General features: G+C 49.7%; 3 protein-coding genes across 3 annotated transcripts in view; all 3 read left to right on the top strand.

Moving 5' to 3' along the window:
* The first annotated feature begins 7,385 nt into the window (after positions 1 to 7,385).
* On the top strand, positions 7,386 to 79,089 carry LOC133357576 (long-chain-fatty-acid--CoA ligase 4-like). Its single transcript, XM_061575564.1, is given in 18 exon segments — positions 7,386 to 7,582; positions 23,595 to 23,719; positions 33,840 to 34,152; positions 37,359 to 37,543; positions 39,221 to 39,379; positions 39,381 to 39,399; positions 43,607 to 43,716; positions 45,224 to 45,368; positions 46,259 to 46,409; positions 46,867 to 46,990; positions 48,530 to 48,601; positions 50,553 to 50,692; positions 51,643 to 51,815; positions 53,102 to 53,176; positions 57,630 to 57,821; positions 59,523 to 59,637; positions 59,887 to 60,044; positions 78,752 to 79,089. Coding segments are annotated over 16 exon segments (2,145 nt in total). The 5' UTR covers positions 7,386 to 7,582; positions 23,595 to 23,719; positions 33,840 to 33,983; the 3' UTR covers positions 78,910 to 79,089.
* A 15,941-nt stretch (positions 79,090 to 95,030) lies between these two features.
* LOC133357574 (potassium voltage-gated channel subfamily E member 4-like) lies at positions 95,031 to 101,506 on the top strand. Its single transcript, XM_061575561.1, has 2 exons — positions 95,031 to 95,834; positions 99,674 to 101,506. Exon 2 carries the CDS (start codon positions 99,688 to 99,690, stop codon positions 100,186 to 100,188), a length of 501 nt encoding a protein of 166 aa, XP_061431545.1. The 5' UTR covers positions 95,031 to 95,834; positions 99,674 to 99,687; the 3' UTR covers positions 100,189 to 101,506.
* Positions 101,507 to 108,876: 7,370 nt separating this feature from the next.
* Positions 108,877 to 111,915, top strand: part of LOC133357423 (ras-related protein Rab-20-like) — a 3,472-nt gene continuing 433 nt past the window's right edge. Inside the window, exons 1-2 of the mRNA XM_061575349.1 lie at positions 108,877 to 109,173; positions 111,065 to 111,915. The exon at positions 111,065 to 111,915 is cut by the window's right edge and continues 433 nt beyond it. Coding sequence (XP_061431333.1) covers positions 108,999 to 109,173; positions 111,065 to 111,615 — 726 coding nt within the window. The 5' untranslated portion in view covers positions 108,877 to 108,998 and the 3' untranslated portion in view covers positions 111,616 to 111,915. The remainder of the gene's footprint in view (positions 109,174 to 111,064) is intronic.

Below are 111,915 nucleotides of genomic sequence, written 5' to 3'. Positions count from 1 at the left end.
GTTCGAGCCTGTGGTCGTGGGGATTTTTCTCCGGGTTTTCCTTCCACATGTAAAGAATATGCGTTTAGAGTATTGGGATGCTGTAAATATCCACGTGATAAGCCACTTGGTTGAGCTGTCAGCTGTGGCCAAGTCGCTTCTGACAAAGAGCTACGTAGCTCAGCGGTCCTTGCACCTGGTAGAATAAAACAAAGTTTATTTTTAGCTTCCATGCGTTTAAGATTATAGAGTCACAGTGATGAGATGACTAAGAGCTCTCTGGGAGTAACAGCAAAGCACACGAACGAGACGCGCAGAGTAAACTCGTGAAGTAAATGTTCAACTTTCCTGGAACGTGGTCTCGTGATTATTATCGTAGAATCCACCAAGCTGCCTCATCCGCCAAAACGCATCCGACGCCCCCCCCCCCCCACGGTTCTCAACCGGGGGACCGCGGACCTCTGGGAGCATCCACGTGGCAATGTCCCAGGGGGCACGTGAGGTGATTGATAAATGTATGGAATTATATCACACGTGAGAGTCATTGGGAAATACTCATGTTTGATTAATCTGCCAAAGTAAAATAACTACGATGACATTTGAGCCCATAACTACTACGATATAAAATACCTGTATAAACTCATTGATCGTAAACAATGCGCGTGACAGTTACTGGCGAATTAGGATATATTCTTTGGTTCTTTCGGTAAAGTCACGTATAAAGAAAAAATAATAAATTAAATAATAGCATACAATTTTTTCTTTATACGTGACTTTACCGAAAGAACCAAAGAATAATTCCTGCAGTCACGAAAGCTCCAAAGTTAAGATTGAATTAGGATATCTCATAACATGGACAATTATTTAAAATATCGATGTTCATTCTTCGTACATGCATTTCTCAGAACCACGTTGGGTCAGGCAAGGGGGTTACTACTGGGTTAAAACAAAATTCATCTGGTCCAACACCATGTGAGACTCGGCTCTAAGAAAAGCTGTCTCAGGTGTGGACCAATCGATTTCAAGGACAGTGCATACATGATCAGAGTTGTGTTTTTTGTTTGCATTCCTACGCAGGTATTGTGGTCAATGCAAACATGACTCCTTGTAAAAATGGTGTCAGTTTTGTTGCCAGATAAAAGGGTAAAAAAACAATTATCATATTTTGCTACTGGCAAAGGAGGTTCCAATGGGGTCAACTAAGGTTGTAGCACAGTCGCCAAACCAAAAGGTTGAGAACCACTCCTCTCCCACGTCAACAACAGCCCAACGCGCACTCGTCCCAGCACTCACCAGGACGCGCCCATTCGTGGTGGCTCACTGGCCCCACGTCTCTGCTGGGGCTTCCCGGCCTCTGGTCGCAGAACTATTCCCCAGGTCCCTCCAGTTGCCTCTCTCGCCGTCACCAGGTGGTGGTGGTGGTGCCACCTGCCCACGCCAGCCCGGCCGAGGCTGCGCGCTCCTCCTCGTGGGGCGCTGCGGGAACTCCGCTGCTGCGCTGCGCACGGACGAAGCTGGCGGCGTCGTTGTCGGTGCGGGGACTCGCTCGCAGTGGCCCCCTTCTCCCTCCTGACTCCAGGCCCTCCTCGTCCCTCTTTGTCTTCCCAATGCAACGATGCCTCATTACTTTTCAGCCACCAAACTTTCTGTCGCCCCCCCCCCCCCCCAGCTACGACCAGGTCTATCCCAACCCTTCCTTACCAATCCCTGTTTTACAGCATCACAACTACACCACCACTTACAATAACCCAATTCTTTATTTCGAATTATCGTCATACTATATACGATATTATAATTGCTGTAAAGCGTCTTCGTAAAGGCGCTATATATACATCTCATTAAGATAAGATTACATATTCCTACGGCGGGAACGATAATCTCAAAAGGCCCACCACAAGGACAACTTCCCACAAGATGTTCACGGGAAGCTGTATGGTCAACCCACTGGCGGATCACAGGGGTTAACTTGACCATACTTTCCCATTCTGGGCAGTGAAGGGTGGTGATAGCGGGTTTCCGCACCTCGGATTAGCACGGTTGGCTACATACGGTGCACAGGAAGTTCACGGAGAGTGACATTTTTTTACGTCATTCAAATAATTTGTTTAATCTCGTGACCACACTTGTTGACAAGCACGAAATTGGTCTTAAGAAGATGAAACCTCATAACAACACGTGGCACTTGTTTTGTATCTTTCGAGGTGACTGGCAATGTACATCGGAGAAAATGCAGGCTCGATCTCGCCTTAACAACAACCGAACAACTTTTTCAATGGTCAGATAAAATACAAGTATTTGCTCGGATAATCAATCTAATCATTTTTAATAACACAATAATCGTTTATAATAAAATGTATTATAGTACATTTCTCATTTGATGTTTTTATTATACACCACATTGTGTTTTAGTATAATGTATACACAGTATAGATGGATAGTTGGGTTGGGCTGGTTTTAAGTTGAGCTGCTCTTCCCAGCACGCGGGCCTCCACCGTTCAATTTAGAATTCGTCTGCCAAGCAATCATCGCCCACTGCCAGCAGAGGGCGATGATCTTAGTATCGCCACAACGCGGCACACGTCAAGTAGAAACTCAACACATGTATCAATGGACAATGACTTTCCATCAAAAACTCACATTCTTCACCGCACATGTAGCAATGAAGAATGTTAGTTGTTAATGTATGTCATTTCTACTGACGATAGCAGATCTCGACATTGAGTTGCTGGCCATATTGATGCCATGATGCGCAAGAACAAAACGACACCCATAGAGGAGTCACCTGCCCAGCTGCCCTAAAGTCGCCGTCTTTAAAGTGGCCGTGAGCGCCTCCTCCCAGCGGGTGGCGGCGTGGCCGAGTGGTTACTTCTGAATGTAACTTTGTAGACATGGATCCGGGTTCGCGCCCGCGTTGCACCACTGGCGCTATCTGCCACCTTTTTATCCCACATTGAGACAGCGTGAGAGGCGTGAGAGGCGAGGCGAGAGAGGCGAGGCCGTGAGAGGGGCGAGAGAATCCCTCCCGGAGCCCGGGACGCGTTGTGCAGTCGCCCCATGGGGGAAGCTCACCCCCCCGCGCCGCGCTCCGCGTGCCGCGAGTCCCTGCGGCCACGAGAGGACGCGACTCTGCCAGGCTGCAGCCGGCGCCTCGGATCATTGGAATTGTGGTGGATTCATGGACGGAGTTTGCGGGGGGCGGGGGCAACGGCCCCGCCAAACTGGACACCATCGTTGATTTATTTTCAGTAGTTTACAATTAAGATTAAATATATATTAATTATATGCACCCGCGATTCCTAATGTGGACAAAGCGAACCCTGACGCCCCCCCCCCCCCCCAAATATAGAAATTCCACCTATGGGTGCAATTATTACGTGTATTTATTTATACATTCTAAATGCGATCTCAAGAGGCTGCACAGGAGACACATATTATTTGATCATTGTATCTATGATGTTTACCACGTGACAATATGCTACTTCACAAGGCGATTCCGGTGCCGTGATGTTAACTTCCTCGCCTGGTATGCAGCAGGTCGAGGATTCGACCCTGACGGACGCCTGCTGATGTTTATTTGGAGTTTCCATGTTCTCCCCGTGGTCGCGTGGATTTTTGTCCAGGTCCTCCGGATTTTCCCTCCACATTTAAAAACATGCGTTTAGATGAATTCGATTATTTGGCGGCTTCACATTTCCACAGCCACTTCATTGAACTATTAATTGTGGCCAAGTCGCTTCTGAAAAGTAATCTAATAGTTCAGTGGGGTTTAGGTTGAGGTGGGCTTGGGTTGAGGTGGTCTTGGGTTGAGCTGGTCTTGGGTTGAGGTGGTTTTGGGTTGAGGTGGTCTTGGGTTGAGCTGGTCTTGGGTTGAGGTGGTCTTGGGTTGAGCTGGTCTTGGGTTGAGCTGGTCTTGGGTTGAGCTGGTCTTGGGTTGAGCTGGTCTTGGGTTGAGTTGGTCTTGGGTTGAGCTGGTCTTGGGTTGAGCTGGTCTTGGGTTGAGCTGGTCTTGGGTTGAGCTGGTCTTGGGTTGAGCTGATTTTTAGGTTATGCTCGCAGCTGAGGAAGTTGAGAGAGCAGCCTTGCAGAAGGCAGCAGTGTCAGTAATTAAGAGAACCACCTCCCAGCACGCGGGACTCCACCGTTCAAGTTTAACGAGGTGATAACCCAAGAAAGCGTGACAGGAGAACATTCGTCTCCCAGGCAATCATCGCCCGCTGCCAGCAGGGGGCGATGATCGATGTATCGCCACAACGCGGCACATACAGAAGAGGAACTCAACACGTTTGTCAATAACGCTGGTAGGGGCAACGTTCTGGGCAATGACCTTCCTTCAAAAACTCACATTCATCGCACATGTAGCAATAAAGAATGTTGTTGATGTATTTATTATTTCTACTGACGATAGCAGACCTTGGCATTGAGTTGCTGACGATATTCTTTGGGTCTTTCGGTAAAGTAACGTAGATAGGTTCAAAGAAAATAACACAAATATATTGATGGCATGATGCTCAAGGACAAAACGACATCCACAGAGGGAGTCACCTGCCCAGATACCCTAAAGTCGCCGTCTTTAAAGTGGCCGTGAGCGCCTCCTCCGAGTGGTTACTTCTGAATGTCACTTTGTGGACATGGATCCGGGTTCGCGCCCGCGTTGTACCGCTGGTGCTATGTGCCACCTTTGTATTTCACATTGAGACATTGAGAGGCGAGAGAGACATTGAGAGGCGAGAGAGACATTGAGAGGCGTGAGAGGCGAGAGAGACATTGAGAGGCGAGAGAGGCGAGAGAGGGGCGAGAGAATCCCTCCCGGAGCCCGGGACGCGTCGCCCCATGCGGGACGCGCCCCGCGGGGCCCTGCGGCCACGAGAGGACGCGGCACTGGCAGCTGGGAAGACTGGAATTGCGGTGCAGTTGCTCTGTGCATTCATTTACACACGATTTCAAGACGGTCCGCAGAAAGTTTGCACGTTCATTTTATAGAGGCAGTTCGTAAGAGATATCTGTGAGTTTATGGATCTCTGTTAATATATGGATCTGCACGTGATATTTGTCTCTACGTTATGGGTCTCTGGATTTATATGGATCTTTGTGAGGCTTTGGGTTTCTGTGAGTCTATTGTTCTCTGAGTCTTGTCTCTATGAGTATATGGTCTCTGTGTGAGTCTATGGTTTCTGTTTGAGTCTCAGGGTCTATGTGAGTCTGTGGGTATGTCTGTTGAATCTATGGGTCTCTGTGTGAGTCTATGGGTCTCTATGAAAGTCTATGGGTCTCTATGAGAGTGGGTCTGTGTGTGAGTCTTGTGGGTCTATGTGTGTGTGTGAGTCTCCGGGTGTGAGTCTATGGGTCTCTGTGTGAGTCTATGGTCTATGTGTGAGTCTATGGGTCTCTGCTGTGTGAGTCTTGTGGGTCTATGTGTGAGTCTATGTGTCTATGTGTGAGTCTATGGGTCTCTGTGTGAGTCTATGGTCTATGTGTGAGTCTATGGGTCTCTGCTGTGTGAGTCTTGTGGTTCTATGTGTGAGTCTATGGGTCTCTGCTGTGTGAGTCTTGTGGGTCTATGTGTGAGTCTATAGGTCTATGTGTGAGTCTATGGTCTATGTGTGAGTCTATGGGTCTATGTGTGAGTCTTGTGGGTCTATGTGTGAGTCTATGTGTGAGTCTTGTGGGTCTATGTGTGAGTCTTGTGGGTCTATGTGTGAGTCTATGTGTGAGTCTTGTGGGTCTCTGTGTGAGTCTATGGGTCTCTGTGTGAGTCTTGTGGGTCTCTGTGTGAGTCTTGTGGGTCTATGTGTGAGTCTATGTGTGAGTCTTGTGGGTCTATGTGTGAGTCTATGGTCTATGTGTGAGTCTATGGGTCTCTGCTGTGTGAGTCTTGTGGGTCTGTGTGAGTCTATGGTCTATGTGTGAGTCTTGTGGGTCTCTATGTGAGTCTTGTGGGTCTCTGTGTGAGTCTATGGGTCTATGTGTGAGTCTTGTGGGTCTATGGCTCTGTGTCCCAGCACGACTGTTATCGAATCACGCGATTCGCATTCGATGCTAATTTGCGGCAAGAGTGAGAGGTGGTCGATGTTCCGCGTGGTTACTCTGACCGCGGGGCCCGCGCCGAGAGGACACCGAGTGGCCAATGTGAGCGAGCTGCGCGATGGGGGACGTCATCTGGCAGCCTGCGACTGGCATCTGGCCTGCGACGTCGTTTCCAGAATCCCTTTCACAATGACGCTTCCCTTATTAAAGACCTCCGACCATCGCCGGTATTGACTACCTGGGAGCACTTGGCCGCGCCGGGCAGCGGGGTGGGGGTGGTTGTCACGAAGCAGAACCAGTTCGTCGACACGAGAATTGGCCTTCTGCTCAACATTTCCACGTTATAAGCCACTGTCATTTGTGGCCACATCGCTTCTTAATAAGAGCTATAGAGTTTAACACGTAGACTTTAATCCATAATAGTTTTTTTGGGGTTAGATCGCGTAAATATATAAATGTGTACTTAAAACCCGCCACCACTCGACACAGCCAACTAGTAAGGGTTGTCACGTTCAAGTTCATGTATTAGGTATAGCCCTGTGAGCCATTCGGCTCTTGAATCGGGTGCAACCGCAACAAACAAAAAACTAAAACATGAACAGGAAAACATCTCAAAGTCAATATGTGACTAAGTGCAAATAGAAAATCCAAGAAAAGACAGCTAAATATTGCAGAAAAAACACTGTACACCAACGCTGTGCAAAAAATCCCAGTGGGATGCAAGTCACGTAAACAGAACGTGCCAATTCGTCACTAGTACAGCACTAACCGGTTGTGTGTTGGAGAGCCAAGCCACGATATTTACAATTCGTCACTAGTACAGCACTAACTAAGGTGTTGTTTGTTGGAGAGCCAAGCCACCACATTTACAATTCGTCACTAGTACAGCACTAAGGTGTTGTGTGGTTTGGAAGAGCCAAGCCACAACATTTACAATTCGCCAGTAATTACGAGCTTCATCAGGCGACAGCCACATTTGTGGAGAGATCTGTCTGTCGCCTGATGAAGCTAGGTGGACTTCTCCACAAACAATATTTAATTGAACAGTTATCAGTATACCGCTCACCACAAAACGTTAGTCGTGACCGGGGATCGAACTCAGGTTCAATAGTGGACGAGCGCAGTGCGTTCATCACTGCGCCACCCGCTCGCCTCCTACCCCACCTCCCTTAGCAACATGGCCGCCCTTGTACCAGCAAGCGCCTGGGTGACGTCACCACCGCCCGCCTCCTACCCCCCACCTCCCTTAGCAACATGGCCGCCCTTGTACGGGCAGCACGCGGGTGACGTCGCCACCGCAGTGCAATCCGCCTATGGCCGTCAGCAAGCGCGTGCCGACCAATCGCGTGGCGGCGTGGCGGTGACATCACGTGGGGGGCTGGGGGTGCGACGCCTGCAAGGGGAGTGACGCGGGTTCGAACCCGGCGCTTGGAATAAATAAAATAAAACAATTGAACGAATTCAAAGCACAAATTCATGATTTGATTTATAACCACAACAGCGGAGAACGCGCGGCATTCGTCAACACCGCCGGCGATTGCGACGTTCGCGTGAGGCGAGCGCCCTTCCGACCGCCAAGGTGGGCTGGGTCTTATTGTCGCGATGCCGCGAATGTATCGGGGGGGGGTCGGCTTGGTCGGCGCGCAGTCGCTAACCCCGCGTGTAGCGGCAGCAGCAGCAGCCTCCACGTCTCTCTCTACTTCACGCACTCGCGCAGTGAACTCTTTGCCGCCGAGAGAATGATTCGTAACGTGGTGTTGCCGTGGTGCCGCTGCTGCTTGTGTCTGTGGTGATGGTGATGAGGCCAGGCGGGCCTACTTTGTCTGTGCGTGCGACCTCGGCATTATTGAGGGATTTCTCTGCCTGAGCGAATGCGGCTTCCTCAGATGGCGAATGGTCTAATTCAGTAATGATCCAGAGTACAGTACGGGGTTCTATACTGCGCTCTGTGCGAGTAAAGCCGCTGGCGGGCTAACGTGCGATCTGTCGAGACGATGCGTGGCCCATCGGGGTGGCATCGACCGCACTTCTCACCCTGCCCCAAGTCGGGGCTGGGTTGAGGGCTGAGGCCCAGGGCTGGTTGAGGTAATTGCCACTGACGTGGTGGTCTGGCGATACAACAACAACGCAGGTCGCCGACTGTGCGGGGCTGCCGTGGTGTCTCATCATCCTCGTGGTGTCTCCTCCTCGTGCTGCTGCTGCGGCTTCATGAGATGACGGCGCTGCGTTGTTTCTGCTGAGAATGGTTGTTCTAACGTAGATTCCCAATGGCTATTCCTCAGACGTCTATAAAGGCCTTCCTTAGACATTTGGCGTCTCCCTGGGGCTTCCGCAGATGGTATCTCTCATTGAACGACGACAAATGGAAGAGCGTTGCACTACGCTACACTACGTGAGGCTTAATAACAAAGGTAACCGCAGACGCTTTGCAGTCTTGACATTGAGTTGCATTACGACTGCGAGGTCTTGATGCGTTGCCATTCATTGTGTGACATACAGTATCACATCAGTGCTCGCCCTTTGGGGTTTCCGCCCCCTGTCATGGAAATGTGGAATTTCCATGACAGAGGCGAGCATTGCCAAATGTTTGGTTTGAGACAGGGAGGCGCGTTGACTATGAGCAGCACATCGAGGTTGCTGGGTTGCCTGTGCGAAAGTAGTTCAACATACAGAGAAGGATAGTGCCTTGTACCAAGCCAGCAGTGCTGAGATGCTGGGTTTAAATGCAGGTTTCATCCACCGACGGTTGAATGTGCTTTGTAAGTGTGGCGAGTTGATGGCCTGTGCCTGGGTCACCGATGAACTGCATTAGAGAACCAGAGCAACAGCAAATTGGTTTTGTAAAGTTGGCTGAATTGAAGCTCGGAGAATGAAGCGGTTCGATTTGAGTTTAATGCCTGAAACTGTTTTATTCAGTGCAAAGAAAAGTTGTGCCCCGAGTGAGGATAGAGCCGTTTTTATGGTTGTAAATAGTTCTGACAGCATCTTCTGGCGCTATCGTCTGATGCAAGGTGGTGCACTGCTCTCCGTGAGAGTTACAGCGAGGGGAGACATGGTCTCATGCCGATGACACAATTGGAATATATGTTTTAAAGTATAAACAGCCCGTGAACACGTTATGCAGACAGAGACTCTTTAGGCAGGTGAGAGTCCACTGATACGCAACTTGCAATATTTGCAGTAAATATAATCAGCAGCATTGATTGCATGCAGTGCAATTCCCGAAACTTAGTCACTAATGAATAAACACGTAAAAGAGACTTTTGTCATGCAAGGCAAAGGTTCCCACAGTGCTGTGTTCCTCTCTCCATCGGCCGAGCGGACGGCGGGACGGTGTTTCATAAACTACTTTCATCAGCAGGATAATTGGGATCCGCGTCTTTTAGTAAGTGTAGTTTGTAAACTGACATGATTAAATAAAGTGATTATTTTATTTGTTCGTATAAAGTGTTTAATACTCTAGCTCACCAGCGCTGCACTGGCATGGACATTTACACGAGGATTGTTTCTGTAATAAATCATCACGCGATCCTATCTGGGTGAGATCTGCATTTGTTTTAACCGATCTCGTTTTTTTGCGGCACAGTGGATATTCATTGTTGTACTTGTGTTGCTGTTAGGGAAAGATTTCACCGGAGTTTAATATTGAAAAACTAAATCTGCTAGTTTCTTCATTCAGACCGAAGGAAGCCTTCTTCATTCAGTGTTTTTGAAGAGAAAAACGTGAAACTGTTGAATGTCTTAAATGTTTTGTACGATGATGTGCAATCGATTTCTTGTAATAGTTTGTCGGTTATTTATACTCATGGTAACTCTAAGTCACCTATTAGACTATATTATCATAATTATACCATTTTTATATATTCTCATGGGTAACTGACAAATCCTTTAAAAGTCAAAAACTCATTTCGATTACAAGTTAAAGTAAGAGTGAAGTTTGGGGCGGTGACGTGGCTCAGTGGTAGACGCTTGTTGTGGAGGTTAATGGCTTGAACCCAGCGCATGTATTAATCATACAATAATGCGTCAGCTGCTTCATTGGGGGCATTAAAGATGCCTTTGAATATATGTAGCAATAATTGCCCCCGATTACAAAACCTTGGCAGGACGCTCTTGAAAACGAGTCATGGGACATAGTGAAGTTTTTCTGGGTAATAAAGTGGAGTAATGATGAAAAAAATCAAAAGACACATTGCATCCCTGGTAATCATATTGAAGAGAGACCCATGATATGCAGCATTTCATCCTTGGGTTCTTGGTAATCCCTTATTGAGCTGGAAACTCCAAATGGAGAAATTGACCTAACATAGCAGGCACTTCCCTTCTTAAAGGTAACGCATTGAAAGGTAAGTGCTCGCCGAGTCTATGACCTCTTCGTCAGCAGAGCTGCCTGGAATGTTTGGCCAGTTCCTTGTAGCAGGCAGCTGAAGGAGCTGAAGCAAATCCATGGGTACCAGGGTCAAGTGAAAGTCGTCAGGGTGTCTCCCTGCTCAATCAGGGATATGCCACCACTGGGTCTTGAGGTACAGGGCTTCCTTGCACACTCATGACGGCTTGCCATGGCTCTGCATGGTTGTACATATGCGTGTGTGTGCGCGCTTTACTCCGAGTTTTAATTCGTGGTATCGTGATAGCAGGTACTCTGTGTTCGTTTATGGGTTGCCCAGTACAGTATTTGTTACAGTAAAACCCTCTGTAAACCAGACTTAAGTCAGAAATTTGGCCAATACAGAAAGATGGGCAAATAAATAAATTATCATATTTTTTCTTCTGGCAAATGAGGTTCCAATGAAATTAACTTCACTTTGTGGTTTACCCAGAAAACCTTCCTGAGTCTCAACAACATTTTCAGGAGGGTCCTTCCAAGTTTTTGAGTGCCGCAGTGGCTAGGAGATGTTAACACCCTTGCCTGGTATACAGGAGGTCGTGGGTTCGATCCCGACCCTGACGCCTGCTGTATATTTGGAGTTTGCATGTTTTCCCGGTGGTCGTGTGTTTTTTTTTCTGGGCCCTCTGGTTTTTCCCTCCACATTTAGAAACATGCGTTTAGAGTATTTGGCTGCTATAAATTTCCACATGATAAGCCACTTCGTTGAGCTATCATTTGTGGCAAGGTTGCTTCTGAAAAAGAGCCATATAGTTGACAAGTGGGCCTTACCTGATAAAAAAAATAGCTTTTGGTTTTTAGTAAAATAGTTTTAGTTTTTACAGTTGGTGGTAATGTTGATGTGTAATCCTAATTGAATAATTTGCAAGTAATTTTTTTAGCATCGGAATGTTTCGCCAATACCAGTTACGTTGTATGTTTTTTTTTATTAATGGCTATACATAAATAGATAAAACCTCTGACTAGAAAACGGTTTGCTTGTCAATTAAGCTGCGTACATTAGGAAAAGGCGTTATATGCACTAGCAATTATAACATGTTGATGTGCTATACTTATCTGTTGTATGGAATTCGGCTGTGCACATGAACACCAACCACTCTCATTAACGTGCTTTGCTAGGACTGCCTCGCTCTCATGCTGTCTCTATTGTGCTCGTCCCTGTTTTGTACATTTATTTTGCATATCTACGGTACTGTCTTCTTAAAAATACCTCCGCAAGCCCGTAAGAGTCAGCCTTTGATTTTGGGGTTTCAACCTTTGCCTGTTTTTTGGGTATTAAGAAGCAGGCTTCCACCTCTGCTTCATGTGGCGTGGATTAAATTGTGATAATGTTTTAAGCATAAATACATATTTCATCACGTTATGAAGTGTTGATTACATTCTCTGCATAGTAAGTATAAACATGTAATTAGGTGATTAATTAACTTTAATTTAATCGTACACGAATGGATTATTATCAGTATACCGGATGTCCCCTACCACCGGAAAGGCTGTCCCCCCCAATTAGTCTGGCTTCGAGAGGTTCCACTGTGTGCATGTGGCACGTGCGTGGAATGGTGGAGGAGGAGTGCAGGCGACCGAGACCACGTTGCAGTGGCACCTGAAGGTCGACGACCAAGGGGAAGGGGGACACCTAGAGCCAGATTTTGAAATACTGCAAAGTTAGATTACGATCTACTATTACTGCACTACTTTTATTTATTTCACCAGGTACGGCGGGCTGAGCTAAGTAGCTCTTTTTCAGAAGCGACCTGGCCACAAGTGATATCGCAACGAAAGTGGCGAATCACATGGAAACTTATAGCGGCCAAATAATCTATAAGCGTGTCGACTCTAAATGTGGAGGGAAAAATCGGAGGATCCGGAGAAAAATCCACACGACTACGGAGAGAGAGGCATGTAAACTCCAAACATACAACAGGCCGCAGGGTTGGGATCGAACCCATGACCTCCTGTATACCAGGCGAGGTAGTTAATGTCTCGCCACCATGGCACCCCAGATTTTGGAGGTTGGATGTTGGCTATGCAATGCTTGCAGGATCTGGCAGAATAAAAGAAACAATGGCGAGTTGCTCTTACATCAGTGTCATTGACTATATGAACCTGTTGATGTTGATTTGACACTGCAATGGTGAGTACTCTGCATTCATCTGTATGTAGTCCAAAGGTCAAGTTGTGTGGGGTTCTGTAGCAGTTCCTGGGCACTAATCTCTGTTAATCTCACCCTGGCCAATGCAGCTCATGAGAAGCCATTAATGCCTCTTCGCATTCCAGAGTGTGGGTATGTTCTGCATGCGATATTCACATCTTAAACTCCATTCATGTATTTGAGCATCTGTGCCAAAACTATGAAATTGATGATGTGGATTAATCGATTACAAATCGGCAGCCGTTTCAAGATGAAAATCCGACCTCTAAAACGCAGGAAGCTCTCCGCAGCACCGCTGCTAGCGTAACTGGTTGATGTTGAGTTACGACAATGATGTCAATTACCGCCCGTCCCAACCTCAGGTCTCGCTAAATACGAATTTTAATGAATTAATTCAAGCAATAATCAATGTATGGATACATGCATTGACTCCGCAATGTGAATTATTGCATCTTGATTTCCAAAATACTGTGGTTTTGTACCTGTAGAAATTAATCTTGGCTGAGACAACAGGACAGGCTGCAGCACAAGCCACTGGAAACGGTGCAATGTGCCAGCCGTGGCGTCCTAGGTCACCGGCTGACAAGCTTGTCGTCGCAGATCATCATGTGTACCGGTCCCCCACGGCACTCTTGGCACTTACACCTATTGATAGTAATGGCGACCCAACTGAGCGGAGCGAGCGTGACGCGCTGCTTGGAATCCACTGACCCGACTCGCTGTAAGCCCCACGTGTCCGCATTAACCTTCACGGTCGCGGGCTGGGTCGGCATGGGGACACGCGGAGGACACTTTGGGTGGCCGCCGTTAAGAGCCGCTCGGTCTCGACTGGGTGAATTCCGTTACTGGGGAGAGCGGGCTAAATGGCCGTGTTTTATTTTTTGGCTGGGATGACCCGCGTTCGTAAACATCGTTCCATGTTATTTTTAAATCAAACTCGTGGAGCATTTGTTTAAATTATCATGTTTATTTTAGGCGGTTTGGAAGAGCCTAGCCAAAGCGATGCAACAGACCGAGTGTAGCCGTTCGGAAGTTGGATGCCTGCAACGGCTGCCCTGGTTATGTCAATGTGGATTTATGAGACAAAATCCAACACCTGACCGGGAGTGGACCTAACCTAACCTGGAAAGCCATAGAGATACAAATATGTATTATTCTGTGCTGTGGAAGATTATGATTGCTAAAATAAAAAATCATGAACATAAACAAAACTAGAAATAAACTTTTAATTTTACCAGGCAAGGCCCACTGTGCTACGTAGATCTTTTTCAGAAGCGACCTGATCACAACTGATAGCTCAACGAAGTAGCTCATCACGTGTAAATTTATAGCAGCCAAATACGTAGTGTCTTATCACATTTCTATTGCTACTGTACCGTGAATTGATTCCTTGGTCCACGTTGAGGACTCGGTCAGCCAGACTGACTCGCTCCATCCCCACTGTATTCGACCACCACCACGGCAGATCACAACACCTCTCTCTGCTTCTTCCTTCAAACTGCTCAACTGATCGTCTCTCTTCCCCAAGTTCTTATAACCTCACCGAATTCAAAAAACGAATGGACTCTTTGTCTATGACACCTTCGTTCATGCTGTTTGTTGCTGGCTGCTTGGCATTGCTCAGCAATTGTAATTTAAATGAAAAGCACCCATGCAATGGTGGAAGGGGCTGTGGTGGCAATCGAGGCCACGGTGCCGGGACTCTTAAGGTGCTCCTCCAATGTTTGAGGGCGCTGTAATACGATAGAAGCGGACTGAAATACAAGCGGCGCTTAGCCAATCAAAGAAAATGAAACGAGGGGGGCGTGCCACTTATACATGACGTGACCAGCTGGATCCAGGAAAGAATCGTTTGCATTAATTACATGTTATGGATTCTGCTCATTGATTTGCCAGCGGAATTTGAAAAATGTAAATGAGAAAATATTATTTATATAGATTTTTTATTAAAATCTCAATTTTGTGCAGCCATTTCCAGCACGCCTCACGCCGCTTCCGCTTTTTCTCTTAAACAACAGTTTTGTAAAGTTTAGCTTCGTTAACGGTGGGTTTCCTTCTTTGCTGTCAAGCTTCTGGTAGAGTTGTGCAGATGCTGTTGTTTTTGACATTGTTACCACTCGATCTGTCTCTCTTCTCGCTGCCAGGTATTCATCTGGATGTTTCTTCTCTCTCGCTCGTGTTCTGCCACTTTATAAACTTGACCTTTTTTTCTCTTGTTGCCTTTTCCGCTTCATCACTCCACCACCTTGTTTCCTTTTGTTGCATCGGTCTTCCTCTGCTCACTCCCACCGTACTACCTGCTGCTTTCAGTATTCCACTCGCCAGGTGTTCCCACATTTCATTCACGCTCCTCCGAGGCCTTATGCTTTTTAAGTTCTTTAAAGCTTGCCTGCAGAAGTTTTCTTTCTCATTGTTTAGTCGCCACCACTTCACCCTACTTCATTTCTTTTGTCTCACCTCCCTGTTCCTAACTTCTGACACTATGCAATCTGCCACAAGTAGTCGATGTTGTCCAGTCACACACTCTCCAGGGATTACTTTGCAGTTCTCCAATCCTTTCAGGTGCTTCCTCCTCACCAAAATAACATCTATCTGGCTCTTCACCTCTACACTCTGGTAGGTCACCAGATGTCCCTCCTGCTTCTGGAAGTAGGTAGTCACCACTGCAAGATCATTCGCCTGGGCCATTCGAAGAATGTCCTCTCCTCCCGCATTCTTACTGCCATATCCACATCCTTCATGGTTCCTTTCATATCCGTCCTTACCTCTTCCCACTCTTCCGTTTAGGTCTGCGCCCATCACCACTGCTTCATCTACCGGTAAGCTCTGAAACTCCTGGTTTAAGCTCTCCCAAAATGCATCCTCTTGCCCACTGCAGCCCATCTGGAGGGCATTCATGCACCACATTTACAACTCCACTGTCCAGTACTAGTCTAACTATGATCAGTCTGTCATTCACTCATCTGACTTCCACCACCTGTGTCTTAATCTCCTCACTCAGCACAGCTCCAACCCCATGTCGCCTTGCTGAGGTTCCATGGTATAACAATTTAAAACCACATCCAATCTCTTTCGCTTTGCTGCCTTTCCATTTTGTTCCCTGGATGCATGTGATGTCGACTTTCCTTCTTAAGCGGTCCGCTTATTCCTGACCTTTTCCTGTCATTGTTCCAATATTGCACGTGGCCAAACTTATCTTCCTCTCGAACAACCTTCTGCTCTTTACGTTTTGTTTCTCCATTTTGATATGTGCGGACAACGTAACTACCCTTTCTAACTACTACCATCCGGGTCTGCACTCCCTGCTGCGGCAGAGTCATTGGGTCCCGAGATTCTTCGCATCCTCTGCCCGCTCGTAGGTTAAGGGGGACTGAGGGCCACTTGTTTGCAACGACTGTCCATGTTCTGGCTTTATGGTTTTACGGCCGGTTGCCACCAGCCGCCAACTGTCCTCCTATCCTGGCTTGGGACAGGCAGAAACAAATTTCCTGCGGAGTTGTTTTGGATCGCAATTAGCGATCTAAAACACAAGACATGCCCCTTTTTGACGTCACGATACCATACATAGCCAAAGACGCCCACTTCCAAGTGTCCGCTTTTATTTAATGCCCCTTTTATCGTATTACAGCGCCACGGTAGCGAGATGTTAACTACATTGCCTGGTATACAGGAGGTCGTGGGTTTGATCCCAACCTTGATGCCTGTATAGTTGGAGCTTGCATGTTCTCTCTGTGGTCACGTTAATTTTTCTCCAAGTCCTTTGGTTTTTCCCTCCAGATTTAAAAACATGCGTTTAGAATATTTGGCTGCTATAAATTTACACGTGCTAAGCCACTTCGTTGAGCTATCATTTGTGGCCAGGTCTCCTATGAAAAAAGAGCTGTATAGCTAAGTGGGCCTTACCTGGTAATTTTTTTTTCTTAGTTTAGTTTTAGTTTTTTTTTAATACAGGGGGAAAAGTGTGACTTGTAATCTAGAGGATGTGAGTTTTGCGTTGGGAGCCGAGAAGCAGATCGAGTACACGTCTTTCACATGGGACAAGGGCTTTATTATGAGCAGGCGAGCGAGCGTCCGTTGAGAAAACACAATATTTGTTTTGGAATGAAATGGGGCACCACCATGCCAAAAGCTGTTCTTTTTGAGTTTGTGTTGTTTTGAAATGAGAATGTTAATGTTACAAAACATGAAAGTGATTTCAGTCACGAAAATAATCCTAAGAAATAGTATAGCCCTTCATGAATCCACTGCTGGATACTAACCTCCCCATACTTCACCGCCCTGGCCACTGCGGGTTGGCGAATGCTGGTGAGTGGGGTCCAGATGTCACTCGCCACTGATTCTAACAACCATGGTTTGGAATCCAAATCCGGTCAGCCAGGTTCACAACGCAGCGCTCTGACCACTGCACCACCGCTCCCCCAATATCATTCACAGGGGATACGTTCATTTTAATGTGGGATTATCTAATCTTGGCAGGTGTCATAGACTTGGTCAGTGAGATGACCAGGAAATGGCAAAGCACAACAGTGCATTCTTGAATGTAGCAGTGTGGAGCTTTGAGTGTTTCCTCGCATATTGAGTGGCTGTTCTCCGGATGCTCCCACATGTCAAATGTTCAAACTTGAAATTGGCCAAACATCACAAAACAGGACTGGCCATAAAAATATAGTTTTGAGACTCAGTGAGGCCTTCCTGGGTGAATTAGAGGTGCATTTGTGCGAATATGTATGTTAGTTCGGGTCATTATGTATGTAACGAATGGGAAGTAGTGGTTTTACTGTGGTTGATGCACGACACTGATCCCAGCGGTCAGGATGGAAATCCTGCCCTCTGCTCGTAATCCAAACGTGGCTCCCTTACATCACCCCTAGACTGACTCGGCCTAAAATAAGCACTCTTTAATGATAAATAAACGTCAGTGTGTTAGACTTATGGTTGACCCAGTGTGAGATGTTGGGAATGGTTTGGTGAAGGCGTAGAGCACATGTCGGGGAGCTTAGAAGTACAGTATAGAAATAGATTTTGTTGCACAACCCTCTCCTGCTTAGCACCTAGGCCCAGGGAGGCCTGAGTAAGGCCTCTGTGCTGTACAGAACGGCCATTGCCCAAAAACATAACCGTCTATATATTTCTCCTTTTTGAGGCAACGTGGGGGGGGGGGGGGGTGGCCCTGCTGCAGGGTGTCTTGAGATGTGCTGCCGGGGAGCCTCGGTATCAACATTCAGTGATGCGCAGTCATATTGATCATCCTTATTTACCGACGAAGCTACACTGCAGAAGAGTACAATTACTTTATTTTAAGAGGGTTCCGCATTGGGTTGCTTGGCTAACTCCATTTTAAGCTCTATTCTGCTTGTGGGAGAAAAGCAGAGTACCAGCAAAACATCCACATATACGCTAGACTAACACTCAAGGGTCTGTATAGATGGGGATGATGAACCTACTTGTTTCACTGCCGTTTTCTGCGACACCACAACTCAGCATGTTTGGGATTTTCTCCTAATCCACATCATCCATCAACACCTGCCTCTAAAGCATCCAATCGCAGGCCACAGCATCCAGCTCCATAAGCCATTGCTTCCTGGCCAGTGTGGGGGAGCATAGAGAGAGATAAACTAAATTATTTTAAATATTATTAGGTAAGGCCCACTGAGCTATGTAACTCTTTTTCAGGAGCGACTTGGCCACAAATGATCGCTCGGTGAAGTGGCGTATCATCATGTGGAAATGTATAGCAGCCAAATACTCTAAACGCGTGATGTTTCTAAATGTGGAAGAAAAACAGGAGGATCTGGAGAAAAATGCACACTCCAAATTTACAGCAGGCGTCAGGGTCTGGATCGAACCTCCCTCGTGTATACCAGGCGAGGAAGTTGACATCTTGCCCCTGTGGCAACCACAGTGGATAGATCGTGAGTAAGGGGGGTGAGAGACCACCGGGTTCATGGAGACGTGACACTGAGGCCGTTCAGGCACAGTTGGTTCAAGCCTGGGCATTGCTATGGCCCTGGTTTAACCTTTGCATGGAAATGTTGCGATCGGTGGTATTGGGATTCACAAGAACAGTCTGCAGCAGTGGAGATAACGACACACAGCGAAGCTCGCAGATAAATTGTATTACGATTCGGAAGGAGCTCTTGTTATCCAGAATGTCTCATATCTGTGACATCGCACTGCCAATTTATGGTGGTTAAGGGGCATTTTGCTGTTTTCTGTATGATTGACATGCAGTGAAATACCCCTTGCAGAGCTTGACTGAATCACGAGCTAGAAGCCTGTTGAAGTGATTCCTATTGGAGGGGCACTGCAGTGTCATCTTTCATGGAAATTCCCCATGAAACTCACAATGCTGTGTTTTCCTTGAATCCTCACTCATTCTCAGAAGGGTCCCAGATTGGAATGTTTGGCCATTTTCTCCTTCAGCAGTTTTTTTGTTTGTATGTGTGTGAGGAAATTAAAGTGTTCAAAGAAACTCATTGTATACGAGGGAGATAACAAGCAGTTGGGCACAGACAAGTCAAAATCCGCTTGCTGTACTGCCGTCACCTGACCACCACATAGCTCGGTGCACGCCGGCACGCCCCCAGTCAGATAGGATGCTTCACCTTCATGACCTGTCTCTGATACTAGAACGATTGGAGTCTGATTCGTGATGAATCTGAGCAGAGTAAATAGCACTCGCGTGCACTCTCGGGCACACCGCTAATCTGCATGCTTAATAACGGGGGTTATGCCGTGAAAAAAATGATTGCAATATCTGGCAGCGGACATTGCCCCAAGCGCTAATCGGTATAATCTTAAGCGCGGTCACGTGATGCCCCACAATGCCCAGCTCTGAAAGAGTGGCACGGTGCGACTTCAGGCTGTTAAGTGAGTCTTTGCTTTGTGTATGTTTTTTATATTATTATTATATTATTAATGCTGCTGCAAAACCAATGGTACATGTGTGTGTTGTGCTTGGTGCGTTGGCTTTGGGGGTCGATGGGCCTTCATCTCGTCTTGTACCTGTGCCCTTCATTTACCCAGGTGAGAGCCGACTGACATTGATGATCTCTTTTACATAGGAGAAGGGTGACCTTTGCTCACAGTGGGTTTCCATTCACGAGTAAGAGAAATAACTACCGCGAGGTGGTGACGCTATATAGTAGGGAGTGAACTTGCCGATTGTTGCAGAGGTGCATGGTTCAAATCTCGGGGCAACGCTGATTAATACTGCAGTATGTAATAACCATAATAATACAATGGGCCATCTGCTTGAATGGTATCGACCCCCTGACCTCATTTGCAAGAGTAGGATATCATTTATCGGAAAAGACAATGGAACGGGAAGGGGAAGAGAGAGAGAGAATGGGGAATGAGAGGACAAGTATGGAAAAGAAACAGGAGCAAAGGGTCAGGAGAGATGAGGATCGGGAGGAGGAAGAGGCTGCATCAGAGAGGGATGAGAGGGAGGAGGAAGATGCTATGTCTGGGCCTCGACGCTGCTGTGGATGGGCAGAGGGGAGGGATTCAGAGTGGGGGTGCGTTGGTGGGTGTGCGTTGTAGCGGTTGTTGCCCAACTGTGAGGGCCAATGGTGGCGGCTGACGGCTGTCGGCTGCCGTACTGCTGCCGTACTGCTGCCGTACTGCGCCGCGACCAACGGAGAGGGGAGGGCGGAAGGTCATTGGGCCTGGATCGGCCACTGCACTGCACGAAGAGACGGGAGAGTTCGTCTGACCAGCCGAAGTACGGTTAAATAACGCCCTGCAACCTGTGCAATGTGGGGAGGCCCGCATCCAGCAGTGGATTTACATTGTACGTTTTACGGTGATCAAATTTGATTTCATTAATGTATGTTTATTGATTGTCATTGAATCATCAAATGACACTGGCATTCAGTATAAAACATAAATAATTTCAGCCGTTTTTGAACCCACTTTTTGCTCGTCATGGGAGTTGTTTGGCCATACTTCACCACGCCGGTCAGTGCAGCCTGGGGGAGCGTCGAGGGACCCCCAGGGTCTGTTGGGATGATCACTGGGGCTGGACGTGGCACTGCTGTTGGGATGATCACTGCTGCTGGCCGTGGCACTGGTGCTGGACGTTGCCTGAAATCGATCTCTGGTCACCGAGTTTACTGCTCCACCTCCCTGACATTCACTCAACTATAATTTATCCCTTATTATATTAGATAGTTAAGTGATCTTACTATTTCAGTGCCCGTCTGTACCTGCTGTACGTTGTGCCACCTTTGCCTGTAAAGCGTGCACAGACTCTACGGAAGCTAATGCACTTGGCTGCCACTCAAAAACTAAAGTTATTTTCGTTTGTTCAAGGTCACAACTCCCGGTTTTATTCATTTGCCTGTTAAACTGAAGCGCCACAAGTTTAAAGACAAGCCCTCACTACTTACTGGTTGCTCAACCTGAGTTGAAAAACGCATTGGAGTCCATACACACGCACATATAGTCAGTCATAGTTTAGGCATACATGCAGAGACCAATGGGTAGGGGTCCTGAGTGAATAGGTGAGTGAGTGAGTAGGTGGTTGAGTAGGTGAAGGGGTAGGTAAATGATTGGGTATGTGCCCCAACAATCTGTTAAGGCTAATAATGGGGGGGGGGGGGGTCTTTGAGCTAAACTGAAGCACTGCGAGTTTAAATATAATTTTCATTATTTACTGGTCACTCGATGGAGTTGAAAAATGAGTTCCGGTCAATACAGAAAGCACATCGTATCGGCATAGACAGAGAAGAGGAATAGGGGATCCTGAGTGAGTGAGTAGATGAGTAGTGGGTGACTGGTAGGGTGCCACTCAATATAGAGGCATATATAAGGCATAGATGAGGAGGAGGAGAAGAAGAGGAGGATTGGGGGGATCCCAAGCAACCAGTTAATGTTAGAAGATTAGAAAGACATTCTCAGCTGTTGACTTTTACACCAAACAGAACGCACTGAGAGGTTGTGACCCCAGGAAACTGAGATTGGACATTTCCAGAAGCATATTGAGTGACACCCTAACATGCGCGCAACAAATTTGCAACTTAACATTTTAATAATTTTTTAGACATTCACAACATTCTTACTCTACCCAGTGAACACAGTAATATATATATTTTGTAAAGAATGCATACATTTCCTTTTAAGGACTTTTCAGTTAGTTATTGCAATAATAGAATAATAATCGGTAGATATAATTGCTACATAATAGTCGGTTGCTCATCCTCGATTGCAAAATCTTGATCGTATCCGGGCAGATGGTGCTGTGCTTTGAACACTCGACTAAACATTGCGATGCTACTGCCAGTTCAATTCGATGCCTTTTGACGATTCATCTGTCCGCTGGGCTCAAGCATATCTCCACTCGGACAGCCATCCGTCTCTCTGTCCATCCCATCTCGGAGAAATTTTTTGAGAGTTTGGCAAGCTCTCGCTTCAACCGACTTTGAACCCGAGGGGTTTTCTTTGCGGTCGGTCTCAGTTTAAGATCGAGCGAGGAATTCCGCGCACGAGTGGCAGCCACACAGCACCTTTCATTTATTGTGCAAAGCCACAGCTTGCGGCCGCTTATCGGTTTAATTTTGTTTCACAGCGTTTACGTACGATTAAGCGAAGCCTATTAAACGCTCTGTACCTTGTTCAGTTATGGAGGGGGGGGGGGGGGATGTCAACTAAGCTGCTTACTGCTCGTTTGTGGCCGACTTTTTCATAACTTCTCTCTGGTAAACGAGAGAGTGAACATTGTCGATAGTGCTTCTCCAGCACGCTCACCGGTGGTGAGATGTTAACTACCTCGCCTGGTATGCAGGAGGTCGTGGGTTCGATCCTGACCCTGAGGCCTGTATATTTGGAGTCTGCATGTCTCTCGCTGCCCGTGGTCGCATGGATTTTTTTCCAGGTTCTCCGTTTTTTCCTTCCACATTTAGAAATGCGTTTAGAGTATTTGACTGATATGAATTTCCATATTATAAGCCACTGCGAATTTTAAGCTAGGTCGCTTCTGAAAAAGAGTGATATAGTTAATTGGGCCTTACCTGGTAAAATATAAATAGTTTATCTAACTTTCAGTGGCCATGACAAACAAAGCCACTGTTCTTTAAGGAACAGGTATTGAGTCTATTTTTACAGTTAAATGCTTTTTTTTTATTTTGTGATGTCGCTGAAGGGCTTTCATCAGTATATCGGGTTCATATGTCCTTAGCATGTTGCGTTGCTTAAAGCATGTAGCCATGAAGGATTTGTTCCTATACCATGTTTAAGTTTTACCTCCGTGCCACAACATGTAGCCCTCTCAATGATCGTTTGCATTGAATCTCTTCACTCTGAAGAAGGATCACTGTCTGGAACTCATTTACTCAATTGGGATTCAAATATAACCCCCCACTATTCTGTCATCGCAACCCCACTATTCTGTGAAAACTCGGCACTGGAACCTCCTGGAAACAGTCGTGAGGCTTCAGTGAGTAAAAGAAGGTAACAACAATAATATAATACACAATCAAATCTAGAAACAATATGTACGCTCTGGATGATGGCGAGCGCTGCTCATCCTATTCGAATGCAAGACAAATATTTCCTGTATAGCCTTAACAGATTAATTCTAGATTTGAAGCTTTCGTGACTGCAAGGATTCATATTCTTAGGTTTTTTCGGTAAAGTCACGTAGGTAAAACATTTAAATTAATAAAAGTAAAATAAAATAAAAATCACGACGTTTCGGAGGCAACACAGGCTTCCGTCTTCAGGTGGAACCGTCACAGCCACGTGAGCTGTATCAAGTAAATGAGAGATTGCAGGAGCTACCACTCCGTTTATATAATGGTTGGAGAAGGGGGGGGTAAGGGCCAAGTGCAGCACACTTTTTATTAACATGGTAAGGTGAGGCTTAAGAGGGTGAGCCTTTGTTATGGAGAGGTACGGTTTGTGACAACCTGTGACAAGGAGAAAACCACTAAACATGGTAAACCTGTAATAGTTGTCTGTCAAATAAGATTTATTTTATTTTACTTTTATTAATTTTAATGTTTTACCTACGTGACTTTACCGAAAAAACCTAAGAATATGAATCCTTAACAGATTGTTGGGACAAGTTCGGTTGGTGAGCACATATGAAGACCGGCACGGGACATGAGGGGTGGGTGGCCAGCACCACGGCCAGCCCCCTTTTTCTCCCCAGTGGCGATGTTGACACACTGCACCAGGTACTCATTTGAGGCTGAATCGAGCTATGGGAGGCTAAGGACCGGTTCAGATAATCGTCATTGGTGGTGGCTATGAGCGGGAATGGAACTCAGATCGCCGGGTTCATAGCGCAGTGCTCTAACCACTACACTGCCTCTCCCCACTTCTATTCAAATCACACACACACACTCACGTGGGTAGCTGCCAAGCCAACATGTGTTTTGCTTGTTTGCAAACATTCCTCTTAGCTCTGGTTGGCGTCTCCAACTTTGGGAACCAGCTTTGATCAGTTACTCGGGTTGAATTGCTTCATCCAGCTCCTTAATGGAGCCCCAGTAACTTAGAATTTGTACCAAAGACATGAAGTGGATGTACTGTTTTGAGCATTAGAACATATTTAGGCATCTAATTTATGTAAATGAGTGACTACAATCTGTCTAAAGCAAAATTGATACTCCCATAGTAAAGTTAGGATCCATTAAGATTCAACGAGAATATTGATGGTGATTGTAATGATAGCCGTGGAGTGTATGTTGTGTTGATGGTGGTGGAGATGCTGATGTTGACACTGTTGATGGGAATGATAATGGAACTGCATGTGCGGTATTGCCGCTGGTGGAGATGGCAATGATTGAGCATTAGATGACGATTGTGATATCGTGTATGTGATACTGACGTTGAATTCATGATGGCCGTAATGTTGGTAATGATAATAATGGTAGTGGTCTGTTTTTGATTGATCGTCATTGTGGAATTGGTAGGTCACATTTCAAGTTTATATTATTGAACCAGGTTAGACTCAAGAGACCAGGTTGAGTCTCATTTGCAAGAGTGACCTGGGGACTTAGTCTGCCAGTATGGAGCAGAGTAATCCCGATTGAGTAATTTGTGGTGTAATCTTCGAATTTGACAAATTTGGACCCTGACACAATGGCCTACCCTTGCGAATGACGTCCGGGAATCTTTAACGTCCACTGTGCAGCAAACGGCGCGTAGTAGTATTATTATTATTGTGGTTATTGCATATAGCTGTGTTAATCGGGGCGGCCGCTAGATTCGAACCGCGAAACTCTGCAACAAGTGGTGAACGAGCTACCGCCAGGCCACGTCACCGCGCTAATGATTATGGTCGTGGTATCGATGGCTGTGTATGTGGTAATGATGGGTTTAATTATGATGGGTTGCGCAACCCTCGGCCTTGCACTTTTGAGCCAGTACTGAAGTGTCAGCATGTGAGAAGATGACCCACAGTGAACTGTAATCATTGCATGTGCATTGCTACGAGTCATTTATGATTGCATGCCCTTGCCAGAATTTTGCAGGGAGCCGCAGGCAGAGGTGACATATAAGAAATATGCCTCAGTTTGGCTGTTAGGTAATAACCCCCTTTTATGCGCATGTTGAGCTGTGTTCGTCTGTGGTTGCAAAAACGTGGTGGAGGTGACGCGTATTTTTTGTATGAATGTTCCTGTAAGAACCGATGTTTTATGGCTGGATTGTTCCCTTGGCTTGATGTCCCAATGCTGGCGCACTGACCCAGAAGCTCCTGAGTTCAAGTCCCGAGCACTGGCTATTTCAGAGAGCCCGATGCTTTGTCAGCATACTGAGCCAGAACATCAACATTCCTGGGTTGCAGCCCCAGTGATGGGTGTCATTTTTGGGCTGTACCTGCAACTGGTTTCCTTTTAAAAGGAATTAATGAACACAATATAACGCCATATTAAAAACTAGGAAAGCCTCTCAATTTCAATATGCTTTTTAAGGAGAGTCCCACACCAGCACGTTTGGCGATTTTCTTTTTTAATGTGGAAGCAAGTTCTTCGGTGACACTACTGCTGCGTCGTTGGCAGTGGCGCTCAAATAACAATAAACTTAACACGTTCGTCAATAACATAGTAACCCAAAAACGTTTATTATCAATAACATGGTGGCCTTCAAAGGGAAACTATACAATAGGTGACGTTTTGCACAATGGCCCTTCTTCATAGCGCACAAATGGAGAAGTCAGAGGGACAGTAGTAAGAGACTGAGACTGTAATTTTACACTTTTACTTTCGATTTATGAGAAAACTGCAGCACGCATTTATATGAGGTGCAGACACTCAAATGTTTGCACAAATTATTTTATGAATCTTCTCGCTGTTCCACCATTCGTTGGGACCGAGTGGGTTTGCAAGTTAAACAAATATCTGCGTGAGCCACCAACCCCGCGCCGGCTCGTAGGCATTTGCCGGAGGACTACTGCAGCGCCACCGCTCCTCCATGTCGCTGCATTGCGAGGGAGATCGATGTGGAGCGGATCGCAATGAGAAGCAGAATAACAAGAAGACTGCCTCCTTTGGAGAACACTCCCGCAGTCCGCATGATCCTGTTGTTTATTTGTTCTGTGCCTGTAAACTTACAAGTCTAGAGACTCGGTGTCTTTCCCATGCTGAAACTAACAACAAAGTTAGCACTGCCATCTTCGTTTTCATCGTTAGCCTTCATCGTGATCTTAACCGGTATTTGTATCATCTTTATGATATCTATCCTCGTAATATTTATCATTATAATCAGAATCATATCGGGGTGCCTGAAAGCTACTTCTGTTCCTTGCCTATATGCACTATCTGGCATAGTGCCCCTAACATTAGGAGGAGAGTAGCAGGTGACCACGACTGGCAAATCCTAGAGTGGGACGTCCGTCATCCGCTACATGGCCATCAGCCAGCACACCGTCGTCTGTCATTGAGAAACAGCTTCTTGTGCTCCACCGTACCACTGACCACATCACCAGAATCTGCTAGAACTTCCCTTTGGGAGAAGTAATGGGGAAAATTCAGTGGCGAAGCCACTGAATGGAGCCGGCGAGGAATCGTCATTTCCAGTGAGGAGCTCTCATCTGGCTCCAATTCCAAATGGCATACATGGCGGAGCCTAAACAGACTGAAAATGGGCTTCTGCAAATGCATCTCTCATGAAATCATGGGGCTTCTGCACAACCGAACAATGTGCTTGTCAGGAGAAGCAAACCATTGATCATCTCCTGAGATGCCCTGCAGCACCACAATGCACTCTTCAAGATTTGGCAAAACACCAGAAGCGGTGGCTTGTTCAGAATATTGGGAAAATACTTAATAGGTTGTACAGGAGACACGAAGAAGAATAGTCATTATCACGTGTCCTCATCATTCTTCATTCTCATGAGCACCTTCATCTTCACCGTTATCTTTATTGTCATAATCATCATCATAATAGTTATCAATACTACCACGACCATCATCATCATCCTCTGTCCTAGGTATCCATCGCACACATCTTGCGAAGCTTCTTTCCCATGGGCATCAAGTAGGTGCCATACCCTGGCTTGCTGGGGAAAGGCAGTACAGCAAAGTGCGGACTGATATCGTCTGTCCCTTCTGCTCTCGGATAGAGTGTTGCCCCCTTGCACACGTGGATTTTCTCGGGGTGCTCCAGTTTCCTCCCACATGTATAAACACTCGTTAGTTGGCTGATAACACCTTAATATATATGTAGAGGATTGCAGAGCTTCGGCAATTGTTGGTAGCGCCGGCTCACCCCGCCTGATTGCTGCCTTTTAGCTCATCTTTGGTTCCACGGCGATTGTGAGATGCAATTTGCATGAACGTTGACACAATATAAAACTAACACATTACATATTCCGCTGCTTTTGTGCCTATTACGTACATATATCCTATTGTTTGGCAAACTTGTTAATTGATTGTGATGTTTCTACTTGATTACATGAAGACAGGACCACAATGCATATTAAAAACTCAAGACCAGAGTCAATAACACTCCTTATAAGGAAAAACATAGGCGACGTTTCCGGCAATGACCCTTCTGCAAAGTGCACGGTACAATTAATCGAAGGGTAATCAGACATGGAGACACTTTCAACGAAGTTATTCGAGCGATTTTCACAAGAGGTTTGCTAAATATTGTACTGTAGATACTATATAAACAGGAAATATTAATCATCTCACATTTGCTGACAAAGTAAGTTTTATATCTAATGGGAGGAGAGAGCAGGCAATGTTAGAATAACTCACTAAAGAAGGCTCCAAAGTTAGGCTCAAGTTAATTCAAGTCAAAGCTAAATTCATGATCATCATTCCCTTAAATATTATTTATCATCATTATCATCATCAGCATCATCCAAATGCCGATGATTGCCTTGGAGTGCTGTGTAAGAATCTTTCATCTGGCAACAACAAGCGGCACTAGTGAATTTGGACTATGGAAAATGTGGGGTTGCTTCATCGCAAACTAAACATGGATCACTTTCTATCCCACAGCATCGCCGTCGTGTGTTTTGGTTGGACAGATGACCAGCAGATAAGCCAAGCCCCATGGCCCCGCTAGGACGAGAAATGCACAGAGTTTGAACCACATGGCTCGGGACAAGCTGCAGTGTGTCGCTGTGGCGTCACGCTGCGTGTTCGTTTATACAGTTTTGTGTATAAACCAGATTTGGGGGGTGGGGGTGGAGGAACAGTGGCGCAGTCGTTTGTGCACTCCGCTAATGGTCACCGCATCGCGCGCTTTCATATGCACTTTTGCGGCCGTCTGGAATGCTCTTTCCGATATTTGGAAGCCACTGGAGCTGTGCACTTTTAAATAATCTGGATTGAATACCCATTTGTTTAAAACCGCTTTTTGTATTTTGTTTGTTTTCCTTCCCCCGCACATCCGATTAGCATGGTTGGCTACGTACGGTACAAAAGAAGTACAACATACGTACATATTGTGAACGCAAGATAAGTTCGAAGGAGGTATCACAGGAGCGCTTCACTCCACTACTCCTGATGCAATTATCTGGTTCAACCACGTCAATGTGGAATTCTGGTTACGTCCCTACGTCCACATCAGCCATCCCAAGAAGGAGGATGGTTTGATTGATCTCTGAACTGGTCCTGTCCTCTTTCCCCCCTTCTCTGTGGTAGCACATGGTCAAACATTCCCCAGAACCGACAGAACCTCATCCAGCAGTGGATTAGGGATGTCCGTTTTATTAAAGTATAAAACAGATGTGCGCACAAACGTTGCAACTTAATGTGGATTGATGTCCAAATGAAAGTGCGATAGTGAATGAGAACATTTAATACAAGAGATAGTAAATAAACAGTTGATTAATAAAAACATTTTTATCATGCTCTCAGTATTGGCATCGAATCTAGCTTGCAACGGTGTGTCATTTCCCATTAATAAATGTGCATGTGAGTGGTACCACTTCAGATTCATAGATTCCCTCTATAATACAATAAAATAATAACGTTTATTTATATATATACTTCTGTCGGTCATGCAAATTGGGTCTCACAATTGCTGAGGAACCGCAGACAAACTGGAAGGCAACCGGGGCGGTGTGTCCGCGCTCCCAAGCTCTACAGTCCTCTATTTGTTAAGATTTTTTCGGCCAATTAATGAGTGTTCATTCATACCGGAGGAAACCAAAAACTTCTGAGTCGATGAATTATCAATGAATTGTTGCTATTTAGGGTCATGATTAATTTAATTAATTCCCAACCCCCGGATTGTATAATCAACATCAAGTCATGACATAAAGTATCCATTAGGACCTCTGGCTGAGCAGCGGTTCATGTTAGATAATGGGCCCACAGAAATAAATGTTCCAGAACTACTTTGGAAATCCACTTTTCAAGCGACATCCAGTAGTCGGCTGAAAGTCTTCACTTGCTCTGCACGTAAAAGCAATGCTCATCCCATAACAGTCAAACCGATATCGTTTTACTTAGCAGAGCTGTAATTTATCAAAAATAAGTGCAGAACCAAATTCAACTTGATGGATGTTTGTGTTCAGTCGTTGGCTGAGACCATCATTGCACTACAATTGAAGAATGCGTTCTTCCCTCCGAGTTTTTTCTCTACATTTAGAATCAATGTGTGTTTAGAGTATTTGTCTGCAATAAACTTCCACGTGATAAGCCACTTCGTTGACCTACCATTTGTGATTGCCAGGTCACTTCTGAAAAAGAGCTACGTACCTGAGTGGGCCTTACTTGATAAAATAAAAAAAATAGTTTAGTTGAATAATGTACTGAATGTAGTAGCTACCGGTGGCTACAGGGGATATATTTTGCCCATTATGTAAAACATTTACTCCTTAGAACATTGCGCATGTAACGATTTGATGCGTGGATCATGAGCTTAAGAATCAACATCAATCGATGAGTCCATGATTCGTATAACAGTGTAGAGTTATGCTGCTGTAGATTATATTGTGTAGGACAATCACCCAATTTGGAAGCAGGTATTTGAGCCTGGATGATGCTTGTTACACGGTTATTATAAATATTGTATTAACCTTGAGTCGCAAGAGCCAGTGACCACATGCCAGCGCTCTAATTGCCTAAATCCCAAATGAGGAAACTTTCCAAAGTTAATAAAATACAGGCCTCAGTGATGTGGGTAAAAAGTCTTGTTTTTTTGTCATCGATGCTGCCATTCACTGGTATAGTTATGCATAACTCTTTGCGATGTATAATGTTTATTTTGGGTTAGGTCGTGTAAATACATTTTTTGTAAACCTTCCTCCACCCGACACTGCCAATCAATAAAAGTGCCACGGGAATGAATCGTGACGAATTTATGACCGCTTCAGCAGCACCATCGCTGTGGTGGAGAATAATCTCGCAACATTTCAAAGAGTGCGACGTTTCGCCGGAGATGACATCCAATGTCATGAGGTTGTTCACCGCAGCTCAGATCTCGAGTCATCTGAGCTGTTAACAACCTACACAGACATACAGGGTGCATAGCCTGCCGGGTAAACGCGTTCCCACCTCATCAGCGGGTGCACCACAGCGCCCTCTATGGGAATGTGGCGCTACTGCTACAAACTTCCCCGATAATATAATTAGGGTTCGGATTAACTAAACAATTTTTTTTATTTTACCAGGTAAGGCCCACTGCTATATAGCTATTTTTCAGAAGCGACCTGGCCACTTCAAAGAAGTGTCTTGTCTTATGTGGAAATTCATAACACCCAAATACTCTAAATGCATGTTGATTCTAAATGTGGAAGGAAAAACCAGAGGACCTGGATAAAAATCCACACAACCACAGGGAGAGAGACACGCAAACTCCAAATATACAGCAGGCGTCAGGGTTAGAATCAAACCCACGACCTCCTGTTTACCAGGCCAGGTAATTAACATCTCGCCACCTTACCCCCAAAAACACTCAGAGCCTCACTTATGTCTGAGTGGACAGTCAGTTTACAGTTACCTCATGCAGGAAAAGTGCATAAGTATTTGGATTTTGTGGATTTTTTTCCCCAGGAACAACAAAAAAACCCTTCCTGTAACTGATATCTTAACCAGTAGTTCGGGCCCCTCTGTTCACCAACCCACACTCGCCAGCTTGGTGACGTATGATCAACAACAATCGCCATTCGCCACTAAGAGGCGGTGACTTCGCTACGGCGCTTGTGCCAGGAAATGTGCACTTTAAGGCCACATGATGTGTCGAATGCCCGAATGCAGGTCACGGAACAGACCCAGATGCCATGCGCTGACTGAGATAGCTGGCCGATGCACCATTTTTGCCCTCTACTGTGCCAACTTGCTGTGTTTTAGCTGCCGGTAGCGCCTCTCGTTGTTGTGAGCATCGCTCCTCTTCCCTGCATTGTTGCTGGAGGGCGACTGCCTCCAACCGCCCAGTAGCGTCCTTCACGAGCCTCCTCCATTGAGGCCGATCTTGACACCGCTGGTACCAGTCATCAGCAAGTCCACTCGGCTCCACATCCTCTTGTACCGCATCAGTCCATCTCTTCTGTCGCCCGTGCTGCTCCCGTTTAGCCCCCTCTATCCAGCCGAACAAAAGCTGTTTGCGCATGCGGTGGCTGGGCATGCGGGCTACATGACCCAGCCAACGCAGCCTTGCCTGCCGGAGAAGCTCACCGATGGGACTTTTTAAAGGATTTGTGAGCTCGTACAATCCAGCCTGGTATGGTCAAACAACCCCCATGACTGACACAGCATGGGGAGGCCTTCATCCAAAGGTTCATTGATAAACGCTCTGAATTGCTGTAATGTCGGGAATTCCATGCTGAGTTAGTGTGTGGGAGGCACGCAGACACTTGCATTGAGTGGGAGGAACACACTGATAATTGATTGAATGCAATAAAAAATTCAAAACATTACGAACTACCACCCCCATACAGTACTATAAAATAACATTCTTTACCTTTTGCGTGGAGAATATATCATACTATATGAGAAAAAAAGTTTTGCCGGCTGATTTGCTGCCTGGCTCCCGCCGCGAGTGCAGCGCGTGCGTGGTGGTGGCGGCATCGTCGTGCACATCAGCGTGATGATGCCATCACCCGCCATCCCACAGCGTTTCGCCGGGTGCCCGTGTGGTGCTGACGTCACGCTTCGCCCCCCCCCTCCCCGTTCACGCTCCACCCTCGGACGTGTGTCCCGAGCGAACGCTTGGGCACTATATGAATATATATTGTCTGCCTATTTATTTGCTTACTTATGTTCTCTGTGACAAAGCTAATGATAATGTTATGTATTACAGAAATAATTTAGCATCGAACGAGGACCTGTATCTAATCGAGTCCTTGCAGCTCAGCGTTGGTTCAAACAAGCCGGACTGCTGGTGAGACATTGTCAAAAGCGGTCCAGACTTTTGCTTGTGCTGAACCAATGCTGCTGAAATTTTTCACTCCCAGAGAGCATCTTTTTGTTACTTATATTTTGTAATTCTAGATTTGAAGCTTTCGTGACTGCAAGGATTCATACTCTTAGGTTTTTTCGGTAAAGTCACGTAGGTAAAAATAAATAATAAAAATTATAGAAATCAAATAATAAATCACGACGTTTCGGAGGCAACACAAGTCTCCGTCATCAGGTGGGGACCGTCACAGCTAAATTTACTGTATCAAGTGAGGCAAAATTCCAATATTTTGTAGTTGGAGGAACAGGTATGTAAAGGGAGACATCTGTTTATTTATTTTGGACTTTAAATCTACTGTATATGTTCAAAAGGGACTTTTCACAATTACAAATTCAACAATTGCAGGTGTGGAGTTGATTCTGCTATACATATCTTGAGTGCAGTCTGCTGGAAAGTGGATGCTAATGGTCTTGTCACATTACCACATATCAGTGCCGTAGCACAAATCCCATCTTCAATAAAGCATCTGCAACTAAATCGTCACAGAAAAGATGGATATTTATGTTTTGGTGTATTGCTCAAACGTATTCGACTCTGGTTGTCTGGTTATATGCAGAATGGCGGACACAAATGTTTATATATATTGGCAGTCGTGTAATGATGAGGATTATGATGACAATCTGAATCTGGTTTGGTGGCACTGTGGTTAGTCGAGCACTTGGCTCAATATAAATGTCCTGAACATCTGTGAAAAAGAGCTTCATAGCGCATCGGATTTCTCCAGGAAAAATTTTGATTCTGATTCTGTGAGTGATTGATGGAATGTACGTATCACTTTGTGGGAAGTCAGTAGTAGTTTCCCTTTGGACAAACTGTCCCCCACCATAGGATTGTGGAATTTCCACCACTGTCTCAGAGTCGTAAGTGACGAGCACTAACCTGTGCTTGTTTGAGACACTTTAGGCCCGGTTCACGTACTGATGAATGTTCCTTTTCATAATTTTTTTGGCAAAACGAGCCATGTCTTCATTACCAACCGATGGAACACATTGCCAAGGTGATGTGGCAAATCGCCAAGATGTGTTTTGTCCAGATGTCAGTCTGCCGCTTTTGACTTTTTAATGCTTTGCAACTGAAGTTGAAAGCGTGTATGCATCAGCTCCGTCTATCCATCCATCCATATTGGGGATTGGGGTGGGGGAGGCCACACTAACTCTTGTAAAGATAATCAGATCGAAACAAAACTACCAAAACTTTGAGATCCAAACCAAAGAGGACCATGTTTGCAAATATGCAACGGCGATTTTCTCTGACAGCTGCCTGATGTCTTCCACGCTATGTTTTAAACACTTCATTAGACAACACGTGCGCACATCCGTGCGTACATATGATTTTTCTTCCTCTTTATAGCAATATGCTGAAATTGAGGATGTTAATACGATTTAGCAAAAATATTAAGTGGTATCAAACTCTTTTTCCCTGACGGTGCAGGACTGAGACGCCATCAACCTGAGTTGAACTCTTGACCAGTGACCCCATCGTCGTCGTCGCCCATCCTCCGGCTGGCTGCCCCTGCTCGCTCGGAAACAGCCCGCCGCTCCCTCCGGGCCACCTGCCCTCCAGCTCGTCCCAGAAATGGACCTGCGACAGGAGCTGCCCTGGCCGCTGGTGCTGCCCCTGCGCGCCCTGCTGTGGGCCGTGTCGGCCATCTCGGCGCTGCCCCGGCTCCTCTTCCCGGACGAGGCCCGGCGGAGGCGCCTGGAGGCCGTGGCACGCCTCAAATCCACGAGCGGCGCCGGGAGAGGTAAGCGGCGTGTGACGCCGTGGGCGCCCGTGTGAGACAGGCCGGATGAGGGCCCCCCCCCCCCCCGTGCCGCATCGATCGTGGGGGTTATTGGAATGTTCGTCGCCACCGCTGTGGCTGGTCGTTGCGGGTTAGTAAAGTGAATTTTGAATTTCGCCCTGGACCTCTCTACCACTGACGTTAGCCAACTCAATAGACGAACAGATAACACTTATCCTTGTATGTATGTTGAACTTATTTCGCACCCTACGTAGCCAACCGTACTAATTGGAGGTTCAGGGGAAGGACAACGAACTGAACACAAAAGGCAGTTTTAAAATGTACGCGCTCTAACACAATGTGTTTGTTTGCGTATGCACAGAAATGGTGTACTTTTGCCTTTGTGTTGTTTGAAACTTATGGTATTCTGGCCTGCACTTATTTTTGTTACGGTGGGTTTGCCGTGTCACTTACGGACCGGTTTCTACATGTCGTGCTGAATGGTTGTGTACATTATAATTGTATTCTTTACATGGAGAGGCAGATATATTTTGGAGACATATCGTTTGCTTATCCATTTTGTTATTTACGTTCTCCATAGCGACGATGCAAATTGATTATTTTTAGGCAACTCTGGTCTCTGGGTTCATGACACAGTGTGCCAACCACAGTGTCACCAAATCCATCTGTGATCCTCTACACTCCTCCATAATATTAATGGTCCTTACACTTCGATTTAAAGCTTTCGTGACTGCAGGGATTCATCTTCTTGGTTCTTTCGGTAAAGTCACGTAGAAGGGAAGTAATAAAATAATAAAAATAAAACATAATAAAATAAAATAATTCTCACGACGTTTCGGCTACAACGCAAGCAGCCGTCTTCAGGTGAAGAATGAGGCAATGCCAAGCTAGGAGCTTATATATAAGCTGCGTTGGAGGTGGAAGAAGAGCACTCTTCTAACACCTCCAACGCAGCTTATATATAAGCTCCTAGCTTGGCATTGTCTCATTCTTCACCTGAAGACGGCTGCTTGCGTTGTAGCCGAAACGTCGTGAGAATTATTTTATTTTATTATGTTTTATTTTTATTATTTTATTACTTCCCTTCTACGTGACTTTACCGAAAGAACCAAGAAGATGGGTCCTTACACTGTTACCCATGTGATCTGTTGATGCTGATTGGCATTGTTATCTTCACAGAAACTTGACAGGTGCATCGAAGCTGTTCTTGGCACATTCGACCCCATGTGGTCTACTGCTGACTGCCCCAACCCCAACAATTGCCCCATATGTACACATAATCGGGAAGAGAAGGTTGTGATGAATGGGGCATGTGTGCAGGATGAAGGAGGATAGGGTCAGCAACTTGGGAGTTCGGGAATAGAATGTGTCAGGAAAGTATCGTAGATGTAATCGTGGAGAGATGGTTGTTTTGGGTGGGACAAGTGCAGGATGGAGGAAGAAGTGGAGGGTTGGTTACCCAGACAGACATCGCTTTGGCGTCCTGAGGTCGGAGACCAACGGGAATATTTCAAGCTGCATGAAATGGTAGTGATGATGAGCTCTGGTATCAACTGTTAAATAATTGTATGATTTATTGGAAGGAACAAAAGAAGATAAGTGGATGTGTGGTGGCATCAATAGCATTGGCTGTGATGACCTCTTGACCTTGTAATCTCCCCTCTACATGAACGGTAGAGTTGGCTTCGTCTGGATAAGAGGCCAAGTTAAAGGACTTGGGAAGTACTTGTTGGGCTTGTCTCTCTAGCTTTCATTCACTGACATCCAGTGATGTTACACAGCTGGTACTGAGATGCCAGTGGGAGAAAGAAGCAAATCATTATAAATGCCAAACGTTCCACGTCTCACATCCTTTGCTTAATCTTCTCTCCCTTGCCCACCACTGTGAATGCTGTTCTTTTACAGCGTCTGCTCGGTAATTGTCATTCAAATCCACACCTGGCCACAAAGGTGGCCAGGTGTGGATTTGAGTGACAACGGTGGCCAGGTGGCCCACGGTCAGGGCACTGACCAGGCACAGCTGAGATACCTGGGTTCAACTCCAGGCAGCCACCCTTCTCAACGGCCTCCGCCTTAGTCATCAATGTATGGAATGTATGTTGAACTTCCTTCGCACCGCACGGAGCCAACCGTGCTAATCGGAGCTGCGGAGGAAGGACAACAAGCTAAACATGCAAGAACAATGACGGCACAAAACAACCGTTTTCAAAAACGTGTTTGGCAAAATTCCACCTCTTGACTGTTATGTGACAATCTCAAAGCAGAGTGTATTGGAAAGTGTAACCTTTTTTGTGTAAAGAATAAAAAAAATGCCAATTGAAGGATGTTTTCAAAAGTCCTGTGAACAATCCCTTGCTCTGCCTTTGTAGAAAACGTGGGCTTGGCATTTCTCTGTGAGATTTCTGAACAAATTAATTCTTCATCTCATGAGATGATGCTGAAAGTGGAATAAATTAAAACTCACCACTTGGGGACCTGCAAGAAAGTTCACTTTGTCAGGGTGTTCACTGTAGATAGGTTGAATGAATTGAGCCTTGAATGCATCGGCACATAAGTGTACAATTGTATTTGTACACGCCTCCGAATCTGATGCAATATACAAATGTTGCATCCACGTGATACATGTGTACGGTATTCACTGTACAGTACAGTGTGTCATACATGTGAACAGTTTTCACCATACAGGGTACTCTACAGTACAGTGTGCTATGCAGTACACCACACAGTACACTGTACTGCATAGGTACACTGTAAACTGTGCTGTACAGTACACTGTAAAAAAACGAATGAGGATTGGATATCTGGCAGCGTGTGTGCAGCTATGCTCGTTATAAGCGGGGGATCGTTCTAAGCACGGTTCGTGATAACGAGTTCATACTGTTTATAAGAAACTAATCTCACGTGCGTATATCGTTGTCCCATCCATCCATGTTTTCTCCAATCCCGTTTCCTCATCACATGGGGGGGGGGTTCCTCACTACTTCATGAGATTTCCGTATGTATTCCTATTCTCACAATGTGATGTCGAAAGTATAAATCGGAAAAAATTACGCGATGCGAAAAACAAAAAAATTAATAATTTAGCAAAAAAATAATTCTAACGCGCACCTCACTTTGTTCCCTACACCATCCATCCGCTTGTCCCGTCCGCCGCCGTCGTCGTTTCCCCGCCGCGGCGCTCTCGGTGTCGACTTGCACGAGGACAGGGGGGCCGTACCGCACCGTCAGCGACTCCAGCGGGCTGCAGAGCACGCTGGCGCCGGGCGTGGACACGTTGGACCGCGTGTTCGAGATGGCCGTGGACCGATTTGCCAGCCACGACTGCCTGGGCACGCGCGTGCTACTGAGCGAGGAGGAGGAGATGCAGCCCAACGGAAAGCTCTTCAAGAAGGTAGTGGCTTGCAGAGGAGAGGTTCGGCAGGGCAGCTCACCGGTCAGAGCGCCTAGTCCAGCGGTCGGGAACCTATGGCTCGCGAGCCATATATGGCTCTTCCGGTGACGGCATATGGCTCCCAGACAATTTTGAGTTGAAAATAAAAATAAAAAATAAAAAAATAAAATCAGTTTGGAACTGATTTTAAAAAAACTTGTAATATTGCTTAATAATACTGTGTCATTTGAAAGTAAACAGAAATTAGTTTTGAAGATAAATTTCATGGGTCACGGGTCCCGTGACCAGAAGTCGCATTAAAAGTAAGACATATTTAATTTATTATACGTTAAAAATACTATATGGCTCTCAATGAAATATATATAAATATTTGGCTTTTATGGCTCTCCCAGTAAAAAAGGTTCCCGACCCCTGGCCTAGTCGGAGCTCGCAGAGAGGTAGAGAGCGGTCTCAGAGGTCGGAGCATTGAGTTGGCGCTTATGGAGGTGTTGACCGGGTGGCTGAGAGGTCAGAGTGCTGAGCTGGCGCTCACAGAGGTGGTAACCGGGTAGCTGAGAGGTCAGAGCACTGAGCCAATCAATGCCACTGAGATCCGAGGTTCGAATTCAGGCAGCTGCCCATGTTATGGCACCGTGGTGGTGAGATGATAACTACCTCGCATAGTATAGAGGAGGTCGTGGGGTCGATCCCGGCCCTGATGCCTGCTTTATATTTGGAGTTTGCGTGTTCTTCCTTTGGTTTTTCCCTACACATTTCGAATCATACATTTAGAGTATTTGGCTGCTATAAATGTCCACATGATAAACCACTTCGTTAAACTATCATTTGTGGCCAGGTCTCTTCTGAAAAATAGCTCTATAACTCAGTGGGACCTTACCTGGTGAAGTAAAAAAACGTATCCACAAAGTCAATTTGTTCTACGCGTTTGGTATCGGTCTTTACTCACCCTGCAACACCAGCATGCGTCACTGGGCGGCAGTGTGAGCCAGGATGCTTTAAGCTCATGGGAACTGCAATTTTTGGTTTAAACTAGGCTACAGTACTAAGTGCAGACCACGCGGGAGACCAGACTTAACATGGTGAACAAGTATTGGCATATGTACTTACTCATAATATTGGTTTTTGGGTCAGATCGCGTTATTTATAAATGTGTCGTAGCCCTCCACCACCCGACACGGCCAAAGAGTAAAACATGTGTCACGTTTTTCAAAGGACAAAATAATTCACTTCTTTAGCCCACCGGTGTGCTGAAGAGAGAATCAACAGCATTTTAAATTTGAGTACGACGTTTCGCTGATAATTACAATCAGCTTCATCAGATGCTATATTGGACAGACGGGACCCGGAGAAAAATTTCACGCAACCACAGTTAGAGAGACATGCAAATTCCAAATATAGAACGGGCGTCAGGGTCGGGATCGAACCCCCATCCTGTTCATCAGGCGAGGTAGTTAACATCTCACCACTGTGCACAGGTGCACCTTCGTCTATGATAAGAAACTACCCGATGGCACGTCCACCCTGGAAACGGGGCTACGGAACCGGGTTGCGGTGTGCAGGTGCTGTGTGGATTGTTACATCGCAGGACCGTGAGAGAGGGGGGGGGGTCATCCAGCTCGATTTATATTCCCGTCGTCTGGGAGCTGTTGGTTGCACCCTCTGCCCTTGGGCCCGCAGGCCATCTTCGGCGACTACGAGTGGATGTCGTTTGAGGGCGTGGACAAGCGGGCCATGAAGCTGGGCAGCGGCCTCGCCGCCTTGGGACAGCAACCCCGCGCCAACATCGCCATCTTCTGTGAGACCCGCGCCGAGTGGGTGGTGAGCGCCATCGCCTGCTTTCAAGTACAACTTCCCCGGTGAGAATTGTCGTTAGCGCACGGCCGCGTGAGCGACGGCACGTGCCGTTCGTGCGTGCACATGGATGCGTGCACATCTTCACGTGCGCTCGCATATGTGAACACGCACAGGTGCGCTCGCGTGACGCGCACGAGTACGCGCGTTACGTACACCCACCCACCTGCATCCGTGCACGCACAACAATGCACGCTCAAATGTGCGTCCACGTACGCGTACGTGTCCGCAGCACTTGCGTCCATGCACCCAAGCACAATTACATGATACAAAGGCAACGATTCCCCTTATAGCCTTTTACAGATTATGTTAGTGAGCACCTATGAAGGCCGACACGGCACACAAGGGGGTGGGTGGCCAACACCACGCCCGGCCACCTTTGTCTTCCCAGTGGCGATGTTTACACACTGTGCTAGGTACTCATTTGAGGCCGAGTCAACCTAGTGGAGGCCCAAGACCGGTTCAGATAATCGTCACGGGTGTTGGCCGTAAGCGGGAATCGAACTAGTGTTGCCGGGTTCATAGTGCAGCGTGCTAACCGCTACACTACACGACGCACGTGTTTACACGCACTCATATTCACCTTCACATGCACGTGCATGCAGTGACAGCACCGCCCAGCTGTGTAAAGATTAATCGAAACAGAATGTTCAAAACAGCTCAACCAGTACCCTCCTGAACAAATTTAGATTTTTTGGCACCAATCCAGAGGGAAGAGGCAGGCGGTCTGAAGGCCGGGCATAAATCCCTGAACAAGTCAGGAAATGTCAAGCACACACGTGGATTCTGTAACGCTTTTGAGCACGCGTTTGTCTTGGCAAGTGTTTAATTAGCAGCACGGAAGCCAACGATGGGTAGCTTTCAGGGCAGAGTGTGTTTGCATTTCAAACTATTACATGCAAATACTTTTGTATTTCTTCGTGGACTTCCATCGGTAAAAAAACTGTTATTTTTCAAGTAACCTCTTTCTATTTTAATAATTAAAGTAAAAGTGGTGCCATGTACGGTCAAAATGACGGCATGTGATGGCACTTTTGGCGGGAAGAACACTTAATGCGACATCACATTTTCACTTCTGCACAGAATAAATAAATACATAAATACAGTAATGCCTTGCCAACCGCGAGGGTTAGGTTCCTGAAAACCCTCGCCGTTGGTAAACTTGAAACCTGATGGGGAAAATAGAGTTAGGGGACCAAGGTCGTGAGTGAACATATGAATCTCATAAGCATTTTTTATGTTCACTAAAATTAACCACAATGCACTACATAAATGGAACGTCAGTGACGTTTAAGAACATGTTTAATTAAGAAAAGTACAGTAAATTAAACTGCATTTACCTTTGATGATGATGAGGCACTTGGATCACCAACGCTTTTGCTCGTACGCTGAGGGGCCATACTTGAAATTTACGTAAAATTAGAAAAAAATGACAAACATGAAAAAATGTATATCAATCTAGTCTGATATGTTTAAGCACAAAAAGGTAATAAGAGAATCACAAATGTTAAATATACAATTATGTTGTGAGACGGAGCGTGAATATGAGCGATGGCAGAGGTAGCAATGTGGAGAAGAGAGAGGAGTGGGTAGCGACAGTCAGCGGTGTCTCCTTGCGTCTCTTCTTGCGAGTCTGCAACACAACATGGCGCACGCCACGCAGCAGCGCAAATTCTGATTTCACAACTCGGCGTGACGACTCTTCATTCGCGTATCACTCAAACCGAGATGTTCACGGGTTGGTCAACAGGTAAACGGAAGTACTTGGGTTAGAGACCTACATCCACGTGTACTCAAATCTCGAGGTTGGTTACTTTGCGGTTGGCGAAGTAGACCATCCACAATGCCCATCTCTAGACCTGATTATTCGGCATTACCATGACATCGGGAGCCCACTCCTGGTACATTGTTAACTCTAACCCAAATACCAAGGAACAGTGTGGTTCCAGTACCAGGTAGTACAGCAAGTAGCTTCCTCACAGAGACTCAGTCGGGATGAGCACCACCCACTTTAGACTTTTTTATTATTATTTTTAGCTTCAATATCACTCTGTATGTGACTCTTTTTTGAAAGACGTGGGGGAGGTTTGTCAGAAAGGAAGTCATTGCTTTAGTGTGATTGCTGTCCCCACTGATGACCTGCTCTTAAAGGAAGTGGGATGCCGGTTGGTATGGGAGGTGGAGGGGAGAGGGTTGCCGGGCGGTAGGAAGTAGTTTTAGTGGAGAGGTGGGGGACGAGTAGGGGAGGGGGTGGGGGGCTAGTTGGGGAGGGGGGCGGCAGGAAGTGGTCTCAAACACAGCTGGCTGTGAGAGCCAGCGAGCGGTGCGTCACAAGCAGGGACGCGAACGCACGCACAGATGCATTCCCACGCACTGCTCGTTTACAGTGCTGGCACGCACGCGCCCAGCGCCCAGTGCGCACGTGTTTACACATCGAAGAGAATAGTTACAACAGCTGCTGCTGCTGCTTCTGCTGCAGTATCCGTTTATTCATCCAGGAAAGCCTCGCTGAAACTAAGCAAACTTTTCAGGAAAGTCTGGCATGGGGTCGTTGTCACTAAGTCTAATGATATTTTCTTCCACGTTTCAGTTGTGTTCATTTGTGGAGCGCCTCAGACCAAATCACTAGGAATGCTCCCGATCTTGTCAATTCTTCGGAAGCTAAGCAGGAGTGAGCCTGGGTGGAGACTGGGTGGGTGACCACCATGTATAACAGGTTTTATGGGCTGAGGGGATTTGTCTTGTGGGCATCAGATAGCGGTGCAGAACAATCCAATGTTGTAATGTAATTCTAAGCTCCTGTGTCTATGCTTTCAACCAACCCGCACAGACCATCTTAGTGGAGTTGTGGTCAAAAAAATCCCAGTGCCTGTGCGTGTGGAGGCCCTCGTCCTGTGGTAGATTATCAAAAGGTTTATCCGTGTACACATCAGAGGCATATATTTTGAATGCTTTCCCGCTGCACAAACGTAGCAATCAAGCGCCGCCTTCAAACAACAGCTCAAGGCTCACCTTTCCTTGCTCACCAATTCCAGCTCGCCTGTTCCCTCTTTTGTCTACCGGCTCTCCTGTTCAGGCTCTCCTGTTCAGGCTCTCCTGTTCCGGCTCTTCTGTTCAGGCTCTTTTGTTCAGGTTCTCCTGTTCAGACTCTCCTGTTCAGGCTCTCCTGTTCCGGCTCTTCTGTTCAGGCTCTTTTGTTCAGGCTCTCCTGTTCAGGCTCTCCTGTTCAGGCTCTCCTGTTCTGGCTCTCCTGTTCAGGCTCTGCTGTTCAGGCTCTCGTGTTCTGGCTCTCCTGTTCCGGCTCTTCTGTTCAGGCTCTTTTGTCTACCGGCTCTCCTGTTCAGGCTCTCCTGTTCAGGCTCTCCTGTTCAGGCTCTTCTGTTCAGGCTCTCCTGTTCAGGCTCTCCTGTTCAGGCTCTCCTGTTCTGGCTCTCCTGTTCAGGCTCTCCTGTTCTGGCTCTCCTGTTCAGGCTTTCCTGTTCAGGCTCTTCTATTCAGACTCTCCTGTTCAGGCTCACCCATCTGGCTCTTCTGTTGACTTGCATCCCACTGGGTTTTTGCACACAGTGTTGGTGTACGATGCTTTTTTTGCAATCGTTTGCTGTCTTTTCTTGGGTTTTCTGTTTGCACATATTCACTTTAAGATGTTTTCTTGTTCATGTTTTTTGTTTGTTGCGGTTGCACCCGATTCAAGAGCCGAATGGCTCACAGGGCTATACCTAATAAATGAACTTGAAAATAAATTAACTTGAACTGTTCAGGCCAGCAATTCGAGGGACTGAACTCTGGCTCCGTGCCTCCCGAGACCTCGTTCGAACAATGCATCTGATTCATGAGATATGTGCACATTAGAAATTGCGTTCATGATTATAGTAATTATCTGCTCATAAAGTTTCATCATCCCTATCTGTATTTTGTCTTTCCCATGATCCTTAAAGACTCTGGATGCTTTCATGCTTGTCTGTGGTTCCTGGCGATTGCCCCAGAATCTGCAGTCCAGTATAAATATTAAGATCTTTTCTGCCAGTTTGAGTGTTTATACGTGAGATGTTGCATGTGCACACATGGATAATGTGTCTCTCGCACTTCCGATTAGCATGCTTGGCCACGTACGGTGCAAAGGAAGTCCAAAATACATACATGCATGTCCGTTGTTGTCATACCTGTGAGGGCTGACCATTGTTGTTGTTTGTTGTTGCCGTTGTTACACAGTGGTGACGCTCTACGCAACGCTGGGCGAGGATGCAATTGCTTACGGCCTCAACGAGTCCGGGGTCACGCACGTCATCACCAGCGCCGACCTGCTCGAAAAGAAACTGCAGGTATTGCCCGTCACCTGGAATACCTTCCAAGTGTCAAGTTGGTTTTGTTTAGTTGGGTGAGAACTCCACAGAGACCAGGACAGTCTCTCATCTGAACTAAAACGAAGCTATCCTTATTGTACCAGCTAAGGCCCCACTGAGCTATGTAGCACTTTTTCAGAAGTGACCTGTCCACAGATGATAGCTTATTGTCTGTAAGTGTATATGTAGAGCAGAGAAATACGCGGTGCCCACAGTTAAGGGGGTGCAACGGAGGTCAAACAGCTGCTATGCTGTGTCCGGAGGTTGGCGCCTAGGAGACGGGAGATGGGGGGTGATGACAAGAGATTAATGTGACAACTGGCGCCGGCCTGGCGGCAGCTTACGTAAAAGCACGTGAGGACTCGGGATGAGCAGGGGGATATAGGCGGGAGTCCGTGTGTGAGCGAGGGGAGTTGTTGTCGCCGGCAACCAAGACATCTCGCCGCTGCCGCTCCAGCCGTCAACGGGACCTCAACCCTCACGCCGTCGCCGGGCGGGAGTTGACTGAACCCCCCGCCCGGGACAGACGGGTGAGCGGGTCTGAGGGAACGTAGGTGAGGGCAGTGGTGGAGATGCTGAGACGCTGTTTGCGGAGACGCTGTGTGCGGAGACGCTGTGTGCGGAGTCGCTGAGAGCAGAGCTGCTCCGTGCAGGATAAGTGAGGTGCAGAATAGATAAGTTAAGTAGATGTGACCGTACAGTTAGTTATAGGAGTGCCTATAACTGGCACAAGAACAGGTGAATAAAGTGTAAGCAGGTGACTTGTTACAACGTGTCGGTGTGAGTAATTTTTGAAGACACTACCAATAGAAGCCAAATACTCTAAACGCATTTTCTTTGGGTCTTTCGGTGAAGTCACATAGATAGGTTCAAAGAAAATACTAAAAAACTACGACGTTTCGATCGCAACACAAGCGTCCGTCATCAGGAAGATTGGGTTGTTTACCTTTAGAAGCTATAACCCCCTCTTCCTGATGACGACCGCTTGTTTCGCGATCGAAACGTCATAGTTTTTTTGTTATTTTTGTTATTTTCTCTCAACCTATCTACGTGACTTTACCGAAAGACCCAAAGAATATGAATTCTTGCAGTCACGAAAGCTTTAAGTAAAGATTTTACTCTAAATGCATGTTTCTAAATGTAGAGGGAAAAACCAGAGGACCTGGATAAAAATCCACACGACCACAGGGAGCACGTGAAAACTCCAAATATACAGCAGGCGTCAGAGTCGGAATCGAACCCACGTCCTCCTGCGCACCAGGCGGAGTAGTTAACATCTCATAGCCACCGCGGCACCTACGCAATTGGGATTACAAGTATAAATATCAAACCTTACTACAAACACTGGCAGGACCCTCCAGACAAAGAGCGAGGCTTTCCTGGGCAAACAAGCAAAATAAGAATTATAAATAATAATAAACCCGCGGAGTGCTTTATCTGCGCGCTGACCGTCACTGACCTCCCCAACTCCGTGGCCGCGTCGCAGGCGATCCTCATGCAGGTGCCGCGCCTGCGCTACGTGGTGCTGGTGGACGGCACGGCGAGCGGCGTTGCCGGGGTCAAACTGCCCCGCGGCATCGAGGTGATGGGCATGAGCGACGTGGAGGAGCTCGGCGATAAACCCCAGCACCGTACGTCACACACACGAGGACGCACCACGTGCACACGTGCACGCACTCACGCTCAACAGCATGGGTACAAAGACACTCGTGCGCACGCAATTCGTAATGGGTTTTTGGGTCGAATCATCATGTGAGTAAAAGCACAATTGATGTGTGGTTACACCCTCTTCCACCTGACACAGTGAAATAAATAGCACTGTCGTGTGATGAACAAACGTGCCAATTTGTTATTGCTTCTGCTCACCGGTGTTTTGGAGAGCAATCCACAACATTTGACATTTCAGAACAACCAGCATCATCAGGCAATTTACAGGATTGTCAAAATGTACTCCAGCCTTCGGCCTTAAATAGGCGGCACGTTTGTTCCGTTAAAACTTCATTCATTTGGCTGTGTGGGGTGGAGAACGGTGTATGACACACATTGGCATTTTACCCACGTGGCAATGAGAACCCCAAAACCACTGATTTCATAATATCAGTCGCGAAGGCCTACGTGTTAAATTACAGATATACATGTGTATACGCTCGCACCGACTGCTAAACCACACGTACATGTAAACACAAGACAAAGACCCCCTCCCCCCGTGCGGGTGGTGAGTGGTGGCACGGCGGTTGACGTACTGCGCTACAAACCCCGCAGCCCGAGTTTAATTCCCGCTCGCGGCCAACACCGACGACGAATATCTGAACCGGTGAGACCGATCTCGCGCGATGAGTAAACGTCTGCATTGGGGGAGACGAAGGCTTGCCGGGCATGGTGCCGGTCACACCACCCCCTTCGTGCTGCGCGCCGACCTCCGTAGGTGTTCGCCTGCAATATCAGTCGCGCCAAGCAGCCTTGTCGTGTGGGTTACGCAGGGAGGCGGGGTGACTGTGTTGCGTTGGGTGTGCGAGCGCAGGGCAGCGCGCGCGCGATCGTCCCGGCCCGCGCGACCTGGCCGTGGTGATGTACACGAGCGGCTCCACCGGCATCCCCAAGGGCGTGCGCATTGCCCACTCCAACCTGGTGGCGGCCATCACCGGCATGTACCTGCGCATCAACGACATCTGGTGAGGCCGGCGCGCCCCGCGGCAGGGGGATTGCGCCCCCCCCCCCCCCCCTGCTGTGTGCCAGTGACGCTACGATGTGTCACATGAGTAACCGGTGTCCACGCAGCTGTAGCAGTGCATGCGAACGTTGCCACGCACGCTCGAAGGTACGCATGCCTGCAGGATCTCAATCGCCACCCGTTGCATCTATGGGACCTTTTAGTCTTGTTCTTCACTCTAACACTGGTGAGACAAGGCCATAGAGGTGTAGGCCATTTGGTTTAAAAGTCGATGCAAACATTATCGGGGGATGTTTGCATGTTTTCCCACGGGTATGTGTGGCAAATGAAGACTTGATGCCTTGCAAATGTTATATTTGTTATTGCCATCAAGGGCAAAGCCTCTTCCTACCACCGGTGGTGGTCTTCATGGCGGGTGGTTGAGCGGCTCTGCTGCCCTGTGCCGTGTCGCCTCGCAGTGGAGATGACACGTATATCGGGTACCTGCCCTTGGCGCACGTGCTGGAGCTGGGCGCCGAGATGGTCTGCCTCTCCCGGGGCTGCCGCATCGGCTACTCGTCGGCGCAGACGCTCACAGACCAGGTAGGAGAACGGCACCAGGTATGGCCGCCGCTGCTGCCTTTGGCACCATAGCGATCGCCGTCTCTGTGTGAGCTTCAACACCGCCGTCGTCGTCCTTGTAGTAATCATCGTCATAACCCAAAGCCTGATCATCACCACCATCTTGAGGGTCATCAGCACCACTACCACCATCATCATCTCCATCGTTGTCTTTAGTTTTTATAGTCATCACCATTGTCTTTACCGTCATCTTTGTTATGGCCTTCATAATCGTCTGACAAGATTGGCCGCATTCAAAGTGGTTCTGTGGTAGGAATGGAGGGACTGAGTTACCCTCTCAACCCTTTCCCGTTCTGAGACATTTGTAAGTTGCAGGGTGGGTGTCCCGTTTGCCGCCGAATCTTCGAACGCACAAGGGGTTGGCATTCATTTTTATTTAGAGAGGCATAGCACCATTGGTTTTAAAGACATTGTACTCACCGCAGGGAAGAGTAGCGACACGACCACCGCACTCTATGATAGCTGGCGCCAAAAACTGTGCCACACCCCCTCTCGTAATGGCCTTGTGGGAGCCTTGGTACCGATAAAGTCATTTTATTTTACCATACGTGTACATCATCGGAACGGAATTGGAGGAAAAACCTATGACGTACACGTACGTCATCGGAATGGGAACGGTTGCATGAGATTTCACTCATTTGGGGTTATACATCAATAGATCAATGTTTATTTGTTACACGGAAAGTCCCATTCAACCGGTTACCCAGCGAGATTGCAAGGGTGTTCCCATGGTACATGGGCACAACAACAATGACGTCAAAGTGATCTTTACCGAGAATCCGTCAACAACGGAACAGACCGCGTCAGAGGTGAACACCGCGCTCTCAGAACACACAGCAGCACCCGACTGCAAAAAACGAACTTCACTAGACCCTCCTGGAAGAGATTCATGAGACTGACTCGAGGCTTGCCATGGTAAACGAATGTAATAAAATAAAAGACTGTCGACCGGGCATCTGTGAAACTACTGGACATCTGTGAAAAAGAGCTGTATCGTTCATCAGCTTCCTTCAGTATGAATACAAATTCAGATTCTGAAATAAAATATTCTGATAGCTCTTTTTCAGGAGCAACCTGTCCACAAATGATAGATCAACGAAGTGGCTTATCACGTGGAAATGTTAAACCCGCACCCCGCCAGCTGTGAGCTGAATGCCGTCACCACACCAGTGTGGTGACAGCAACACTCTCCAGCGGTGTGTGGTTATCCAGAACAGCCCGTACAACATATAACGATGGAATGGCCGATCCACAAATACAGAGATATACACCACGCTACTTCTGACGCGGTTGTGTGGCTTGACCACCTGAATGTTAAATTGTCGTTGTTGCTCTGCATCCACATTAGCCGTCGGAAAGAAAGACCACGTGGTGCACGCGGTGAGGCCGTGCTATCGGCTGCCTCCTGCCGTGGGACACTGTGTGACGTTGCTTCCTCACTCGTTGATCCCCGCTTCCCGACGGCTGTCTTCTCTCCGTCTTCTCTCCGCCACCCCGCAGTCGACTCGCATCAAGAAGGGCAGCCAGGGGGACGTGACCATTCTGAGGCCGACACTCATGGCTGCCGTTCCCGTGAGTATTCTGCGACGGCGAGTCTGCTGTGTGTGGATCTGTGTGCACCTCCGATTGGCACGGTTGTCTTCGTACGATGCGAAAGAAGTTCAACATACATATGTAGCGAGTCCAACCGAGTCGCAGACGTTGTTCTTGAGAGGCAACACATTTATTACACAACACGTATATACAAAAGGGTAACTGCCCCTTTACCAGATACAGCCCAGGGTGGTGACCACCCAGCTAACTACACTACCATACAAGAGTTATGGCTACGACGGACCGGACCCCCACTCGGGTCCCGGGCCACTTCAGACAGAGAACGTGGAGCTTCCAGGTTGCAGAACGAAGCGACCCCGGTCCCTCTCAGGGACCCCCACCTTACATCCTGCCGCGTCGGGGCCGGCTCCGCTCTCGGCCCCGCCCACCTTCGCGAGCGTTCTAAGCTCAAGATCAAGGATATTCATTCCCGAGAGGCCAAGTTAAGCTGCGTGCATATCTCTTACAACGAGGCCCACTGTTTTTTTTGTTGTTCATGAAAGATGTGTGTGTAGCGAGATGGAAGCAAAAATCTTTGCTTCAATCTCGCTGCCTCCACGCTGCTGGATCACGGGCAGCCACACTGCTGGATCACAGGCAGCCGCGGGCATTTATTTATTTCTTTGTTTACCTCCACAGACTGGGGCCAACTCGTAGAGAGCATCGTCTGCGTACGCAGTTTCTCAGTAATCGGTCGGTTTAGATTCACCTCGCGCCTACGGTCGCTTGAGCACCGAGTCACTGACCCCCTTGCCGATTGAGAAGCAGTGAATACCGGAACAAGTGTCCGTGTACGAGGTGCAAACGAGCACGGATAATCCAGAACCCGGACGCTCCGCCTACGGATATTCGCGAGTTACCTGTATCTACGTGTCGTGGCTTCTAGTCAGGCACACACCAAGACTGGGAGCAACACCGTTTATTCTCTATCACAACCAATGCTATTCAACGTTCCAAGGTTAACTGTGCACATTCCGAGCGATTATGTACATTACAGGTTAACGACGTAAGGTGGTGGCCACCGTTCCTAAACACTTGAACGGATTCCCTATACGATTGAACTAGAACTGCCGACGCGCCGTCGTGTCGTCGCGTACTGAAGAGCGAAGATCGCAGAAGACGACTTCTTCCCGGGTTGAACAGCCACGCTCCCTCTCGGGGCTCGGCTTCTCTCTCCTGTCGCGTGACCGGGCTCCGCCGCTGGTCACGTCGCTTTCTCGATCCTTGGCGAAGAGTCTGGGTCCACATCCCGTGGCCCGCTCAGCCCCTTCTGGGGCCCCGTGCCCCCTCGTCCGGTCACGTGCTCTCGCGGGTTCACCCGGACTGTCATGTCCTGACCCGACCTCCGTGACATCCGGAATCTGCCCTCTTCTACTGAGCCCTTGTGTATAGTACACCCACTGTCGCCATAGAATGGCCCATTTATGTCGTTACACATGTGTGGGTGGCGCAGTGGTTACATTGGTGCCCTACGGCAAGAAGGGTCTGTGGTCTATGCCCCACTCACGCACCTTTCTGTGTGGGGTTTGTACGTTCTCCCCCCTGTTCTGGGTTGTCTGGTTTCCTCTCATAGCGAAAAAACATAGAATGTAACTGATATTGGCCAAATATCTAAATGCTAAAAAATAACCTTCAAATTACACATTTGGGATGCCATGTAGCAGCATCACCCCGCTACTGCGAAAAATTGTCAGGACCCTCATGAAAAAAAAGAGTCTTGAAGCTCAGAGAGGCCTTCCTGGCTTAACAAGCTTCGTGATAATAGTAATGTGAACCCTCGGCCACATTCTCCCAACACTGGCCACGCCCGTCTATGTCCGCTCCTCCCCTGATGCCGCCACTTGCGGCTAGAACGGTCGGCTGCGTACGCTGCAAAAGACGTTCAACATAAATGCGCACATTGGTGCGCCCCTCGCCCTGGTCTCTGCAGGAGATCATGGAGCGCATCTACAAAGGCGTCATGGGCAAGGTGCAGTGCATGAGCCTCCTGCAGAGGATCGTCTTCAAGCTGGCCTACAACTACAAGCTGGAGCAGCTGGAGCAAGGCTTCGACACGCCGCTCTGCAACCGGTGACGCCTCGATTGTTGAGCAAACTGGCAACCAGTGACTTCAGTTGTTTCGCGATCTGGCAACCGATAAAACATTTCAGTTAAGCAAACTGACAACTGCTGACACTTCAGTTGATTAGCGAAGTTTCAACTTTTGACTCTTAAAATTTTGAGTGAATTTGAATTCCGTGACACAAAAAAGCCATTGTATGTAAATTTCGTTTTTCATTTAGTTTTTCCAAATTCCAGCTCTGAGATGTATCTATAATACATTTCATTTCCATGTGACTCCTATCAGGGCATATAAAAGGTGTGTCCCTCGTGTGGATAAAATAATTGTACTCGAATCAATTCAGAAGTAGTTCCGAAAAGTAATCTTTTAGTCGGGCTCTTCTCTCACATAGAGTGATGCGCTGATAACTGTAGGGTGGTCCGAATGGAAATGTCTTCGTCTCAAGGCTCGATAACTGAAAAATGCAAAAGGGATAACGAAAGGATTTACGTTGCATTTTTAACGATGATCATTTCGATGTAAAATGCTCCACAGAATATTAGCTCGCGCTCAATGAGAGAGAATGACTCGGAGGCACGAGAAAGCACAGCCAATGAGGAAAGCAGTCACACGATGAGCTGGCACCAACAATTGCCCAAGCTCTGGGGTCCTCTACATATTAAGGTGCAATTGGCCAATTAATGAGTGTTTTCATGCAGTCACTGGCGATCTGGCTGAGACCATCCAGCTCATTACACACGAGAGGCTGGTTTTGCATAAGCACCTGACATAAAACTGGCCTCTTATCTATGCTGGCTCGGCGATTGACATGGCCAATCATGAGCAAAATAATTTTAACTTTTAAAAAAATATACTTAATTTCACGTAAGGGGCAACATTTTTTTTAACATCGCGGGCAAACAGGAGAGAGAACGTTTGAGGAACATGCGACTGCGTGGATTTCCCCTGCGGTGCACAGTCTCGTGTTCAACAAGCTTCGTGCGCTGCTGGGCGGCAACGTGAGGCTGCTGTTGTCGGGCGCGGCGCCGCTGTCCCCGCGCACGCAGCGCTTCATGAACGTGTGCTTCTGCTGCCCTGTGGGGCAGGGCTACGGGCTCACGGAGACCTGCGCTGCCGGCACTATCGCCGAGCGTGAGTCTATCCCAGAACACCAGCAGCAACTCTAGTCATGAGACTGACCCATGGGTAACACAGCAGCAGATGTTTCAGTGTTCATGGGTCCTGCCCACAGCAGTAACAACAGCATTGAGTCTGAAAAAATAAGAACAGGTTTTACCCTCTCTGGCAATAGAACAGGTGTTGAGATTCATCTTGTTGGTTCTTTCGGTAAAGTCACGTAGAAGGGAAATAATAAAATAATAAAAATTAAACATAATAAAATACAATTCTCACGACGTTTTGGCCACAACGCAAGCAGCCGTCTTTCCGACAGACCTGTTCTTCACCTGAGGACGGCTGCTTGCGTTGTGGCCAAAACGTCGTGAGAATTGTATTTTATTATGTTTTATTTTTATTATTTTATTATTTCCCTTCTACGTGACTTTACCGAAAGAACCAAGAAGATGAATCCCTGCTGTCACGAAAGCTTTAAATCAAAATATAGGTGTTGAGATGTTCAAACACCAAACAGAAACCTTTTGCAAAGAATCATTGAGTCTGAGAAGTAAAACTGCAGCAGCAACTTGGTTAGTGAGTCTTACTCATGACAACAGCAATATTAATGAGGTTGAACAAATGGTGAGAGATGTAAACATCATTCATAATCAACGTGTTAAATCATCCATAATACAGGTTTTTTTTGGGGGGTCAGATCGCGTTAATATAAATGTGTCGTTAAACCCGCTACCACCCGACACAGCCAATTCGTAAGGTTTTGCACGTAAACAAGGGATGCCACTCATTCAGCACACCGGTGTGTTGGAGAGTAAACCCACACATTTACAATTGTAAACATCAGTCTACTGGACATTTGTGAAAACGAGCTTCATAGCTCATCAGATTCTTCCGGGTCTAAATGAAGATTCTGATTCGGAGCCAGGAGCCCCACGCTGCATTGCACACCGTACTGGAATTAAGAGGCGCTTGCTCGCTGCACTAGCATCGATAGCCTTTGTGTGTGTGTGCGCGTGCACGGTATTGTGGCACTACAAACCCAACAACCCGAGTTCGAGTGCCACTCAGCCAAATACCAGTGACTATTTTCTGAACCGGTCCTGGGCATCTCCTAGTTCGACTCGGCCTCAAATTAATAGCTGGTGTGGTGTGTAAACATCGCCACGAGGGGGACAATGGTGGCTGGGCGTGGTGCTGGGTACTCACTCCTGTGCCCGCCTTCATAGGTGCTCACTCACAGGACTTGTCCTGACAGTCTATACGGGGGGAATTTTTGTCTAACTTGTATCCTCTTTGCCCGCCAGTGCAAGACTACAGCACGGGCCACGTGGGAGCTCCGCTATCCTGCTGTGAGATCCAGCTGCGCAACTGGGAGGAGGGTGAGTTGTTGTGCTCTTGCGCGCGTGCGCGCATAACACACCTGCGCACCTGGCCAGGCATGGTGGCACACGCCTGTCGTCCAGTGACTTACAAACAGGGTTGGTTGTTCATGCACAGATGGAGTTGCCTTCATGTGTGTGAAGCACCCATGCCTGTGAGGGCCGTGAGTACAGCAAGTGAGTTTGAGACAGACTGGAAGCAACCGAGTTTTCTCACCACTTGTGTCTGTGGATTTTCTCCAGGTATTATGAAACATCCCTTTGCTAAATAATTGTTGACTTACGATAAATAAATAAACTAACCATGCCTGTTTTATTGCCGAGTTAAAATACATTTTGTGTTGATGAGTGACTTTTATCGACCATCGGCATTGGTGAAGCAGGACCAATCCTGAGTCTCAATGGTAACTTGTAGGCCCATTAAAGAGATGCTACGAGCTGGCGTTTGTTTTACCGCAATCCCTCGTTTAACACGGTAGATGCTTTCCTGAAAAGTGCCGCGTTCAGCAAAAATTCAGTTTCCCCATCATAAATAACGGAGCGATAAAATTTGGCAAGGTACGATGTCCGCACACGCGGTAAGATGGCGGGACAAATAATTGAGATGAGGTACACCACCGCGTACTGTATCATTCCACGCGGCGTATACCCAGAATTCCTACGCCGCACAGCTCAAGAAAGTAGTTTGTCGTTGACCGCTCAGAAACCGCATTGTGAAAATGGGCATGTTCCACTTTGGGCGAAAAGTATTTTCTCATAGAAGCACGTTTTTGCTAAAACGCATTGTGTGAACGGCCTTTCAGCCCAGATATCTTTCAGCAAAGTCCAGCAAATTTGTACTAAAATCAAAATTTGCGGTCTTAATTGTTAAGTCTAGGATCCTACACAAAAACTTCATTAATATTACATTTGAATACGATATATATGTATGTATCTTGTTTATTGTGTGTTTGTGGGTGGCTGGATGGCAATGTATGTGTGTGGGTGGAGCGTGAGTGTAGTGGGTAGCTCAGCGTAAATTTTGAACCGGTCCTGGGCCTCCCCTAGGTCGACTCAGCCTTCATTGAGTACCTGGTACATTGTATAAATAGCAGCACTGGAGCCACAGGCGGCCAGGCGTGGTGCTAACCACACCACTCCCCTCGTGTGTCATTGGTGCTCGCTAACACCACTTGCTCCAACTGTCTACGTAAGCTACATGGGGGATCTTTAGCTTTGGGTATATGTAAGGGATGCAGCGATTTGCACACCACTTCATCCTCGTCAGCTGAGTTTGATCCCCGGTCTTGGAGAATTGGATCTGAACCTGTGTCTGGGCCTCTCCTAGGTTAACGCGGACTTAAATATAAGTGCGCTTGGGAAATATCAGCAATGGGAATACATTGGGAATACAAAGGTCGTGATGCTGGCTGCAAAACCTTATCTTGCACCATGCCGGCTCTAAGAGGTGCTCGCTAATAGTGCTTGTCCCAGCGGTCTATGGGGCTGAACTGGGGGAGCTGTGTGTGTGTGTGCTCGTGTCGCATGGGCTCTTTGCCCACTTGTTTGAGTGAAGTTCAAGGCCGTATGTTCCTCCCAACTCTAAACATCCCCCCATGGAGGCCTTCCCCCTACCCCCGCCACCCTCAGCCCAGCACATGGCCTCTGTTTATATCCTCAAAGGAAAAATAAAGCGCTAAACATCCTCTGCTCACTTTCATAGCAAAGCGCAACTCAAAAACAAACATTTTAAGATATATTTATGTTTTATTTGTCTTTCGTATTCTCGGCCCCAACAACCCCTCACCCAACCGTATTCCACCCACCCCCTTTGAATGCCTCATCACACTTCTGTGTCCACTCTACTACCTCTCCCGTCTCTCTGTGTGCCCTGAAGAAGGATGCCCATTATATACTTGTCAAGACCACAGAGGGTTATTCTATTAAGATTTTGTATTTTTTGTGCTTGTGCACCATTGGCAATGCAACGGCATCACTAAATACTCTCTATGCGTGCCATAGACGTGTGGCCTCTTCATATGTTGGTTCCCGGCACACTCCGACTTGGTACAAATTAACTCCTTCCTGTGCCGGGCTCTCAGAAACTTAACATTTCATGACGTTTTACTGTTCCCCGCCATCCACACATGGATATTCCGTTATTGCTGCAGGCCTGCTGCCAGCAGAGATGCTGGTGTCCCCAGCGCTTTGACGTTTACTGTTTAGTTTCACGACACGTCTCGGACTGTGTTCGCGAACACAAGGCAGATTTGAAACACGGCAGAACCAATACTTCTGCCCTAGCTGGTCATTGTTATAATGCAGTGGGCTCGCACGATATTGTTTTTTCCGAGACCAAGGTACTCTGAAAACCTTCGGGCTACCATCAAAGATTTGTCCATGAAGCCATCCAGATATATAAACACGGAGACAATTTCAACCGAGAAGATGGCTAAAAGCTGAGCAATCATTAGAAGGACATTATTAACCAAGCAAAGTCTCCGACTCTGAGTTGCATTGCCCTGTTAGGTGCCTCTGCATTAACGGACTGGGGTCTTACTAATATGGCCACCTCTGCTCCCTTAGCCTCGATGTATCGATGGTTCTGGCTGTGTGATGGGCTGTGTGTCTTCCTGGCGTGACCACCGTTGCGGTGGTTCTCTTGCGTGGACGCGCTTGCATCTCATAGCGCAGTTGGCAGCGCCGCAGCTTGTGTTACACATAGACGTTACATTAACGTGCTAATCCCCCTAATCTCCCTGCCTAATCGGTCCCATCAACATAGTGCTAATCTCCCATTAACACTGCTGTTGTACGCATATGTGGGGATGATACTCTTATGCGGTGACAGAAGCTCATTTCATGCTAATCTCTCTCCCTAATCTCTCTCCATAATCTCCCCCATCAACACAACTGAGGTGCGTGCGTCCGGGGATGGAATTCCTTTCCAGCTCAGACCCCGCTTGCTTGCCCTTCGCCACATATATAACCTCTTGTTGTAACAGCTCTCTCGCTGGTTCAGCAGTTCCACTGCTGGATTATTTTTTTCCACCTGAGGACGACCGCTTGTGTTGTGATCGAAACGTCGTGATATATTATTTTTTATTTTATTTTTCTAGCGAAAGAACCAAAGAGTATGTTTTGTTTATCTCTCTCCCATTCGATTGTCTGTCACGAGCCAGTGGTGGATATTTTACATTCTCATGGAGGACGCAAGGCCCATTATTCCCATGAGGTGCCCACATGTATGGGGAGAGAGACCCTGAACTCGGCTGTCCAGCATGTCAGAAGCCTACTTGCTTTGCTACCTTCTATACATTCCATTTCACTGTTCTGCAATTATCTGTCTCATGCAATTGATGGCTCCATCTCTGTGTGATCCACCAATCATGTGGTGTTCGGCATGGGGTCCCGACGTTTCACTGCACTTGATGAGAGCTTCTCTTGGAACCTAATGAAATGAAATTTGGCATTTAGACGGTAACATGTTGGACCCATAATCCAAGAGGCCTTTTTTTGACCAGTGTTCCATATCAGCATTTGGTTAAGCAAGGAAGACCCTGCCCCAGTTTTGATTTTACAGGTTTACACAAAATGAAGCGGGTTCGTTCCAGAAAGTGAGCAAAGCCAAAGTGAGGCGAACGTGTCTCGGGCTTGGAGCGAAACGTCGGACATTGTGCCGAACGAAGTGCAACCCAGGAACACATCGGAAGAGCTGAGGGAAAGGCCCCCCTGGTGGAGAGGGACGGCAAAGACACCGACTGAGTTGCAGTTGGAGATGGAACATTACATTGTAGTTGGAGATTGAAGGTTGCATTGTAGTTGGAGATTGAACATTGCATTGTAGTTGGAGATTGAAGGTTGCATTGTAGTTGGAGATTGAACATTGCATTGTAGTTGGAGATTGAAGGTTGCATTGTAGTTGGAGATTGAACATTGCATTGTAGTTGGAGATTGAACATTACATTGTAGTTGGAGATGGAACATTACATTGTAGTTGGAGATTGAAGGTTGCATTGTAGTTGGAGATTGAACATTGCATTGTAGTTGGAGATTGAACATTACATTGTAGTTGGAGATGGAACATTACATTGTAGTTGGAGATTGAAGGTTACATTGTAGTTGGAGATTGAACATTGCATTGTACTTGGAGATGGAACATTATATTGTGGTTGGAGATTGAAGGTTACATTGTAGTTGGAGATTGAACATTACATTGTAGTTGGAGATGGAACATTACATTGTAGTTGGAGATTGAACATTGCATTGTAGTTGGAGATTGAACATTGCATTGTAGTTGGAGATAGAACATTACATCGTGGTTGGAGATTGAAGGTTACATTGTTGTTGGAGATTGAACATTGCATTGTAGTTGGAGATGAGCATCACATTGTAGTTGGAGGTTGAACATTGCATTGTATTTGGAGATTGAACATTGCGCTGTGTGAATGCCGTTCCGCCCCTCTCCTACCAGGCGGCTACACAGTGAACGACTCCCCGAACCCGCGGGGGGAGGTTCTCATCGGGGGGCCCAACGTGACGATGGGTTACCTGAACAACGAGGAGCTGACGCGCGAGGGCTTCTACACGGACGCGAGGGCACAGCGCTGGTTCTGCACGGGCGACATCGGCGAGATCCTGCCCAGCGGCTGCCTCCGACTCATAGGTGACGTGCAGCTACGCACCACCTGCGACTATGCGTGTGTGTGCACGTGTGTGTGCACGTGTGTGTGCACGTGTGTGCACGTGTGTGTGCACATGTAGGTTAGTGCGTTGCACTCTGTACCCGGCGACCTGAGTTCAATTCCCGCTTACGGCAAACACCCGTGAAAATTATCTGAACCGGACCTGGGCCTCCCCTAGGTCGACTAGGCCTCAAAGGGAGTACCTGGTTCAGTGTAACACGTAGGAGGCTTTCGCGACCAATATCATCCATAATAGAGGTTTTTTTGGGTTAGATCCCGGAAATATATAAATGTGTCGTTAAACCCGCCACCACCCGACACGGCCAACTTGTAAGGGTTGTCACGTAAACAGAACGTGCCAATTCGTCACTAGTACAGCACACCAGTGTGTTAGAGAGCCAAGCCACATTTACAATCTGAGTACGACGTTTCACCAGTAATTACAACTAGCTTCATCAGGCGACAGCCAGATTTGTGAAGAAGTCTGTTTCGTTCCTTCTATAGAGGCGTAGACGTGGTGACCACGCTTCTGCGCTCTTGCGCCAAGTGGGGGGGGACTACTGAGTCAACGTACATGATGCATGTGCGTTATGCGACCCCTTTGATCTTGTCCGTCCTGTCTATTGTGTTTATTAAAATAGCCATACCCACGGTAATCCCTATTGAAGTATGCTGCCCTTCATTGGCATACATTTAAACAATGTGTTATTTGATGATTAGCTGCCACGCAGCACTAAGGCGGTAGCTCTCCGAACGGGTAAAATATGTTTTATTTCTTTAAATTTCGATAGATTCTCTAATTAGTCTTGGCCAGTAGTAGCTAGTTTTGCACAGAACTTTATTATCAAAATCAATTGAGAGTCCTTGTTGGCACGCGTGTTCTGCTACTGTTGACAGTTGTATTTGGGAGAATTTAATATTTCTCTGATGTTCTTTTAGTCTCGTGCTGATCATTCGTCCTGTTTGCCCAACATAACATTTACCACGTGCAATTAATCCTGATCAAAGGGCTCGCATAACGCACATGCATAATGTACGTTGTCTCAGTTATCCCCCCCCCCCCCCCCACTTGGTGCAAGAGCGCAGAAGCGTGGTCACCACAATCCACGCCTCTATTTAAGGAACGAACAGTAAGGCTTCTCCACAAATCTGTCTATCGCCTGATGAAGCTAGTTGCAATTACTGGCGAAGCGTCGTACTCAGTTTGTAAATGTTGTGGCTTGGCTCTCCAACACACAACCAGTGTGCTGTACTGGTGACGAATTGGCACGTTCTGTTTACGTGACAACCCTTACTAGTTGGCTGTGTCGGGTGGTGGCAGGTTGTAACAACACTTTTATATATTTACGCGATCTAACCCAAAAAACCTCTTATGGATGGTTCAGTGTGTAAACATCACGGCTGAGGAGACAAAGGCGGCCGGGCGTGGTGCTGGTCACCCACCCCGTGCCGGCCTTCAATGGTGCTCGCTAACAGCACTTGTCCCAACAGCCTCTTGAGGCTGTAAGGAGAAGCTTTGTCTTTGTTTGTGTGGGCGAAGGTTCTCCCCATTTGAACAGAGTTGACCTCACCCCAGCTGAAACGTCAAGTTTGGAATCATCGCTTGCCGTTGTGACTCTACAATAACAGTTGACGACTTGTGGTGGTGGGGGGGGGGGTGTCTGCTGTGTACACTCGCGTAGACCGTAAAAAGGACCTGGTGAAGCTGCAGGCCGGGGAGTACGTGTCTCTGGGCAAGGTGGAGTCCGCTCTTAAGAACTGCCCCATCATTGACAACATCTGTGCCTACGCCAGCAGGTGAGGGCCAGGCTGCAGGGACACAATTTGGGGCAGCAGGGTGTTGGCAGCGGTCACACTTTATGCCTTTACAGGAAGAAGTCCTGAGTTTGATTCCCACCTCGGACATCTTTCTGCGTGAAGTTTGTGCGTTCTCTTCTTGTTCTGCTGTGTGAGGTTTGTGTGTTCTGTCCCTGTTCTGCTCTGTAAAGTTTGTGTTCTCTCCCTGTGTTGCACTTCTCTCCTCCACTCCCCCGGGCACTCGCTCAGCGATCAGACCTACGTCATCTGCTTCGTCGTTCCCAACCTGAAGATGCTGACAGAGCTGGCCGGCCGGCTCGGCATCACCGGCTCCTGGGAGGAGATCTGCAACCACCCGGCCATGGAGCATGAAATGCTGAAGGAGATCAGCGCCGCTGCCACCAACGGTACGCGGCCCTCGCACTCCTTCTTCCCCCCCTCCCCCCAGTGCAGTTATTCATCTCAAACTCAGGATGCTCGTTAGGAGGAATCTTACGTCCCGTGGAATTGAAGAGGTCGATTTTTTTTAATTTGAATTTCCTTTTGATATGAAAAGTTTTCTGATTGGTAGTGTTTCTGAACAGTGTGTCACCGTCGATGTAGCCGAACGGGGATCGATGGTTTCCGCCCTCTTGCCCTTGGAGTGGATCGTTAGGGCCAGGTCGCACAAATGTTGGGTTACCATCGTGAACGCGTGACGCCACCTTGCTGCTGGCATTTCCCTGCGGAAACGATCTTACGAGTCGTTTGCCAGTCACGTCGTCCGTATGGCTCCTCAAATTCTGTCAAAAAATAAAGCTGGACACCTAATGTGTCATGTGCATTTCAATTAAAACTAAACTATTAACTATAATCTTGGTTCTTTCTGTAAAGTTACGTAGAAGGGAAACAATTAAATAATACAAATATTAAACAATAAAATGATCACGACGTTTCAACTGAAACACAAGCAATCATCAGGTGTGAAATCCACAGCATTGAGTGCCCGGAATCTTTCAGAAGATATTCGATGCTGTCAAAGGTTATTTCAGCCACCAATTCCTGCAAAAAAAACCATAACGTTTAACTGGAGGTTTCACATAGTTGGGAATATTCGAGCTCCGAATTAAAATGTCTGAATGATCGACAGACTTGAGACGCTTTCCCCTAGCGTAGATCAAAATGCCTATTAAAATTTACTTGAGAAGTAGTTCTGTGACATTGTCCCAGGGTTGTTCCCTCGTACACAAGGGGTTGCACTTCTCGCCATGCGAGTTCTAAGTGAGGATTTATCTGTCCCACTAAGTGATGCGGACAGCACAGTGAACACTACGGGAATCAGAAAACACAGCTTGGCCGAGAGCATGCTGAACAAAAAAAGTATTTCATTTTCATCCCAAGCAATCTGCAGCCCTTAAAAAAAACTTTTTTGACATTTGTGATCGTTTAGCGAGGAGCGGTGCACCGCGTTAGCACAGGAGGCGCACTCTCAACGGTCTCGTTCCCCCCCCCCCCCCCCCCCGCTTTTGTTAAAACGCTCGATGTGGAAAGTTTACAATGTCTCTAGAAATAGTCGGGGCTGCTCGGCCTGGCGGGTCTCTTTCCCAGGAGGCAGCAACCAGACGTCACGAGAGCTGCCGTTCCTCAGCCCCATACAGGCAAACAAAGCGTGCTTGCGCAGATGACCAGCGGGTAGTAGCAGTAACTACCATAAATTGCCAAAGGCAGTCCAGCTTCAAGGAAGACACGGTCCTAATAACAGTTATCCCGGGTATATATATACACACACACCTTGGAGATGTACCCTACGCTATCTGACACACGTCTGAAGATTTGTTTGTGAGAAAATAATATTCTAAAGTTACGGTCAGATGCACTCTTCCGACACGTGTGGCATCACTCCCGTACTTTGTTGCGGTGACGTCACTGCGTCAACAAAGCTTCTCCGGTGCGTAGCTACGAGACGAGAGCTATCCACGCGCGTCGCGTCTTCTATTGGTGAGCGCGTGGGCAAGGCTGGCGCTTGGTTGTCCACTTGCTCGCCGTTGTGTTGACCGATACTGCCCCCCTTGTGTTGCCAGTGCCCCTGGAGGCCAAACAACAGGAATCGGACAATGGGAACAAGCGGCAGCGAGGGGAGAGGTTGGGGGGTGTAAAGGTGTTTTGGAAAGGGAAGGCTGCGTTTGGCTCTCGCGCCGCGCTTTCCGTTGAGCGGCAAGCGTGCGACCGTGCGACGTGCCTTTTGAAGTCTGGGGGGTCCCGTGGTTTGAGGGGGGCGTAGGTAACCGCCCCCCTCACACAAACTCCGGTCATTCTCGCAGCAGTGGCCTTTGGCTAACCATCGAACAGAAATGGTTACTGCATCGCGCGCTTTCAGTTGTGCTTCTGTGGCCGTCTGGAATGCTCTTCCGATATTATGAAGCTACTGGAGCTATGCACTTATAAATCATCTAGATTGAAAACTAATTTCTTTAGAACTACGTTTCTGTTTAGTTTGTTGTCCTTCCCGCGCACCTCAGATTAGCACGGTTGGCTACGTACAGTTCGAAAGAAGTTCAACGTACACACATAATGGAGAGCGGAGAGAATGATGCCAGGATTATGCTGTCCCCGGTAATAGGAGTTGGTTTAATTACAGATGTCAGCTTCTCATTGCTCAAACGAGCAATTAAGCATCGCCTGGTCAAGGCCTGTGATACCATCAGGAGGTTAGGGTTTTGGGTTGCTTTTCATGTTTTCAGGGTTCCAAAATGCGTTCTGTGACGAGCTTTGCAAATCCTTAAAAGACCTGGACAGTTCCATGATTGGGCTCCTCCGGTAGGCAAGGATGTGTTGGCTGGGTCATGTAACCACATGCCCAACAGCATTGGCACGGATTAGAGCCAAGATGGGCCGATTTGGTACACAGCAACTTTAAGTTGAGTGGACGTGCCAATGAGTGATGCCAATGGTGTCGAGATCGGCCTCTGTGGAGGAGGCCCTAATGGAACTTCTACGCTGGCTAGGTTCAGCAGTTTTTCTTGCTGTGGTTGTCCCACCTGATGACGATTGCTTGTTGCGATCGAAACGTCGTGATCTATTATTTTTATACCTACGTGACTTTACCGAAAGAACCAAAGAGTATGGATTCCTGCAGTCACGAAAGCTTCAAATCAAGCATAAACATTCAAGCTGGCCTGCCTATGAGCCAATCCCGGGTTTAACCAGGCTTGATTGTGTGAGGGGCTCACAAATCCTTGAACGATTTGGACACGGGCCCAAAGATGAGCTCCTCTGGCAGGCAAGGCTGCGTTGGCTGGGTCATGTAGCCCGCATACCCAACCATCGCATGCGCAAACAGCTTTTGTTTGACTGGATAGAGGGGGCTAAACAGGCACGGCATGGGCTAGAGAAGAAATGGACTGATGCGGTACAAGAGGATATGGAGCTGAATGGACTTGCCGATGACTGGTGCCTGAGGTGTCGAGATATACCTCTTTGGAGGAGGCTCATGAAGGATGCTCCTGAGCAGTTGGAGGTGGTCGCCCTCCTGCAACAACGGAGAGTGGAGGAGCAATGCTCACAACAGTGAGTGGAGTGCCGGGTGGCTAAAGCACAGCAAGTTGACACAGTCAGGAGTACAGGTGGTGCATCTGCCAGTCATTTCAATTGGTCAACCCATAACCTCGTTCCAGCGAGCATTCCACACTTCACGTGATCTGAAAGCGCACCGAGTCTGGCACAAGCACCGTGGTGACATCACCACCACATAGTGTTGAATGGCGGCTGTTGTTCTGTGTGCTTATGAGTTTTCAGCTATGTGTCTGTGTGTGCGTGCATGTGGCTCACACTCTATGCTGTTAATGAAAGGCACTGACTTGGATTCAGCTCTCCAGCCACGTAATACACATTAGTGACAAGAGCGATCTGAACTTGCACTCGGTCACGGCTCGCATCAGGCCCAGCCGTCAGTGAATATCTGGTGTGTGGTATGCAAACATCAGCGCTGGGGATACAAAGGCAGCCGGGCGTGGCGATGGCCACACCGTTGCTCCGTGTGTCATGCCGTTATTCAAGACTGTTTGCTCACACGCTCTTTCCTATGGCCCATAAAGATCAACGGAGGCTCTGCGTGTTTGTGTTTGAAAACACACTCGGCAGAAGAGAGGTGGTCGGGTTGATGTGGAGGGGGGGGTGGGAAATTTCCCCGGAGAGCGATGTCACAACAATTATTTCCGGGAGGAAGCACGGGCGGTGGGGGTGGAGGCACCCGGAGGCCTTTAAATACTCGACGTGACGCAGAGAATGCCGCATTTCCTGTGCACCTGAAGTCCAGCGCCTGCCCCCCACCCCCACCCACCACATTCAGCCCCACCACTGCCCCCACCGACACCCCACCGCCACTGCCACCATTTGTCCCCATCCCCGCCACTACCGCCACTCCCTATCCACACGACCACCACCGCCACCCCCTGTTTCCACAGCCACCCCATCCCCACCGCTACCACCACCAACTCTGCCCTTCCCCACCGCTAACCACCACTCGCCATCTTCACCACCAACGCTGTCCATCCCAATCTCCACCGCCACCACTCCCCAGTCTCACTGCCACCACCACCCCCTGTCCCCACTGCCATCTCCACTGCCACCATCGCTATCACCCTCTATCTCCATTGCCATCCCCATCCCCACGGTCACCACCACCAACTCTCCCCGTCCCCACTGCCACAATCACCACACATCCCCCACACCACCACCACCACCACTCCTCACCACCACGACCACCTCTGCCCATCGCCACCACCCACTCCCCACCGCTACCACCATCCATTCCTCACCGTTACCACCGTCACCACCGCCCATTCCCGCCGTGCGACACCGACCACCTCCCATGAGGCATGGAGAGGCATCACGTGCCCCCCAACAAGTCACTGCTGACGACAGCGAAGGGGGGGTTCCTGTGCTGCGAACGTGCGGACAATTTTCCAGGACCGGGGCCCCTAGGACCCGGGGCCCTGGAATCCAGCGGCCGGGAGAAAATGTCTCTGCCTCCTGCTGCTGTTGCTGCTGCTCGTGGTGGAAATGGGTTTGACTGTGCAGTGACGTCACGCGGAGATTAGCGTGGCTCTACGCGCGACGTTCAGTTGTGTCACGCGCCAAGCGTGTTGGCCGTGACGCACGGACCCTTGATTACTCTAATTCACACTCCGGGAAACAATTTATTTTATAGTTTAACAATAACAGATTTGTAAGAAAGCAGTTTTTGAATGTTTAAGTGGCTCAATCACAGAATTATGGGCATTTTGTTTGTTTCCTTCTTATGGCACTTGTCAACATGTCCTAAGTAAGCTTTACTCTTTATTCGTGTGTTTTTACACTCGTTCGTGTGCCTGATCTCATCGGATGTGGGAGGCTTCGGAGCTTTGAGCCCGGGTTGTGCTTGGATCGGCCACTTCCAGGGCTTGCCTCTTGTCGTCGGTGCGTGGCCATGGGCATGTTGTGAGGTGGCCATGCGAAGGCAGTACAGCGATGGGCTCAGTCTACAAATGAATCTTATGGCGGGACCCCGGGGTCCCGAATAAACGGAAGTCGAAATAGAGATTTATTTATTTATTTTTGGCGACTCCATCCCACTGCACACACAAACGCCACTACCCACCTGGCGTGGATCATTCTGTTGTCATGTCGTCCAAGCGCAGCGAGGACCCTAATCGTCAACAAAACTTTGCAACTTTGATTAGCGCAGCATGTAGAACTCGTCGAAAGGAGTAGATTTCCGTATCGTTCTCCCTCAACAGACATAAAATGACGTCGCAACGCAGTTAATGCGAGAGCCGGGGGCTTATGGGACCCCGAGGTTCCATATCGATTTGGTTTGCCTGAATGTCATCTCTTCGTGTGGGACTTTGAGTGCTCTCCCATTCTCGGAGTGACGGTGTTCTCCAGGTCACTCCAGTTTCTTCCCACTCCTCCACGGGCCACAGCAGACATTGGTAGCACCACCTAATTAAGATAGCAAAAACTTCAGTAGTACCGATCTATTTACACGGCTAATGAGAGTGAATTACTTGATAACCCCACTCGTTTCAAATTGTTATCGCACAATTCACTGTTATTGATCACGTAAAAAAATTGGAACCGGCTAAAATACTTGGTCTGGGCTCGTAAACTACGCTGCCAAATACTCGTTCATGAAATTGGCCAAATGTACAAATGTAGGACCCTCCTGATGACAGACTTTAATCTCCTGGAGGATTTTAGGGTCAATAATTGGCATTGTTAATTATCACTATTTTCTGTTTATTTTTGATCCCCTGTATTATTTGTCATGCTTTTTAGCAGAGTGCTCAACACACGGCCTTAGTTGGGCTTTTTTATTTTCGTTTTTGAACATTTCCACTGAACTCCAAAGCATCCTGAACAATCATGGTGGTGTAGGCAACTCGTGGTTACCCACAGCACAAACATAATTGTCTGTCGAAGTATGTCTCTTATTCTGAAGTTGGTAATAATTAACTGGCAACTTTGTACCCAAAGCACACCATGGGAAGGGGAGAGTACAGAACATGAATCAGAAAGGAAAGAGAAATGAGAACGAATCGGAAATAGGAAGAGCAACTGAGAAATGGCAGGAAAGATGAAGCTACTGAGGACCTCGACGCGGCACGGAGTCTGTTTTCACAGTTGGCGGTGGGTGAGGAGAGGGATTCATCGTGGGTGTAGTCGCACACGATTCAAGTGGTGTACGGGCGGGCCTGGGCTGATTTAGAGAGAGAGATGATGCATCTGCAGTCCATGTGCTGTGTGTGATGAGTGCGTGAAGGATGTTGTGTTATAAACTCCCTGATCATCTTCACTTGGTAAAGCACTTGAAGTTAAAATGATGTTTGGTTATTGAAGGGGCACTACAATACCATAATAATTACAGTGCAATTTTAGCCAGGAAAGCCTTGCTTAACTTCGCCAATCATTTTCAGAACAAAGTCTTTGGTTTATCACCACTTATCTGTGGATTATTTTTTTATCTTTAGGTAGTTTTAAAATATTTTTTGTGATTTTTCAGATTCCCCCCAATTATTTCCAGTTGGCAGACAAACAACAACTTTTGCCATCGCACCCTCTTGTTCTGCGGGGTCAGTTCCACAAGGCAATTCAGATTCGCCGCCAGCAGTGCGAGGCGGCACGCACTAACTCGTAGAACGTCCCCGTCGCGTTCTCCCGTAACACGGCGAGAACTGGTAACCGTGGCTGCATTCCTCGTAGCCCACCCACGTTTCACATTTGGATCGGAGGTCTGGGCCTAAACATGCAAACAGGAAGAATCAGATTTTATGTTAAGAGCCTTGGGTTTTTGGGTTTAGTGCGTGTGTGTGTGTTTAGCATGTGTGTTTTTAGCGTGTGTGGTGAGAGGTAGTGTGCTACGAACCCGGCGGCCCGAGTTCAATTCCCACTCGTGATCAACACCATTGACGACTAGTCCTGGACCTCCCCTAGGTCGACTCGGCCTCAAATTAATACGTAGTGCGGTGTGTAAAAATCATCGCCACTGGGGAGAAAAAAAGGCGGCCGAGCGTGGTGCTGGCCACCCACCCCCCTGTGTATCGTACCGCCCTTCATCGGTGCTCGCGAACAGCACTTACCCCAACAGTCTGTTAAGGCTATACGGGGGATCTTTGTCTTCGCGCGTGTGTGTGTAGCATTCCCTGGGAATGTCTTGTAGGGCTACTGCTGCCACTGCTGCTGTTGTGTTTTTTGTAAGCACAGGATGTGCACATGTTACTTTTTTGGTTACAAAAAAAGCATGTATTGTCTTATTATGTTAACCCTTCCGTCACTGAAATACCCGGTTGTTTTTCTTTGTCATGTCACTCGAAAAAATATATTTAAACTGCATAGAATACCGATGGTGTGTGTATTCAGGTTAGCAGTTTGGGAATAGAGTCCCAAGTTGGTTAATAACCCCACCCTCTACGCGGCACAAACAGGGAGCACTGCGTAGCCTTAGAATAGAACATCTATATTAGGTGACGTTTTGGTCACTGGCCCTTCTTTTGTAGCAAACTCCTTACACTCAATTAGGAGAGGATGAAACTACTTTAGCACTTGGCCCGTAACAATTCACCCCCTCCAACTGTTCGATACATTATTGCAATTTGGCATCGCAATTCGATATAAGAATCAAATCAATGTTTTTCTCACCTCTTGTGTCATCTATTATTATGCTTTCCTCCGATTTCCTTCCCCCGCACTGCGCTTAGCACGGTTGGCTATGTACGGTGCAAAAGAAGTTCAACATACATACTTCCCGTTAGCTTCATTGTACAATTGGCATTTAATCAGTAGGCATGTTGCCATTTGCCACACGGCAATCCTACAAATTCTTCACGACTCAGGACTGAGATTTTTTTACGATGTTTTGTCTTTAACGATTTTTAGTATATCCAAGTTTTTTGAGTCTCGTTTATTAGCGTAATGTAATATTCGTAGATAATTTAACTTTTAGTGTCAGTGCATCCAAAAATTATACATTCTTACACGTGCGATTCAGTTGCATATAACACGAGCTTTTTATGACGACACTCGTTTACCCAGGAAAGCCTCGCCAAATCTCAAGACTGTGAAGCCAAGGCTTCACAGTGGGGGGACGCTGATTGTTATTTAGATTCCGATTGAGTACAGATGCATCATTACACCCCTAATAATTAATTGGCACACATTGTAAACAATGAATGTCTGCTCGCTGGTTCGGTGCGCATGTCGCGAGTAGTTTTAACGGATTCATTGCTGCATACCTTGAGTACGATTCACTTTGATTGGGGCGCCACGGTAGCGATATGTTATCTGCCTCGCCCGGTTTACAGGAGGTCGTGGGTTCGATCCCGACCCCGATGCCTGTATATTTGGAGTTTGCATGTTCTCCCCGTGGTCGTGTGGATTTTTCTCCGGGTCCTTTGGTTTTTCCCTCCAAATTTAGAAGCTTGTTAGAGAATTTGGCTGCTATAAATTTCCACATGATAATAAGCCACTTCATTGGGCTATCATGCTTGGCCAGGTCGATTCTGAAAAAGAGCTCTACAGCTCAGTGGGCCTTAACTGGTAAAATGAAAAACAGTTTAGATTCAGGTTGTTCACTGCGCACGTGGTGGGGCTTGCAGCACAGATGTGGGAGCCCGCAATCCAAACACCGCTTCTCATCGTCACTGGTTTGGTACTGTGACATGGGCATTGGCCACCCTGAAAGAGACCCAGCCCAGGGCTCGAACCCAGTTTATTCAGAGATACTGGCCCAAGGCTTGTGATGCAAGCAGAGCATTAACTCTCCATGACACACCGTCTCTTCTTTTGGGTACAACGCTCAAGGCGGTATGCGAAATGCAAAAAGTACTGAAGGTCATTTTACCGTATCAGCAACCTCGGTGTCATCGTTAAGTGCACGTCATCGCTGTCATCATCACCGTCATTATCGTCGTCATCACCGTCATCGCCGTGCATGCATCAGAATTTGGGTAAGCACAGTTTGACCAACAGAGGCTTACGCATACAGGAAGAGACAATTTACTAATGCAGGGGTGATTACTAAAATCGGTTCACGACATCAGCAGACACTGACCTAGTCTACAAGTGCAATGATTATGGTTGTTTGGGCGCAGGGGGGGGAGGGATAATCGCTGCGCCAAAAACCCAAGTCAGATCCTGGAGTCAAATCCCCTGCAGTGTATCTGGTGGACAGTGCTCCGTCAATAACAATTCTAACAGGTCGGTGCGTCTCGTAAAATACTGTGTTCCAAAAAAGCACTCCAGACTCAGCGGTGCTGGCTGTACAAACCCCGCGACCGAAAGGCAGCGATCGTTCATCGTGGAGAGCCCCGGGGTGTGTGGAGGACTGTGGAATGAGCGGAGTAGCGAGAAGCTACTAGCAGACTCCACGCGCGTGAACCGCAGTAGGCCGAAGCTCAAGCTTGTGAGCCATGTGTCCATCCAGTCACTGCATCGGCCACTTTGTTATAACCTGTGCACCTTTACATCTATGCGACAATATAGTTGAGTTTTTAGTTCATTTTGTTTCCCCGAGAACTCTCGAGGGGAGCAGGATGCATCTCATCTGAAAAGTGATTTGACTCACCAAAATGACAAAAGCAAAACAAAGTAAATATAAACATCGCAGAAGCAACTGTGCCACAAGAGGAATCTCAAACATCTCCCAAACATTACATTGGTGCTAAATAATATCTTCCCTGTAGCGCAAGTCAGCTTGGACAGATAATTTTCTGACTGATCGTAGTACAATTAATTTTCAAGATTGTGTTCCACTGGTGAGCCTTGAGGCATGTAGATACTTGACGTGATTTCGGTTTTTTTTTAGTCATGGTGTTCTTCCCACAGACGCACACCGGTTCCCTCTCGGCAATCTACTTCTGTTTACTCAAACACATTCACAATGTCCACCTCATCTGTCTTCGCTCTCCCGTCACCCTGCATTACTGCTCACGGTAGAACTCTCAACAGCGCCACTCACAACCCCTTCCTCCTCTCTGCACCGAGGAGCCAGGCCGTGGCCACTGCCAGCCGGAGCTTCTCTGTGGCAGCCCCCGCTGTCTGGAACGCGGCCATCATCATCATCATCATCATTGTTCCCACTGCTGCTGCGCATTCGCAGCAGCAGCGTTCAAGTCTCCACTGACTTTTAAAAAAACACTTAAAGGCTCCCACCTATCTCTTAAAAGTTCCACCAACTCTCTTGCCTGACTTTTGTGCAACACTGAGATTGGCCCCGTACCTCAGACTCCGTCACTTCCGTGAATTATTGCGTGCATTATAAACTGCTTTACTTTTATTTATATGACATGCCTGAACATGGCAAGCCCAACCTAGGGTATCCTTGGAAGGTGTCAGGGTCCCAGCCGAGACTTCCCCAGGCAAAGAGCGCTTTCTGTCTCGAGCTATCGTCACGCGATGGCTGTGAAACCCGGCATTCTATTTTCTTAACTATTTTTTATTTTACCAGATAAGGCCCACTGAGCTATATAGGTCTTTTTCAGAAGCGACCTGGCCACTAATGATAGCCCAATGAAGTGGCTTATCACGTGGAAATTTATAGCAGCCAAATACTCTCAACGCACGTTTCTAATTGTGGAGGGACAAAGTGGAGGACCCGGAGAAAAATTCACGTGACCACGGGGAGAACACACAAACTCCAAATTTATAGGCGTTCGGGTTGGGATCGAACCCACGTCCTCCTGTATACCAGGCGAGGTAGTTAACATCTGGCCACCACGGCACCATTCTGAGACGGGCACGCCGGCCCGCGAGACCGGCGGAGAAAGCGAACATCTACTGCCTGCATTGTCTGTTCTCTTTCACCCAGCGCTAACCTTTCACATCATCTCGCTAGGAATGAAAATCATACACACACACATGGAAAATCTTGTACGTGTGAGGAAGTGTTGTTTTTTTATGACTTCCAGTTCTTGCCGGGTCGCCCTGTGGGATACAGCACTCGAGGCACCTTTGTAAGGTCGCCAATACAGTGAGTGGCACCACTTTATAGCAGGCCGGCTTTGGTGCTTCTCTGCTCGCCACTGTCATAGTAATGTGGAATATCCACTACTAGTGTCAGGGAAATTATTGTAAATCAGCTCCATCCAAGGCCAGCATCGGGTGCTTTGGGTGGAGTTGATGGGCCTTGCAAAGATCATTGCGCAGCCGCCAGTAGATGGAAGTACATGAAGTAGGTTGCTCGCGAACACTGAATGTTTTCAATCATCTTCCCCATCATTTTTTATTTACAACCTTTTATAAATCCACTGCTGGATGAAAACCTCCCCAACACCGTGCGGGTCGTTGAAAGTGGATTTGGGGGGGAAGGCTGTACGAACCGGTTTAGATACCACTGATAGTCTTCGAGGCCGGGAATCAAATTCTGATTGCAGTGTTTGTAGCCCAGCGCACTAATTACTACACTGCAGCTCGCCTCGTTTGTCTGGCCACAGCCGGACGGCGCCGATGGAGCTTGCTGTAGTCCAGCACTGTGGAGAGAGGCGAGGGTTGGTGGGCCAATGTTGCGAAACTCGTTCTTGAGGGGGTCCCGATACCCTGGCTCCCCGGGAGAATGTGGTACAGCAAACTACGGACTGATATCATCTGTCCCTTCTTGATGGGATAGCTTTGTTGCCCCCTCGCATGCGCGGGTTTTTCTGTGGGTGCTCCAGTTTGCTCACACATATATATAAACACTCATTGGCTGAAAATATCTTACTCTATCATCGATCGCAGAACTTGGGAAATTGCTGGTAGCCGGCTCACCGCCTGGCTGCCTTGCAACTTTTGTCGGCGTTTCTTCAGCAATTGCGATCGGTGCAATTTGGACGAATGGCGCAGATGTATAAAACGAACAGTCAAATTCTCCATTACGTAACTTTCTTTTACGTGGACGTGAGCAAAGCCAGTATGGCTGTCTCGTGTTTTGCGGTCAAACACAGTCTCTGTCTCTCTTTCTCCGAGATTCCCACGTGGGGGAGGGGAGTGAGGGGAAGAGCCCCAAGGTGTCTAGGAGAGCCCCCCCCCCCCCACTCTCTCACAATACCCACACCGAGCATCCCCTCCCGTCGGCAGTTCCCCTCTTTAACACGGCCGCCTTTCTTGTGGGAAGAGTCCTGATTTAGCGCGCGGGCGGGCGGGCTGGCGGACGTGGCGGCAGGTGCAGTCCCCGTGGGGGGGGAGCCGGCTGGGAAGTTGTGCACGCGTCACCGCGCTCGTCACAGGGATTGGGAGCGGGCGGTGGCTCGCGAGAGACGGGATGCTGCTGGCTTGGGCCCTCACTGCTTGGGCGTACGGGCACACTTCTACCGTCCGGCACTTCGGAGGCGATGGTGGACATCTGTTTTCCGTGCTCGCAAAATAATGTACACGTCGACCGAGTATAGAAACATGCGTCTGGAGTATTTTAAGCCGCTTCCTTGAGCTGTAGTTTGTAGCCAGGTCGCTTCTGAGAAAGAGCTGCGTCGCTCAGTGGGCCTTTCCTGGTAAAATATTTTTTAAAAATCATTTATAGTTTTCTGCAACGGGCGACGACTGCGCTACTGGCGGGCAACGCCAATGCCCCAAAACGATCTTCCTCCACCGGGTTTTACGGTTAGAGAGGAGAAGGGGTGGGCGAGCGGCTGCAGCCGGCACGAATCCACGTTGGCACTGGTACCCGTGCGGTTCCTGGTCAACGATTCCAGACGGGAAGCAGTGCTCTCTCGGCTTGAAACAATGATGGCTATTCTTGTTTTTTTATTTTTTCTCTCGGCAACGAAAGTGTCGCTGGCGGGACGTTAATGAGATTGTGATGCGTGCCGCCCTTCTCCCGGAAAGAAAAAAAACAATCGCCACAACTCCCCCGTGCGCGCCACGCCGTTGCGTCGCTCGCGACTTCACGCTGGCAGCTGCTTCCGCGGCGCGTGAATTGAGGTCGCATAAGAGCGTTGCCTGCGAGCAAAGTCACCCGCAATGCCCCCCTTCGATCTCGTTTCCTCTCGCCAACTTGGCAGGCTGGGGGGCCTGCCGGCAGCACTCGGACGCGTGACCGCCGTGCACCGACGCCGTGGGGCTACGCGATGGACATCGGCAGCAGCAAGTGGCGCATCGTTGTGCTGAACTCATTGTCCCTCGCCTATCTGTCCTCCCTTCAGCCCGCTGGACCAGGGGGTGGCCCTCGTCCAGCGGTGTGCCGACTGAAGGGGCGCCCGTACTTGTAGCCCACGCGCAATGTGCGGGCCGCGTGTGACCCTCGCTGTCGGGGTCGGCGTGAGCCCTTGTGACCCCGCATCAAGCCGTTTCGAGAGAGTCTCTGAAATATCTCGCTTACTTAAATGTATGTTTTTTTATTTTGCGTAAACAAAAATAAAAAAATAATAATAACTTGGCACGAACACGACGGGGGGCAAGGGATCGTTGGGGACATTGTCACTGGTGCCAGCACGCACCTCGTTACCGCTTCCTTCGGTGCGCCACATCCCCCGGTGTTGTTGCAAATTCAATACCCCACTTCCCGCAATCCAACCGCTTTTACACCACACAACACAATCGGTGCTTGCAGAGCATCTCAAATTGCTATGCAATATGAGGTGCACCGAGCATCGCTGTAGGAAGCAACATTTGCGGGATGGAGAGGTCAATGAGGAGGAGGAAGAGAAGAGCAGAGCTATCGCGCTGTGCAAATAAATGTTATTGCCTCAGGCTTCGGTGATGTGGCTGGGCCAGGTTGTTGTCAGCGTTGCAGGCGCATCATTGGACGCTTGTCCTACCCCCCCCCCCCGCACCACTCCCGGTCCCCCCGCCGGCTCTTGATGTCACGATCAACAACTGACCGTGGTTCTCACGCCACAAGACACATTCCCGCCACTCTGCTCAAGAATTACTTGCATCCTGTTTTCTGCAAAAAGCTTGGCTTGTGCACACGTGCACGGACGAGCTTCATGGCCGGGAAACAGTGACCTGGTTTGTTGATCCCCCCCCATCCCACCCCGTATTTATATTTTGTAAAAAAAATTGTTGTTTGCTTTTCCCACCGGGAGATGCTGCTGCTGCTCTGGGTGTCATTTAGCAACACACGAGGGGGCAGCACCGGTGATGTCTGAGCAGTTCGCTGCCAGGAATCTCGCCGACCGGCGTGGCGAAGCATGGTCAATCAACTCCGCCTGGACCGGTGAGACTCGCACGAGGGCCTCTGCGTAGCAGTCGTTGACAGAGTTCCGCTAAGTCGTGTTGAGTTTTTAAACAAAGCATCAAACAAAGATCCCCCGTATAGCCTGCACAGATTGTTGGGGCAAGTGGTGTGAGCGAACACCTAATGAAGGCCGGGCACGGCTCACGAAGGGGGTGGGTGGCCAGCACCACACCCGGCCGCCATTGTCTCCCCAGTGGCGATGATTTCACACTGCGGCAGGTACTAATTTGAGGCTGAGTCGACCTAGGGGAGGCCCAGGACCGATTCAGATAATCGTCACTAGTGTTATCCGTGAGCAGGAATCCAACTTGGGTCACCGGGTTGGTAGCACAGCGTGCTAACCGCCATGCTATCGCTCCCCACAATCAGCCACCATCTTTCCACTGTTGGTTTCAGGTCTCTCAATTCCGGCGCCAGTCTCTCACAATGTGGCGATGCAACAATTTGCGTGGCACACGAGCTGATTTCATTACTCCATCTCCACGGCGACGTGCTCTCGGGGTGCGTTCTTGCGTTTGGCTGCCGCTCTGTCGACCACCGGGCAGCGTCCCATCTGGGCGAAGTGTCCTGCCCCAGTCAGTTTTTCCTCACGGTCAATGTGCCGTCGTGTGTATATCCTCTCATCCATGTTTTCCTCTCTATCATTGTAATGCAAAGCGTGCAGCGATCTACGCCTCTTTGGACGCTTTTGTTCAGTCTTTTTCAACATCCCATGTTTCTCAAATAATTCATAGCAAGTGCTCGTCGTCCATTTAAACTTTCTAAACCAAACTTTCTGAACTTGACTTTCTAAAATTTGAGAGCTGTGGGAGAAACGTTTCAAGTTGGTCTGTGCGACCGCCTTGTTTCAATCTTGACTTAAAGCTTTCGTGGCTGCAGGAATTCATCTTCTTTTGGTCTTTCGGTAAAGTCACATAGATAGGTTCAAAGAAAATAACCAAAAACTACGACGTTTCGATCGCACCACAAGCGGTCGTTGTGATGACGTCGTGATGACGACCGCTTGTGTTGCGATCGAAACGTCGTAGTTTTTTGTTATTTTCTTTGAACCGATCTACGTGACTTTACCGAAAAACCCAAAGAATACGCCTTGTTTTTGTTTTGCCTTTGTCTCGGTGCGGCGCGCTCACGTGCCGTGGCCAGGAGGCCTAGAATGCCGTGTTTCTGTTTACGTGTTCCACTTTGTGCCCTCGCTAGGGACCCCAGCATCAAAGAGAATAACATTTCTTGTTGTGGCTGCTGCAGTCGCGACTCCCAACAAGCGGTTGAGCAGCGATCAGAGAATCATTCGCGTTTGATTCCAATTATACATTTCAGCACAGACACATCGTCACTTCCATTGGCGTCCTTTGTAATGGAGCAATTAAACAGGAACCTCGTTTTGGTTTTTGAATACAGGTGCACGCGGAGAATACTGTGGATTTAATAGGGTAAGCAACTTCGAAGTTTTTAATAGGACATGGAAAGACAGCGCTGCCGATGTCATTTGGCAGAGTAGGTTGCGATGTCCGAGGCCTTTATACAACAAGTTGGCGGACAGCCGATTGTCGCCCGTGCAATGACCGTGTGGCCTGGCAGAAAGAAGGAGGTGATGGGGAGGAGAGGTGGTGGGGGCAGCTTTGCCGTGAGTGTGATCACCTCTTTGATGCTGAATTGCACGGGACCTTTTTGATATCTCCCCCTTGAGCGCTTTGGCTCATGGAAGGAAACAACGGTGCGTGGAGAAATTCCCACACACGGACGCACGCACGAGGGGGGGGGAACGGCGGGCGCCGGAATGCAGGGGCACATCGCCTCTACCTGAGCGGCAGCTTCGCCCGGCCACAAGGCGTCGTGATGCAGGGGGTCGTAGGTTCGATCCCAACCCTGATGCCTACTGTATATTTGGAGTTTGCATCTTCTCCCCGTGGTCGCGTAGATTGTTCTCTGGGTCCTCCAGTTTTTCCCTCCACACTGGAGCGAGCGCTAGAGGGTAGTTGGCCTACACCTCCACACTGGCCTGATGCCTTGGGAAGATGTGCACGTACCCACACTTTACCCCACCACGCACAACCTGCTGACTGGCTCACCGGTGTCACTCATTTTTACTGCCGGGTGTGGACAGAGAGGGGTTTTTTTAAAGAAACTTGCACCATTGGTTTAACTCCCGCGCCAGACGATGGAATTGGGCGCAATGCGCGGCTGTATCAGGAGTTGAGCTTTCACCCAAGTCGTAAAGTGACTCGTGCGCTGAACATTTGACTCAACGGCATCCCCGACTTGCGGATGATTTAAATTAAAATTACGCTCCCTCGAGCTGATTCGCGTGTGGGGGTTTTTTGTTTGCGTGCGCATAGCCAAACAATGTGGAGCATCGCAAAGGCGATTTGCGGCTCAGCCGTCGTATCAGGATGTGATCATTGCCCCCTAATTTTGCGAGTCTAAAAAAAGGCAGGTGGTGACTCAAGTGACCAGCGTGGCTCAGACGTCAGTGTCGTGTGTGCGATGCTCGCCCGTGGTGAAGCCAGGCTCTCGTTGTCGCTCGTCTCATGAACTTTGGCTAAAATGCTAAATAAAATCTATTATTGTAAAAAATACATGTATATTTTTCCATATTAATTTATATTACTATAATGCTTTTGATTATCTCATGAGACAATGCAAATGAACTTTGTAATGTTTGCAGATAGCAGTGCATCACCCTGTGCCAGAGATTGGCCACGATGGAAGAAGTCACAAAACCGCTTCCGAAGTCAATGCTGTCAGTCCCTTGACCCACACCGGAGTGTTTTGACTGTCGCACGCTGAACAATGTAACGCGTTTCATCATCAGACATGGAAATAAGCCAAATGAAAAAGTTAAAATATGATTTAGCATGGACTGAGACCACCAAATGTACACGTTGAAAGCCTCGTTTAATCACGAAATAATAATTTGCGTCGTGGACACAAATGATTAAATAAACAAATTAAAGTACAAATTAAACAAAGTAAATAAGGAGGACAGACAAGTGGATAGGGCACCACGATGGCTAGGAGATGTTGGCTCCCTCGCCTGGTATACAGGAGGTTGTGGGTTTGATCCCGACCCCGATGCCTGTATATTTGGAGTTTGCGTGTTCTCCCTGTGGTCGCGTGGATTTTTCTCCGTGGCCTCCAGTATTTCCCTCCACATTTAGAAACTTGCATTTTAGAGTATTTTTCTGCTATAAATGTCCACATGATAAGCCACTTTATTGAGCTATCATTAGTGGCCAGGTCGCTTCTGAGTTATGTAACTCAATGGGCCTTGGTAAAATAAACAAATACTCTAGTTTTATTCGTTTAGAAAAAAATTCACACATCCCATCAGTCGCACGGCCTGCTGCTGAGTACATAATTTGGGCAGCATTGGTTCAACGCACGCAAACGCTGAACCAGTTGCAACTTTCTGGTCTCATCAGCAGAGTTATATTTTCTTGAACCAATTTTGGCGAACTACCAGATGTTTGTAGGCAAGCGACCCCTCTCCTGTTAGATATGGGTCCTAGTTGGATGCAACATTGTGTAATGCATCACACTAAATAATTGTTACGAGTGACTAAAACCCAGAGTGGAATCCAGGATCTCGGTGCTGCCAGCATGAGCTCTCTGAGTCACCCAGCCACCCAATGAATTAGGATTTTTTTTTATCTCAAAGACCCGATGACTTTTTTTACGCAAGAGAAGAATATTTATTTGTTAATTTACTAGTTTCTAGCCGCGTCCTTTTTGTTGTCTGTGAGCTGCGTTTACAGTCTTTGTGCACCGTGTATTTCCGAGCTTCGTGTTTACACCATACGTGGTGTTGGTGTCATGTCCTGTTTGCCCGTGCGACCTCTTTCCATGGTGAAATATGCGTGCGTACGTGCGCGCGTGAGAATAAGCGCGCGCGCGCACGTGCGTGTGTGTGTGTGCGGGTGTGGGGAATAGCGACGCTGTGAACTCTGTGTGCACACGTTTGTGTGTAGGTCTTGCTTTTATGAGCAGCAGCAGTGTAGCGGTGAGCGTGCTGAGCTGCTAACCTGTCAACCCGAGTTGGATTCAAACTCACGGCCAATACAAGTGACGATTATCTGAATCGGTCCTGGGGTCAACTCTGCTTCAAATGAGTACCTGGTGTGATATGTAAACATCGTCACTGGAGAGACAAAGGCGGCCAGGTGTGATGCTGGCCGCCCACCCCCTCGTGTGCCGTTCTGGCCTTCATAGGTGCTCTCGAACAGCACTTGCCGCAACAGTCTGTTGAGGCTATATGGGGGATTTTTGTCTTTGTGTGTTCATCAGTGTTTTCATATGTGGGTGATTTTGTGCAAGCAGGCGGCCAGTTGTGGTGCTGGCCACCCACCCCCTCGTTTGCCTTTCCGGCCTTCATGGGCGCTGGCTCCTGGCACTTGCCCCAAAGGGTTGTTAAGGAGGGGATCTTTTTTTTTGTGTGCATGCGTGTAGCCAAGCTGGAGCGGTTCGAGGTGCCGGTCAAGGTGCGCCTGAGCCCCAACGCGTGGACCCCCGAGACCGGCCTCGTCACCGATGCGTTCAAGCTCAAGCGCAAGGAGATCAAGCGCTTCTTTGAGAAGGACATCGAGCGCATGTACGGCGGGAAGTGACCTCGCGGCGTTGCCCTGCTCTCCCCCCCGCCACGCGCCCCATTTCCCCTTCTCCCTCCCTTTGCTCTTCACCGCGGTTCGACGCAAACGTGGACGGATTTGTCAGTGGCTCAGACTGTCCGTTGGTAAGCCGGAATCATTTAATAAACCGTGCGATGCTTGGGGGCGGTTGGGGGGGTCGGTGGCGGGGAAGTTGGGGGCCAGTTGGAGGAGTCGTTGGGGGGGTGTTTGGGGGGCGGTTGTGGGAGCGGTTGTGCTCTTGTCGCCGTCTCTTCTCGGCATGCTCGAGCGACAGGGATGGTTCGCGGGGCTTGTCAAGGCCGTGTTGGAGCGGAACTCCGAGCCGGACGGGCACTCGCGTTTCCCCCATCTCCTCGTGACGGAGCGGCCATGTTCCGGCGCAGCGATTCGAAACTTTCTTGCGCTCACGATAATGCGTTTCGAATCGTGTGTGCAAGAATCGATTTATTTGAATGATTATAATGTTTAAGAATTCGATCAGAAGTGCAATTCGTATCCTGAACGCTACATTTAGGCTGTTGGAGAGAGGGAAGAAAAACTACAAAACGAGATGGAATGAAACAAGATGATAAGGAATCCGTTGTTTTACCACAATCCCATCGAATGCACTAGTAGACAAGTGTGGGCCGGGTTCATTCTCATAAGGACTCCTCAGCAAAGCGTGGTCACCAATGCTGCTCACTGCTGCCAAGTGTGCCGATGGGAAGCGTAGAGAACGTGGAGCCCCCCCCCCCGCAACGGGTGCTTCCACCGCCACTGCGTCGCGGCGGTCTCCTCCCGGCACTCGCGGCTCCGCCCGTCAAAACATCGCGGGGAAATTGGCCAAACATCCCAAATTGTGAGTTTCGTGACATGTTGAGTCACGAGATAATAATACGAATAATAAGTATAGCACGTCCTTGCTTGGGTGACACCTTTCTAAGTCTCGAGGCGTTTTCAAGGGGTTACGAGGATGTTTGGCCAAATTCTGTCACGAAAATGCTTTTGCGTGCGGTAGTCGGCTGTAACGTGCGGCGAGAACGTTGTGCCTGCGAGGGACTGACGGCTGAAGGGCCACAAAGGCAGCTTTTGCGGTCCCTTCATTTTTATCTTTTAACGCACCAACTGCACGAACCATGGATCTCAGCTGTGCCGTCTCCGGGCTTCTCCTCTTCCAGTCTCCACGCCGTCCTTGTCCCATGGAAACAGAATAACGCAGCCGGTACCCGCAAGCGTCCACGTGGTCGGAACAGGCGCGCGAGGAAGCCCATGTAACACCGCAGGCGCCGTTGTGGCGAGATGTTAACTCCCTCGCCTGGTGTGCAAGAGGTCGTGGGTTCAATCCTGATCCCGACGCCTGCTGCTGTATATTTTGAGTTTGCATGTTTTCCCTGTGGTCACGTGGATCTTTTCTCCGGGTCGTCTGGTTTTTCCTTCCACATTTAGAATCAACTTGCGTTTATCGAGTATTTGGCTGCTATAAATTTTCACATGATGATGATCAGCCACTTCATTGAGCTATCATTTGTGATGGCCAGGTCAAATCAAGTCTCACCCGTCCCCAGATCCCCTCACGTTGCCATGCAGTGAGGGTGTTGGGAGCGAGTGGAGGGCTGCCGGCTGTCTCGCGGTCTGGCAGGAGCCACATTGCTCGGTGGCTTCTCGATGTGAATTCGTTGGTCTGCTTCGGCTGCTTTGTTGGGCTTCATCGGATTTGAGGGGAATTTTTTTTATAAATCTGTAAGTGAAAACAAGTGAAAGAATGTATAGCAACTGTTTGCCCAACAAAGCAGGGAGCTGAAAGGGGTTTCACGTTCTGAGTCATTGCCCCTTTTCATTGCTGCCAGTCGTCAATATGAAAGTGGTGAATCTGCTTTTAGGTGAATATTAAAGACCAAGAGAAAATTGCGTTCTGTATTCATCCAAATAATGAAAGCGTTCGTTACAGACTTTCCAGAAACTTCACTTCTGGAAAGTCGGAGCAACTACGAATCGACAATTTGGTAAAGTGTCTTGGTAGCCTCAGTGAATTCGAGCTGGTAGCCAGTATTGAGAGAGTAGCATCTGACCTCTCTTTCAAAAAGTGATTGATTCTGCTGCATTAACATCAATGGTTATTGTTAGCGACATTCAAACAAAGTGACGTACACTTGTTTTTGTTGGTCCGACCCTTTTAATTCCTGCGTCGAAGTTCATTTGAATTTCTTGGGTCTCACTTGCGTTTGAGCCGGTGAATCTCACGGAGGCTCTCGCCCGATTGAAATATAAGGGCCTTTCACTTACGAATCGCGGGTGCCGCGGCGATCAATCGACTTTGCACCGTGAGGCGATCCGATCACCTGCTGTTGCTTGTAAGCATTTGTGACAATCCGCAGAGTAGCACAGACTTGAATCACTGACGGAGAGGGGACGGGGTGGAGGTGCTTGGCTGGCAGAGCTCGGAAACCACGGCCACTCTCCCAGCTTGTGACAATTGGGACCTTCCGAGAGCTTTGCGTTGTTATTGTGTTGACTGTACCCTTGCTACGCTGGAGGGGTGGCATGTCGGTTTAGGGGGGGGGGGGGGGGTGACAGGAGCTATTGCACGCTTTGTTGCCCACTCCCACAAAGTGTCACTCGTGACCTGGCCGTTATCATCACATAGCCGTAGCGAATACGGAATGAGTTTTTCAAGTAATGTTATGGTGAAAAAGTGAAAAGCGCGTTGATTTTAAATTCTCGACCGAAGTTAGACGGTCGTTACTAAAACCGACTGACGTGTATGCCGGGACCAGCAGGGGAGGGGGACGTTAAAAAAGTTTTGAAAATGACACGTATGTACGCATGTTGAACTTGGTTGGCGCACCGTACATAGCCAACTGTGCTAGTGGGCGGGGAAGGACAACAAACTAACACAAAACGCAGTCCTTAAGAAACTAGTTTTCAATTGAAATAAAGTGACACATCAACGGGAAAACTGATCAATGCGCGGCTCACACGAGCGAAAGTTGAGTTTTGCTTAACCATGACCGATCCCTTCGCCATGGCGGTGCTGTTGGTCGACCGCCATCCGCAGCGTGCGTCACAACGCGCCGATGCAGCTTAACGCGACTTTTCCAGCATCCTCGTGTGTGTTCTGACCCGATGATATAATTGATGTCAATCCAGACTGGCGATTGAAACCGCTCATAGTAATCACGCCCATTCACGCCATGCACACGGTGATCGGTTTGACGCTACTTTACGTGAAATTGAAACAAGACTGCTACTTGATTTCATTTTGTACTTCCTTTTTCAGGAGAGACGCGGCATCACATCGCGAGTGCTCCCGACACAAAACCTCGTGTGGGTTAGGGGTGGGAGGGGGAATTGTCGAGCGTGCAGTGGCCGACACATTGTAGCATACAGATCTATGAGTAACGTTTCCCGAGGTGTGTGTGTGTATATATAGGTGTATGCGTATGCACAAGATGTGTGTTAGGGGTTTTGTCAAAGCCTTGTACTCGCTGAAAGTGCAATTTGTGTTTCACGCAAATACGGACATCCTGCAAAGACGACGCGTGCCGTTCACGAGCTGCGTTGAAGCCACCCACAGCATGATGGACGGACACACGTGGTCTCTTGCAAGCTCCGCTACTTGGGCTTGCAGGCCCAGTCGTGTGATGTGGCCACTTAGGAAATACGAAAGCATCGTGGATATTATCTCAACGGTTTTGTCAATGATTCGGGTTGGCCAGTGGAGTGTCGCCCTGCTGCCACTAGTGGTTCGTGCAGTCGTCTGCTCGTTTCTGGCAGCCCTCCTCCTTCCCGATCACACCAGCGAGGCGGTCAAGTTGACTCGCCAATTGTAATGCGGAAAGTAAAAATCCTGGAAGGGGGTTTACTTGGCCCCATCATTCCTTAGAGGTGGATAAAATGAGTATCACCTCGTGGTGAGAATTCAAGAGCAGGCATGTGGATGGAGTGACAGCTCCCCTGCCATAGGAATGTGGAATTGACACTGCTGGCTAAGGGTCATCTCAAGTCACCGCTTGAGATGGGCACCACTTCCATGTAATTAATACAGACGTTAAAGATGCAGTGACATCATCCACAAGAGGAGTCCAATGTGTGCCAGTATCATGATCTGACTCCCAAGTTTGTACGGCTTTAATCGCTCCAGTCGATGTGTTTCATTTTTGACCTATCACATTTCATCTGATTTCTACACTCCGTATAAAACATACCGATTATAATTATACATGCAACGATTCACTCCCTTTTGTTACACGACTTGTCACATTTGTTGCAATCCGTTTTGGGAAGTTATTTTTTCTCTCTCGTTCGGTGTCTCGTGGTATTGCTCCCGTCTCCTAGCCTCTACGTAACATTTGCATATAATTTGCATAAATAGTAAATGATGGATTCCCACATGCACTTGTTCGATGCCTTTAACATTAATCCAACAATTGAAATCGAATAATAAACAAGTAAAGACATTTGCAGTGGAAATCTTTACCCAAGATAACGTCTCTGCTTCTCAAGACTTTCAGGAGGGTCCTGCTTGAGATGTTTGGTTCGCTGCTTATCGAATATCTGTACAGAACATGCCGGCCTGGGAGGACCGCGAAAGTGCTCAGAGAAACCCCCCCAAACATACAGGGGGGAGAATACCAACGTCCGTGCACTGATTGCCGTAAACCACCATGGGCGAATGTGTGTCGTCCATTGCGAGTGACTCCCAATGGACGACTTTGCGAGTGACTCCCAATGGACGACTTTGCGAGTGACTCCCAATGGACGACTTTGCGAGTGACTCCCAATGGACGACTTTGCGAGTGACTCCCAATGGACGACTTTGCGAGTGACTCCCAATGGACGACTTTGCGAGTGACTCCCAGTGGACGACTTTGCCTGCTCACGTGGCGAGCGCTCGGCGAGCTTCGTCATAAAGAGCGTCAGCGGCTCTTCTTCATCGCCCCCCGAGCCGGTGTTGGTAATTCCACGATCCTGCAGCAGGAGGGAGCAACATCCTGTCCATAAGGCAACGCCGTTGACTTCGGGACAAGAATGGTCATCAATGTTGCATCGTAGCACCGCTGATGCATCCCCTGCTCGAGCGTTGTTTAGCTGACGCTCGCCGTACCGAGGGGCGATGGGCTGAGTCGGCCCTGCCAAGTGGATTTGGACTTTCCGAGTGCGAGTCCCCACCCCGCGAGTGGTCGAGTGCTGTATAAATACCATTCCTGGAAAATCGTTCTTTTGTCTCTAAAATCGTCCGTTGCATTACAATGTAATTGTTATTTCCGCAAATGATCTGTCGCTAATGCGAAGGAAGTTGACTCAAGATCCTTACTTGGGGTTACAATGCCGCCCCCAGCCCATAGCCCTCGCTATCGCCGAGAAAAATGTTCCCCATGCGTTCAAACTCAAGCTACGTCTCTGGCATTGTTAAACAAGCGGTGACGTCTCCACGTTTCATGATTCCCAGCGTGTTGGATTGAGTCACGAGGAAATTCCGCTGACGCAGCGTTTTCAACCCGTCTAGAGACCAGGCTGCCCCTTCCACTCTGCTGCAGTCGTGTACATTGAAGCAAATCCATCATCAATTATCAGCATTTCCTTTCATAAAAAACAGACGACAAGACTGTACTTTTTGTTCAATACCACGCCTGTGTGATCAGGCAGTACAGCAATTCAGTATCTTGAGAGGCTGAACAATGGCATTTTCGTCTCTCCTCCCGCCGTATGTGCGGGTTTTCACTGACTTGGTCCCACACGTTGAGCAAACATCGCGATGCAGGGGACCCCCTTGACAGTCTTGAGGGACCGTGAGGCTCTCCCGGGGTGTGGGAGGCTTCTCGTCGTCACACCAGAGAAGTGCTTCCGCTGCCATCTTCCCCATGTCTCTCCGCAGTGACTCCCAATGGCGCTGCTGCCTGCAAAGCTCTCCTCGATTAATGATAAACGAAATTAACCCAATCGAGGATGTAATTGGTAAAAATTATTTCCACCTTTTTTTATGGAAACATATCAGTCGTTTGGAACATATGCAGATATGTCTGGTCGGTTTTATTGCTCGATGCGGTTGGAGTGGTGGCACATTGATTAGCGCATTGTGCTACAAATCCGTCCACTGCCTAACAGCAGTGATGAGCGGTATCCAATTGATATCTAAACCAGTCCCTTCACCAACACGTACTGACCAGCGCGGTGAAGTATGGTTAAACAACCCCCGTGACCGAAACGGCGTGGAGGGGCCTTCATCCACCAGTGGATTTACAAAGGGCTGTAAGTTGTTAATGATTGTTAGATGCAGCATGTGATTATGAATAAGGATTGCAGTTTGTGGAGCATGGTGCACCGTTTCAAATGGCATTTCGCATTTTAACCCTTTCCCATTCTGATGACGTGTTTGTACGTCATCAGTTTTTCTTCAGATTTCTTTCCGATGACGTACACTAAAATGAAATAATTATCGGTAGCGAGGCTTCCGCAAGGCCATGCGGGAGGGCTTGTCGCGGAGTTTGGCGCCAGCTATCGTAGCGTGCGGTGGCGTCGCTGCGGTGCTCTGCCGTGAGCGCAGCGTCTTTAAGAACGACGGCGCTATGTCTCTAAAAATAACATTAACGCTAATCGCTTGCGCGTTCCGAGATTCAGCAGTGAACGCGACTTATCCTGCAACTTGCAGATGTCTCTGAATGAGAAAGGGTTAAAAGGCGCGGTACCGTCTTTCTGGTGGCTACACAAACCTCAGATTGCTTACAGAGTCGCACCATTTCTACTTGACGATAACCAATGCTGTAACATTTCCATAGCCAGCATCTCTGAACAATCCCATTTCCCGGTTCTTGTAGGAGTGGGGGCGGAAATGGCAGTGTGCCTACAATTCCGCACGTTGAGTGGCTTACCCAGAACCACTCGGCGTATTTTCAACATCGTCCGGTACACGTGTGTACATTTGTACCTGCCGCCCGAAACACTCCCTCTCCGGTGGGTGGCTTTGGCAAAACCCAGAGAAGCCTTTGCTGTGTGGCTTTGTATGGTGGCGCGAGCATACAACTAGCAGCATGTGAAATCTTGACTTAAAGCGTTCGTAACTGCAGGAATTCATATCCTTTGGGTCTTTTGGTAAAGTCACATAGAACAAAAACATTAACAACAACACTTCGACGTTTCGATCGCAACACAAGCAATCGTCATCAGGAGGAGATGATGTGTACTCTTTCTTGTTCATTGTTTTGTTCTACGTGACTTTACCGAAAGACCCAAAGAAGGTCGCTGCATGTGCTTGTCTCGCTTCACGCTGCCGGCAGGGCGTGGTTCGGGAGGTCGGCGAGGTCGGACGCCCCGGACGAGCGAACCGTGCCAGGCCACTGCCCCGCCGATGTCCGCATGGCTGCGTCGGCTTTGGCTGCGTCGGCTCTGGCTGCGTCGGCTTTGGCGTTTTAAATTATTATTCGGTGTAAAGGGGGCCGCGCTTGCTGGGCTCATTCGTGCTTCATGCTCTTGTTTTGTCTTAGCTCCGTTTCAAAGGTGAACAAAACTTAAGTTATTTGATAGACATTCAAATATATACATATACTGCACCTTGTGTGTGTGTGTGTGCTTTATTTCTCTCGACCTACTTCCGTTGGTTCATTGGGGGTTTTTGTTGTCATCGCCGTTGCGGAGCACCGGGCCAAAGGTGCAAGATGCCCAGTGACCAGAAACAAACGGCACTATTGAAAGTATCATGGATAAGATTTCATATATTTCTAAATATAGTATATTATGAAAGCATGTAACGTTCTTTAAAAATGTTTTTTTCCCCGAATTTGATTAGAATTGAGCTGTCAAAATGATATTGAAACAAAACAAATTTGGAAAGCAACTGAGCAAGCATTATCCTGCCCTGGGTCAGAGAATGGACCTGGAACATGATCTCACAGAACCAATTCTGAAGTCCATTCAATACGTCTCTTCACCCACACCAGGGCCACCTGCCTTCTATACGCTCTGCTAAGTGTCACGTGTCAATTACGTTTTCACTCTCAGTTGTAATAAGTTAGGTGAATTGAAAAAAGCATTTTAAATGGTGCCAGTTTTGTGCAATGGTGTTTAACTTTGTTAATACCAACTCGTGACACATGAGGATCCAGTGGTAATCGTAGGCAACCACCCACATTTGAACCCAGGTTCTCAGAGATGCTGGGCTCCCTGTTCCGCCACAGTTTTAGACCCGAGCCACTCAACCACCTCGGTCCGATACGAAGTGTAATAAAGGTTACCTTGGCTACAATGATTGCTGCTGACAATGTGTAACTCACAAAGCCAGATCGCTATCTTTCTGGCAAGTCACGACTCAATACAATACGCCCCTGTTAACTGTGGTGGCTCTCAAAGGTGAATTCTTGTTGTCCTTCCCCCACAACTCCGCTTAGCAAGGTGGGGTACGTGGTCGTGCGAGTCTCGTTTAACGAGTCTTCCTACTACGAGAATTCGCTATAACGAGAAATTGGAATTTATACCCATTTCCCAAAACGAGCCATTTGTTCACTTAGCGAGCGGAGACCGATCGATCGATATGCGTCCCGTGGCGGCAGGGAGGCACGGCGACCCCGTGGCTGTGTGTTTACCAGCTGTACTGTGTGCCCGCGTGTTTCATCGTGTGCGGGAGGGGGCCTCGTGGTGGCACTGCAATGGGTGGGTGGCGAATTATTTGCAGACGCTGAGGACAGAGAGTCGCGCTCCATCTCGCATCCTCGCACGGCTAACATCAGTGGCGAGTGATATTTAAACCAGCGGCCCTGCATGACCCCTGCCGCTCCCTCCACCCACTAACATCACCGACCCTTCAAACAGCATAAATGCCAGGCACCTGCAAGCACTGTGGTTCTTCGTGTGTGTAAGTGTAACATTTGATGTTTGATTACTTTGTTTTTAAATTATAATTTGTATTTCTCATTTTAAAAAAGTTGTTCAACCGTGGAAAATGCTGAAGCTGAAACGTATCTCAGCTGTTAACATGGGAGGGAGTCACTGGGAAAACGACGACCGTTTAACGAGTTTTCATTTACCGAGCAATTTTCGCAGAACATATCTCGCTCGTTAAGCGAGATAAGCCTGTCTTGCCAAACATTTTTGTTCACCAATTATTTTTATGCATCGCCATTGAAATTTTACAAAGCGCTGTACATGTGGAAATGTAAACACTCCATGAATAAAAAGAGTGCAATACAACACACTGATACATTTTCTCCAACATTTGTTTTTAGTCCCCTTTAACACTGATACCACTGCACCGTTGCAAAGGTGCAGAACTGAACATAATTTGTTGTACATTCACAAACGCAGCTCTTGACTACACCGGACCTAATGAGATCTCAAAAAACGAAACAGCTTTGAGCTTGGTTAGTACTTTAAATGGGTGACCACAACCACTGATTGCCAGGTGTTGCAGGTGTGGGGCTGCGAGGTGTGGCCGGGAGGTCAACGGATGGCCACTTGCAGGGTCATTGCAGACTCTCCTATGTCACACCGGCTCCACTGCATGTGAAGCCATCCCTGGAGCTAAACATCAACACACGAGTGCATGTGGATGACATCCACTCACGGTTAAGGATCACGCTATCTCTATCCCCACAATAATAGTGATACGCAATAAGACTGAAATGATGACAAAAATAGGCTTCATCCTTTACAATAGTTGTTATGTTTATCAATTTGATGGCGGCAATAAATGGTCCCATAGATTTAACAGCTCAACCCGAGGCTTTGATATTGGCATTGCCGCTGTGCTGTTCACGTGTTGGCATTATCTGGTCCTAACCGGTGGTGAGACAAGGCCATACATGAGGCTGTCTGGTGTCGGCAAATCAGTGTCAAAGACAATGCGTCTATTATCAAAGCACGTCTGCATGTTTTACCACAAACATGTGTGGTTAATGCAGACGTGATGCCTTGTAATAGGTTTATATTTAGTGTTTAAAGATCTTAACACCTGGTTTATTGGCAAAAGAGTAAAGCCTATTACTTTTTTTATCATAAATAGAAATGAGTCAAAAGATTCGGAAGCCACTGGTGCTGTGCACTTTTAAATCTAGATTGAAAATGTATTTCTATTCTCATTTGTTTAAAACGGCTTTTTGTGTTTAGTTGTCCTTCCCCCGCTGCAGGCCCGCTCCCCCGGTCTACAACATATCACGTCCAAGAACCAGGAGGTTTACCGCAGCCTTCACTCAGAGGTTCGGAGAGCCGTGCAGCGCTGCAAGGATGAGTGGTGTTCACGAGGTGCTGAGGAAATGGAAACTGACTCAGTATGGAATAAATCACTTTTTAACATAAAGCAACTTGCAGCACAACACCTATCACCATCCTTAAGGGAAAGAACAGTAATCCGATCTCTGACCCCCAAGAACAGGTTCACAGCTTTTCTGAGCATTTATCTGAGGTCTTGCGGGAGGGAAAACCTCTCAGCTCAAACAACGTCAGAGGGCAAGGTGGTGCTGATGTGCCTCAAATATTGAAGGAAGTTGCCGCCCGCTTCTGCTGAGTGGCTGGCTGATGTGCCATCTGTTGAGGAAGTGTGAATGGCAATCTGGAGTTTGAAACCAGATAATGCTACAGGGAGAGATGACCTTAAGCGAACTGCTGAGGAAAGGTGGCGTTTTTGTGCAGACTTCCCAATATGACATCATTTCAACTGTTTGGCCTACAGGACGGGTTCCACAAGATTAGAAGGATGCCCTGGTGGTCCCCATTTTTTTTAAAGAGACTGCACTGATTGCAACAACTACAGCGGCATTTCCCTGCTCAGGTCACGGCAAGAATTATTCAACATCACCTTGTCAGACATGCTGAGGAGAATCTTGCGGAGCTCCAATCTGGTTTCAGACTGGGGCTGTCGTGCATGAACGCCATCTTCTCTGTCCGTATACTACAACAGAAGTATACAGAATTTCATCAGGACCTACATATCTGCTTTATTCACCTGGTCAAAGCCTATGAAACAATTCATAGGCCAGGGCTCTGGATTATTCGTGCTTTCGAGTCCCAGATCGTCTGCTTACAATCCTTAAGGACCTTCATGATGGTGGCAGGCCTGGGTAAAATTACATGTCCTGGTGTCAGAGCCATTTTCTGTTCACCTTGGGGTGGGACAGGGATGTCCTCTGGCCCCAACATTATTTACCATCGTCTTTGACCACGTAGTTTGAGAAGCTTTTCATGGATGTGCCGGTGGAATTTCTATCTGGTATAGGATATAATGGGAGGCTGATTGATGGCCTGGTGCTGTTAAGGGACGGCTCTCTATTGTTCAATCATATTATGTATTCGGATGATCTGGTGATTTCTGCCCACTCTTAGAAGGAGTTGGAGATGCTACTGCTTGACCTGGAGCATGCTACGAATATATGGAGCCTTACCATCATCGCCACAAAAACAAAGCACCTGCATGGGTATTTATGCCATCAATCACTCCCCGCCCTCATCTCCCCATGTGTGGTGGGGTAGTTGTGGAGAGAGTGAAGACGTTTACGTTCTTAGGCAGTGTGCTTATGACCAACTCCGATTTGGCAACCGAGGTCTCCGAATCAGTCGAGCGACATTACCTTGTTATCAGCTGCGTAACGCTGTGTGGAAGCTACCTGGTCTGTCGCTCCATACAAAGCTCCGGGTCTTCTCGGCCACAGTTATGCCCTCCAATCTGTATGCTTGCGAGACGTGGGGGCCTCTAAAGGAACATCTGCGCCGGTTTGAAACATTCAGGCTAGCCTGCTTACGATCCATCCTGGGTTTAACTATACTGGATTGTGTGAGGAGCTCACAGATCATTGAAAGAGCTGGACCAAGTCTCATCAGCTCCTACGGAAAGCAAGGCTGCGTTGGCTGGGTCATGTAGCCCGCATGCTCAGCCATTGCATGCCCAAGCAGCTTCTGTTTGGCTGGATAGATGGGTCTAAACGGGCGCAGCACGGGATAGAGAAGAGATGGACTGAAGTGGTATAGAAGGATGTGGAGCTGATTGGACTTACTGATGCCTGGTGCCAGCAATGTCAAGATCGGCCTCTGGAGAAGGTTCGTGAAGGACGCTGCTAGAGAGTTGGAGGCAATCGCCCTCCAGCATCAGCGGAGAACAGAAGAGCGACGCTCACAACAATAAGCAGATCGCCAGGCGGATAAAACGCAGATAGTTGGCACAGTGGGGAGCCCGGTTGGTGCATCTGCTAGTCACCTCAGTCGGTCAACCCATGGCACCTGGGTCTATTCCGTGACCTCCTGCCAGCGCGCCTTCGACTCTGCACGTGGCATCAAAGTGCACCTAGCATGGCACAGGCACTGTGGTGACGTCACCGCCACTTCGTAGTGAATGACGATTTTTTTGTTGCATCTCTCTGTCAGCCTATGATGGGTCTCTATGTAAGCCTAAGGATGTCAGTAAGCCTGTGGGTCTATATTTAAACAGACGCTTCTCTATATAACCCATGGATCTCTGTGTAACCCTATTGATCTTTACATAAGCCGTATGGGTCTCCATGTAAGCCTGTGGGTCTTGATATAAGCCTATGGGTCTCTATATAACCCGAAGCCTATAGGTTTATATATGTCTCTGTCAGCCTATCGGTATCTTCATAATCTTTGGGGTTTGTGTAAGCCTATGGGTATTTATTAGAGTTGTTAAAATGTCTTATTGTATTACCGGGAACCGAATGGACAAACAAAAAACATCCAGATTTGTCTCGGGAGCCATTCGTCCATCCAACAGTGGGTTGACAACTCCAAACCATCAGCTGTGAACCTCGTCTGGGTTTGCGCGTTACGAGGAAGCTCGCGGCACGGCGCGGGCGGCGGCGGTGCGGTGCGCCGGGGCCGCGCTCAATCTCGTCCCCGGGCGAGTCGAAACACGAGCGCAGCTGACGAAGCACAGAGCCTCTGCTGCAGACCCGTCACGGCGCCACGCTGGCGGCAGCGGCAGCAGCGGCAGCAGCTCCCTTGCCCTGTATGGTGGTGATCACCGGGCGCCGGTGGTTAGAGGCTACGCACGTGACCTGTCATCCCCAGCAATGTTGTGGAGGCAGCACCAATGGTGGTTCACACACGAATGTTGCAAAGCTCCCTTCCCCGTGCCATGAGAATGCGGTACAGCAAAGCACCCACTATTATCATCCATCAGCACAGTGCGGTTCCCACTTACAAACGAGTCTCAATAAACGAATTGTGTTCGTAAGTCGATGACTACTCGTATGCCACATAGTGTTTCCGCCCTTGCACGCCCGGGTTTTCTCCGGGTATTCATTAATTGGCTGATAGCATGTTAATGTATTGAGGATTGCAGAGCGGGGCCCATTGTTCACGCTTGTCTGTGGTTCCATCGCGATGGATGACGACACTATATAAAACTAAACTGTACTATTATTATTATCAAGTCCTGCTTCTCAGCATTCGCTTCTCACTCTGCTCGTTCTTGTTATGTTCATTTTTTAAATCAGTCGTGAAAGCCACGGGCACTGAGAGGCCGCCTCGCGCGTGTGCCGCGCAGCACACGCGCGGCACACGCGCGGCGGGGTTGTTCCGTGGATCTCGAGACCGTGAGAGGTGGCGCCGGCTTAACAAAGCCTTCATCCAGCAGTGGATAGATTATGGCTGATGAGGATTAATGCGAGCGATGATGCTGGTGGTGTTGTACAATCGATCTTGGGGGATGCGTGGGTGAGAATCCGAGTGAGAGGACACAAGAGATGTAGACGACATACATTGACGCGGTGAGATCATGGCAATCTAATCAACAGATCTAATTATACTCTGGTTCTTTCGGTAAAGTCGCGTAGGTATAAAATAAAATAAATCGCGACGTTTCGATCGCAATACAAGCGGTCGTCCTCAGGCGGAAAAATATAATCCAGCAGTGGAACTGCTGAACCAGCGAGAGAGCTGCTACAACAAGGAGGAGGTTATTATAGATGTGGCGATGGGCAAGCTGGCGGGATCTGAGCTGGATAGGAATTCCATCCACGGACGCATGCACCTCAGTTGTGTTAATGGGGGAGATTAGGGGGGAGGGAATAGGGAGGGAGGGATTAGGGAGGGAGGGATTAGGGAGGGAGGGAATAGGGAGGGAGGGAATAGGGAGGGAGGGAATAGGGAGGGAGGGATTAGGGAGGGAGGGAATAGGGAGGGAGGGATTAGGGAGGGATTAGGGAGGGAGGGAATAGGGGGGAGGGATTAGGGAGGGAGGGAATAGGGAGGGAGGGATTAGGGAGGGAGGGAATAGGGAGGGAGGGATTAGGGAGGGAGGGATTAGGGAGGGAGGGATTAGGGAGGGAGGGAATAGGGAGGGAGGGAATAGGGAGGGAGGGAATAGGGAGGGAGGGAATAGGGAGGGAGGGAATAGGGAGGGAGGGATAGGGGAGGGAGGGAATAGGGAGGGAGGGAATAGGGAGGGAGGGAATAGGGAGGGATTAGGGAGGGAGGGAATAGGAGGGATAGGGAGGGAGGGATAGGGAGGGAGGGATTAGGGAGGGAGGGAATAGGGAGGGAGGGATTAGGGAGGGAGGGAATAGGGAGGGAGGGAATAGGGGGGAGGGAATAGGGAGGGAGGGAATAGGGAGGGAGGGAATAGGGAGGGAGGGATTAGGGAGGGAGGGAATAGGGAGGGAGGGAATAGGGAGGGAGGGAATAGGGAGGGATTAGGGAGGGAGGGAATAGGGAGGGAATAGGGAGGGAGGGATTAGGGAGGGAGGGAATAGGGAGGGAGGGATTAGGGAGGGAGGGAATAGGGAGGGAGGGAATAGGGAGGGAGGGAATAGGGAGGGATTAGGGAGGGAGGGATTAGGGAGGGAGGGAATAGGGAGGGAGGGACTAGGGAGGGAGGGAAGAGGGAGGGAGGGAATAGGGAGGGAGGGAATAGGGAGGGATTAGGGAGGGAGGGAATAGGGAGGGAGGGAATAGGGAGGGAGGATTAGGGAGGGAGGGAATAGGGAGGGAGGGATTAGGGAGGGAGGGATTAGGGAGGGAGGGAATAGGGAGGGAGGGATTAGGGAGGGAGGGATAGGGAGGGAGGGATTAGGGAGGGAGGGAATAGGGAGGGAGGGATTAGGGAGGGAGGGATTAGGGAGGGAGGGAATAGGGAGGGAGGGATTAGGGAGGGAGGGATTAGGGAGGGAGGGAATAGGGAGGGAGGGATTAGGGAGGGAGGGATTAGGGAGGGAGGGATTAGGGAGGGAGGGAATAGGGAGGGAGGGATTAGGGAGGGAGGGAATAGGGAGGGAGGGAATAGGGAGGGAGGGAATAGGGAGGGAGGGATTAGGGAGGGAATAGGGAGGGAGGGATTAGGGAGGGAGGGATTAGGGAGGGAGGGATTAGGGAGGGAGGGAATAGGGAGGGAGGGATAGGGAGGGAATAGGGAGGGAGGGATTAGGGAGGAGGGAATAGGGAGGGAGGGATTAGGGAGGGAGGGATTAGGGAGGGAGGGAATAGGGAGGGAGGGATTAGGGAGGAATAGGGAGGGAGGGAATAGGGAGGGAGGGAATAGGGAGGGAGGGATTAGGGAGGGAGGGAATAGGGAGGAGGGATTAGGGAGGAGGGAATAGGGAGGGAGGGAATAGGGAGGGAGGGATTAGGGAGGGAGGGATAGGGAGGGAGGGAATAGGGAGGGAGGGATTAGGGAGGAGGGATTAGGGAGGGAGGGATTAGGATGGAGGGATTAGGGAGGGAGGGAATAGGGAGGGAGGGAATAGGGAGGGAGGGATTAGGGAGGAGGGATTAGGGAGGGAGGGATTAGGGAGGGATTAGGGAGGGAGGGATTAGGGAGGGATTAGGGAGGGAGGGAATAGGGAGGGAGGGATTAGGGAGGGATTAGGGAGGGATTAGGGAGGGAGGGATTAGGGAGGGATTAGGGAGGGATTAGGGAGGGATTAGGGAGGGATTAGGGAGGGATTAGGGAGGGAGGGAATAGGGAGGGATTAGGGAGGGATTAGGGAGGGATTAGGGAGGGATTAGGGAGGGAGGGATTAGGGAGGGAGGGAATAGGGACAGAGGGATGAGGGAAAGAGGGATTAGGGAGGGAGATGAGCAAGGATGAGCTTCCGTCGCCGCACAAGAGCATCATGCCCGCGTGTTCGCACGACAGCAGCGATAATGAGAGATGAGCACCATGAGAGTGCAATCCAAAGGACGTGTGAGCATGAGATACATTTAGTAAGATGCAGTCGAGCCGTATAAATGGGCTTGTTATGTTAATTTAATTACCTTGTTAAGTTTGTCAGGATTTAATTTGAGCTAATATATCGCACGCGCCTCTGCTTTGAGTTGTGCATGAGTGCGGCGTCTCCCTTGAGCCGCTTGGGGCCTCTGCGGCTTGAGCTTGGCCAGCTGTTGGCCGGTGGCCCGGGGAGGGGGTCTCGGCAGTGACGCGATGCGCCCTCAGAGTCGGAGCCGCCTTTAAATAGCCCTGGGGGAGCTGCGCAACGCACACACCGAGAGCTCGGAGCACGCGCCTCGCGGGAGCAACTCCAGGCAACGCGTCCGTGCAAGCTCGGGGAGAGGTACAAAGGTTGCCGCGGAGGAGCAGCGGACGCCAGACGACCTTGCCCGACTCACGAAAGGTCGTCCTCTCTTCTGTAGGAGCGACATCGGAGGACATCGGAGGAGCACCTTAAAGCATCCTCGTCTGCAGGGCTGGAGAACGCGACCCGGGAACTTGTTGGGTGACTCCGTCTTAAAGACGCCATCTGGAGAAGCTCCGCCTTAGACTCAAGTTCATTTCGTTTAACGGGGTGAGGACAAAGAGCCCAGAGGGGACATCGACTGGAAAGGGGTCACTCGTAGGCCGACGTTCTTGAGTGGGACCGCCTGCACGAGCTGCACCTCGAGACCGCGTCTCCTGGAGCTGCTGTCGTCTCCTCTGGAGCTGCTGTCGTCTCCTCTGGAGCTGCTGTCTCTCTGCATCTCGTTACCACCGCCAGCAGCAGCAGACACGGAGAGAGGTGAGCGAATGATTCCACAATCACACGAGAGAGCCACCACGCACCACCACTACGCACCAACACTCACCACCACCACTCACCACCACAACTCACCACCACTCGCCACCACGACTCACCACTTCGCACCACCACTCACCACCACCACTCACCACCACTACTCACCACCACTCACCACCACTCGCCACCACTCACAACCACGCACCACCACTCACCACCACCACTCACCACCACGCACCACCACTCACCACCACGCACCACCACCACCACTCACCACCACGCACCACTACTCACCACCACTCACCACCACCACTCACCACCACTACTCACCACCACTCACCACCACTCACCACCACCACTCGCCACCACTCACAACCACGCACCACCACTCACCACGCACCACCACTCACCACCACGCACCACCACTCACCACCACGCACCGTCCGCACTCGCTGGCGTGGGTAGATGGGTAAACGCACACGAAGGGAGGTGGATGAGTAGGCGGGCGGGTGGACTCTGCAAATGTGTGTGGAGTAAGGTGGACGATGAGACAGGCAGATGTGTGGGTCGCTATGTGGGCATGTCGGTAGGTGTTCGAGTGAGCGTTGTTACATATCTACTGTCTCGGTACTTGCGTCGAAGGGTCGTGTAGATGAGTGGGTAGCGAGATGGACATACAGTATAGCTACATTGGTATGTAGTTTAGTGAGTAGGTGGATATCTCGAGATGTCTGTATATCATCGGATCGTTACAGGTGCATCTAAGTGGGTATGCAGCTACGCAGGTGGGTAGGTGACCAAGTTGATAGAAGCTCGTGTGGTGGATCATGTCGGCAGGCAGGAGCTGCCATCGCTTGTTATCTCGCGATGGAGATGGCTTGGTCTGGAAGCGGGTAGTAAGGTAAAGGTTTTTTCCTTCATCAGTCGGTGAGTGTGTTGAACTTCTTTCGCACCGTATGAAGGCGTTAATTTATAAAACACGCTTCTTGCATTGACAAATGTTATCCTCCGCTACTCCACACAACTCATAAGTGTTGACGTGGGTGGAGCGGAGGTGCCGCGGTTAGCGCACTGCGCTACGAACGCGGCGACCTAAGTTCGATTCCCGGCCACGGCTCACGCAAAGTGGTGGGTGATATCTGAATCGGCGTGGGGAGGGAGGCCTTCATCCGGCAGTAGATTGACGAGGGGTCCAACGAGATCCCTCCACTACCGCATCGATAAAATGCCACTTTTGTGGAAGTTCAGCAGCGGTGGTTCTGAGGATAATACTGGTCCCGGTCATGGGAATGTGGAATTCCCACTGCTGGATCGGCACCGCCAGTTGATGTTCGCACTGCCACATGCCTCGCTTGACGAAGGAGACGGTGACTGAGACAACGGCTCCAGTGCCGAATCCATACAACTCACAAAGTGTGAGACCACCCGCGGGTTCACTCGGGGTTCATTGTGAGGATGAGGAGGGGGGTGGTGGTGGTGAGCTCCAGAGTTTAGCAGCACGGGGTGAGGGTGAGGAGGGTGGTGGTGAGCTCCAGAGTTTAGCAGCACGGGGTGAGGGTGAGGAGGAGGGTGGTGGTGAGCTCCAGAGTTTAGCAGCACGGGGTGAGGGTGAGGAGGGGGGTGGTGGTGGTGAGCTCCAGAGTTTAGCAGCACGGGGTGAGGGTGAGGAGGGTGGTGGTGAGCTCCAGAGTTTAGCAGCACGGGGTGAGGGTGAGGAGGAGGGTGGTGGTGAGCTCCAGAGTTTAGCAGCACGAGGTGAGGGTGAGGAGTTGAGTGGCGCGAGTGGGGATGGACACACACGGGTGGAGAGAGAGTCGGGTTAGCGATGAGCCGAGCTGATCGCAAGCAGTGAGTTGTGCCGACTCGTGCACGCACGGAGAGATGCCCGCTGTGAATGACACTTTCCTGCGAACGGCCGATGTTGATGTCGAGCAACAATTATAATTTGATATCGAGGCGGCTGAGCCAGATCAGGGGTCGGCAACCAAAATCACAAGAGCCATTATTTATTTAATTCGTGAAAAAACCCTCAATAGTCCAAGATCCGCAATGCACGAGAATGACGACACGGAGCAGTCCTTGAAGAGCCACACTCGGCTCCCGAGCCAGATGGACGCGTCAGGAGAACGGGACTTTGAACATCGCTGCTGTGATGATGCCCTCCCCCTTGCATTTGTGAATCGAGATTGAGTACGCGCAATAAGTTCCACGGTTCTGTTCTGGGTGGTGACCACCGTTTGTAATTTCGTACGTGTGCAACATCATCATCACCATCATCATCACCATCATCATCATCGTCAAGGAGATGATGCCATGGTCTGTGCGGTTGGGGCGTTGTTGTTCCATGAGCTTCATGGCCGAAGATCTTCCGCGTTGTTGGGACCTCTCACGAAGTTGAAATACTGCGAGAGGCAGACGGAGGAACGCGTGGACCGGGGCGCGAACGCCAACCCGAGTCGTCAGGTTGAGCAGGAAGGAGGGGAGCTGAACGGGCTCGGGCAGGACGCTGTCGTGACTGGTGATGGGAGTCGCAGCCAAAGTGAAGAAGGGGGGACAGCCACCGTGGGAGATGAGGCGATTGAGATGAGCTCATGAGCAGCAGTGAGACGCACGGGAGCACCACTTGCTTGACCTGCGAGGAACGGCAACAGCGTGGGGGGGGGGGGGAAGGCGTTCATCCCGCAGTGGATAGACAATGGCTGCTGATGATGACGACGTTCACCCTTAGTGTGCCTTGTGAACTCTGTGATCGTGTGGACCAATGCTGTTGGCAGCACGGTACAGAGCTGTTGTTGTTGTCTTTACCATCCGGCAACATTACACATCGTCACAGTGAACCATCGTGTCACGTTGCATCGATTAGTATCGTCGTATCGAGGGTTTTAAGAGTTGGTGTTTCGTACATGGCGAATGCAAATTATTTCATCGGACGCCAGTAAGCCGCTAGTGGCCGCTAAATTCACCGCACTGTGAAAAAACAAATTGATTCTTAAATAAAATCGTAAAATGGCGTAAAATTGCCGAGTGACTCGCTACGCGAACAGCAGCAGTACCACGTGATACTGCAGCACTGGTAGCATGAATAACAACCCAAAACATTCGTGATAACACTGTGTTTAGGGTGGGGGCCTTAACATTGAAGTTATATAAGAGGGGACGTTTCGGGCAATGGGCACATTGTACATGCTCTGAAAAACGGTCATTGCCCGAAACGTCGTCTATATATTTTTATTTTCTTTTAAGACCTTGGAAATTATTGTATAATTACGATACCAATATTAATACTACTAATGGCAACCCACTATAAATAGGAGGGTTGCTCATTCAAATTCTGTTTAGTCGATAAAATCGCTATCGATTTGTGGCAAGTCAACAGCAGTGCTATGGAAGCACTGCCCTGGCAGTGGGAATGGGAATGTGGAGTTGCCTCTCGTGAGGTGTGCCAGGTGGAGCAGCCTCTCCCTCGCGGCTGCTCAGTTCAAGCACCCAACGTGCGAACCCAACCTCCACTAACACGGAGTGAGAGCCAGCTGACATTCATTTAGTGCCCTTTCTCCAAGGGTGCCACGGTGGCTAGGAGATGTTAACTACCTCGCCTGGTATACAGGAGATCGTGGGTTCGATTCCAACCCTGACATCTGCTGCTGTGTATTTGGAGTTTGCTTGTCTCTGTCTCTCCCTGTGGTCACGTGGATTTTTTCTGGGTCCTCTGGTTTTTCCCTCCACATTTAGAATGAACATCACGCATTTAGAGTATTTGGATGCTCTAAATGTCCACATGATAAGCCACTTCGTTGAACCCCACCTTCCACGCTAACGACCCGTTTTTCCGTGCGTTGCAGCGAGCGCCGGCGACATGGACGCGGTGAACGGAACGCGCCTCTCGGCACACTTCTCCGGGCCGGGCGCCGCACCGGACATGCAGGGCCTCTCATCGGCCACCGCCACCTCCGCCACCGACAACCAGCCCAAGACGCTCTACATCCTCATCCTCGTCTCCTTCTACGGCTTCTTCCTGCTGCTCGTGCTGCTCGGCTACCTGCGCACCAAGAAGCCGCTGAGCTCCCAGGACCCGTTCCACCTCTACGTGCAGCGCGAGTGGCTGGCGCCCGCGCGGCCCGCCGCCGCCGCGGCCGCCGGGAGGCCGTCGTCGTCGGCGGCGACGACGACGGGGGAGCCGGCGCGCTGCCCCAGCGCCTCCTCTTCCGGCTCCTCGGCCTCCGCCTCCTCGAGGGTCACGGCGGCCGCGTCGGGGCCGTCAGGGGTGCCCGAGATCCGCGTGGAGGCGCCGACCGGCGAGGGGAAGCTGCGGCCGCTGTGCCTGGCCGAGCGGCGCATGGGCATCGCGGCCGTGTAGGGAGGGCGCCCCGCACGAGCGACGTCCGTCGCACCCCACGTCGGCGACGGCCACGGCGCCCGCGGGGCCCGCGGGGCTCACGGGGCCCGCAGGGCCCGGCGTTCAGGCCGAGAGATACGGAGCGGCGTCGCTCTGCCGGGCGGCAGCTGTGGTGATGGGCCCAGCTCCTAACCTCCAGCCCCTTGCCCATCCACAGTTTCCACACGCGACGTTATGTTGCGCCCATCAGGAAGGCCACGCGGGGTTGGTGTTAACCATCGCCGTCGTCCGCTGTGAAGTGGATGTTGAAGACACCGCAGCGTCACATCCCTGCGGTGTCTTCAGACATGGGGGAGACCCAGCCACGGTCAAACCACTGCTGGGTGACGGCCGCTCTCGGTCACTGGTCATCCACCTTTAGCACCTCCACGTGAACTGATGTAATCAGGTATGTTCAACGTAATTGCGTTGGTAAAAACAAATATAATCATCAAGGTCCTCGTAACTATTGCAGAGACTTGGGTTATAGAAATGAACGTGAACAATTTAAAATTACTGTTTAATACCAACTGTGCGTTCATATTGAATCAATGGCCATGTCATTTTGTCTGTTGCTCAGATAATGCTGAAACTTGCTTGGGCATGACGCCGATGCCAACGCACACCGATGGCTTCAAATCGCCACTGCACGGGAAATTATCCCAACACTGCCCTCTGTTGTTTACAAGACGTGGCGTACCCACGCTTTAACCCGCCAGCAAGAGACCTCGCAAGAGACTTCATGATTTTGTTCATTTTACTGTTGGGTGGACAGCAAAATCGATGGACCAACGATCATCTGATTATATATATAAAAAATATCCTGCCCAAAATGTCAAGTGCCTTGTTTTGGAATTGAACCCATACCCTTGAGTTCATGATCTCAATATGTTGCTGCCTCCTACAACACAAACCAAGACAGAGAACAGAAACCTCCACGTAGCACAGCAACAAAATTCAAGAAGTGAGTTTTGATTTAATAAACATGGGGTTTAGTGGTGGCACAGTAGTGAGCAGATTGTATTATGGGCTTGTCTACCTAAATTAAACTGATGTTCACAGCTTAAATTCTTATTTTTAAAACAAAATCACTTGATAACAAATGTATATTCATAATAATTGTTAGGCTTTGTTAGCTCATGGCTGGATGAAGGCCCTCCCACGCCCTGTATGTCATGGAGGTATTTGACCAGACATACTTCACCACGCTCATCAGTGTGGATTGGTGAAGGGGTGTTCCCAATACCGCCTCGGATGTAATTTTCCACCGATGTCAGCCGTGGAGGGGAATTGAAGTCATCTTGCCTAGGGTTATAGTGCAGTGCGCTAACCACTGTGCCACCACTCGCCACCGATGTGTATCACTGGTGTATGGTCTTTATGGTAGAGCAGTGCTCTGTTGCTACTCATGCAAGTTTATTTTTAATACAGCCGATTAAATTGTCACTTTTCCACTGAGGCTGATATTAAACCAATAACCATTCGACTTCAAGGCAAGTGTAATGACAGCCATGCACATGGCTATGTATGCACCACGTTTCTGTGTATGAGCGCGCATTTATGTATCTGCATATGCGACAGTGTATTTGTGTAATACTTTCTGCAGTGATTACGGATCCGCTGATCTCGGTTTGATTCCAGGCCAAAAACACACCAGTCACAATTAAGTACTGAAGTGGACTTGGGCCTCCTCAATGTCAATAAAGGCGCAGTCCTGAAATTACTTTCTCAAGCCACTGCTGGCAGATGGGCCTCCACTTTGAATGAGCTCTAGAGAACCACTCGATCTAGAGGGTGTGTTGCCCACTCTTGCACGCTTGGCCCGATGTCTTAGAAGAGATGGAAGTTGCCCACACTTTACCCCACGGCACGGTTGTGGTGGAGCCCACTGCTTTTACTACACCGCCTCATTGTTTCACATCGAACCGGCGACCTCTGGATCGCAAGGCCAGTGTGCTCACCACTCCCCCCTATGTTGACTCAGACTAAAACGAGCAGCAGCTGCTGCTGCTGTCGGGGAGTGTGTCCACCACTGGCCGCGAGACAAAGGTGGCCGGGCATGCACGGAGATGTTCCACCAACCCCCTCCACGTGCCATGCCATCCTTGAGGGGAGACGATTCTGGAGACAAAGACTTCGAAGTGACTTTCAGGTGCCCTCTGGTGACATCAGCGCTGCTTTAATGTCTCTTAGTGGTGTCACAGTCGCGACGTCGCCAGTGTTTTATTGCAAGTTAACTCCTGCAAAGACAAAGATCCCCCGTATAGCCTGGACAGACTGTTGGGGCAAGTGCTGTTAGCAAGCACCTATGAAGGCCGGTATGGCACACGAGGGGGTGGGTGGCCAGCACCACGCCCGACTGCCTTTGTCTTCCCAGTGGTGATGTTTACACACTGAACCAGGTACTCATTTGAGGCTGACTCGACCTAGTGGAGGCCCAGGACCGCTTCAGATAATCGTTACTGGTGTTGGCCATGAGCGGGAATCAAACTCGGGTTGCCGTGTTCATAGCGCGACACAACCGCCCCCAATTAAACATGAAACATACATTCAACATACCTCCTACTGTCTCACGAACAAACACACGGCCTTGGTACATAACTGGGGGAGTTGTTGCGTGTTTAGGTTGCGTCTGTAACAGGTGCTCGTGGACAGAATGTGAACGCCTGAACGCGCGTGCGATCAGGCCGCTTGTAAAACCACACGTTGACTACAAGTATGGATCGAACATTACATTTTGAGACGTACATATATTTGACCAACGTTCAGGGTAAATGGCCATATTCAAGACTTCACAGCCAAGTATTTGTATCTGCGGTTAGTTCTAATACAATCGTGGAATTGCATGGGATGTTTATTATGCTGTACAGTATTATCAGTAATTTATGTACAACATAGTGTTTGCTGTATATATGAAATGAGGTTAAAGAAATAAACAACTGTATAACATTCTGTGATGTATCCATGTGAGGGGGGGGGGCACGGGGGAAGCGCACCGCACCACGAACCCGGCCATCTGAATCGATTCCCGGCCATGGCTATCGGTGGCGAGGGATGCATCAGAATCTGTCCCCTGACCTCCCCGAGGTCGACTGAGCCGTGTGAGGACCCCGCGCGGGGTGTGGACATCAGAGGCTGACGCCAGGTTGCAGGGAGACAGAGGAGATGAATTGCTCCACCAACCGGCCGTGAGCAGTTAGGGGCCTGCATCACTTCGCCATGTGACCCTGGGCTCATCCATTTCTCAGGGGTTCGTTTCCATGTTGGTCGATCCGTGAGGTTGGGCGAAACGGGGAGTGGTTTTGTGTTAATCACTCGAGGCCTCTTCCCATTGAGTGGGGGGCGGGGGATGCAGATTGGCGGGGGGGGGGGGGCTTCTACTACATCGAGTTCCTGGACTTGGACTACACGCGGGACTTGCACGAGAGGTCACCAGTTTGAGCTTTTGGTGCGGCAGATGACACGATGGGAAAGTTTGAATGGTTCCACCACAGTTAGGCAATTGGCAGGTCGGTATTGTGGGGGAAATGTATCGAATGCGATCAGACGGCACACAAAGTAAAAGACTGCAAGAAGCACGGAAGTTATAGTTTCGTCAAAAGTTCCTCTTCGACCAGGCAACGGAGGGGTTTCTCTCGTCCTCCTTCCGATGGTTCAATTTTCTTTTTTTGTTTCATCGTCGTTGCGGAGCCCAGGCCCAAATGCCGAAGTGGCCAATTGACCAGCAACACATGGCACAATTAAAAGTATGGTAGACTTAAAATATATATTTATCCTTAATGAAAAAAAGAATAGGCTTTACCCTGTTCGGCAAGAATACACAGATTTTAAGATGTTCAAACACCAAACGGACACCTAACACAAGACATCAAGTCTGCATCAACCACACACGATTGTGGTAAAACAGCAAAAATGATTTGATTGTGATGTACGCATTGTCCTTGAAACTGATTGACCTACAACCAGAGACAGCCTCCTTCCTGGCCTTGTCTTGCCGGTGTTAGACGAGAGAATGCCAAAAGGCGAACAGCACAAAGGCGAAGTATCAACGCATGCGAAGTATCAACGCACGCAAAGTATCAACGCATGCGTAGCTGGCGTCGAGCAGTTTCATCCGTGGGATCCTTTTTGTGGTCTATTCACAAACGCACCACTTTCACGCCCAAGATGGTATCACCCTTAAATATACCTGACCTCATCAGATCTCAAAAACTAAAGGGGGTTGAGCTTGGTTAGTACTTGGCATGGGTGACCACCACCACTACTGCTTGCCAGGTGTTGCAGTTTCGTGGCTGTGAGGTGTGGTTGGACTCGCCCGACATCTGCCCCCGGGGCCCCATGTGGGCTGCATGTTCGGATGTCACCGTGACCAAGGGCAGGTGTAAGATACCGTAGTATGCGTGGCTGTGACGGTAAGAGACGGCCACAATGTATGTTCAACTTCTTTCACACCGTACATAGCCAATCATACTAATCGGAGGTGCGGGGGAAGGACAACAAACTAAGCACAAAAGCAGTTCTAAAGAAATTAGTTTAAAATCTAGATTTCAAAGTGCATCGCTTGCAGTGGCTTCCCGGTATGGCGGCAGAAGCGCATCTGAAAGCGCGCGATGCGGTGGCCATCTTTGTTTGATGGTCAGCCAAAAGCCGCCGCTGCGACGATGCGCGGAGTTTGCATGATGGTCCCTGCTCCACTTGAAGCCTTCGTGACCGCAGGAATCCATGCTCTTTGGTTCTTTCGGTAAAGTCACGTGGGTAGAACAAATAATACACCACGACGTTTCGATCGCAACACAAGCGTCCGTCTTCAGGTGAGAGTGGGGGTGGGGGGGAGACGGGGTGGGGGTGGGGGGAGAACGGGGTGGGGGTGGGGGGAACGGGGTGGGGGTGGGAGGAGACGGGGTGGGGTGGGGGTGAGAACGGGGTGGGGTGGGGGGAGACGGGGTGGGGGTGGGGGAGAACGGGGTGGGGGTGGGGGGAGACGGGGTGGGGGTGGGGGGAGAACGGGGTGGGGGTGGGGGGAGAACGGGGTGGGGGTGGGGGGAGACGGGGTGGGGGGGGGGGAGACGGGGTGGGGGTGGGGGGAACGGGGTGGGGGTGGGGGGGGGTGGGGGTGGGGGGGGGGGGGGGGAACGGGGTGGGGGTGGAGAACGGGGTGGGGGTGGGGGAGAACGGGTGGGGGTGGGGGAGAACGGGGTGGGGGTGGGAGGAGACGGGGTGGGGTGGGGGAGAACGGGGTGGGGGTGGGGGGAACGGGGTGGGGTGGGGAGAACGGGGTGGGTGGGGGAGACGGTGGGGGTGGGGGAGAACGGGGTAGGTGGGGGGAGACGGGGTGGGGGTGGGGGGAGAACGGGGTGGGTGGGGGGAGAACGGGGTGGGGTGGGGAGACGGGGTGGGGGTGGGGAGAACGGGGTGGGGGTGGGGGAGACGGGTGGGGGGGGGGGAGAACGGGGTGGGGGTGGGGAGAACGGGTGGGGGTGGGGGGAGAACGGGGTGGGGGTGGAGACGGGTGGGGGTGGGGAGAACGGGGTGGGGGTGGAGGGAGAACGGGGTGGGTGGGGGGAGACGGGTGGGGGAGAACGGGGTGGGGGTGGGGGAGACGGGGGGGGGGGTGGGGGGGGGGGGGGTGGGGGGAGACGGGGTGGGGGTGGGGAGACGGGGTGGGGGTGGGGGAGAACGGGGTGGGGGTGGGGGGAGACGGGGTGGGGGTGGGGGAGACGGGGTGGGGGTGGAGGGAGAACGGGGTGGGGGGTGGGAGAACGGGGTGGGGGGAGAACGGGGTGGGGTGGGGAGAACGGGGTGGGGGTGGGGGGAGAACGGGGTGGGGTGGGAGAACGGGTGGGGTGGGGAGAACGGGGTGGGGGAGACGGTGGGGGAGAACGGGGTGGGGGTGGAGACGAGGTGGGGGTGAGGGGAGAACGGGGTGGGGTGGGGGGAGACGGGGTGGGGGTGGGGGGAGACGGGGTGGGGGAGGGGAATGAGGCGGTGAGGTGGGGGTTGGTAGAGGAGCAGCCCTGCAGTGGCTGTTCACGCCACTGCTGCGGAGGGGCCTCCTCCTCGTCCACTCGACTGGGAGCCCGGGAGAGCTCCTCCACAATGGTATTTTCTGCCTGACTCTACTACGCTGGGAGTAAACCACACTTTACCCCACCGGCAAACCCATGCCCTCACCAGTAACCCACAGAATGACTATAGGATATAGGATAGGCGTAAGGGCGGTTTAGGAGTGATGCCGAATGCGAGTGATATTGTGTCGTGGTGAGGTTGGGTGGCTGGTGAATAGGGGCTGAGGCTGGAGTGGGGCCACGGTCGTGCCTTCCAATGCTTGTGAAATGTGGACCCCCCCTAATGGAACATCTGCGCCGGTTAGAAACATTCAGGCTGGCATGCCTACGATCTATCCTGGGCTTAATCAGGCTGAATTGTGCGAGCTCACAAATCCTTAAAATATCTGGACACATTCCCATCAGTGAGCTCCTCCGGCAGGCACGGCTGCGTTGGTGGGTCATGTAGCCCGCATGCCCAGCCACCGCATGCCCAAGCAGCTTCTGTTTGGCCGCATAGAGGGGCCTCAACGTGCACGACATGGGCTGGAGAAGAGATGGCGCTGATGCGGTACGGGAGGATGTGGAGCTGAGTGAACTTGCCGACGACTGATACCAGCGGTGTCAGGATCGACCTCTGTGGAGGAGGCTCGTGAAGGACGCTGCTACTGGGAAATTGGAGGAAGTCGCCCTCCAGCAATAACGGAGGGCAGAGGAGCGACGCTCACAACAATGAGCGGAGCGCCAGGCGAATACAAGTCAGGAAGTTGTCACAGTAGGGGATACAGCTGGTGTGCATATCAGTCAGCTAACCCATGGCACCTGGGTCTGTCCCGAGACCTGGAGGAAGGGCCTTTGCTATTGAGGCCCCCCAAGGTCTGGAATGCAATTGGCAATAAATTGCAACTTGAATCACTACCTTTGAGATCTTCACTCAAAACCGCTCTAGAGGAGTTGTACACCCCTAGCTGACACTGCTATTCAGTGGCCTAAAATCAAATGTTTTCGTTCCGGATGACCGCTACAACGTATGATCTTGTGTTTTGATTTAGTGTGCTGATCTTTAAAGGTGCATTGAAACATTTTTATACTCCTACTGATGCTCCTGCTGTTGTGGAGAGTGACTCGTGCAGCCAGCTATGGCTGCAGTGTTTGGTGGTACATGTTGTTTATGTCGTTTATTGTGAAATTTCGGTCACAGTTCCTATGATCACTGTTACATTGCTTATGGCTTTATTTTGGTGATTTAGAAACGTTTTTTGTTTTGGCCATGTTTGTTTGTTGTAGTACGGAGTTAGAATGATGGCTTTAATCTAAGTTGTCTTGTGGTTGTTGTTGTTTGACTTGCATCCCACTGGGATTTTTGCACAGCGTTGGTGTACCCTGCTTTTTTTCTGGAAGACTTTGCAGTTTTTTCCTGGATTTTTCTGCTTGCGCATAGTCACATAGTCACTTTAAGATGTTTTCTTGTTCATGTTTTAGTTTTTTGTTTGTTGCGGTTGCACCCGATTCAAGAGCCGAATGGCTCACAGGGCGATACCAAATACATGAAACTGAAACTGTCAGCGAGTTTTTGACACTTGACGTGGCCTCAAAGTGCACCTCGCCTGGCACAAGCACCGTGGTGACGTCACCGTCACTAAGTGGCGACTGGCGGCTGTGTTGGTACGAGCTGGGTGGGGGTGAATAGGAGTGAGGCTTAGTGGGCGGATAGGTGGTTGAGGCACGCGGAAGAGGGCACGGAAGAGCTACTGTTCAATCCCCGCTCTCCGTCCTCTCCGCGCCCACTCGGCCGGTGACGCCGCCGCTCCGGGAGCGCTCCTCTCGCCGCTGCTGCCACCAAACTCCTTGGCCCGCACGCCACAGCGGTGGGGGTGGTGGGGGTGGTGGTGGGAGTGGTGGTGGGGGTGGGGGTGGTGTTGGTGGGGGCGGTGGTGGTGGTGGGGGTGGTGGTGGAGGTAGGGGTTGGTGGTGGGGGCGGTGGGTGGTGGTGGGCGTGGTGGTGGGGGTGGAGGTAGGGTTGGTGGTGGGGGTGGTTGGGTGGTGGTGGTTGGGGTGGTGGTTTGGGTGGTGGGGGTCGGGGTGGGAGTGGTAGGGGTGGTGGGGGTGGGGGTGGTGGGGGTGTTGGGGGTGGGAGTGGTGGTGGGGGTGGTGTTGGTGGGGGCGGTGGTGGTGGTGGGGGGTGGGGTTGGTGGTGGGGGTGGTGGAGGGGGGGGTGGTGGGCGTGGTGGTGGAGGTAGGGTTAGTGGTGGGGGTGGTTGGGGTGGTGGGGGTCGGGGTGGGGGTGGTGGGGGTGGTGTCGAGGAGACCCCTAGGAGGAGGGTCGCCTGCTGCCGGGGCTGTTCACTCCCGCGGGGTCACTTCTCGCCTCCAGTTGATTGACGTGGCGAGCATCGGGCGTTGTGCGGCGTCTACCGGGGTGCGTCACAGGGCAGCCGGGGCAGCTCTCGCTGAACCAGGGCTTTGGAGCTCTGCTCCCGGCGCTCGGGCTAAGTGAGAGCCGACCTCGTGAGGAGCGCGTGTCGGGTCCGGTGACTCTGCGTCTGTGGTCGGCGTGCTGGTGACGGGATAACGGCGAGTGGCGCGGGGCGAGGGTGGGTGGGTGAGTCGCGGGTTGGGACGTGAGTTCGCGCTCTCCTCGGGGTGAGTCGGGCTCAGCCGAGGCAGGGTCCCGGGGCCGAGGCGGTGCCCTCTTCGTCATCCTCCGTCGCTCGCCCACAGCTGCCACTCGGAGGACACTTCTCGGCGATGTGCAACCGGCCCGACTTCAAGGTGGTCCTCCTGGGAGACGTCAGCGTGGGGAAGACGTCGCTGCTGCGGCGCTACACGGAGCGCCGCTTCGAGGACACCGTCAGCACCGTGGGGGGCACCTTCGTCATGCGGGAGTGGGCCGGGCACACGGTGGCCCTGTGGGACACGGCAGGTGCGTCACCTGCGGTGGGGGCACCGGTGGGTGGGGGGACGGGGAGCGTAGTGGTTAGCGCTACGAACCCGCGAACCGAGTTCGATTCCCGCTCACGGCCAACACCATTGATGATTATCTGAACCGGTCCTGGTCCTCCCCTACGTCGGCTCAACCTCAAATGAGTCCCTAGTGCGGTGTGTAACAAACATCGCCACTGGAGAGACAATGGCGGCTTCGCGTGGGGCTGGCCACCCACCCCCTCGTGCTTGCGAACAGCACTTGCCCCCACAGTCTGTTCAGGCGATACGGGGGATCTTTGTCTTTGAGGAGCGTCTCCTCCTCCTCGGTCTGCCGGTGGAGTTTCCCTCCCCCTCCCCCAATAGGATTCTGATTGTGCTGTCAGCGTTGCGTCATGTTAGAGAACGGCCCGCAGAAAAATATGTCATAGAGCTACCTTCGAGATCTCTTCTCAGTGGTCTCTGTCCCACAGTATGGGGCAGTTCTTTCCCACCCGCTCCGTCGTGTGAGTCAACCCTGATATGTTAATTCTCAGAGCCAAATGAAATGCGGACCCCAATGTAATGTGGTGAGTCATCGGTGAGTGGGCTGGGATAATCAGCTCGTGACCACACTTGAGAACCCGGTGCAATAATAACTCAAGTCATTGTGTCGATATGTCTCAATGTAAGCCTATGGGCCTCCTCTGTGTGCGCGTATGGGTCTCGATGAGTCGAAAGGTCTCTTTGTGGGTCTGTGGGTCTCTATGTGGGTCCATGGGTCTCTATGTGGGTCCATGGGTCTCTATGTGGGTCCATGGGTCTCTATGTGGGTCCATGGGTCTCTATGTGGGTCCATGGGTCTCTATGTGGGTCCATGGGTCTCGATGCGAGTCACTGGTAACCAGGCTGACACCATCAATGTGTTGCTATACTTGAGAATCCGGTTTAATGACGGGCAGTGGCCAAAACCTGGATTCGTCCTCTGACCTCTGCACCACCGGCCACCCGGGCGCCAAGCGGCTTGAGCCGAGATTTGTCTCGGAGCCACACATCCGAGTATATATGGTGTGTGGCTCTGAAGAAAGGCATGCCTATGCACGAGTTTCAATTCCGCTCAAAGGCTGACGACCCCGTCCTCCCAGGGTTGAGAACCCTGTGGGAAGTCAGCAATGGCTTTCCTATGCAGAGACTCTCCACCGCCATGGGAATGTGGAATTTTAACCTCTTTAAGAAAACGGCCGGCAGGGGTGAGATGAGACGACCACCTCCCAGAAGCTCGTTTGGATTTGAATTTATTTTGTTTATTTTTGGACGGCCACGGGCGAGGGGGGCAGGGCCGATTGCACCTCTGCGTGAGATTCCTCGCATTGCGAGGACTGACCCCAGTCCGGCATTCCTGCCGCTGCTGCGACTGCAACCCCCTCCCTCCCACTTCCACCCCCACCGGCAGCAGCAGCAGCAGCCTCTGTGGCCCAGACAGAGGGATCAGCGGGTTTCAGTTTTGCTCGGCTGCCGCCACGTCACGGGCCCGGGGCAGCGAGCACGGTGAGTGGACACAGTGCAGTGCGTGTTTGGCCGAGTGTCGGAGAGAAGGAGAGGCGGGCAAAACAACTGCCTGTTGCGCAACAATCGCCTGGGGTTTGTTCCCGACTCCCTCTCTGTGTGGACTTTATTCTCCCGCTGTTCTGCATGGACACACCCAGGGCCTGTGCAGTGTGATCTCCAGAACCTCGCTGAACCTGCACCTCCTGCTCCCCGCCGTGACCCTGCCCTGACCCCGCCCTGACCCCGCCGTGACCCTGCCCTGACCCCGCCCTGACCCCGCCCTGACCCCGATCTGCCCCCGCTCTGCCCCCACTCTACCCCCATTGTGACCTCATCCCGACCGCGCTCCCACTGCGACCTCGCAGGCAAGGAGCGGTTCCACGGACTGGGCTCCATGTTCTGCCGCGGGGCGCGCGCGGTGCTGCTGGTGTACGACGTGACGAGCCGCGCCACCTTCGCCGCGCTCGAGGAGCGCTTCCTTGGCCTCACCGACTCTGCCGACGCCGGCTGCATCTTCGCTCTCGTCGGCAACAAGGCCGACCTTCTGCCGCCGCCGCCGCCGCCGTCCCTGACCCTGCAGAGCGACGGGAGCCCCGGAGCGCTGGCGCCGGAGGAGGAGCGCCGTCGTCTGCGGCAAGTGAGCGCGGAGGAGGCTCGCGATTTCTACGGCCGCGTCCTTCGCTACCGCGACACCGTGGCGGGGAGCGCCGGTGCTGCCGGTGCTCGGCGGTCACCGCCCGCGGTCGAGCGAGCCTGCTTCGAGGCGAGCGCCAAGAGCGGGCGCGGCGTGGACGAGGCGTTTGAGGGAGTCTTCGAGATGCTGGCGCCGCGACGCCGGGATTGGTGCGGCACGGTTCCCCTGGACGATGTGGAGAAGTGCCGGGGCCGGCGGGGCGCACCCTGCGCCTGCTCCTGAGCGGCGGCGGCGGTGGTGGACTGGTGCAATGGTACGGTGCAATGTGGATACGACAACAAGAAGCAGAGTGATTTCCTTCTCCAACTAGCAGCACTGAGGCATCGGTGACCATCTCCTGTGAATGGCCCTGCGGAGCCCTTGCCAGTGGGGGAAATTCCACATTGCTACGGCGGGGATGAGTCTATCCATAGGACAACTGTTGTTGACTTTCCCACTATGTGGTACTGATTTTTATCCATCCTGCTGCGGTGATGATGGGCCGAGTCAACCCCCCAACCAAGATTTGAACTTCCAACCTTC

Source organism: Lethenteron reissneri, chromosome 58, assembly GCF_015708825.2.
Source record: "Lethenteron reissneri isolate LAM-NWPU_2019-01 chromosome 58, ASM1570882v1, whole genome shotgun sequence".
Classification (NCBI taxonomy): domain Eukaryota; kingdom Metazoa; phylum Chordata; class Hyperoartia; order Petromyzontiformes; family Petromyzontidae; genus Lethenteron; species Lethenteron reissneri.
Note: the sequence above shows the minus strand (reverse complement) of the source record. Positions and strands in the feature narration are given on the sequence as shown.

Coding starts and splice junctions, on each gene's coding strand:
- LOC133357574 (XM_061575561.1), top strand. CDS start 99,688: ATGGACGCGGTGAACGGAACGCGCCTCTCGGCACACTTCTCCGGGCCG.